The sequence below is a fragment of the Panthera tigris genome, chromosome B2 (genome assembly GCF_018350195.1).
Source record: "Panthera tigris isolate Pti1 chromosome B2, P.tigris_Pti1_mat1.1, whole genome shotgun sequence".
Classification (NCBI taxonomy): domain Eukaryota; kingdom Metazoa; phylum Chordata; class Mammalia; order Carnivora; family Felidae; genus Panthera; species Panthera tigris.
The window spans coordinates 51,996,046-52,140,224 of NC_056664.1; the positions used below are offsets into that span (position 1 = coordinate 51,996,046).

General features: G+C 37.6%; 1 protein-coding gene, 1 non-coding gene and 1 pseudogene across 2 annotated transcripts; 1 reads left to right on the forward strand and 2 right to left on the reverse strand.

Moving 5' to 3' along the window:
• Positions 1 to 32,405: 32,405 nt before the first annotated feature.
• Positions 32,406 to 100,088, forward strand: FAM83B (family with sequence similarity 83 member B). The gene is made up of 4 exons (XM_007095537.3): positions 32,406 to 32,886; positions 88,724 to 88,888; positions 89,665 to 89,789; positions 96,668 to 100,088. The coding sequence occupies exons 1-4, from the start codon at positions 32,443 to 32,445 to the stop codon at positions 98,967 to 98,969; spliced, it is 3,036 nt and encodes a 1,011-aa protein (XP_007095599.2). The 5' UTR covers positions 32,406 to 32,442; the 3' UTR covers positions 98,970 to 100,088.
• Positions 85,932 to 86,045, reverse strand: LOC122238958. The gene has a single exon (XR_006218095.1). It is a non-coding gene; the product is annotated as a small nucleolar RNA SNORA51 (small nucleolar RNA).
• A 4,177-nt stretch (positions 100,089 to 104,265) lies between the features above and the next one.
• LOC102964679 lies at positions 104,266 to 104,497 on the reverse strand (annotated as a pseudogene).
• Positions 104,498 to 144,179: the final 39,682 nt, after the last annotated feature.

The following is a 144,179-nucleotide window of genomic DNA, read 5'->3' on the forward strand; positions in this document are numbered from 1 at the left end:
CCTCCTGGAACAGGTCCAGATGTGGGTCTCTATGATGTACTTAACCACAATGAGGGGGGATGGGATAAGCCTCTTATTTGTGATAAAGGGGAGAAGAAAAAATAGATAGCTGTTACTGAACCTCAGCATAAATCATATTCTGTAGGAAGTGATAGTAAGGAACTCCTCTTTGGCTGTGGAGTAAATTCTAGGTCTGGAGTAAATTCTGATCTGCCTCCCTTTGCTCTCACTGCTAGGAAGATTACAAGGGTCCATTTTTCACAGTGGACATGTCTAAAAGGAATAGATAAAGGGCTCCCTCCATAGCACTGTAATTGCTTAATCTACCCACTTTCTTTAGATATGGTCACAATGACTTGAGTGTTGAATTAATGGTTGAGCAATAATAGATCCCTGTTTTCCTGGCTTGAGGGTTCTCTGAAAATTAAATTTTCTAAAATTCCCACTCTTCTACTTGTTAATTTATTTCTGAAATTTCCACAGAATAATTAGCAGTAGAAATCCTGGATCAAGAACACTGAATCCACTGATTTTCTCCCCATAATTGTTCTAATGCTCTGCTTATCTCTCAAAGTCACTGCTACAGGGCTTCCACTTAGCCCACAGCTGATGGTAGTAAGGATAAGCCCACCTCTGCCCTGTCCTACTACATCCCAGAAGATAATGCATTCATTATTTACCTCCTAGAGAGAGTATTAACTCTGTCAGTCTGGGTACAAATATTAGGAGATGTTTGGAAGATGAAGTCTATAACTTAAACTATTCCTTGATACCAATATTATTTTCTTATCTCTCTGCTTTCACTTGTTCTCACTTTATGGGGGGACAAATAATTTGTTCTGTTTTATGATTAGCAAGGCACTGGTTCTCTTTCAGCCATCCCAGATTCCTATGTTGTGCTTTGTCAACAACTCTAAATGCTGTTCTCCTTCTGCTTGCAGATTTCTGGCTTGGGAATCCAACCTTGTCCCATTCTTGCAAGATCTCACTGGAGGCTGCTAAATTTGCTACTATTCTCGTATATTTGCTAGGGCTCCAAAGGTTCCACCTAAGGAAGGCAGGGGGTCTGAATTCTAGGATACATCGGAGACTTATCAAATATTTCTGCCTTTCAGTCCAGAGACAGAGATCATTGCTGCTCACAATGACATCTGGACTCAATTTCCTATTTTAGGGTCCTGTTACCTGCAGAATTCTTTTTCAAGATACTGTGGGGAATCAGTTTAGGAATCCCCTGGGCTTACACCAATGGGTTAACAAGGCGTAAAGAAATACAAAGCCATTGAATGCTCACACCTGAATTTGGGTAAACCAGATTGGGACCCCAAGAATAGGGAGGTGCAAAGGCATCCCAGAATATAGAGGGAGGGTCAAAGACCCACAATAGGAATGGGCACAAAGTATCCCAATACAAAGGTATATGAGGTAAACAAAATTAGGCATGCAGGGAAAAAATGGCCCCCAATTTAGTACTATATCAGAAAAGGTGCTTTCACAGGAGGAAAGGGCCAAGTTAGGTAAACAGGTGAATTGGACTATGGACCACTGCACTGCAGGCAAAGCAGCCTAGAGCGGAGATGGTTAAAGAGAGAAAAAGTGCCTTATTAACCCTGAGGTTATTCCCCCTATCTGTCTCATCCCCTAGGCTAGCTAAGATAAATGGATCCAGCACCTCCTGTCTGCCGTTAACAACTATCTGCCCATCTGCCCAGCACCAGGATTTTGTTTTATATTGACCCAAACCCCAAACACTGTATTCCTTCAAAACCCCCCTTTTCCCTCACATCCCTCAGTTAATGTTCCCAGTTTCTTTGTCTCTTTGTACACACCTATCATGTTTGTAAACCTTCTGATTTTAATAAATATGGGGCAAGGACCCTTATTCGGGGCTCTTGTCTTTTCCCAGACATTAGCAATCTTTCACTTTAATCCTGCATCCCCCCTCTTGCTAGACAAGAGAGAACATTAGACTTAGAATCTACGACAGACACCACTTTATATATGAGGATTCTTTGAGGTGCAAGTGTCGAAACACAACTTGGATAAAATATAGCACAGAATGGGTTTGATGCTTTTATACTTGGTTGTATCTAGAACTCAGTCATCATATAAAATTCCTCCCTCCCTCACCCTCCTGTTTATGGTTTATTTTTCTTCATAAATTGGTTTAATTTTCTCCTCCATCATTCCTTCATGCAGTTAAGAAAGGAGTCCAGTACTCCCGGCTCCTTCACCTTAGAAGGAGCTTAGTTTGACAATCTCAGCAGAAAGACAGCTTCTAATTCTCTAGTTGCATTGCGATATTTTGTTACAGTTTTAAGCTTTACAACATAATCCTCTATGTCACTTAGGGATGCATACATATGTGAAGAAAGAAAGTGTCAGGATAGACGTGAGAATGAGAAACAACATATCGGAGAGCATGATTATCTCTGTGAGACCACGGGAGAATGAGCTATGGTGGGGTACCTAGGAACTTTAGCTGTATTGGTTTACATGGATCTTTGTTGTTTTATTCCTTATACATTTTAGTATGCCCAAGATATTTTATAATTTAAAAAAGAAAAAAAAAATGATGTTAATGTTGGAAGTTCGATTCCAGAGACAATCTGATTGGCCCTATTTAGGTGATTTGAGCAGCCTGTCCCCCAATTTTTTCTTTTCCAATAAAATGTGGAAGGCTAGGTCATATGCTGACATCATGGATGTGGGTGGAATGAAGAGGTGCTGTGATTCTCAACCCATTAGCTACAAAAGGAACAGGGGAAATACGGTTTTCCAAAAAAAGGGGGTTATTGGTTGGATAAAAAACAATTGAGGGGCTTTTTAATGGGTTAATTTTCCCCAAATGAAATTCATTCCTTCTCTAGTTCATTTGAAGCCTATCCCGGTATGGATTCTCATCACATTATATCTCATGACCTAAAAGTATAACATTGACCATGGTCAACATACCTGATAAACAATGATGGGGGAAAAAAAACCAAGATGAGTCTTTAATGAAGTAAATCTTAATCTTTTCCTTGTGCAGTACACTTCCGGGCCACCCCCCAGAGGAGCATGAGGAAGGCTCCTCTGTGTGTGGGCGTGTGTGTATGCACACACACATCGGCATGCAAACACCTCTTACTTCCTGGTGGTGCTTGGATTTGGGTCTGAGAGTGACCCAAGTGGATAACACTCCCCATGCTATTTGTTATCATGGCTCACTGTTCCTCAGAATTTCACACTGCCCTGAAACCTCCTGGGCTGTCATCTGGCTTCATTTTGGGGAATTCAGTTTGTTTAAAAAACGTTTCCACAAGACACTACCTGTAAGGACGCTCTCCAAAGCCTATTTTACCATCAAAGTTCTCTGCCTGTAATCATGGGCTGTCACCATTTCTCAACCATCCCCATTTCTATCTGATGTTGGGCCTAAGCCACAGATCATGATGGGTAACAGTGGGATCCTTCCTTACCAGGACCCCATCCTGGTCCTTTCTCATGATGGAATGAGCTTTACACTGAAATGCAGAGATCATTACTATCAGACACAAATGTTTGAAGGCTGCTTTAAAGACGTAAGAGTGGGAGAGGGTAATCAGGTTTGATATATATGCTCTCAATATTTGGATTCTCTAATTTTTTAAAAACATTTTTTAATGTTTATTTATTTTTAAGAGAGAGACAGAGAGCAAGCTGCAGAGGGGCAGAGAGAGAGGGAGACACAGAATCCGAAGCAGGCTTCAGGTTCCAAGCTGTCAGCACAGAGAGCAACACGGGGTTCGAACCCATGAACCGTGAGATCATGACCTGAGCCGAAGTCGGATGCTTAACTGACAGAGCCACCCAGTCACCCTTTTTTTTTTTAATGTTTATTTTTATTTTTGAGAGACAGAGGGAGACAGAGCATGAGCAGGGGAGGGGCAGAGAGAGAGGGAGACAAAGAATCAGAATCAGGCTCCAGGCTCTGAGCTGTCAGCACAGAGCCCGGCGTGGGGCTCGAACTCACCAAGTGTGAGATCATGACCTGAGCTGAAGTCAGATGCTTAACTGACACAGCCACCCAGGCCCCAGGATTCTGTAGTTTTTTAATCCGTGCCTCAATTTTATCCATAGTACCTGGTACATCTACCAACTGTAGTTCATGTGATTCATGATTTTTTGATGTTGTTTAAACCTCAAATATTTTAAATAAGTGACCCAGGTTTTCTTTATATGCTTGCAGCTGAATGAAGAACTGAAGCATATCCTGGGCTAAACCTAAAAATTTCAAGGTGCAAACAACACACTCCCACCCATGCCCTTATTTGCTACTACTTCCACGAATGTTCGTCATTGGTAGGTGCTCAAAGTCTCAAGAGCCAGCAGATAATAGCTCAAATACTTTATTGTGGTATGGTATGGACTATCAATTTCTTCCCCTGGCATGAGAAAACCCTCCCTGAACCTGACCCTTTACTGACTTAGCCAGTTCCACATTCTCTGAAGGTCTATTATTCTCGCCTTTCACCTGATACTAAAATGAGTCATTAGTTAGAATTTCCTAGATCACAGGCAACAGAAACCAGCTTGTATTTACAAACATAGGAATGGAAAATACATTATGAAACTGGACACATGTCCCATGGTCCCAGGGCAGGATTGCATTCAAGCCCACAACAGAATCTCAATTTAGGAAATGGAAAACAATTAGGACAATTAGTGTTGTCTTTTGTTCCTACTTTGCACTGTCTCTTTGTGTCCCCATCCTCTTTGCAAATCAGGTTTGTTTTTCTGTCTATATGACTAAATACAGTTACTCCACAGACTGATTTGATAGCTCCAGACACACACTGAAGTTGTCTCTAAATTCCAAGAGAAAATCTGATTGGCTTAATTTAAGACAAATGCCTTCCTTCTCTTATTTCATAGGTTGTGCAAAGTGAAAAATTAATTTCTGGGGGGTTATTTTGAAATATCAGATGACCACTTTAGAATATGATCATCCTAAATGAAGCATCAGAATGCAATTCTGAGACACAGATACTAAGACTGTGTTTCTGTTTTAATTCATCATAGAGCTTGCCTTGGCTTTGATGTTTGCAATAGATGCAAAATGTCTGTAGTAATGATATCCATAGTAATATCGGATTTTTGTATGGTAATTGCAGGTTTTCTAAGCTACCCAACATCAATTTAAGATCAGTCAGCATTATTATAATTATACCAGATCTAGGGATATGGAAACACAAGAATTTAAGTTGCCATGTTAAGGACTCATGAGTCACCCAGGATTTGAATGAAAATCACGTGGCTCTAAAACATGGGCTCAGTAAATTTAGGTAATGGTATTATAAATCAATCTCTGTTCCATCTGAATTTTTATTATCTTCTTACCATTTTTTTTTATGCCAGATGCTCGGTGTCCCAATAATTGCTTTTTATAAGAGATTTTTAAAAAGCAAAAAAACTGTATTCCTTGTATAGTAGCAAATACCATGCAATCTGTTTATGGAAATAGTATTCTATATATTTCTGTAACTTTTTTCCCTTTGGTTAAACATTCTCTCTTAATTCTTTTTTTCCAACTAACAACCATAATGATGGTGGATTTTATTTTGCCTATGTTTGTAAGCAGAATTGGAGCCTTAGGGAACATCTGCTTAAAGTGAAGTTTAGTGTATTTAAATTAAATTCCAGTTTAGTCTCCACTAGGGAAATATACTTTTGTCATAAGGGGAGAGTGGTGAAGGCAGAAAAGGGCACTGTTCGAAAGTGTTTCTGCTTGTGTTTATGTATGAATAACTTCTTTCTAGTGGTTATAAAAATGATTAAGAGATAAATTTTGATATTGAAAGTTTGATATTGAAGAATGTAGAAGTCACATTTTTGAAGCTCACAGTCTCTTCCATTTATCCTTTTCACCCTTATATCAATTCTCAATTCTCAGAAGGAAAGAGGAAATGTCAGCTACAGGAGTTGTTAAGAGATAAAAAGGGAGAGCATGCCAGCATTACTTGTAACAATGAAAGACAGGGCATACTCAGGTATAACACTTAATGAATTCATTTACTTCATCCATTCTCTCCTTCATTCTTCATGTATCTATTGAGTCCCTACTATGCATTAGGGGTACAATGATGATGGGAACAGATGGATGCTTCTCTGGGAATTAGTGGGAGTTCTCTGGGAACAAGAGAAGTCAGGCTTTGCATAAATAAACCTACAATTATAATTTTGATAGTTTTTTTTAAAAAAATTTGATGTTTATTTTTAAAGGAAAGAGAGACAGAGCGTGAGTGGGGGAGGGGCAGAGAGAGGGGGAGACACAGAATCCTAACGGGCTCCAGGCTCTGAGCTATCAGCTCAGAGCCTGATGTGGGGCTCGAACTCACAAACTGTGAGATCATGACCTGAGCTGAAGTCGGTCGCTTAACCGACTGAGCTACCCAGGTGTCCCAATTTTGATAGTTTTTTAAAAAATGTTTTAGTGTTTGTTTATTTTTGAGAGAGGGAGACAGAGTGTGAATGGGGAGGGGCAGAAAGAAAGGGAGACACAGAATCCAAAGTAGGCTCCAAGCTCTGAACTATCAGCACAGAGACTAACACAGGACTGGAACCCACAAGCCACAAAATCATGACCGAAGTTGAAGTCAGACGCTTAACTGACTGATTCTCCCAAGCGCCCCTAAGTTTGATAGTTTTTAGGAAGAAAAGGCACATGAAATTTTATAAACCTAGAACTCATCTGGCATGAAAAGCCAGGAAGGCATTCCTTGGATGAAAGCATCATTTAACTCTGAAGGAGGAGCTCATAGATTTTTTGTTTTTAATATATAAGAATATTTAGTTCAACATTGTAAAAAATAGAAAAATATCATCAACATAAAATTCTAATAAATAGGGGAATGCCGCATATAGAATAGATATCCTCACAAAAGGATAATTTAAACCCACTAAAAAAACTAATTGGTGTATTACCTTTTGACACAGGGATTTCCATGAAGTGATATTGAGTAAGAAAAAGAATATTTTTTAAAACAAACAAATACAGGAATAGTTTTACAGAATAAGTTCCTCAAAGAAAAAGAAGGGGAGCAGGGTTAAGATAGTTTTTCAGGCAAAAGAAAGATCATTTGCAAATGCCCTGAGGAAGAGAATCTGTTGAAACAAATTAACTGAAAGGGTTGATAGGGCTAGATCTCAGAAAATAGCAAGTGTATGGGGCACCGGGGGTTCAGCTGGTTAAGTGTCCAAGTCTTCCTTTTGGCTCTGGTCATGATCTCACGGTTCACAAGTTCAAGCCCCACTACTCTGCTTTGACAGTGCAGACCCTGCTTGGGGTTCTCCTGGCTCTCTCCCTCTCTCTGCCCCTGTGCCACTCGTGCTGTCTCTCTTTCTCTCTCTCTCTCTCTCTCTCTCTCTCTCTCTTTCAAAATAAATAAACTTAAAAAAGGAAAGGAAAGGAAAGGAAAGGAAAGAAAAGAAAAGAAAAGAAAAGAAAAGAAAAGAAAAGAAAATGGTGGGTAGAGGGGGGTGGGGGAGGAGGGGAGGAGATGCCCTGTGGAAGCAGAGTAGCAGGCCAGACCATGCATGAATATCCATGTGAAGGACTTAGTTGTTATCATTCAGTAAATGTTTTATATTTTTGAACTATTCATTCTTTTATCACTTAGCAGTTCTATGCCATCACTATGCTGGCCCTGTCAAGTACCAGGTATATATTAGAATCTAGGATACCATGCACGGTACAGAGAAATTCCTGGTAAATCCTAGTTTTCTACTTGGCTTACCCCTCCTTTCTGTCCTGCTTCTCCCATAAAAGGGCATATAATCTGTTTCTGTGGTTCTCACCACTCAGACCCAATGCCCCTCTATGATTCTGAACAAATTAGGTTAACAAGGTCAATGTCCCCTTATTATAGTGAAACAGAATGAAATTTCTTGATAAAATAACCTATGTACATATTTTTAAAAAGTGATGTCATGCCTAATTATTATAAGTATAAGCAATTTACAAAACATGCTCTTTGTTTTTGTATATAAATATCCACACACAACTAAGAAAACATGAAGTTGTCAGAGGCCTGACGTACAGACTCCTACATCAGGAGACGGATGAGTTTTATTGGTAACTCTGATGCAGTTCCATTAGCACTGTGATTTTAAAAAAGGAAAGAGAAAATGTCTAAATTAAAAAATATAGTGTAATTGGATTCCTAGGATTCAATATATGTTCAAACTGTGCAAAAAAAAAAAAAAAAAAAAAAAAAGTCTTGTATTTGTATGCAAAAAAGAGATGTCCTAGTCTTAGCTAGTCTTAGGTAATTATTAATGGCATTTTCACCTTCATTATGTCCAGCAGGACAGCTGTTAATTGTACAAGACATGGGGTAATTTTCCATTGTGAAGGACATATTATAGGACATATATTATTCCAGACCTCATCCACCAAGTTCCTGTAGAGCCCTGAATCATTATAGCGTTTTCCAAATGTCCCCTATGGGTTGGTATCTCTTCTACCAAAAACTACTGATCTGATTGGAAGACAAGACAAGACAGAGGGAAGATTAAATTATACCAGAAGATAACAGCCCAGAAAACAAAACAAAACAAAACAAAAAGCAAACAAACAAAACAAAAAAACAAAGACAATAGTAGGGATGTTAAAAGGTCACATATCTTTGGTAGCAAAGTAGAAAAGGGATTAAAGCTTAAGCATTTTAAGGAGCCCACACCAGCAAAGCTAAGGTTAGAAAGGATGGAATAGAGGTGAGTCTTGAGTGATGGTATCCTACAAAGAGGCAGAAAGGAGCAAGAGGGCATCACAGGCTGGAGACCCACTGAGCAGGGGTAGACAAAGGCATAAAGTGCAAATGAACCTGCTATATCTGGGAGACATCAGTGATACAGAGTTGCAGACATCTGCAAATTAGACCTTCCAGAAAAGGCAGATGGAATTGGCAGTTCACTGATTCTCCCTCTCCTCTCTCTCTCTCTCATTCTCTTTTTCTTTTAATTACAAAAGTACAATTTATATTGCAGACCTCAGTTGACCTCTGTGAAATCTAGTGCGGGTAAATATTGCCTCTAAGGACACCTAGAATGATCACTGCTGATGTGTTTCTACACAATTTATACAACATAGGATAACAATGGATGCCTGTGATTGTGTTAGTAATTTTGGTGATAATGACTGTTACACATTGCCATGATCAAATAAATACCTCTGAATATGGCATTCCTATTCATCCATAACAATGACAAATAGCTCATGACTTTTTAGGAGAAGTAATTTAAAACATATTTAAATTGGACAATGTTCCTATGTTTTAGCAAATACTGACCAAAAAAAAAAAAAAAAGACTAATAATGAATATTTAAAACGTTGAATAATTACAATAATCAGTACTTTATATCAAATGTCTTCTATTAACATTACTTCATATTCTGTCCCTCCACTTAATTGCATGACTATGCATTTTACCAGTAATACTGGCAATATTTTAAAAACCCCTGTGTGTGTGTTATGGAAAATGTAAACAACCTTATACGTCTTTTCATATATTTGATCTGCTGAAAAGAGAAAGAAAAGAAGGAATGTCTTCATGCAAGGATAGGATCTAATGAGTTTACCTATTAGAGAGGACCATGGTTTTCTCTTGTTTTGTCATTTTATTTCTCTACCCCATTCCCTGAAATAATTTGTTACAATGATCTAACATTTTAGATACTTACAGATTAAAAAAAACAACAACAACAACAACTACATAGTACTACATAATAATTTTGAAGAGTGGAGAAAGTACAAAGTATAAAAATGTATTTTTCTGGGCACCTGGGTGGCTCAGTTGGTTCAGCATCTGACTTCAGCTCAGGTTGTGATCTCCCAGTTTATCAGTTCAAGCCCCACATCAGGCATTAACCTTTTTATCCTCTGCCTAGTGCCTGGCACAATGACTTTCCTACAGAAAATGCTCTATGTGTTGAACTAGTAAAACTTACATAATACCTTATGTAACAATTTACATGTGGCAGATACATGAAATGATTATAAAGTCAATAGTTTTCACAGCAGTCTTAACATGAAATGTCTTAAGACTATGAAACTAATGTGATGATTCAGCCAGTAGTAGGTGTTGCCAACACTATTAGTAATTTTACTTCCTAACTTCCCTCAAAGTACATGGGGGAAATGTGTTTCTTCTTAAATGTCTATTTATTTTTGAGAGAGAGAGAGAGCATGAGCAGGGGAGGGGCATAGAGACAGGGAGAAAGACGGGCTTTCTCTGGGCTGCCCTCTCGGAGCCTGACGGAGGAGGAGCTTGAACTCACTAACCATGAGATCATGACCTGAGCCTGAGTCTGACACTCAGCCGACTGAGCCATCCAGGTGCCCAGGAAAAATGTTTTTGATAAACACCTCTAGTTTATTACTCTGTGTGTGTTTTTTTGGAAGAGAGAGAGAGAGAGAGGCAGAGAGACAGAGAGAGACAGATAGAGGGAGAGAATCCCAAGCAGGCCTGCACTGTCAGTGCGGGGCTCAAACTCACACACGGTCATGGGGCTCACACGGGGCTTTCAAGGGCTTCAAACTCACAAACTGTGAGATCACGATCTGGGCCAAAATTGAGTCTGGTGACTAACCTACTGAGCCACCCAGGTTCCCCTAGTTAGTTATTGTTATAGGTGACATTCTTTCTGTTAGGGGTGGCTTTATCTGCCTTGAAGCCTTGTCTTAAACTGCATTAAAATACATATATTTTTAAAAGTCTTGAAGTGGGGCGCCTGGGTGTCTCAGTCGGTTAAGCGTCCAACTTCGGCTCAGGTCATGATCTCACAGTTTGTGAGCTCGAGCCCCACGTCGGGCTCTGTGCTGACAGCTCAGAGCCTGAAGCCTGCTTCGGATTCTGTGTCTCCCTCTCTCTTTCTGCCCCCTCCCCACTCACGCTCTGTCTCTCTCTCTCTCTCAAAAAGAAATAAACATTAAAAAAAAATAAAAAAAAATAAAAGTCTTGAAGGGACACAAGCTTAGTCTATTGATACTCACTTTTGTCATTATTCAGTTCAAATTCCAACAGTTCTGTGAAGCCATCAGCAATCCTTAATGATATAAGCAGTTTATCATTTCTTCCTCTTACCTGTTAAATAAAGACCTACGTGCTTTCCACTTCTAGTTCCTCACACTGGGTTGTGCTATTAGCTCCCTTTCCCTGAGCTGGTGTCCCCTCTTCACCTGGCTTAGGCTCCTTAAGGGTCAGGTCAATTTTTCATCTTCCATCCCTCTAAGGGCAGAAAGCCTTTAGCACAGTATCTTTCATAGATTCTCCCTCTCCACTTACAGTTTCCTCTCTTTCATTAGCTATTTAATAATTAACACTCTAGTAGATATCCTTCTTTGAGATTTCACTTGATTTATGTATGAATGAGTATCTTAACAAAATTAGATTTCCTATGGGCCCATTGTAACTTATGTGGTCTAAATATTCTTGCTATTTTTAAGTAAGTGTATATTTATGAATGCAGTCCCAAATGCTCATAAGAAACATTCAGAATTATTTTTGCACATTGAGAAAGCAAACCAGTAAGTGAAATACCACACAGATAACATGAATTGAATGAGTCGGATGATTGTGTATCAGAAATGAAGACCAGGGTTGCAAAAATATTGGGGTGCTTGGGTGGCTGAGTCAGTTAAGCATCTGACTTCAGCTCAGGTCATGTTCTTGCAGTTTGTGAGTTGGGGCCCAGAGTCGGGCTCTGTGCTGACAGCTCAGAGCCTGGAGCCTGCTTCAGATTCTGTGTCTCCCTCTCTCTTCTCCTGCCCCGCTTGCACTCTCTCTCTCAAAAATAAATAAACATTATAAAAATTAAAAAATATATATTAAAAGGTTAGACATGTAAATTACAGGAACAGAAGACAAAAGTCACATATATAAAAACCAAGATAATTCTCTAGATACTGTGGAAAAAAACAAACTATAAATCACAGATATCACAATCTGGAAGCCTACTTTTGTTCTGTCTTGGAACTTGCTTTTACTTTCTGACTTAGTCCTTTGCTCGCTGCTGCTTCAGCATCTAGAATATGTAAATCTCATCCTCCAGTCTAAGTCTACTTACTCATCAATCAAGACCTAACTCAAATCCCAATAGTTTCACATTTTCCCCAAGTGTTTTATTCAGGGCAAAATATCCATAAAAGTCATTTTTAAGGTCAATTCCATTTTATGATAATTTACATATCATGCCAAAAGCTTAAAATGTGCTTATTATGACCCTAAGTTTCATTTTTCCCGTACTAGGCTGCATTTTTAACGTTTGCTGCAAGTGGCTATACTTTGAAGACTATATGGTTATACAATCATCAGAAACATTCCTAACAGATTTACGGAGCTGTAGACAAATTTTTAAAATAAATTTTATTTAAATTATTAATAATTGCTGTAACTATTTTGTGTTGAAACCAAATTATAATGCCTTTATTCCCCTAACCTTGCTCCTAGAGTGACCTGCTTTTCACGCAGGTATTCCTATTTTAAAGAATATCTTTTCATCTCAAGTCAGCAACCACAACAGTCCAGAGTGGATGCCCAATCTTTGATGATGTTTAAAACTGCTCTTTCACACAAAAAGGTACCTGCACAAGTACCGTTCTACCGCCTTTCCACCTCCTGGTCTTTTCCAAGCCTGGAAACACTCAGGCGGTTGGGTAGGGGCCCGCATTGCTGGGCTGATTGGAATTATCTACTGCAGGTCCCTTCCGCCCCGCTCTCCCGAGGGCGGTGCAACCCTCCCCTCCCCCCCCGCATTCCAGAGCCTAGGACGCGGGGGGGGGGGGGTGGTGAGAGCTCAACCCGCTCTCCCGAGGCCCACCCTTCCCAGGTAAGCGCGGGGGTCCTCTGGGGTCTCCAGGTGTCGGGACTCGCCATCTCCCGAGAGCCCGGAGGGCGGAGGGGAAGGAAGACTTTATACTTGGCGGGTGGAGGCTTGGGTTTCTGAGTTCAGACAGGTTCCGAGGCGCTTTCTGGCAGCGCGGGGTTTGGCGTGACACGACTCGGGACTTGTTGCAACTGGTCCGCCCGCCCGCCTGCGCTCACTTAGCTGTGCACCCAGGCCGGGGAGGCGCGGTCGGGGCCGGATCCCGCTTCCCTCCGCCGACCTGACGCGCGGCAGGTAACTCCCCTCCCCTCCCCTCCCTCCCTCCGCCTCGCCGCTTCCTGGGAGGCAAACGTTCGGCGGCGGGCACGGCTGCGCGCGGCTCGGGGGCGCTCCTGGCCGTAAGTGGGGCTCCGGGCTGCCCTCCGCGGCCCGGGCGGGCGGGGGCGGCGGGGTCCCGAGGCTGCACCCACCGCGGGCCCGCCCGGCAGGGGGAGGGGAAGGGAGGGGAGCTCCCCTGGGGAGCCCGCGCGGATCGGCATTTCGGTCTCCTCTGTTGGGTGTACTTTCTCTCATTCGCGTGTAGGTGAGAGTGCGTCGGGAAGTTTGAAAAGTTGTCTCCGGCGGGGTGTGGGCTCGGGTTCCCCCGGGGACAGGCGCCGCCCCCCGTGGACGCGGGATCTGTTTCCCCCGCTGCTGTCCGAGCTGGCGGCGGACCCCGGGGAGGAAGCGGTGGCGAGGGTCTGGGAAGCGCCTCGTGGGAGGAAGTAAAGGGGGGAACATGGTCGGGCCGGGGGCAGGGGTGCGGTGGGGGGCGTAGGCTGAAGAAGGGCCAGAGTGTTCTTTCGATCTCCCCTGGGGTTTGCAACTGGAAGGGAAGGTTACTCTTGACCGAATCTCGTTTCTTGTTTGTATCCAATCCGCCTCCTCCCCCGAATTAGTCCAGACCTGTGCTTTCCAACCTCGAGTCGGCCGGCCTGAGTGTGGGTCTGGGTCCTTGGTTCGCTGGCTAGGTGATTCTGGTACATACCGGATTTTGAGAACCACTGCTCTAGAGGGAGAGGAGTTTGTTTCTGGAAAGGTACTTGGAAAGGTACTCTTCTCTGTGACACGTTGGGGGAATTATCACCTATAAAATAAGGTGTGTGAGGAGGCATAGTGCCTGTGTGTTCAAGCTTCTGCGTTCGTGTGTAAAGAGACAGTGGTGCTTTGTAGGGAGGAGGGTGTGGGGACACAGGATACCATGCTGATCATGCATGGAGTGATGAGGTTCTTGGTTCTAGGGTCTCGACCGAGAAGTGGAGATGAGAACTCAGGAGTCCAGAACACTGAGAAAAAGCCATGCTGGCGACAGGAAGTCAAGGCTGTAGACCAAGATGGCCAGCAACTCATTTCCAGATTCCCACACATTTTGCCAGGTCACTGGCAGACACCTCCCCTCTTTCCCTTTCTCATCCCCAACCAATGCAAGAGCCCCAGGGAAATCCATGACTGAGTCTGAATCAGTCCCGACGAGAGATAGGACAAGGCTACAGCGATGAAAGGGAGGGCCTTAGAAGAGAAAGTTACTTAAAAAAAAAAAATTTTTTTAATTTCGTTTTTCAAAATAATTAAATAAGAATGCTGTGAAACAGGATGGAGTCAGGGTTGGGGGTCGGTCTTTTTTTGTTATGTTTGTTTTTTTTCCCTGTCTTCCTGCAATTCCCAGAATGGTGACAGTCCCCACACCTTCCAGTTTCAAATTCCGCCCCCTGGCTTTTGGGTTTAGGGCACACGTGGTGGACACGCCTATTAAGGCTGCTGGCTGCGCCCTGCACAGCTTGCCTGAGGGGCTGGGTGGATCCTACCTTTAAAGCTGGCACATTCTAGACCACAGATGCTCAGAATTTATTGTGGGAAGCTGTACCTATTGAATAGTTGCTGAAAGGGATTGCATAGGAGACAAACCACACCTCTGGTGCTGACTCAGTGATGTGTTTTGTCATTACTCTTCAGAGATTATTACTGTAACTATAACTGACTAAACTCTTTTGGGATGGGTTAATTAATTTTATTATTCCTTCTGTTGTATCTCCTCCTGCTACCATATCCCCTGTTTATACATTGAGTGTTTTCTTGACCATGACTTCCCCTGCACCTACTTTGTTTCTTATTCCATTCCATTATACAATAAGTTTCCAAGATGTAACATTGTAGCTTAAGTCTTGAGAATCTGGTGGCGAAAGTATGATCCCAGCAAAGCAGTCCTCTTCTCCATAATCAGGTTGGAGGAGAGCTTTTGAAAAGGCCCCACTTAATCTTAATTTAACTAATAATTTGTCAAATTACAAGTTGTCCTTGTTTAGCTAGTTAGGTAAGTTTGCATATCTGTCCCTCTGTAACTTGTAAAATATGAGTGCTACAAGGATGTTTCACAATTCAGAGTCTGTTCCACACAATGTTACTGCTAATTTTGCAATGCACTTTTGTTTATTTAATTATTTCTAATCTGGAAGTGGCATGTATTTTATAATTTTGTTGGTGAGTTTATCATTTGAGAGTCAGAATACGTTCTCCCCACCACCCCCCAAATAGCGTTCTAACTGTGGATTTCAAGATATTGTGGGTTAAATTTTATGCAAGTAGCATCTAAGCTCCATCACAAATTAAATCCACTGACATTTCTCTGAGAAAACATGCTGGAGCCTTCAGATGGAGCTTCCTTATTACTGAGGTAGGCCAGTGGGCATTAGCATTGTTTTGTGGTGTCTGTCTCAGCTCACAAGGGGCATGGGTGGAGGTGGAGTGGGAGAAAGTTGGCTCCAGGTTTGGGAAGAAGGGTTTATCAAGGAGCCAGGAGGCTAACATATATAGGAAGTAGGGGTAGGGTGATCAGGGAGGCAAAAGATGTTTTCAGCAGCTATGATGCTATGAGGAAGGTGAGACTGGATTGGAGAGATGATCCAAATATAAGGGTTATTTACCCATTGGGCACATCTATGTTGGGAAGTGTTTGAATCATGTGATCATGTCTGATATGAGGAACCTTTTCCTCTGGGGACATCTAATTACTACCCAGTTTGTAATTTCGTTTTATTTTCATACTGTCCTTAGGAGTGAGGCTAGATGTCCCCTAAAGGCACATGACTTTTATCTTTTGAGCTGTGTATGAAGTAATTTGTAGACAGCACCCATCTCTGGGAAAGGTAAGTTAGGGACGGTCAGCCTGTTGAGAACTGGCATAGGGTCAGGTGTAATCTCCATGTTACTGGCAGTGGCCTATTCTAAAGAGTTTACACAAAAATTATGCAGTCCTGATACCTAAAGGTTACGACTCTGTGCTCTTATACTCAATCCGTTCATTAAACTTGCATGTATTGACTATTTTGTGCCTAGCAGTGAGTTCCACTCTGGGTAGGAAGGTAACAGGATACTGTTCCTGGATCTCAGGAAGCTGATATTTAAGGGACTTAATAATTATAGTCCATTCACTTAGTGTTTCATTCCTATTCTCTGAAAGTTCCAGCCGGCACTGTGTATGTTCATTAATCCTCTGTGAAACTGAACACTAGCAGACCACTTCGTCATGATTTTGGACAAAGTGCCTAAATTCTCTTGGTGTCTCAGGTTTTCCACTAGCCTGTCCCATCCTGCTCTGAAATTCTCTGTGCTTCTTATTGAGGGTACCATAAAATAATGTTACCTAACATCTCCCCATTGTATCACTGGGAAGCTCATTGTTTTCACTTCTTTTGTCAGATTATCATTTCAAAGGGTTTTAGTTCTCTATCATCAAGTTGCTTCTCTGATTGTATAAGCATTACTCATTTGGGGAAGAAGAGGCAGTTTTCAAAGCCCTAAAAAGTGGCCTCTTCCACCTCAATGGCTGTAGTCGAGTCCTCAGCGGCATGTTCTGCTGTCCTTTATTTCCTGCACAAGCAAGCGAAGGCTTCCGTTCTTCACAGGACTTGGCTCTACTCAGCCTCCTTTGGCTCGTTCAGCAGCTGTTTACAGATGTTTTAAAAGGATCATCTTTTTCGATAAATGTAACTTCTGAATTGTTAGAGAAGGGTGAAATAAAGCTAAGCTGTTCTTAGATTAAGGAGCTGTTGACCGTGTTCCCCACCGATTCCTGGCTTCAGGTGCATTTCTTCCGTTCCTTTCTCATCTCTTGTTGTCCCTCCAATCTTCTGTCTGCTCTTATGGTTTCTGGCCTCTTTCTTCCTTCTTTGTGCTTCTCTTCCTTTACTTTCTTTTCCTCTGTCTTCTCTTCCCTTCTTTCCTTGTCCCTTCTCATCCTTTGGCTCCTCTTCTTTCTCTGCGCCACCTTTCATCTTTTCTTTTTCCATCTCCCCCATTTCTTACTTCTATTTATTTGTCTAATTCTCCATCTGTTCATCCATTTATTTGTCTTTATTTCTTGCTGTCACCTTTCAATAGCAGCACAGTTTTTTATTTAGGTACATTGTTTCTTTTTTTTTTTTTTTTAATGTTTATTTTTGAGAGACAGAAAACAGAGCATGAGCAGGGGAGGGGCAGAGAGAGAGGGAGACTCTCTCCCCTCTGAGCTGTAAGCACAGAGCCCAACACGGGGCTGGAACTCACAAACCACGAGATCATGACCTGAGCTGAAGTCACATACTCAGCTGACTGAACCACCCATGCGCCCCAATTTTGGTACATTGTTTATTTCTAAAAGTCTGTAAAATTCAAATAGTATTTAAGTCAAATAACATATTATGGAGGTAATTCTGTTCTCTAATAGTTAAAGTATATTCTAAATAAAATTGCCAGTTCTATTTTAAATGTTTGATACCCTTTTCAACAGTCATTTCTGGCATTTTATACATTAAAAAATATTATTTTCCTTCACAATGGAACATGTGTACAATGATCATCTGATTAAAACTAAATATTGGCCTTATTTGCTATGTTCAATAATTTCTATCTTTGCCTTTGTTATACTCAATTTATTAGATAAGCATTTTACGAAAATCGAGACTTTCATTTTTCTGTTTTCCAAAAACTAAAAAAAAAAACTAAAGTTGCAATAAAGTATTCAAGTAAGAGTACAAATCAGACAGTAAAAAAGAAGGATAATGATGTTATTGAAACTGGATATTGATATGCCCATACCCTCATTGTGCAGTAAGTTGAAATATTTGTTAATTGATGGATTGAAAAGTGGATTTATCACAGGAAAGTTACTTTGAGAGTTATTGTCTAGTGTAGAATGGTTCAAAGATCAAAAGTACTAAGTAGAGGGCTACAATACATATAAATGAACTTTAAAAAAAATCTCAGTAGGAAAATAATACTAATGAAAATTAAAATTACAGCATATGTCTACAATTTGTGTCTACTAACGTCAGGCAAAAAACATCAGTCCATATACAATGAAAGTAACATAAAATGTGCTTCAATGCAAAAGTTTATTTGTGCAATACTAAGCTAATTCTTGTATACTCATACCTGAAGGTATTCTCTGATAAGTCATTCATATCTTGTGTATACTCAAAGCCTTGATTCAATACCCTGTTATTAAGATAGGGTCTTCCCAATATGTTAAATTCTGTGTTCTGTTTGTAGACTAGATTTACTTCCATTTATCAGGTTAAATCTTACATGCAGAGGAGTTAAAACATGAAATATTAAAAGAAAAGACCATAAAATCTCTCTAAGGTTTGGATCTAAAATATGAGTCCACAAAAGTTTGGACAGGAGCCCATGAACATCCTAAGTAGATGTGTGCATGTATCACAAATAGAAGTGATTGATAAAAACATTAATTATTGGCGTGAAAGAAACTAATTATTATTTTTGGTTTTAAGATCCTAACATAGTGGTACCATTATTTGGAGTCTCTTCTCCCTTCTCCCTCGCAGTTGCACTGACCTGGGCCTGAAGGACAAGTGGGAATAAAACAGAAGAGCTCCCAGGTGCAGTTTCTGGTTCAGGTCTAGAGCTTTATAAACACCCACCTTCACTCAGTCATTACAGTCATCCAGGGTAGAAACACTGTCAGAGGAATCAAGCACAGTTGTGAGGAGAGATTGCAGGGAACGCTGTTCACAAGTAATCCACAGGACCTAGAAATCCATCTATACAAATCAAGCAGCGAGCAGCATTTCACACACTTAAAAAAAAAAAAGTATTTATTTATACTTTTTTTGCTTAACTTCCATGTGTGTGAATGAGAGAAGCCAATGAAGAAGACAGTAAAAGGTCTGAACTAGAGTGGGCTAGTTTTCTGATCTGATTTTTGGGGGGAATTTCTGAGGGAAAATAAAAAAGAAGTACTTCATTTCAACTGTGATATAGCTATCTAAGCAGGCTTAATTAAAAGGGAATCCTGAAGGAAAAGTCTAATAAAGGATTGTTAGACGTTGGGATTGCTTTGCGTGTTTTATATATCTATAGGGCTCTTTATACAAATTAAACTAAAATCTTACCAAGCTAGATATATTATGACATTTATTGGGGGGGGGGGCATTTTAACTAAATAAACTTGTGTCTACTTGAGCAGTTTCCACAATATTATTTCTGTTTTAAACCTCTGCTTTTTAACGGTCCAAGATTTTTGTTATTGCTGCTAAATACTTAGAACCCTGACTTTTGGTAGCCATTCCCAACATACATAAGGAAAATACATTTTCTTAAGACATTTTGTTTGCAAACTTTCACTTTAGCATAGATGAAGCACACTGTTTTTGTTACACGTAGTTGGAAAGCCACTTTCATAGTTCATATTGGAGCACATGTTTCTGATGATTTCCTACAGCACCTGCCCCTCTGTAATGTCAGCGTGCACCAAGATTGGCTTTCTTGTTGTCTCAAGTAGACTCAAAAGGTGGGACAAGAGTGCGTATGACACCCATTGAGTATTTCACTCCTTGGGGCCCTTGTAACCTGCATTGTGTGCATGCTCACCTAAATGTATCAAGTCTTTGTTACATATTCTATAGAGGTTCAGAACTGAGGTCAAAAGATCCGAACCCACTTCCTATGGTAATAGGATTTGTGGATAGGTGTAAAGTGGGGAGGGTTATTGAGGCAAACGATGGAGGGAATAGATAGATCCCTAGTAATTTCACCTTTGTGATTGATTACAAGTGAGGGAAGAATGGATCATAGATCCCAGCATACTTAGAATGTAAGACAATAGGCCTTATCTATGATAGCAGTGATACTACAAATGAGGAATACCCAATATGACTCAGGCACAGATAAATTAGAATAAACAGCTTGGTGGCCTTCTAGGAACTTCCATTTTGGTGAGGGGGATATGGGCAATGGCAAGTAAACAAACACCTTGATTATTTTACATGATGGTAAGTGCTAAAAGTTAAATAAAACCAGGTAATAGAATTAAGCATAGCTGAAAGGTAGGTCTTGAAAAAAAAAAAAAATTAAGTTTATTTATTTTGAGAGAGAGACAGCACACAGGCACTCACATGCACAGGGCAGAGAGAGAGAGAGAGAGAGAGAGAGAGAGAGAGACTTCCAAGCAGGCTCCATGTACACCATCAGTGTGGAGCCCAGTGTGGGGCTTGAACTCAGGAAGTATGAGATCCTCACAAGAGCTGAAATCAAGAGTTGAATGCTCAACCAACTGAGCCACCCAGGAGCCCTGGTTAGATCCTTTTTTTTTTTTAATTAAATTTTTTAATGTTCATTTTTGAGGGAGAGGGAGAGAGATGGAGCATGAGAGGGGTAGGGGCAGAGAGGGAGGGAGACATAGAACCTGAAGTAGGCTCTAGGTTCAAGCTGTCAGCACAGAGCCCATCGCTGGGCTCTCAGGAACTGTGAGATCATGACCTGAGCTGAAGTCAGACACTTAACTGACTGAGCCACCTAGCACCCCTCCCCTGCCCACCCCGGGTAGGTCCTTTTTAAAATGGGTAGTCTGGAATGCCTCTCTAAGGAGGTACCACATGAGTAAGACAGGAATGAAAAGAAAGAGAATTCTAGGCTGTTGGAATGACTAGTGCAAAGATCCTGAAATGGGAATTAACTTGGCATGTTTAATATAAAAAAGTGAGCCTATTAAATAGCGGGGAAAGTGTCCAGAAACCAGTGGAATATATGAGTCTGGAGCCTAGGAGAGCAGTCCTATCTGGAGATTTTCGAGAGTCATCAAAAATTGATATAGAATATTTCCTACTGTAAGACTGGATGACATTATCCTGGGGAGAATATTGACAGAGAACAGTGAAGGTACAGATAAGTAAAGTTCTGAAGTCTAAGCCCAGATAGTAGGAACACATTTGAAAGATACTCTTCGCCTCCTGTCCTAGAACCCAACATTGAGGCTATCTGAGCAATGATTTTCAGATACCTTTGGCAGTGACAGTAGTCGGTATTAAAAACCATTTCCCCTGGTACTATAGCATTGTCAAGGGAGAAACAAACAAAACAAAAGAAAACTAAAACAACAGACACTTACCTGTTGTAAGTTTTGCCTACCTTTACAGTAGAGAGATGGATAGGCTTCTTGAAACGAGAATCTGGGTTTTCATGTGGATGATGTGTTGGATAAACTTAAGCATCACAGTGTTCTGTTTTACCATGTTGGAAAATACGGACTTTTAAACTTCTCAGCATTGCTCTGGAATGTATAGTTTAATTGCACCTTAATGATATACCAAACATCTATAATCATAACCTGTTTAAACACCCAGTGAATCCTTTCTTTCTGCTGAAATAAGTTCATATAATAACAGAACTGATATCAAAAACAGAGGAGAAATGAGTCCCACTTTATAGCTAATTTGTATCATGTTGAAAAACAAGACTTAGAACTTTATTTCATGAAGATTAATTTAAATACGTAGAAACTATTTTCATAATGACTTAACATAATTAAACATCTCAAAATACAGTTCTTAGGGAGAATTCCCAATTGACACTTGATACCATTTCTATCCTTCTGACAAAGTGCTCATTTGAAATTAGTATTTATGTTTATTTTTAATAGAGATCTATGGATTTATCTATTTACTTTTACAGTGCTCATTAGGTTTCTAATTATTCTTTTAAAAGCCCATTTCAACAGGTAATATTTTGTATTATCAAAAAATTAACCTCCATTTAATTGAAACAAATATGTGCTTCAGTGTTAAAAAGTTCTGCATGGATATTATCATTTTTTTTTCCTTTTTTACTGTCAAGTTAGTTAACCTATAAATGTAGTTTTGGCTTTAGTAGAATCCAGTGATACATTTCTTACATATGATGCCCAGTGTTCAACCCAACCAGTGCCCTCCTTAATGCCTGTCACCCATTTAATCCACTCCCTGACACTTACTGCCATCAACCTTCAGTTTGCTGTCTGTATTTAAGTCTTTTATGGTTTGCCTCCCTCTGTGTTTGTATCTTATTTTTTCTTCCCTTCCCCTATGTTTGTTAGTTTCTCAAATTCCACATGTGAGTGAACTCATATCTGTCTTTCTCTGACTGACTTATTTCACTTAGCATAATTCTCTCCATTTCTGTCCACATTGTTGCAGATGGCAAGATTTCATTCTTCTTCATCACCGAGTAGTATTCCATTGTGTGTATGTACGTATCCATACATACATGTGTATACATACATACACACACACCACATCATCTTTATCCATTCATCAGCTGATGGACATTTAGGCTTTTTCCATACTTCGGCTATTGTTGATAGTGCTGCTGTAAACATTGGGGTGCCTGTGTCCCATTCAAATCAGCATTTTTGTATCCCTTGGATAAATTCCTAGTAGTGCAATTGCTGGGTCATAGGGTAGTTCTATTTTTAATTTTTTGAGGAACCTCCACACTGTTTTCTCACAGTGGCCGAGCCAGTTTGCATTCCCACCAACAGAGCAATAAGGTTCCCCTTTCTCATAAAACAAATAATCCAGTGAAGAGATGGGCAGAAGACATGAATAGACACTTTTCCAAAGAAGACATCCAGATGGCAAACAGACACACGAAAAGATGCTCAACATCGCTCATTATCAGGGAAATACAAATCAAAACTATAGTGAGATACCACCTCACACCTGTCAGAATGACTAAAATTAACAACTCAGGAAACAACAGATGTTGGCGAGGATGTGGGTATGATCATTGAAAAGAATTTATACTTCAGGATTTTTTTGCCGTATCCTGTTTAGTCAACTCCTTCTGTAATGCTGAGTTATTAAAGCAGTATATCATTAGCTTGCTATGTGACACTTATGTAGTGAGCATTGATAATTGTGCTCACCACACATAATCTCAACCATCACAGAGCTTACAGTCTAGTGAAGAAGACAGAATAATGCATTTAAATAATGCATGGAAAGTGATAATATGTGCAGAAATTACTATGGGAGCTCCTTGCCGTAGCTCTGTTCCTAGCTGCTGGGAGCTGGGGATGACAGGGCACATTCGTGAGCTACTTACTCAGACCTCATTAAGTGTATGAGTTATTTTTATTTAAGTTTTTTCCTTTTTGATCCCTGAACCCATATGGCTTTAGTTTCTCATATTCTGTACTTGTTCATGTGTTGTGCTGTAAGACTTACTAAACTGTTTTATATGCAGGGTTTTGAATTACATCTGACAGTAAACTTAGAAAGTGAATGGAAACAGAGGAGGGTATTCTAAAGTAAAAAATAACTATTGGAGTAATTCCCTTAAAAAATTCCTTTTTTTTTCCTGTAGCAAAACTATAGATAGATAGATAGATAGATAGATAAACATTTGATAGGAACAGAAAAGTATAAAGAAGTTTTTAAAAAATCACCCATAAAACCACCAAGGCAGCCATTATCATTTGTATGTATGTGTTTTTATTTTTGCTTTTGGATTAATTTTCTTAATTATAATTCTGTTCTTATATGGTTTGATAGCCTGCTTATCATCCATATAGCATCATAATATAAGCATTTTTGCTTGCTATCAAAACTGCTATGGCAGCTTTTGACTTTCTTGGCTTTTTGTTTGTTTGACATTTGAAAATGGATATGTACAATATTATTCATTTAACTTCGAAAAAATGAAGCTGAACTGTGAAGGCTGACTTAGGAGAAACTGAGGACAGCAGGCAGTTCCTTGTCACACTAGAGTAAGAATCAATCTTTCTTTCTTTCTTTCTTTCTTTCTTTCTTTCTCTCTCTCTCTCTCTCTCTCCCTCCCTCTCTCTCTCCCTCCCTCTCTCTCTCTCACTTTCTTTCTTTCTTTCTTTCTTTCTTTCTTTCTTTCTTTCTTTCTTTTTCTTTCTTTCTCTCTCTCTCTCTCTCACTCTTTCTTTTCTTTCTTTTTTCTTTCTTTCTTTCTTTCTTTCTTTCTTTCTTTCTTTCTTTCTCTCCCTCTCTCTCACTCTTTCTTTCTTTCTTTCTTTCTTTCTTTCTTTCTCTCTCTCTCTCTCTCACTCTTTCTTTCTTTCTTTCTTTCTTTCTTTCTTTCTTTCTTTCTTTCTATCTTCTATTTAGAGAGAGAGTGGAGAGAGAGAGGGAGAGCATGAGTGGGGGAGGGGCAGGGAGAGAGAGACTCCCAAGCAGGTCTGTGCTATCAGCGTAGAGACAGATGCAGGACTCCAACTCAATAATCAGCTGATGATCAACAAACTGAGCCACCCAGGCACCTCAAGAAACACTTTCTTAACCACCTCCCTCTTCCAAATAACATTAGCAAGTTTGTGGGTATATCACATCTTTTCAGCAGGCAAAGTAAGTTATCATCTTAGAATTTTGAAGCCAAAGGTGCCTGGAGCACAACTTGTTAAACATGATAGGACTCTTTAAAAAAAAAAAAAAATGTCCTCTGCTTGATTACATACAGAAAGAGGATACTCACTAAGAAAGTAAGAGAAATATAGATCCTTATTATTAAGTACAATTCTCTCCTATATTGCTGTGACCAGGGTGTGGGGCTGCAAGATCACCTGTCTCGGGGTTCGCAAACAGACCAAATTCGGCCACTCGCCACTGACAATGTCCAGAGCAGAGGCCAACACTGGGAAGATAGAGGATTAGCCCGAAGACAGTGGACTGGGATCTTGAAGACTATCTCCAAAGGGCTAAAATTACTTCCTGGTTAATATAAAGCAAATGTGGGACAAAGGTTAGTGGATACTTGCTGGGAGGCATGAAAGTTCAGGCCCATCCTTGTCTTGGGGTCAGTCACGCGGGTCTTGCTGGCTCAGAGTAGGCCTTACTGTTTGAGAGCATAGTTTCATTTCCCCATCACAGGATGCTTTGCCTGCGGGGTCTTTTGCCTGAGTTAACAGATAAGCTGGAAAGAAGAATTTAGTCAATTAGAAAATGCACACTGAGGTCAAAATGGGAGTATTTGAAGTTGTGTTTCCTTACTATGTAACAATTTATTTTAGCGGATTTTAAGGCTGATACAGAATTGAGGGCCTCTATCTCATTAAACCCGACAGGAACCCTTTGCCGTCAGTACTGTTATTTTAACCATTTTTCAGATAAGGGACATGAGGCTTAGAGCCCTGAAGTCACATGACCAGAATCTTAAACCTGTTTGTGGCAGAGCCAGAGACAAAACTTGGGCCATCTCACCCACTCTGAGTCACTGAGCCAACCAGTGATTTGTCACTCAGTCCTACTTTCCCACTTGATACAGTTAAAGACTACTCTTCTGTGTCTCTTTCAGTGTTCTCTGTAGATTAAACACTAATTTTTCAGCTGTTCTTCAAGATGTAATCTGTCTTAAAGTCTGCTCAATCCTGTAGTTGTATGGTACATTTTTCTTGTTTTTAAAGAGAGAACCCTAAGCAGGCTCCATGCCCGGTGTTGAACCTGATGTGGGGCTCGATCTCTAGACCATGAGATCATGACCTGAGTTGAAATCAAGAGTTGGACACTACACTGAGCTACTCAGGCGCCCTGTCTGATTAATTTTTATTTTGTTCAATTTTTAAAAATTTTTTAATGTTTATTTTGAGAGAGAGTGAGAGAGAGCGAGTGGGGGAAAGACAGAGAGATGGAAAATTCCAAGTAGGTTCTGCACTGCCAGTGCAGGACCTGACGCAGGACTGGGGCCTTGAACCCATGAACCATGAGATTATGGCCTGAGCCGAAATCAAGAGGTAGATGCTTGACCAACTGAACCACCCAGGTGCCCCCTGTATAATTAATTTTTAATGTAAACTATTACTTTTACATTTGTTGTATTGGATTTAATCTTGTTCATGTTGACTTATTATTTTACCACTTTAAGGTCATTTTGAATATTAATTGTGGCATCTGATGTTTATGCTATTTATTTCTGCAAAGTGTAGCAATGCTTTTCTATTTATTCATCTGAATGATTGATACATACATTGATCAGGATCAGGACAAGATGGAACACTTTACAGCACAAGATGCCACCCTATTAGGATTACCTTATCCTGTTCATTGGACCTTCTGGAGTACTAGTATCATAATATAATGCCATTTAGGAGTAGTTTAGGTGTTGGTAAAACAGTAATTTGTTTTAATTCCACTTGCATTTTAAGCCGTGCTTAGAGTATTCCTCTGCAGTTTGACTATCTAGTATATGATCTCTGAGAAAAGGTTTGTTTGTTTGTTTTTTTCCTCCTGTGGATTTCTCTGCAGGAATCACTCAGTGATTCTAAGTGTCAGTGAATGATGATGTTTTAATGTCATTAACATATTTGGGGGCCGTTATAGTCTTATATCTGGACTAGAGTTTAAACTGGGGATTGAAAATATATTGAATAATGGGTATTTTTTTTTTTTTTTTTGTCTTTATTTATTTTTGAGAGACAGAGATGGAGAGACAGAGCACAAGTGAGGGAGGGACAGAGAGAGAGGGAAACACAGAATCCAAAGCAGGCTCCGGGCTCCAGGCTCCAAGCTGTCAGCACAGAACCCCATGCGGGACTCCAACTCATGAACTGCAAGATCATGACCTGAGCTGAAATTGGACGCTTAACCGACTGAGCCACTCAGGCACCCCTTGAATAATGGGTGTTTTTTGAGTTAATCTGATAAAGCAATATTGTCAGACCATCACCCAGTGAAAAGAAATGAATAAATGTTTAGATATTGAGGAAATTGAATTTTTATTTGGGATTTATAAAGTGAATTAGAGATATTTAGTTTCCTTTTCATAAGTCTGATAACATAGGTGATTCTGTTTGTGATCTACACATGGAGATGTTTGCATCCAGACCCCTGTGACTGAGTGTGCTATATGTTTGTGTAGTCCTTGGCCTCCTGAAAAGCATACCCTGTGAAAGACTTAATCTGTACTAATGGACCATTTTGTTGTATGATTATAAAGCCAGCTGAGAAATTTTTAATAAGTTAGGATGCCACAATTTGATATCAAATTGCACTTGGCAGCTTGAATATTATAGTAAATTTTTAATTTAATAGTACCTTCTTTAATGTTTTAATTGTCATCTTAAATTTCTGGTAATCAAATTCAAAATCAAAGACAATCTTGACAGGTAAAAATTCAAAGGAAAAAGAGATCTATAATTTTCAACTATTGTGGACCATGGATTATGATTTTATAAGGCAGAGGTGTTCTGAAATACTCTTTAATGAAGCATTTTCTCATATTCTCTAGGTAGATATTTTGACATATAAAGTCAGTTATCCCCTCCCCAAAAAAAGGTTGATCGAGCTTTTTTGTCAATATTTGAAAGACTATCAAATGTTCTTTAATAAATTTGTTCAACCTTAAAGTGTGTCAGAGACCTAGTTTTATATCATAACATAAGCTAGAAAAAAAAGTGCTTGAAATCATTTCTGGATGGTAAATTATTTTTTAAAATTTCTTAAGTATCTCTATTTAAAATTTTTAAGGTTTAAAAATAAAGATGATTTTTATATGCATTTGTATTAGCTTCTTGGTGCCACTATAACAAAATATCACAAATTTTGGCTTAAAACAATGGAATTTATTTTCTCATCGTTCTGGAGGCTAGCAGTTCCAAATCAAGGTGTTACTAGGACAGTGTTCTCTCTAAAGGTTCTAGCGAAGAATCTGTTCCATGCCTTACTCTCAGCTCTAGTGTTGCCAGTAATCCTCAGCATTTCAGTCTCTGCTTCTGTAGTCACTTGGAATTCTCCCTGATTATTTGTTTGTGTCACTCTCCTTATAAGGACACCAGTCATATTGGGTTAGGCCCCATCCTAATTTAATATGATCTCATCTTAACTTGATTACATTTGCAAAGAAGACCCTATTTCCAAATTAGATCACATTCCACTGGGACCAAGGGCTTAGACTTCAACATACTTTGTTGGGGGACATATTTAACCCATAAAAGCATTCAGTAGTTGAATAGAAACAGCCTAAGACAGAAGTTGGAAAATGGACCTCAGAGACGACAGCAGCTGTGATCCTTTTTGTAGTTTTTTAAATTTGTTTATTTTGAGAGAGGGAGAGAGAGCACAGGAGCAAGAGAGGGGCAGAGAGAGAGGGAGAGGAAGAGGGAGAGGGAGAGAAAGAGAGAATCTCAAGCAGGCTATGCACTATCAGTGCGTAGCCCAACAGGAGGCATGCATCCACAAACCATGAGATCAAAACCTGAGCCAAAATCAAGAGTTGGGACACTTAACCAACTGAGCCCCTCAGGCACTCCCCTTTTTGTATGGGTTTCAAAGTCTTGACTTTGGGTCACCTGCTTGCACATTGCTAATCATAACCTTGGACTATTTGTGATCTAAGGAAGTTATAATTTCTCCTTGGAGCATTTTTCCATTGACCTGTTATTTCACAAGTCTTTCCCAATGAATCTTCTCAGATCAGAAACCATAAACAAGTATGCCATTTACATATTTAATTTTATAGTGAAACTACTGAAATGTTTTCCAGAGTAGCCCATGAATTGAAGTCTAGTGTTCACTATCTTGTTTTATGTCCTTTGTATTTACAGATTTAACATTGGGAATTTATACTTTCCATGAATGATACCAAAGATTCAGTATCAAATGAATTTGTAATGCTTTTGAGGCATGGTTTTGAATCCCATATTTTATAAGCCTGTTTTTTTTGGAATGAGTCACTTAACTAGCAGATGAGCCTACTGATCCGTTTAGCTTTTATATCATGGTGAAATTTTATTTTTCTCTACTCATTAACTCTATTACGTATGTTTATATAGTTTCTAGGAGTTTTAATGGTTATTAATAAAATAATACACCTTTGCCTGTTTAAAGGCATACCCAATTAATTTTGTCCTCAAATTAAACCCTTAAAATGTTCAGTGATTAAACTCCTGAGAGTGCCGTGTTAAGTCTATAACTAAATACAAGTGCTATTTTATTGCAGTACCCATTTATGCAAGTGCCATTACCTTACTGTCTTCCCTTAAAATTTGTTTATAAATGGTTCCTCACAATTATCCCTTGTATACAGCTTTTGTGATAATTGTGTATCTCTAGACAGTGGTTAGAAAGCATAGCTTCTCTAGCAGGACAACATCAAGCATATTTTTATTTTATTTAAAAAAAAATTTCATGTTTATTTACTTTGAGAGAGAAAGAGAATGTGTGCCCATGTGCAAGCGGGAAAGGGGCAGAAAGAGAGAGAGGGAGAGAGAATCCTAAGCAGGCTCCACGTTGTCAGCACAGAGCCAGACATGAGGCTCAATCTCACAAACTGTGAGGTTATGACCTGAGCTGAAATTTAAGAGTCAGACGCTTAACTGACTGAGCCACCCAGGTGCCCCAAGCATATTTATTTTTTTTATCTTAATTCTTTTACATAATAACTCAATTTCAGTGCTCATAGCTGTTGCATTTTTTCTATGATGTCTTTTTCTGCATTGTATCTGGCATTCCTATTTAATTAGTCCCACAATGTTTTCCCTTTTTTTTTAAATATTCATTTGTTTTTTTCCCCTCATAATTAACTTTTCATCTGTGTTTTATGGTTTTATTTTGCTTTCATGGTCCTTTTGATCTCTATGATTTCTCAGCTTACCCATAGCTGAAGAATGAATTTTTTACAGTTACAGAGTGTATATATTTACGTAGGTAAAGCTCAGAAATCAATACAGTGTTTTCAAACATTGTCATGCGCTTTAACTTCCAAGTAGATAATTATAGTGTTTACCATCACATTACAGGAATTCAAAAGTTAAATTAAAAACTTTAGGAAATAAGTGCTAAGGAAATTTAAAATTGTCACAAACCAGTAGTTAACTACTATCTTAAACAATTACAAATAATAGATGTAATTTTCATGTGATCACTGGATGCCTGTCCCTTCATGGACTGGAATTGTCAAATGAAAACCACAACTCACTAAACCTTAGGGAAATACACTTTAATCAAATGGATTGATTCTATGAAGAAAATAAAAGCCTATTTTTTGTTAAAAATGAGTCTAGTATCATCTACAGAAAAGAACCTTAATGAACATCAGAAAGGTCATAAATTCGTAGTGTGATACCAGGCACATTAAGTGAGCAGCTTGATGAAGATTTCTCAACCTTGGCACCATTGACATTTTGGGCCACATAATCTTTTAATGCAGGTGGCCGTCCTGTGTATCCAAGAAGTATGTTTAACGTTATCCCTGGCCTCTATGTACCACATGCCAGTAGCGTAAACATGTTCTTTTTTTTTTTTTCCTTATATCAGATTTGACCTTTAGGTTTTCTATCCTTTTAGGCTTTGTTGGTAAAAATTTTGAGCCTAGGGGACAGGATTGTCTCCACTAAAAGAGCCAAGTGGACCCTATAATCTTCTTTCTTCTTTAGTTCTGCCTTTGTGTTGATTTTTTTCTGATCCCTCCACCCTTTAAGCAAAACTTGTGGCACTATTTTCCATTCCTTCACAACTGTCTCTCTGATTAGTGACTTGTTATATCTTTTGAGCTAAGGAGTTAATAAATGGTTATGGCTTTATGGGTTATCCTCCCAAATCAGATTTGAGTTTCGGTAGTCCTGAGTCTGAAAAGGCTGGGTTAAGTGGAGAATTTTAAATTAAGACAGGGCCCTTAACAAAGATGTTTTTGGTCAAATTAGCCCTTTAGTGCTTGTAGCACATCATAGAACTTTATTTTGTTTGAATCTGCACAATGGAGAGCATGGCTTCAAAAGATTGGAAAGGCCCTTATTTGAGATAAAGTCTAGTTAGGTATCTTATGCAGTGAATGAATGACAGTTTGTGAGCATTGAGAGGGCTGGGGTATGAGCTTGGTTAGGCAGATTTGGATTCCTAAGAGAAATCCCTGAATTATCTTTGATATCTTAAATTTCTTTATCACCTAAATGCTGTCAAAGCATCTAATCTCAGGAGTTCTTACTTTGAATCAGCTCAGAAATATTGTCACTTCTTCACTGGGTGTTTGAACACTGAAAGACCTAGATAGTTGTCTCTCAAGTCCCTAATACTGCCAGACTAATTGTTTTAAACACTGGTTTTATTGAATCGCAGAAATCTGTGTCCCTCCACCTGGCTGCATCGTGTCTATTCAAATTTATCTCCTACTTCTAGTGAAAGGAGCATACTTTCCAGCAGACCAACTTTTTTTTTTTTTTTTTTTAACTAGCTCATGAATATACCAAGCTCATGCTTGTTCTGTGCTTTTGTTATGTTTTTCACTCTTGTGTGGGATTAAAATGCTCCTTCTTGCCGCCTGATCATATTCTTACTCATCACCCCAGGTTCACCTGAAGCCTGCGTCCTGCACAGGGCTATCCATAGCTTGTTTATTCCACATTGATATCTACTTGCTTTTATGTGAAAGCATTGACTACAAGCAGTACTCATTTTGGTCCTTAGCAATATATGGCTTTGTTCAAAGTGATAATAGATTTGTGTGTATGTTTCATTTTGCCTCTTCAGCTAATTCATACATTTCTGGAAGGCAAGTGTTTCATGCTTTTTATATTTTTAGTATGGGATTATATGCATAACAAGTACTTAGTAAAAGCTTCTGTTAATGGATGGACAGGTACTGATTGTATTCTATTAAAAAAAAATTGTAAAACCAAAATCAAGAAAACTTATAGGAACAAACACCATATGTAGTCCCATATTAAAGTTAAGAAGGGTGATCTTTCTGGATGTCATTGAAAAGAAGGTGTATTTCCTTAGGTGAGAAATTGAAAGTAAAGGTACCTTGGAAAAGAGTAATCAACTAGTGGCCTATAAAAGGAAATCTGGGGACGCCTAGGTGGCCCAGTTGGTTAAGCGTCCAACTTCAGATCAGGTCATGATCTTGCAGTTCATGGGTTTGAGCCCTGCGTTGGGCTCTATGCTGACAGCTCAGAGCCTGGAGCCTGCTTCTGATTCTGTGTCTTCCACTCTTCTCTGCTTCTCCCCCACTTACACTCTGTCTCTCTCACTCTCAAAAATGAATAGATGTTAATAAATAAATAAATAAATAAATAAATAAATGGAAATCTGTTTAGCTCATTTGTAATACATCTGTGAATTATGGTGCAATTAATGCCACTTTGGTCGTGACATGTATGTCCTATTGAGCTACTGGTAGTGGAAATGAGTAAATGTAAAAATAGTGATTGATGTGGGTCAGAAAACATTTCGTTACAGAATTCTAACTGATATTCATTTCTTTCTTTTTAAGCACCCAGATACCTCTCGTCACTGCACAAATGGACATTTGAAAGTGTTTGAAAGTGCTGGTTGTCAAACGCTCGCGAGCATGGAAACCTCATCAATGTTGTCCTCACTGAATGATGAGTGTAAATCAGACAATTACATTGAGCCTCACTACAAGGAATGGTATCGAGTGGCCATCGATGCACTGATCGAACATGGGTTAGAAGCATACCAAGAATTTCTTGCCAAGGAACGAGTATCAGACTTTCTAGCTGAAGAAGAAATTAATTATATTTTGAAAAATGTCCAGAAAGTTGCACAAAGTACAGCATATGGTACTGATAACTCCTATGATGATACCTCATCTTCAGGGACTTACTGGCCCATTGAGTCTGACGTGGAAGCTCCAAATCTTGACTTAGGCTGGCCGTACGTGATGCCCGGACTCTTAGGCGGTACCCATATAGACCTCCTCTTTCATCCACCAAGAGCACACTTACTTACAATTAAGGAAACTATTCGGAAGATGATAAAAGAAGCAAGAAAGGTAATCTTTTCCGTTTCTAAATGAAATTGTTTTTCAGTGAAACTTTTTTAAATTGAAGTATAGTTGACATACAATGTTACATTGTTTCAGGTGTGCAACATAGTGATTCACCAAGTCTATACCTTATGTGGTGATCACCACTAATGCAGTTACCGTCTGTCACCATACAACACTATTAAAATACCATTGACTGCTTTCCTATGTTGTACCTTTCATCCCTGTGACTTACTCATTCCACTCTAAATGAAAAATGTGAAATGTGGAAAAGCATCAAAGTAGTATAACAAATATGTATGTTAAAGGAATCTCTATACGTCTGGACCATGCCTGTTATTCTCAGGAAATACACCTGTGAATACAAATACATGGGAGGATTGTACTTCCCATATCTTGTGTATATTTAACAGAGTGGTGTTAGGATCCTGTTCTAGGTGCAGATTTCCTTCTCTTCTTACTGTACATCCACCTTCTTCTGTCTGCGTGGACTGGGAATGGGATGGGACACATGGAGTTCAAGGCACTTCGATTTTCCTTAATGTGTTTTTGGTAAATCAGTTGAAATTTGTTTTGTACTCAAAAGGACTGAGCCCAATTTTTGCTGTAGATATAGTTTATACTCTTAAATAAACCATAGATGTACTTATTTATTTCCTCACTTTTGTGGAAACAGTATGAAGTCAGGCATGATAATGTAAAATTCTGAAGTTAGATCCTGAGGTGCTTTGCATTTTAGGGCTTCTGTGCTCTTTATTAAATATTTATATTGGCTTATAAATCTCAGAAATTCTATTTTAGAGCTTGAATTAAACTGTAGACATTCTCTTTTAATCAATCAAATAAAAGTTACTGAGTATTTTCTAGGTACTCAGTACAATCATAGACAATTTTGAGATTATAACAAAATTTCCTAAGCTGTTCATTAAACTCAGCCTAGAATTTTGAAATGAATGGATAAAGAATTAATATTTTTTGCTATAAAGTGTCTATTTCTTATTTACTGATACCATGTAACATAGAAATGTGACCTAAAAGGAACCCGAGGATCCACACATACATGACATGGCTTTATTTCATGTCAACAAGACCCAGAAATGCTTCAAAAGCTTGATTTTATGAAGTACAGAAATAGAAGACCCTTGAAATCCACAATGACATTGTAGTTTGCAAGACAGGCAACTAAAAGCCTTGCAATCATGTCAGGGAGACATGATGTTCTGAGGCTAATGTCAAATGTAGGCTTTGCAAAAGTAAGGGGATTTTTTCACCTCCAAACCTTTTGAATTCAAACAATCTGACTTTTAGCCATGAACTTAGCAGTATTACATTAAAGAAAGTACTAATCTATCCCATTTGCTAAAAATTAGCTACAAAATCAGGTATGTGGTAGGGGTCCAAATTTATTGAATGAATTGGACTGTGAGTTCAATTTACTATGGGTGAGTATTTTTAAAACTGTACTATCCTATGCTCTGTGGACTCATTATACAATTGTGTTTTGTAAAACAGCAGAAGGAAAGTCAAGAATATAGATGAATCCTTATAAATGTAAAATAACAAATATCTTGTACCATAGCATTTGCTAATTTCTGTTTAGGGAGACAGTGTATTTTTGAACTATAATAATAATTGAAAATTGATACATCAGTGAAGATTAATATTATTATGGTAAACTTAGTAGTTATGAATTCATCAGCCTACACCACAGCTGGTTTCCTTTGGAGCATTGCATTTCTGTGATGCAAAATGAGTCAGGAGATACCATGAGTTTTTGGGTTAGCATTCAATGGAAACTGAACGTAGTCATGACTGTTGTATTTTTCTTTCTAATGTGACAGCTATTTATTTAGTGAGCCTCTAAAAGTAATATCCTCTGCTTGCTCATTGTCTGCTGGGAATTCCCACTTGCAATGGCAAGATGAGGATCTTGAAGTCCATACTGTAAAACAGTGATCTAATGTTCTGCTTCTCTTCCACAAAGTCAAAATGTCATGATATAAGAAAGAATTGTGCCTGTATTTGATTTTGTGTATACATATCCAAGCTAAATTCAAAGAGAATTATTTAAACCTTGTAAATTGAGTATATAGCAATTGAATATAAATCATACCAGATAACTTAGAGTTTTGTTTTGTGTTATTTTGTTTTCCAAAAGCATTGGAGAACATTTTAATTTCAACTCAGATGCATTAAATGTCGAGGTCAAGTGGTCTATGTATGTATGTAATGTATATTTCTCCAGTCTTTTGGAAATATCTTCATGTGCCACAATGTCTATTTAAGGATTTTTGAAGTACTCCAGAAAAGAGTTATTGACCCCATTTTTACAAAAGGTTACACTGTTTAGCCCATACCAGACAAGGTCTTGTGAAAAAATTGTTAAATAAGAACAAATATTATTTTAAAGTGAAAGCTTATCAGAACACATTGCTTTGTAGATTAATTGTGGTTTTTATGGCTTTTATGGCTATCATTTACTCAGCAGATATAAGTTAGTTTCTTATAATTTCAGAATGAATGGGAGCTCTTTAGATTTCAGGATCAACTTCCTGTTTTCAAACTATTTTCAGAAGATACATTCTCTTTATTAGATAACTCTCAATGAATTGTCATGGCATTATGAAGAGGATTTTTTTTTTTTTCATTAAATGTTTGAGTAATGTATATTTTGATGAATAGAACAAATTTTCTTGCCTTCACATTTCTCAGGCAAATTCTTTAGGTAATCAACATTATACAACTGTTGAGATATGAGGCCAAACAAGTAGGGTTAGGAACCAGCAAAGCAGAACCGACGAAGTGATCTCAGAGAAGAATTTCAGTCCATTTTCATTGTTCTGTTTGCAGTTGACATAAGGTATTATGAAAATAAAGGTCATATTATGGGACAATCTGAAAATAATGGAAAGAATCCAAAAGCATTTTTCTTAGAGGTCCAAGCATTAGAAGTCTGACCACCAAATTAACTTTCTAGTCCCTTGAGAATGGAAATAAAAATGATACCATATCATATCCATCTTTACTGGCAATATCTTGTTTTTAAACTTCACTGATTTATGTGTTCTTGTTTCTATCTAAAGTAACATAGACTCTGAATCATTCTACTTTGATAAGCAGAATATACTCTTTATACTATTTTAAAAATCCATAGATTTGTTTTTATTCATTTTATTTTTGCCAGTTGTCACTTAGAAGTTGTAAAGAGGTTTTTTTGTTTTGTTTTCCTGTTTTGTTTTTTTTTTTCCTTTTGTTTTTTTCTTTGTATGTCTGCTTATTTTCTTATTAGAGAATCTTCCTCTGGGAAAATCTAGTTATAGGTAACTTCTTACTTGTACCCTAAGGGGGCCATATTTTCATTTACTGGCTCTTTTCTCTAACTCCTTCTTAGTTTTCCCTGTGCGCTTGCCATAATTACATTTGGGTCGACTTTATAAAGTCTGATAGCGTCTAGCAAGACTTTTCCCAGGTAATTACTTGTCTCTCAAGAGGTGTTCCCAAGATGATATATGTATGTATTCCTAATTACTGTGAACACCTCTTATGAAAGCATCCTCTCTAATTACTTTAAAAAGCTATCTTTCATAAAAGTCATTTTTCTTCTAGCCAACCCAGTGGTGGATATTCATAAAGTTATAATTCCTGATATGTGAATGCTTAACCAGAATGCTGTTTGCATCTGTTTTCTTATTCTAGGCTAGCTTCTTCTGTGACGTGTGAATCTTACTCTTGTGAAATAGGGACTCAGGAAGACACGTAAGCAAGAGTCTAGTGAGAATTGGGGCAGAGTAGTACCTGAGGTGTTCTATACTGCCTCTCTTAAGTTTAAGTCTTGGTTCCTTCATGACTCACTGTTGTTGGGTGTGGCTGTTATGGCCTGGGGAGCTATTAGTAATGCCTAGAAACTTTAACCACCAATTGGCCCATGGCCACAAATGGAAAGGTGAACAGAGGATGGGGCTTTTCCTGGGATTTGCCTGGCATTATAAAAGCAGTACTAGACTAGAGGCTCTTTTATCAGGGGTCTACCACTAACTAGTTAGAGATTGAACAAGTCATTGCACCTCCTCAGGTAACTTCATTTATTTAGTGAAAGTCATGAAGCAAAGCCTTTTAGTGTTTTGTTGTTGTTTATTTAAATTCAAGTTAGTTAGCATACAGTGTAGTACTGGTTTCAGGAACAGAATTGCATGATTCATCACTTACATATAACATCCAGTGCTCATCCCAACAAGTGCCCTTGTTAATGCCCATCACCCATTTAGCCCATCCCCGTACCTCCCCTCCTGCAACCTTCCCTCTGTTCTCTGTATTCAACAGTCTCTTATGGTTTGCCACCCCTCTGTTTTTATCTTATTTTGCTTTTCTTTAACTTCCCCTATGTTCATATGTTTTGTTTCTTAAATTCCACATATGAGTGAAATCACATATTTGTCTTTTTCTGACTTATTTCACTTAGCATAAAACACTAGTTCCATCCACAATTTTGCAAATGGCAAGATTTCATTCTAATATTCTTGTCCACATCTCTGATAGCGCTTACCAATTCAAGATTATTTCAATATGTTATATTCCTTGTTGAATTAGTTCATTATATGAATAATTTTAATTGTATCATAGTGTGTCACTTCCATCTGTATGACTTTGTGATCATATCCTGCCCAGCTGAGTGATATGGATCTATTTATCAATGCCTTTATTAGGCTAGGATCATCACTCTCCTAATGTTCCCAATTTTTATTTAAGACTTTCCTCTTTGCTTTTCTTATTACAACTCTTACTGTGAATACTTTCATGCTTTGAATTTGAGTCAAAATTATTTCCAGGAAATGTGTTTTGCTTAGATTTAATGACATGTTTCGATCTTGTGACATTAATTTGAATACCTCTTCTCTAAATAAAATGCATTACATGTTTATATATGAATGATATATAATATATAATATAACAATATAACATTGTATGTGTATGTATATGTGTATGTATGTGTGGGAGAGAGAGATATCTTGTTAAAATTGCACAGACCTTGCTATACTAACCATTGCTATCTCTGAATAGGAATACTCTTTAAGCTCCTGGAGCTATACAGGAAGAAAAACTCCCCATTCTTCTCATTTCATTCACTCACTCCCTTCTCTTACTATTAGTAATAGCTCTGATGATATTAAGTATACAATTTTTAAGACGGTTACTTATTTTTTTTTAAGTTTTTTTTATTTTTGAGAGAGAGAGAGAGCACAAGCAGGGGAGGGGCAGAGAGAGGGAGACACAGAATCTGAAGCAGGCTCCAGGCCTCATGAGCCATGAGGTCATGGCCTCAGCCCAAGTCAGATGCTTAATCTACTGAGTGACCCAGGCGCTCCTTAACACAGTTACTTAAGGGAGAGGAGAGAGGAAAGAAGACACTATATAGGGACTGTGACCTTATTGTAAGATCAAGTTTCAGGCTTCCTCAATTGACTTGAAAACTTTTATAGACATAAAGCTGCAGCTTCTCTCTCTCTCTCTCTCTCTCTCTCTCTTTGTCTCTCTCTGTTTCATTCCCCCTCTTACTCTCTTTAAATTACCCAAATTCAAATAATTCTTTTTTTTAATTAAATTAAACTAAGTTGATTTTAATAAAATTTATTGTCAAGTTGGCTAACATACAGTGTATACAGTGTGCTCTTGATTTTGAGGGTAGATTCCCATGTCTCATTGCTTACATACAACATGCAGTGCTCATCCCAACAGGTGCCCTCCTCAATGCCCATCACCCATTTTCCCCCCGCCCCCCCCAATCAACCCTCAGTTTGTTCTGTGTATTTAAGAGTCTCTTATGGTTTGCCTCCTTCCCTCTCTCTAATTTTTTTTTTCCCCTTCCCTTCCCCCATGGTCTTCTGTTAAGTTTCTCAAGTTCCACATATGAGTGAAAACATATGATGTCTTTCTCTGATTGACTTATTTCACTTAGCATAATACTCTCCAGTTCTATCCATGTTGCTAAAAATGGCAGGATTTCATTCTTTCACATTGCCAAGTAGTATTCCATTGCATTTATAAACCACATCTTCTTTATCCACTCATCAGATGGACATTTAGACTCTTTCCATAATTTGGCTGTTGTTGAAAATGCTGCTGTAAACAGTGGGGGTACATGTGCCCCTATATATCAGCACTCCTGTATCCTTCGGATAAATTCGTAGTAGTGCTATTTCTGGGTCATAGTGTAGTTCTATTTTTAATTTTTTGAGAAATCCCCACACTGTTTTCCAGAGCGGCTGCACTAGTTTGCATTCCCACCAACAGTGCAAGAGGATCCCCGTTTCTCCACATCCTCGCCAGCATCTGTTGTTTCCTGAGTTGTTAATTTTAGCCCTTCTGACGGGGGTGAGGTGGTGTCTCAGTATGGTTTTGATTTGTATTTCCCTGATGATGAGTGATGTTGAGCAATTTTTCTTGTGTCAGTTGGCCATCTTGATGTCTTCTTTGGAAAAGTGTCTATTCATGTCTTCTGCCCATTTCTTCACTGGATTATTTGATTTTGGATGTTGGGTTTGGTCAGTTCTTTATAGATTTTGGGTACTAACCCTTTATCTGATGTCACTTGCAAATATCTTCTCCCATTCCATCAGTTGCCTTTTAGTTTTATTGATTGTTTTCTTTAAATAATGCTCTTCTTTAAGAGGTTCATGGAATGGTATGAAGACTCTGAATCTTGGAGTCAGGGCTGGTTTGAATCTCAACTCAAACAGCTGTTTGTATTAGGTATTATACTATAACCTCTCTAAATTTTATTTTTCCCATCTGTGAAAGGGAGATGCTCATACTCCCTAGGATCCTTGTGAGGATGGAATGAAGTAGTTGACATGTCTAACATGACACATACCACACATGTAATACAGTATGTGTGCTGTTGATTCCTCCTCGTTTTCCATCACCTCCTCCTCCTCTTACTACATTATTCCAGGCCTTTATTTAAAAAAAATATATTTTATATACATATATAAAATATATATTTTATATATGTAATATATATGTAATATATATTTTATGTATGATATATATTATAATATATTTTATATATGTAATATATATTTTATATATTATATATAATATATTTACACATATTTTATTTATATTTATTTATTTTATTTATATATTTATATATTATATATTATGCATATAATATATGCATAATATTTTTATAATTTTTAAATAATATACATATATATTTTATATATTTATATATTATATGTATATATTTTATATATATATTTTATGTATATAGTATATTTTATATATATATATTATATGTATAATATATATAAATCAGTCTGTATTTTTGTATCATTGTGATTTGGCATTTGTTCTTTAAAAGTGAGAGCAACATTTGACCAAGTTTGATATCCATTGAGATAGTGTGTTACTAGGAATGCCAGCTAGGATTATTAACTCTTCATGAAAAGGTTATTCCTAAAAAGACTTAAACCCATTTCTGAGGTATTAAAATGATTATAATGATTATAATGATTGTGCATACCACATCAGCTGTAGAGCAATACAACATTTTCCCAATGTTTGCTTACTATTGATGAAGAGGTAATATTGACTCAATGTAAATATATTTGAAAATAAGACGTATATGAAGCCAGCTTCAGAATGTGCAAAGAAGGTATCCTTTTTTTATAGAAAGTTGTTGAAGAAAAAATTCTAAATTATCCTTTCTCACCTAAAATCTGAAACCTTGAAAAGAGCGCTCTGGTGAAAACCTAAGGAGGGGGAGTGAGAGGGGGACATATTACTATAGATCAAGGGGAAAAAAATCATTCCATTTTCATCTAGAATTTTAAAGTGATAATTTTATTAGATTTTTTTTTTTTTTTTAAGAGAGAGAGTGGGAGCGAGGGGGGAGGGGAAGAGAGAGAATCTTCAGCAGGCTCTACTCCCAACACCTAGCTGGGTGCAGGGCTCCACGCAAGGCTCAATCTCACGACCATTAGATTATGACCTGGCTGAAATTGAGTCAGATGCTTAGCTGACTGAGCCATTCAAGTACCCCAATTTTATTAGGTTTTTAAAGAAAGGCATTATACACTGGTTTAATATTTATGAACAAGAACAAGATTTTGTAACTTTTAAAGTTTATATTTATTATAGAACTGTCATTTGGTGTCAAAGTTGGTTTAAGTAACCGAGTTCATGAGATAGTATCACTTGTTGAATATTTCTGATATAATTCAAAATTGATAAGGAATATTATTTAAGGCTTACCATAATTAGTCTTTTTAGATGTTTTATCAGACACTGTGTTATCAGGTGAAATCTAAAGATCACCATGATTTTTTAACAGATTTTCATTTGAACATTGGCAACTTAAGAAAGAACTTAGCTTTTAATAAGAAAAATTAGAAAAACTTAACAGGGGGTAATAAATTTATCAGAAACTCTGTCTTGATATATTAACATATTATCTCCATTAATATTTGGAAGAGAACAATATAAAATTTGACTTATTTCAAAGTGCATTTGACTTCTCTGATTAGGGGAAAAAAATAAGTTTATTTATTTTGGAGAGAGAGAGTGAGAGTGAGGGTGAGCATGAGCAGGGGAGGAGCAGAGAGAGAGAGGGAGATAGAGAATCCCAAGCAGGCTCTGCACTGTCACCATACAGCCCAATGAAGGGCTTGAACTCAGGAACCCTGAGATCGTGACCTGAGCTGAAACCAAGAGTCCGATGCTTAACCAACTGAGCTACCCAGGTGCCCCATGGGGAAGTATTTTTAAGACTGTTTTCTCTACTCAATTATTGCCCTTTGGTGCTCTGTTTTTGTTTGTTTGTTTGGGTTTTTTTTTTTGTTTGTTTGCTGGTTGTTTTCCCCTTCAAAGTAATCCATGAGAAAGTTCCTGTATGGATTGCATGTGGTATGTACAATCTGTATTGAACTTTGAAGTACAATTATTAATATTTGGTTCTGTGTATTCTGGGATCTCTGAAGTAGATGCTTATTTTTTATGATCATTTCCGTTTAGTCATTTTCCTTCCTATCACAGGATTAAAATAAAAACCAAATACTTACATAGTTACTGAAACGTGTAATATTTTCCTGACAACACACTTTTGGTAGTTTGTTGGAGTGGCTAAGCTAATGGTCACCATAACACATTATGTCCCTAAGATACCAGTTTTCCTAATGTTTAAATAACACCTAAATTCCAAAAGGATAGAATTGTAGAATCTTACAAACTCAGATCCCTTTAGAACCAAGCTAGAAATGTAATGAGTGAAGTGTTGCTCATGGCTAAATGAGATAAACCTGGGACCTGAAGTGCACATTGAGGCATCTTATCAAAAGTTAACTTTCATAAGAATAAGAGGATATAGCTGTCCTTTACTTATTTGTCCTTCTAATGAAATGTAAAATGTAATGGGGGTTTCCTGCAGGAGCCTTTGAGATGGTGAGGGCTGTAACACCAGATTAACATTTTGTACGTAAAGGATTCTGCCTGTTTTTTTATAGTTGCCACAGATTCATCATATAGTGTATACCTTTATATTAATTATTCTTTTTTTAAATTAGGTACTCTTCAAATTATCTCAAAAGAAATTGTTGGCTTTTATCATCAGGACTGAAACAAGGATCTGATTTTGAGTAATGGATTTATGTTATGTAATCTAGTAACAGTAATAGCTATTATTTATTGAGCACTTACGTGTCAGGCACTATGTTAAGCACTTTACATGCATTACCTTAAATTGATCTTCACAACCACCCTGTGAATTATGTACTTTTTATCGTCTATATTTTACTGATGGATAATCTGCTTTTTTGTGAGAGGTATCACTCTAGAGAGTGGTAATAATCCAAAGTGATCATAATTGGAAAGTAGTGGTGACAGGCCATTTCTAAATGGAGGTATCAGAAGATATGGTTGAGAGGGTCTAGGATTAAGACCAATTGGTGGAGGTGTGGAAGCACTGGTTTCTAAATGAACCACATACAAAAGCCTTTCTGGGATTGCTATTAGAAGTCAAAATAACGTACCTGCCATTGACAGAAGGTTATGATAGCTTGATGAGATGTAGAATGCAGACTCCATCAGGAGGCACGAAAAAGAAATGGGTTCTCTTGAGTTCAAATGCAGGGGAAATCTGAAGAAGTGAGAGAAGGGCAGTATGATAATGAAGTTGTCCTTTGGCCCCTTCAGGCTTCAACTATAAGGGGTCAGTCTTTGGCCAACCTTATAGGTAAAAAATATGGCAGGATGTTTATTATTCATTCAAGCAAACATTTAATGCCTACTGCATGTCAGGTACTGTTCTAAACTCTATGGGTGCATACATACGAATGTAAAGTACATAAGAAATCCTGCCTTTGAATGGAGCTTACATACAAATGAGGTAGATAATAAGCATAAGAAATGAGTAGTGCTATGAAGAAAAAGAAAACAAAACACAAATATGGTTGGGTAAGAAGGATTTAGAGTGGTGGTGGCTGTTATTCTGCATTTTAAATAGGGTGTTTAGAGTAGGCCTCATCAAAAAATGACTTTTGAGGAAAGAGGAAATGAGCCATCCATCTATTTAGGGCAGAGCAGGCTAGATACAGAGTAAGCTATAGGCCAGGAACATGGCTTCCTATTTGTTAGAGGATGCCAGTAAAGATGCCAACTGCTGGACCCAAGAAAACAAAGGGGAGATGAGTGGGTGAGTAGGTGAGTTTAGAGAAGTAACATGGAGGTACTCATGAGACATTATGAGGATCTTGGTTTATGCTTTATGTAAAATGGGGAACCACTGGAGAATTTTGAGCAAAAGAGACACAGTCGTTTTCAAAAATGCTCTATTTTAAAGAATACATCTGGCTGCATTAGTGAAAGTTGACTATAGGGCTTAAGAATATCAGAGGCTTTTAAAATAATTCAACTGTGAGATGATACCTTAGTTGGTCAGATGGCAGCCGTGATGGTTAGATTTTTGGATATATTTTAAAGACAGGGGTGTGAAATAAGTTAAAGAATACAAAATTACTCCAAAGTTTTTGGCCTGAGCAATTAGAATGATGGCATCGTCATTTGAAGTTGGTGTAACTCATCAGAGAGTTGGAATCAGGAAGCACAGAGACCAAGTTACAGAGGCCTCCAAGTTACTGTTTTCACCACTTTCCCAGGATGGTTGACAAGTAACCTCACCACCAAGACCTACAGACATCTCTGAGTGGAGATTTGGGTTCACATTTGAATCTAAACACAGAGAGACTGGACTTGGAGATCAGTCCTGATCCAGAGGGCACAGTTGAGGGATGGAAAGTAACTTAGATAAAATTAGGATACAAAGAAGTAGATAAATAAGGAGCAAGAGATAAGACTGGCTGGCTCCTGACCCTGACCTGGGAAAGCAGGAGCTTATATAACCTGCTGAGAAGTGGAACTTCCCAAAGGCAATGGTTTAGCCACTCTCATATACTGGGTCAGGTGAGCGAAAGGGAGAGTTGCTGGGAAGATGTCCCTTGGGAAGTCACTTTTTTCATTGGTTGTTTAGGTGAATAAATTTGGCATTTTCAGACAGTAGGGAGTGTGGGGCCAGTAGAGTAGGTTTGAAAAAAGGAAGTCAGGGGTTGGTGGGAGAGGTCCATTGACCTCAAATTGTGGAGATCTTTCAAACCAGTTCAGTGGATTTGCTGGTAGGAAGTCATGAAATGTTTTTGAGTAGGTCAGTGATGCCAGGAAACCTGGTTTCGGACATCATAACATTTAGTTGGTTAGTTAAAACAAAGGGGAAAATATAAAACAGTTTGTAATATATGTTGGGATAATGCTCACCAACAGGCTAACAATAACTTGAGGCAGACTAAAATTCAACATAAAACAAGATGTCTTTCTGAAGTGAAAATATATGTACTGTTCTCTTCTAGAATAGAAAAAAAGAACTACTTAATTCTGTATCTATAGGAAGGTGATTTTGAAGTGTCTTTTTTTAAAAAAATTTTTTAATGTTTTATTTATTTTTTGAGACCGAGAGAGACAGAGCATGAGCAGGGGAGGGGCAGAGAAAGAGGGAGGCACAAAATCCGAAGCAGGCTTCAGGCTCTGCGCTGTCAGCACAGAGCCTGACGCGGGGCTCGAACTCATGAATCGCGAGATCATGACCTGAGCCGAAGTCGGACGCTTAGCCGACTGAGCCACCCAGGTGCCCCAAAGTGTCTTAAAGCTACTATTTAAATGTCTTAATTACAGATTTTAAGTCAAAATGTATTTTTGACAAAAACTTTACCTGGGGGTGCCTGGGGGCTCAGACAGTTAAGTGTCAGACTTCAGCTCAGGTCATGATCTTGTGGTTTGTGGTTTGAGCCCCAAGTTCTATGCTGCCAGCTTGAAGCCTGGAGCCTGTTTTGGGTTCTGTATGTCTCCCTCCCTCTCTCCCCCTCCCCCACTCACACTCTGTCTCTCTCTCTCTCAAAAATAAATAAAACGTTAATTTTTTTTTAACTCAAAAAGTTTACTGTATATGCATAATTTAAATCTGTACGTACCTATTGAATCCCTGCTATATGTAAGACACTGTTATGTCATATAAATGGAAAAGGAAACACTTCAAGTGGTTTATAGTATTAATATTTGGAAGCTGTGCTAACAGATTCATAGAGATATATTGATAAAATGCTGTAGGTGTATGAACATTATGTGAGTGACCTATGTATTATAAAGGATCTGAATTTTTTCCCCCACCTTTTTACTTTTAGGTATTAGCAGATTATGGAGGCATTTCCTAAAGTTTCAAAGCAGAAAAATTTTGATATAAATAAAATACCTTCAAAATATTTATTGGCAAACACAGCTTACTAGATCAACAAATGTATTTAAAAATGGTATATTTTTTCTTATTATCAGAGTACAGGTATTCCTTATAGAAAACATAGAAGAATACAGGAAATCGTTAAGGAAATAAAATTTAGAAATTTTCTTCTCTGTAAGGTAAATAGATGGATAGAGAAATCCATGGGCACACAGGTGTGTGTGTGTTTGTGTGTGTGTGCGTGCGCGTGTGTGTGCATTTTAATGCTTATATAGATCTCTGAAATAGAATGTTCATAGGTAACATACTTGAAATCATGCTTGAAATTATGTATAAAAATTTGCCTCCTATTTTTTTTCACTTAGGATTTTTCCCATAATAAAATAATTGATTTCCTGTACTGATAAGCAATGGCTTAAGAAAACAGCAACAGTGGGAGTTGCCTGCCCTGGATGCAGGTAATAAGGAAGTTCATTATCTCCAGGGAATTTAAAAACAGGATTCACTGAAAGACAGTCTGCTTTTTATTACATGCTGGCAATTGTAAACAATGCCAGTGATAACATACTGCTCCTCATCAGAGCAGACCTTGCTGCAGGGAGACCAGATTTCTGCTACCCCCACCCACCCTCACCCCTTCTACCATTCCTTGATACACCAGTCCTGACATGATGAGAATCTCATGGTAATATTCCTTTAGGAAAGAACAAAGCTTCTTAACTGTTTCTGTCTAATCATTAGGCACTCAATAATTAGTTGATTCGTGAAGCTTTAAAAGCAGAAAACATCAGTAAGTATACATTTTCTTTCACAAACCAAAACTTTCCTTTGGTCTGTATTAATTTCTTACTAATAATCACCTTTCAGTTTACCCCTTAAGAATTCAAACAACTATTTTAAACAAGTGAATAATGTGAAAAGCAAATGTGATATTTAGCCATTTGGTTAAATAGCAATCCAGTAGGGGCTACCAGAAAATCCATAATCATGGGGAAAACAAAAGCATTGTCTGTGTCATAGTAGTCATATTGAAGCCTGCTGAAATTCTGGAACAGTTGGTGAAAAAAAAAATAAAAAGAGAACTGGGGTTTGTGGCTATGTACTCTTTTTGACAAATGGGCAGTTGGAAATTAAGGAAGTCTTAAAGTCCACAGTCACCCAACTGATTGGTAACTATTTGGGTAGATGGTATTCAGCTTCTAGATTTCCATTACCAGACTTTTATTTTGTTGCTTCTCTGCTGGGGAGGAGAACTAAATTTCTTCACCACATTAATGACATCTAATGTTTATTGAGTGGTATATGCCAGGCAGTGTTCTAGGCTCTTTGTATGTATTAACATATTTCCAACAGCTCCTTTCAGGGGTGAGGAACAAAGAGGTTAAATAATTTACACTAGGATTTAGAAGTAGGAAATGGCAATGCTGATATTTGAGCCCAGGCAGGGGGCCCAGGCAGGGCTCAAATTACCTCTAATAGACTCATCAGTATTACCTCTAGAAGACTATTTCATGTTGCTATCATGCAAACCAACTGAATATGCAACCACACTTGTGCAGGTACTGTTACAGTTGATTCCTGATGATCTACCAGATAGAGTCGAACTCAATAAGCATGGCATATATGAGACTTTTTATATATGAAAGAGGCTCTTCATGAATCCTTTGTGCTTTATGTCCTTCCTCCTTCCATTAGTCACGTTAAACTCTGGTGTTATTAAAAAAAAATATTTATTTTTATTTATGTTTTTACATTTTATTTATTTTTGATAGAGACACAGAGCACTAGTGGGGGAAGGGCAGAGAGAGACAACGGAGACACAGAATCTGAAGCAGGCTCCAGGCTCCAAGCTGTCAGCACAGAGCCCGATGCGGGGCTCGAACTCACAAACCGCAAGATCACGACCTGAGCTGAAGTCGGATGCTCAACCGACTGAGCCACCTGGGCGTCCCTAAAAAATTTTTTTTTAATGTTTATTTATTTTGAGAGAGAGTGAGCAGGGAAGGGGCAGAGAAAGAGGGAGACATTATCCCAAGCAGTCTCTGCACCATCAAGCCCGATGAGGGGCTCAAATCCATGAACTGTGAGATCATGACCTGGGCTGAAATCAAGAGTTGGGCACTTAACTGACTGAACCACCCAGGTGCCACAAACTCTGGTGTTATTGAATTGCCATTTTCTGGTCTTTCCATGGTAGCTTATTCCTTCTTAATTTTGTAATGATTATTCCCCTCTTTGGAGCCCCCTTTTCTGTAGTTTTTTTTTTCTTTTTGCCTCCTATTCAATTTTTAAAAATCCATGTTAGATTTTACTTATTTGAGCCCTGATCATTTATCTTGCCAGACTTTGATTAGTCACCTCCTATGATATTGTCACCTTTGTAATTGTCCTTTGATTTTAGATGAGATATAGTCTCCATTCTGTCATAGGGCTTGGGATTCTCATTCTTTTCTTTCTCCTTTTTTTAAACTAGTTTTCTTTTTAAGATTAGATTCACTTTTTAATTGAAATTTAATTAGCATACAGTGTTATTAGTTTCAAGTGTATAGCATATTGATTCAGTAGTTCTATGTTGCACAATACTCAGCATAAGTGTAGTCACCATCTGTCACAATACAGCATTACTTTTTTTAAATTGATTTGTAATTTTTTTTTCTTTTTTGGATATGAATTCTTGTTAGATACATGTATTGCAAATATCTTCTGTGGTTTACTTTTTTACCCTGGTAATGGTATTTTTTTGATAAACGAAAGTTCTTAATTTTAATGTAGCCTAATTTGTTAATCTTTTAAGATTAGCTATTTTGGTGTTTCTTGGGGGAAATATTTGCCTACCCTAAGATTTGTTGGCTGTTAGAAGTTTTATCTTTTATATTTGGGTGTACAGATCCTTCTAGCGTTGATTTATGTGTATGATATGAGGTTGGAGTCCAAGTTAATGTTTGTATGAAGATCTAGTTGACCCTGCAACTTTAATTGACAAATCATCCCTTCCATGTTTTACTGCAATGTCATTATTGCTATAAATCAAGTAACCACTTATACACTGGTATATTTCTGGGCTCTGCTCTGTTGATCTATTTTCTCTCCTTGTGCCAAGACCACAGTATTTTAGTTATTACCGTACCTTTATAGCAAACACCTCTGTGTAGTAGTGTAAGTCCTCTGGTTTTGTTTTTCTTTATTATTGCCCTTGCTATTCTAAATCCTCTGTTCTTCTGTAGGAATTTAAAAACCATCTTGTCAATTAAAAAAAATCTAAGATTTGCATTGACATTACATAGAACAGTTTGAACAGATTTGGGCTTTACAATATTGAATCTTCCTATCCATGAACAAGGTATGTTCTTCCATTTTTTACTTATTAGTTTCTCTCAGTGAGATTCTGTAGTTTTCTGTATATAACTCCCATGCATCATTTGTTTGTTTTTTTTGTGGGTTATTTAGTATTTTTCATCCTATTGGAAATGATACCTTAAATTTTTTTGTTCTGGGGCACGTGGGTGACTCTGTTGGTTGAGTGTCTGACTCTTGTTTTTAGCTTAGGTCATGATCCCAGGGTTGTGGGATCGAGCCCCACATCAGGCTCCACACTCAACATGGATTCTCTCTCTCTCTCTCTCTCTCTCTCTCTCTCTCCTCCCTCCCTCCCTCCCTCCCTCCCTCTGCACCTTTCCCCCATTCATGCACTCATGCTCTGTTTCTCTCTCTAAAAATAATTGCTTTTGTTTTAATTTTTTATCTTCTTTGCTAATATATAGAAATACATTTTTTTTTTTGTATTTTGACTTGAGTCCATTTATTTGATAAATTCACATAGTCATCTAGTAGATTGGAAATTTTGTAGATATGCCATCATATCTGTAAATAATGTTAGTTTTATTTTCTCATATAGTTTTCATAGTTTTTGATTACCTTATTTTATTGCTATGTCTTCCATTACAATGTTAAATATAACATGAAATATGAATAGTACTTACTGTGGATTTTTTTTTAAGTTTTATTTGAGGGAGGGAGAGAGAGAGAGAGAGAGAGGAGGGGCAGAAAGAGAGAGAGGGAGAGAGAGAATCTCAAGCATGCTCTGTACTGTCAGTGCAGAGCCCGTTGAGGGGCTCGATCTCATGAACCATGAGATCATGACCTGAGCTGAAATCAAGAGTCTGGATGATTAACCAACTGAGGCACCCTAGGTTCCCCTTAACAGACTCATTTCAATTATAAAGTCAACTGACCTTTAATGTTATTTATTTAAAGATAATATTTATTTAAAGATAATGTATTTTTTTCTGTGTCTGATTTTAAGATTTTCTTTTCCTCTCATTTTTAGTAGCTTTCATATAATGTAACTATATGAGTACTTATTTTTCAATTTTTTTCCCTCTTGGACATAGTAAAGCTTCTTTTTTTTTTTTTTTTTTTTTTTAATGCTTTTATTTATTTTTGAGAGAGAGAGAGAGAGAGAGAGAGAGTACAAGCAGGGGAGGCACAGAGAGAGAAGGGACAGAGGATCTGAAGCAGGGTCTATGCAGAGACTCTACAGGAGAGAGCCCGATGCAGGGCTTGAACTCACAAACCATGAGATCATGACCTGAGCCAAAGTCAGACACTTAACTGACTGAGCCACCCAGGTGCCCCTGGACATATTAAAGCTTCTTAAGTCTTTATCTTAAAATATTCCTGCTCTTTTGGAAATATCTCAGCTAGCATCTCTTCAAATATTGCTTCTGTCTTACTCTATTTCTCCTCTTCTCTTAGGAATTCTAATTAGAAGTATAATATACATCTTTGTTTCTTTATTTAAAACATCCCATATAAGTTTCATATTCATTTTTGAAATTTCTATAATTTTCTCTGCTTCATTCTGTATAATTTCTGTATAGCTAGCTTTAAGTCACTAATCCTACATTTAAGTATAATTTACTCTTAAACTTGTCTGTTGAGTTCTTAATTTTGGAATTGGTATTTTTCACTCATATGATTCTTGAATGCCTAAATAAGTTATTTTAAAGTATGTTTATGATAATACTAATATCTGGATTACCTGCAGGTCTACTTCTACATTTATTTTTCTCTTGGTGTTTGGTCATTTGGTTCTGTCCTCTCACATGCTTGGGAGTTTTTGATTGAATACTGGATATTTAGTATAAAAAATTGTAGAGATCATCTCCTTTAGAGAGGATTTAGTTTTCTTTGGATTGATAGCTAGAGCAAGGTTAGATTCCCTTCTTCCAGCTAGGGCTTGAAATATAATGAGGCTGAGATCTAGTCTTGTAGAATAGTGATCTATCTTCAGTTTTCACTTACCGCTAGGATAATACTTCTGGGAGCCTCTTTCCTAGAAGAATCCAAACTCCAATGTGATGTTCATAAAGTTTTTTTAAGACTTCTCCCCCTCTTATCAGTTTCTCTTTGGTTTCTCATCCTTTTATTCAGTGAAAAATTTAAGATGTGGCAAATGTCTTAAGGGCAGTACCATAAGGAATTTTGAGTTCAGTTTATTGTGATTCCCTTTGCTCCGTGATTAAAGGTTTGTCAAGTCCTTTTTACCTTTGTGGTACTGGACTCCAGTTTTGTTTGTTTGTGTGTTTTCTCTGTCCCCATGAGATTGCTGAAAGGTCTTCACCATAAATTACTGTTTGGCATCAGTGGCTTGCTCTGAATTGGCAAATGTGAAAAAGTGTTAGATGAAAAACTGGAAGAAGAAATTTGTCTTACCTTGTTATTTCTCTTCCATCTATGATCTTGGCCCCACAAATCCTGGCTCCCTTATTATTTTTTCCCAGAGCTTATTATATCCAGTAGGAGAGTTGGTCCCATAAAACTACCATTGTCTTGTATTAAAGAAGTCCCTTTTATTATATTTTGAATGCATTAGTATGATTAAGTATCACAAAATCTGTATGTGAATATAAGAAAAAATACACATAAAATATATTAAAGGAGCTTAAAATAAAAAATGATAAGCTATCACTATTTGAATGTTTAGAAAAAATATTTAAAATTTATATCTAATACTAAACTACAGGTATTACTCATTCAGTTAAAGGCTAGTTTTATTTTATTCTTATTTTGAGCATTTCCAACATTTTTATAAAAGGAAACCATCCTGTATCTTATTTTTCCTTCTCATGCCTTTTTCAACATTTTTCTGTGCAGTACAAGTCATGAAACTCATTATTTTAACCATTTTCCCAATGAAATTCTGTCTGTATAACCTACAAATGATAAATTATTTTGTTTAAAATATAACTCAAAAACAGGGTGCCTGAGTGGCTCAGTCAGTTAAGTGTTCGACTTCGGCTCAGGTCATGATCTTGTGGTTTGTGAATTTGAGCCCCGCGTCCGGCTCTGTGCTGACAGCTCAGAGCCTGGAGCCTGCTTCGGATTCTGTCTCCCTCTCTCTCTGCCCCTGCCCCGCTCCCACTCTCACTCTGTCTCTCAAAAAATGAATAAACGTTAGAAAAAATAAAAAAATAAAATAAAATAAAATACTATTGAAAAATAATATACATGTGAGAATGTGTGCACATATATTCTATCTATGTAAGAATAGACATTCATGTGTACTTATGAAGGTATATGTACAGACTTCCAGTTTCCCATGTTTCAAATATTAGAGACCTGCAAGTCCTTGAAAGACACTTACACATGTTTAACTGTTGGGGAAGTTTCATAGGGTTTAAGTTCTCCTAGGTTTAAAGTCTTAAAAAAAATAACTCCATGTATCATAAATGTCATATACATATATAATTTAGTAATAAAGTTTATATATGTATAACTTTATATAAGTTTATATATAACTTTATATATAGCATATACGTTTATATAAGTGTGTGTATATATATGTGTATATATATATATATATATATATACACACACACATATATACGTGTTTTATATATATATATATATATAACTTCTTTATTTTATATATATATATATGTATATATATATTATAATATATTATATATATTATGTTCTTCCCAGTTGTATTCTAGGAAACATGAGTTTGGGAAAGTGCAATATTAATTTTTTTTCAAGTGTATGTTTATTTCCTCTTTTTTTTCAAAAACATTTGCCACATTCAAACAGTAAATGTATTCATTGAGCCAAGTATACTAACCTTTTCTCTTTGGAAGTTATATTCCAAATAGTTTATTTCAGTTAACAATCCAATTTAAAAAACCATGAGGCTCATTACTAAAATAAAAGATTGCCCTGTCAGCTGCCATTTCATGTTTTTGTACAAGTAGACCCATTCTGATTCAATCAGTGTAGCTTTTAGGATTTATTTATAGTTTCACAGTAGCAAAATCCCTAGAGCTCAAAGTCACAGATTTGCCAGAACTTAGTTTCACATAAATGTGTACATCCACACTGTTTTATTTTTAAAGGTAAGATCAAAGAAATTGAGAGGCCAAACAATTATTTAAAAATAATATTTCAGGAAATGTGCCCCAAAGAATGCACTCATGTGTTACTCACGTGAAATTCTCCCAACTTCAGAAGTAAAAAAAGGTCCATTTTTCTCCTGGTTACTACTGAAGAAACTGCTACAGGTTGTTGTAATCTATGTAACAATATATTCAACTCATGTAGTCCTATTACTGAGAAGAAACTGTGATAGAACAACTTTTAAAAGCTACACGTTTATCCTGGGGCTTAACATTTAAAACTGGCCTGAACAACTTTGTTCTCCTCGAATGCCAAGGGCTGCTTTGATAAAATCCCCACAGCTTCCTTCCCAATTGGGCGTTTTCCAGGTGAATTCCTTTGCATTTTCAGTTTTTTTGCCTCAAATGCTACCCTCTCTTCTGATCTGTTTTCTTCTTCAGAAGAAGAAAAATCTGTGATCTTGACCCCCACCCCTGCAATTCTATTACTTTGATTTTTTGTTTGTTTGTTACTCTAGTTGATGTTAGATTAGTTTCAGGTGTACAACATGGTGATTCAACGACTTTATATGTTTTGCTATGCTCGCCCCAAGTGAGTTCCCATCTGACACCATACAACACTGTTGTGGTATCATTGACTACATTCCCTATGCTGTGCCTTTTATTCCCGTGACTTATTCATTCCATAACCGGAAACTGTATCTCACACCCGTTATACCCATTTTGCCAATTCCCCCACCCCAACCATCAGTTTGTTCTCTGTAGGTCTGATATAAGTCTGATTCTGCTTTGTGTCTATTTGTTTTGTTGCTTAGATTCCACATAAAGGTAACTTCATATGGTATTTGTCTTTCTCTAATTTATTTCACTGGACATAATATCCTCTAGGTGCATCCATGTTGTCACAAATGGCAACATCTCAATTTTTTCTATGGGTCAGTAATTACCCCCCCTTCTCTCTCTCTCTCTCTATATATATATATAGATAGATAGATATAGATATTATATATATAATATCTTTAATTATAGATATTATATACAATTATTATATAACATATAATTTATATATTCTATATATTCTATATAATAATAATACAGAATATATCTCTAATATATATAGAATAACATAGAATATATATAATATATATTTTATATATATAATTATTATACATATATATAATAATTATACATATATATAATAATTATATAACATATATTATATCTCACATTTTCTTTATCCATTCACCTTATACGTGGCTATTGTAAATAATGCTGCCAAAAATATAGGGGTGCATATATCTTTTCAAATTAGTGTTTCCATTTTCTTTGGATAAATACCCAGTATTGGAATGATTGGATCATATGGTATTGCTATTTTTATTTTTTTGAGGAACCTCCATACTGTTTTCCACAGTGATAATACCAATTTACATTTCCACCAAGAGTACACGAAGGTTCCTTTTTCTCCACATCCTTGCCAACACGTGTTATTTCTTGTCTTTTTGATTCTAGCCATTCTAACAGATGTGAGGTGATATCTCATTGTGGTTTTGGTTTGCATTTCCTTGATGGTGAGTGATATCGAACATCTTTTCATGTGTCACTTGGCTGTTTGCTTTTTGGGTTTTTTTTTTAATTTTTAAAATATTTTTATTTATTTTTGAGAAGAGAGAGACAGAGCATGAGTGGGAGAGGGGTAGAGAGAGAAGGAGACACAGAATCCTAAGCAGGCTCCAGGCTCTGAGCTGTCAGCACAGAGCCCAACGCGGGGCTCGAACTCTCAAGCCGTGAGATCATCACTTGAGCTGAAGTCTGATGCTCAACCGACTGAGCCACCTAGGCGCCCATTTTTTGGGTGGTTTTTTTTTTTTTGGAAAAAAAAAAAAAAACAAAAACCAAACAAAACTTGCCTCCATCCTGCTATCTTCTACCATTTTTTATCTCTTACTTTTTAAGCATTATACTTCCTTAAGAAATAGTTTCCATCAAGTGTATTTCCTTATTTTTCTTTCCTCCCATTTCTGCAGTCTGGATTTCTGTTTCATTCTTCTCCAAACCTGGTGCCTTATATGTCACTGTTGTCCCCTGAGACACACTGGCAACCTTTTAATAACCCTCAGTTTCTTCTGTTTTACTGTCAATAGTGTCCACTTTTAATTCTCTTGCCATCAGTTTCTGAGATAATTCTCTCTTCATTCTTTTCCGGTACTTCTAACCATTGTTTCTTAATGTTTCCTGGAAGTGAATGTTGAAGAGGTTTTTGTGCTCGGGTCTGTCCTCTCTCTGCATTTTATTCCTTAGTGCTGCTTTCCACTTCCACACCTTCAGCCACCAGTGCTATTTACAAGTCTGATGTGGCCTGTCTTCTGAACGCTGGCCTTTCATTCTAGCTGACAGTTCAGCATCTTTACCTCCTTGGCCCACGAAACTTTCACACTCAATGTGTCCAAAATAGCAGCTACAAGCTTCTGAGCGTCACTGTACTCTCCCTGCTATCTTCTCTCTGGGAAAGGTGTCATCGCGTTCTGACACCGAGGCCCAAATACTTTGGCATCGCATTTCATTCATCTCTCTCTCAGCTTACACCTCCAGTTCTGTGTAGACTGGACTTAGTGACTCCCTTGTGATGAAAAGAGCATAGCAGAAGTGATGGCTTGACCAGATTATAAGAGACATAATGCTTATTCCTTACTCTCTTTTAATTATTTTCTCTGGGGAAGACAGCTTCTGTGACTTGAGGACACCATGGGGAAGCCCATGGGTGAGGAAATAAGACCTCATAACAACAGGCCTGTTTGTAAATAAAGCCTCTTGGGAGCAAGATACTACTTCCCAGTCAATTCCAGACGACCACAACCTCGACTCTGAGTGAGAACTATCCAGTTACGCTTCTCTCAGATTTTTCTCTCACATAAAACTGTGCGACAATAAATGTTTGTTATTTTAAGCCACTGAATTTGGGGGGCAATTTGCTATGCAGGGATAGGTAACTAATACAGGAAGCCTGATCTCTACTGGCGAGATGAGATTACTCCTTAGAACTCTCTTCATTTATACCACTGACATGTTCCTTACCACTGTCTATTTGTATTGTAATTATTTGTCAATAAACTTTATACTTTGGTGTGTTAGGGCAAATTCCTTTACAAGTGTGAGCTGTCTAATAACTATGTGAATATAGGAGCCAAATTTCTTTATCACTTCAGTAACTTAACACTTTACGTCCTGGGAGATTCTAGATGTGAATGTTTACCATCACCTGGAAGTTCTTAAAAGATGGTCTCAGCATCTTAAGTTTTATATTTCCAGTTATGTTGTATGTCAACACCCATGAACCAGTTAAAATGTTGTGATTCTAGTAAATCAAGTTACAAGTTACATAAAGAGCCAATTTCTAAATTAAATCTAAGATTGAATACTTGAACAAAGTGATATAGATGGGAAGTGATTCTTTTTTATAAAAAACCTTCAAAAGTTTAGCACCAAAAAGTCTCCTTTGATAACATTTATAAGCAGAGAAATGTAAAAAGGAATCTCAAAGAGTACTTTATAATGGACATTTTTATGTGTGACGCCTCAATATTTTATGACTATAGTCTTCCTACTTCTCCATTTTAGAAGTGATTTGACAATCTAATCACTTGAAGTGTTACAAGTGCTGAAGTATAATTGGTTTTTTGTCATCTTATTTTAACCTGAATCAGTATGTTTTATGGTGGTCAGAGAACAGTACTCTTTAATTATTTCATGAAGAAAACTCTTCTTTTCAATTTGGACATTTATATTTGTAGAGGGTTAGTTTAAGGGTGAGGGAGAAGAGTTCTTTCTAGGCTCATATTTAACAGTGTGTCTTTTGCTCCCTAATCACATTAATTCTGTAGTACATGCAGCCAGTGGCTTTCCATGACTGTGGTGTCCATTGCTTTAAATGGCTGTCCCGAACATTCCATATCTAAACTCAGGAAGCAATGGATCTACCAACAGCTTGCAAACTCCCAAGTCCTAGCACCATTTTTTTTTTTTTTCCTCATAGAATAGTGGTCAGATGGTACACATAGTCTATTGGTTTCTGATGATTCTCTTGATTTTGTTTAGGATGACGGTCTCCTAGGTAAATTGGGGAAATACAAGCTACTTTGTGCAACTTAACATATGTGTGTGATGTCTGCCAATAAAAAACACATATCTCACGGAAATGGACAGATATAATCTGGTTTATGCAGGTGTCTTATATTTGAGAGAACATACTTGAAGTGATTTTAATTAAGAATATGTGTTATCTTAGGGAACCTAACACACAGAACTCTACAGGGGTTTGTCCTCAACCATCTGTTATTAGAATTAACATTTTTGTTTTTGACTGGAATATAACACAAAGCTTCTTCCTGAAGTTTTAGTAGATGACATATTGGCAAGGATACAGCCCTTGGAATTTAGGATTCTAGTGGAGAGTGGCTTTGTTTGGCCAGAAAAGGCTTAGAAATCAGCAGGGACAAATCTGGTATTATACCTTTCAGAGAAAAGCTTCCAAATATACAAGTATATGTGGCAGCTCAAGGCAATGGTTTTGAGCATGGGCTCTGGATCCAGGCTGCCTGACTTTGAATCTACCAACTTAACTTTTACTATGTGCTAGGTATGGTGCTGCGTGCCTAAAAGAGTATTTCATTTAATCCTTGAAAACACTGGAGGGGTGTTTTATGTTCCCATTTTTCAGAAAAAGAAACTGAGACTTTAGGAAGTTAAGTAATTTGACCAGGATTAATAGCTGATACACCTAGGAGATCGAAGACTGGAACCTGTCTCTGACGTATTGCCAGAGGGTTTACAAATACTGTATGGTTGTAGACTTTGTAACTCAGAAGGGATGTGGGAAAAACAGTAACAACAATAATATCCAGGTACTGGAGCAATGAGAATGAGCATTACAAGGAGCTATTGAAGAAAGGACCACTCTTGAGCTGGAGAGAACAAGTTTTGGTTTGACTGGAACAAGCGTATTATTGGGATGGTAAAGAGATGTCAAGGCCCCTTCAGTCCTTCTCATTTTAGCCTTGCATAAAATTCTATTATATGTCTTTGTACTTCTTTTAGACTTGCATGTTTCTTTTTATATTTGTGTATCTTTTCTATCCTCACGTACATCTGCCAGTTTGCGGTTCTGGCTTTTACTTTCACAAGCAGTATGTGTTCGAACATAGTTGTTTCACCCGAGAGTTTTAATACACACATACCAAGGCAACACATATTCTGAAAGTAAGCATGTAAGGTTCATGTTCACAGTTTTTACTTTGTGTGGGTTGTATGGATTGTGTATAATGGTTGTTTCTATTGAGAGACACTTTAAATTAGGAAAACGTGTTTGTTTTTTTTTTTTTTTTTTTTTAATGTTTCTTTATTTTGAGAGAGAGAGAGCCCCTGCATGAGCAGGGGAGGAGCAGAGAGAGAGGGAGAGAGAGAATCCCAAGCAGACTCCGTGTTGTCAGCGCAGAGCCTAACACAAGGGCGGAGTCTCATGAACTGTGAGATCGTGACCTGAGCTGAAATCAAGAGTTCGATACCTAACTGACTGAGGCACCCAGATGCCCCAGGAAAAATGGGTTTTAAAACCCATATAACCAATAATATAGCACAGATTTTTAAAAATCATTGTTTAAAACACTTTATTGATTGCCTAAACTGAAAGTATACACCTAATTGCTACCTTTCCAGACTTGGAAACAGACTGCCTGTTAATGCTAGAACGATGCAAGGAAGCAAGAAATCAGTGTCAGTCCTGAAACAGCCAATATAGGACAAAAAACAACGTTTTGGTGCAGCATGCCTCTGGGTCCTCCTCCAGACCTATTTACCTTTATTTTCCACACAAACTCCCTAATCTTTCCCAGCCTCGATCAGATTACAACTATTAAATTAGAATACAAGGAGCCGTACTAATAAGAAAAGGAAAGGTTAGTTTGACACCTTGATAGCAAGAGAAAAACTGTTCAAAGCATACAAAAGATGACCATGGGCATAGCAGTTAAGGCTCTAGAATACAGTGATTGGCACCATCAACAAGTTTTTAAACTGTCATTGTCTTAGGGTACCTTTAAATAATTCCGGATTTGAACCAATTTCAGTCTACTACGTTTGACAAGTCAGGGAAGATTATTCTATATATAAGAATGTTTTTCACTTAAAAACAACGAAATTCTTTTGGTACTTAGAGTCACATTTCTACAACTATCAGGAAAACGTACCTGGTTTGAGTGTATATATGTTAGCCAAAATCCTTAGAAGGAACTCCTTTGATAAAAATCAATCATATTTGTTAAAAATTAAACATAATGGAGTATTATGGTCAAACCTAGATTCTTAGAGGTCAGATGGAAAAAATAGGAATGCAAAATAATATAAAAATACATTTGACACCGTCCTAGTATTTAAGTAAAAGTTGTCTGTGGATTTTTTTCACGTGAGTCTTCTGTGTTGTTGTTAATACTTCATATATTTTTCTACTTAACACTGCATCCATTCCTTCCCATGTCCTCTCCCTGAGACCCTTTAGACTACTTCCTTCCTTCCAACAGACCTGGAACAGCCTTACCTGCTAATTCTCCTGCTGCACTGGTGTGGCAATAACCCACCATGAGGCCCAGCGGAAAACAACAATGACATCTGGAAAGTAGGGAAACCACAGATGGGATACAGCTCTGGGTACCATGGTTAATCTAAAATAATATTTATAATCTTGCTAATAGTGAAAGTCTTGATTATATCACTGTGTATTCTCAGTAGTTTAGATATTATAAATAGAAAGCTGCTTAAATAAAGTTAAAATTTTTGACATTTACTTACATAATATTGTATTCTCCCTGAATAGAATATAGGGGCAGAGGGTTAAGGAAATTTTCTTAGAACTTTTGGCAGAAATCCTAATAATTTCCATCTGAAATGTTCTGCAGATGTCTGGAAAAATGCAAAAGAACACAAAACCTAACTGCTAAGTTAGGTGTCAAATTCAGGTCAGAGTGTTTAAGCTTCTGTGTGGTAGATTTATATTCTGGAACTTCTTAGCAACTCTTTTTTTCTGGACTAGGAAGATAATGTGAGAATAAAGACATGGAAGTAACATGAAGCTATCTAACAGAAGAATTGAACAGCTCCCTTCACAGTCAGCAATGCTTTTGGCCAGCAGATAGGGGTTAGGCATCTATAAAATAGAAATAATGCCTGTATTATTTTCCAAATCAGCCAACCTTAAAGTTTCAGGAATTTCAGTGTTACAGCACAGTCAAGTTAAACAATCAATTATTTGTACCAAAGAGAAGACCTGAATAAGAAAAAAATATCTGAATTACTATATATTTTTACCGAGTATTGAGAGACATATCCAAAATCAGGATATCACCTACATACTTTTCCTTATTCTACTCAGGTTGGCCTTTCTTAGAGTGGCTAAAGTTACCATCTTCCTACCCCTTTGGATGTTCAGCTACGTTTGTTTTTTTCTTAAGTAGCGTTTCCAAGGAACCAACATAACTTTCTCTGTATATCCCCTGGGAGTTAATGCCTGAGATGATCAAGAAGCTTCTGGAACATTCAAACTGGCCTCTTGGTGCCCTCAGTTGCTCTTCTCCTCCCACGATGCCTCTAGTTCAGAAAAGAATTCTCCGCCAACTCCCAAGACTGTGTGGGAATAATAGGAATCCTCTGGAGACTCATCACTAGCTGTGTTCGGGTGTGAAGCAGGTTTGGGTTCTCATTATACTTTGTGAAAACTCAGACATGGAGATGGCTGGCCTTGTAGGTCATTTGTTACTTGTTGAGAATTGGGACCAAAGCAGAAAGAACAAATTGCTGCCGATCACTAGTTCCCAATCACTGTCTTCTGGACATCTCCTGAGTGCCTCATGTACCCCAGACTTATTACTTCCTGAACTCTTTATCTTTACCCTTCTTTCAAATCAGATACTGTATTTATATGTTCTGAGTAGGGTAATGCTATCGCGATCTTACTGTGCATTCAAAATAGTAAACTTGCAATCAGTTTTTAACTCCTCCGTCTCCCATATACCTTCCTTTCCTCCCATTTAAAATCTTTACCAAGACCTGTGGATTCTCTCACCAACACATGCCAAATTGATTTTATCTGCTCTGTCCCCAGTGCTGTCTGCTCTACTTTGGGCTTGCGTGGTCTCTTGCCTACATCGTTTTGGGAACCTCTTATCTGTTCTCCTGCAGTGTTCCTTCCTGCTGATTTCTCCTTAACCTTCAAGTTTTAATTAAATGTCTTCTCTACTAAGCATTTCCTGAACTTCCCACCTTAGTCCAGTATTATCTTCCATGCTCCCATGCACGTCTTACTCATGCTGTGATTCACATCTTTGTTTATGCCTCTGTTTCTCCAACTTGACTTTGAAGTCCTTGAGAAAGGACCTTTGTCTTGTATACTTTAAAATTCCTAGCCCATGGTAAATACCTAGCATGTTTCTTAAATAAAGTTGATAGAAAAAGTTGTGATTTGTTATGAAATCCAAAATTAGTGGTATAAGTTGAGAAAGCAGCAGTTAGGAAGGCCTTATTATTAGATTTTAAGCAGACGTTATTATGTACCACATTTATGTTAGTGGAAGAAGAAGTGGCAGGTTTTCCCTGACATCTCTCTTTTAGGTATTTTAAAAATCACAAGCAAAGAGGTGCACCTGGGTGGCACAGTAGGTTGAGTGTCCGACTTCAGCTCAGGTCATGATCTCACGGTTTGTGGGTTCAAACCCTGTGTCAGGCTCTGTCCTGACAGCTCAGAGCCTGCAGCCTACTTCAGATTCTGTGTCCCCCTCTCTCTCTGCCCCTCCCCTACTCATGCTCTGTCTCTCTCTCTCAAAAGTAAACATTAAAAAAAAAATCACAAGCAAAGATTATTTTACACTGTGATTTTAGGATATAGTAGTAAATGCAGCAACTCTGTGCCTGAATCAAAATACACTTTTTGTCTTTTGTCATACCTAATGCTTCAGCACTCTACTTCGTTCTGTCTGTGTCCACTTAGTTTCACAGCTAAGGGAAATTGTTCAACTGAATGCTTTTCAAGTGTTCATTCTCGGATATTGGTGACTGAAGATAAGTTGAGCTCCAGGGACCAAGTGACCCAGAGCACACTTTTTAATCCTAATAAAATGAAATCATTCAGGTAAAAAATAAGCAAAAATAAAACCTGTATATGAAACAGGTTTTTTTTATTTTATACCATGATGTCATTTATTCCATGATAAATAGTTTACAGATGATTATACAATGCAGTTTCACATTTAAAATTGGCTAAAATTTTGTGAACAGTTACATTTATGTGCAAAATGTAATTATGTAAAGTTATTAATGCAGTAATTATTACAGCATACTTCAGCTTAATGGGCTTTGTAGCTTTTAGTATCCTCATGCAAATTATTACAAAGCATGACTTGAAAGCAAGAGCATAGAATTTGCCTTTTTTTTTAAAGTTTATTTGAGAGAGACTGAGAAAGCACAAGTGGGGGTAGGGGGCACAGAAGGGCGTAGAGAGGGAGAGAGAAAATCCCAATCCCAGGCAGACTCTGCATTGTCAGCACAGAGCCCATGAGAGGCTCAAACTCACACAACTGTGAGATCACGACCTGAGCCAGAACCAAGAGCTGGAAGGTCAACCTACTGAACCACCCAGGTGCCCCGAATTTCTCTGTCTTTAGATCATTGCCTTTCAGTGGGGTGGAGGGATTGGAAGACAGTGAGGCATTTCCAGCCTCATCCCACCGTGACAGCATATCAGAATCTGTGGGGGCCTCTTCAGACTGCTCATTCTTCCTGTACCCAGTAGGAATCGCCATGTGTGATGACAGCTTTTACTTGACAGAAGTGTAGTATTCAGAAAATAATTTCAGTGTCACAGATTCTTTTCTCTTACTCAAGTAAATGTTGGTGACTGAGGGGAGCAAAAGGGACATATCAGTGATATGTAACATATCACTCTAACATATACATAGCAAATAAATTGCTTGACAAATTAAGGCTTTCTCTGTGCTTGTAGCTAAATGGTGGCATGCCTCAAATATGTTCCTTTAATAAGGAAGTGAAGGGGCACCTGGGTGGCTCAGCCAGTTAAGCTTCCAACTTAGGCTCAGGTCATGATCTCATAGTTCATGAGTTCAAGCCTCACGTCGGGCTGGCTGCTGTCAGTACAGAGCCCACTTCAGATACTCTGTCCCCCTCCCCTCTGCCCCTCCCTCACTCACACATGCTCTCTCTTTCTCAAAAAGTAAATAAATAAATAAATACGTAATAAGTAAAAATAAATATTAGTAAAGAAGTGAGAGATACCAAAACTGAAAGGCATGATAGACTACCCATTCTACTGAGTAGGAATGGCTGGGAAATGTGGGTGCAAGACCATAAGAACTCTGTCTACATGTGTAATTGCTAAGTAATGTCACGTACTAGTATACTCAACATTCAAAACAACATTAATTGTGTATGCAGACATTAAAGGGCAGTCATAGGTCAGAATATAAATTTTTTCAATAGAAGATGATTGTTCTGTGACACTAGTCAATTTTGCCAAGTTGCTGGCAACAAAAGCTATCATTGACACGTATAGAAAAAACCAGGAATCTGTCTATATATCTAGCCAAACCAGGATTCTTGAATGGTCTGAAAACAAAAAGCCTGAAGGCTGAAGATGATAAATGTCTCAGAATATGATCTATATTGCTCCTGCTTTTATTTTGAGTCTATTATCCTTGAAATCTGTTGCCCTCCTCTCAGTACATTTACCCCATTTCCTAGATTGGAAACACCAACTGGGACTAGGGGATTTGGTAAACACCTAGCTGAATATAGTATGTCAATAAGCAAAATGTATCAGGTTTACAGGGTTGCTCACCTTTATGAGAAATTTTGTATTCTTCTCCTCTTGAAGCAAATGTGGTAAAAGCCTGTTATGATAAGGCAAAGAGGTGATGATCTTATTTCCTGAAACCATTATGTTAAAGAATTTCCTGTCCTATGAAGGAATATGTAACACATCACATACCCACTGAAAGAAGCTTTTAAAAATATTTTGGTGACACACTATTGCCATGATAAAGGTAGTTAATAAAATAACATGTAGGTTCTTATTAAAAATATAGCATTGCTTCCTTTATCGGTTCCTTCAGATTGAAACAGAGAAAAGGCAACATTTGCTGGCTGAAGTCATGCTGTTGAGGTAGTACCAAGTTCTACCTTGGAATGACTTTGAAGAGAAGTCAGTATTTTACATTCACATCATTTTTATTAACCAGTTTTATAAAGAAATAATTTGAGGTAATTAAGCACTTTGACAGGTCGATGTTGTTTAGTGACAGGTGTGCCATTTGTATGGCAAGTCGCTAATATGACAGACTGCATTTTCTTTCAGGAGTCCCTCTCCTGCTTCCTTTCCAAATCTGTAGAGGTCAGCTGTCTTCCCATCCTTGGGTCTTTCTTATTTAGGGAGGGTAAGACTGACTTTATTTGCATTCAGAATATGTGAATGTTGCCACCATTTGCTTGAACCACTTTCAGGATAGTGGCTTATTTCATCTAATTTCATGGCAAAGGGATTGCCTTTTTGGGTCAAACATTGTTTCCCGTATCTCTCTGTTTTGTTTCTGACACTGAAATCAAACTGCATGTTGTAAGATAGCAGAGTAATTGTGTTTCATGATGTTGACTCCAAAATTGGAAGACAGTGTCCCCAAATGCCCCTAGGTATCTATTTCAGAGGCATATGAGAATCTAAAAATCCTGAATTCACTTTCAGTAATTTTGGACCATATTTCCATTGTTTTTGTGCTGACTTCCAGAAGTAGAAATTTTATAAGTCTAATCCCCATATGGAATTTCATCTTATCTAAGGACACATTAGTAGTAATTGTCCAGGTCTCTCATGAGATTCTTTATAACCATGTTGTGATAATATCTTTCTGAGAATTCTAACCAGTTTGTCTTGGTTATTGGAGAGACTATACATGCCCTTCTTAATTATAGTTCTCTTGTTTTTGACAATTTCTAATACTTTCAGGTTTGTCCTAAGATAAAAGGACTGCAGAATTCCAGGCAGAACTCCCTTACTTTGTGTAAGAGTAAGATTGTTCTCTTCATTTTATTTCTACTACTCCACTAGTGATGTCCAAAATCTTTTATACGTGTCACCCATGGTTCACTCAGGCAGAAATAAGTCTCATTAAGACAGATTTTTTCTAGGGCCCCTGGGTGCCTGAGTCAGTTGAGCATCTGACTCTTAATTTCGTTCAGGTCAGGATCTTACAGTCCATGGGATCTGGTTGAGCCCTGCATCAGGCTCTGTGCCTGCTTGGGATTTTCGCTTGCACTCTTTCTCTCTCTCTCTCTCTCTCTCTCCCTCTCTCTCTCTCTCTCTCTGCCCCTCCCCTGCTCATGCATGAGTGCCCCTCTCTCTCAAAATAAATAAAGATAAACTTAAAAAAAAATTAAAAAAACAACAATTTTCAAGAGTGTTTTTTCAAACATTCAAGTACATAAATCTCTGCATCGGAGTTATGTGTCCCCTTAGGCTAAGCCCAGAGAGTTGGTCAGGTGTGATAAAAGGGTATAGTTTGTTCACCTACTAACTGTAAAGAATATTGTCAGATTGTCATCTAGGAAAATTGTTCCAGTTTGTACTCCTGCTGAGATTTCATTTGAGTACCAAACTTTTTTTCTCATTACCTGCCAACATTGAGTGTTGTCAATCATTTCAGTTTTTTGACATGATGATAGGTAAAACACGACAACTAGTTTAATTTGCACTCCTGTCTGTTGTTGAGGTCTTGTACATCTTCTCCTATGTTTATTGGCCGTGTATATTGGCTTTAATTATTAGAAGTATTAGTCTTTGTTTTCTTATTTCCTAGCTCTATTAATGTAATACATCATTCTTTTTCAAGTGTTCTATAATCGTCTTTATCAAAAAGCACCTCGAATGGGTTTTTTACTCGTTCTTCTTTCCTGTATTTTTTCTCCATCCCTTTCTACTATTTTTATATTGTTAGTATCACACTGTTTAATTTTAACGAAATATTATATATCACAGTTACTCAGATTTCTGTGAATTTTTCTATATATTCAAGTCTTATTTTCTAGGCAAATATTAGAATCGTGATCCACATGTTTATAGATCATATACATATAGAGTAGGTTCTAACAGCACTACCCACTTCTTCCTCCCTAAGGAATTAGTGTCAACTCTTATTCACTAGGGGAAGACTTCTTTGTTATACTGAAAATTACCTCATGCACCCTAGATTGTTATTGTCCCACCCCATTTAGCCAAGATATTTGCTTTTTATTTTAAGGCTCCTGTGACTAATCACAAATAGCTTAAAGTCTTTGTTTACATATTGTTTGTTCAATGTTCAGTTATTAAGTAATGAGTCAATTTTTTTTTTTTTTTAAGTTCAATTATTTTGAGAGAGAGGGACTGAGCACAAGCAGGGGAGGGGGAGGGAGAGAGGGAGAGACACTCTCAAGCAGGCTCTGCTCTGTCAGTGCAGAACCTGACATAACACTCTGTCTCACACACAGGGAGATCATGACCCTAGTGCAATTCAAGAGTCAGATGCTTAACTGACTGAGCCACCCAGGTGCCCCAAATGAGTCAATGTTTTTAAAAATTATAATTGAAAGACTCTTTTTCTTATAAAAGGCTCTAAAAAGTAGTTGTTCTTCTCAGATATTTAATCATGTTAAGGAGTAATGATCAGTAAATATGTTGATAGGAAGGCACATAACAACAACTTCACTGGAACAAACAAAATTTGTTCAAAAGCGGTGAGTAGCATTATCTTCCAAAAGTCCTAAGGCACCCCGTCAAGTGAATTTACAGATATTACCTTTCTATCTAGAAGTAGTATTGCCCCAAAATTAAGTATTGTTGTTATCTAGATTATTGCCTCCCCACTCTTAAGTAATTTAAGATAAACAGTCATCCACAGAACCCTGCCCACCTTCCTGCACCAATAATACCTCTCACAGTGTCTGACAGAGAATGAAAGCTCAGTACACAGTTTTTTCTTTTTTCTTTTAGAGAGCAAGAGAGAAAGAGAGTGTGTGTGTGAATGGGAGAGGGGGCAGAGGGAGGGAGAGAGAGAGAGAAAAAGGGAAGCAGGTGGAGAGAGAGAGAGAGAGAGAGAGAGAGAGAGAGAATCCCAACCAGAATCCATACCTAGTACAGAGCCCGACGTGGGGCTAGATTGTAGGACCCTGGGATCATGACCCCAGCCAAAATCAAGATCCAGATGCTCAACCGACTGGCTACCCAGACACCCCCACAAGTTTTTTTAAATAAAAAATAAACAGATGGACATAACCCCACCTCTGCCCATTTCAGTTGTATTAGTGTTTGTTTCATGGATGGGCTTAAGAGATTCTGACTGCTATGACATTAAGAGATTCAGAGACTGAACCTATAGACGACATTTGCACTAGAGCTGTGAAGCCATGAATACTAAGACTCCAAGTCTAGCTTGGGCTACATGAACCTGACACAAGCCAGAGTTGCCAAGTGGCAGTGGGAGGCAAAAACTAACTTTGTGGAGAAGCCAATGGGGTCAAGAGAAGCAAAGAAAAAAATATATCCCGAGGGACAGAGAAAAAGGGGAAAAGAGAAAATGAGAGAGGAGGAAGAGACAAGAGGAGAAGGGAGGGGACAGGAGGGAAGACTGACTCCTGTAAGGAAAAAGAAGGATGTTCTGGCAAGGCCTGGGGACGGTCCCCAGAGGTAGGAGCCAATGTGGAAGGCAGGGATAGAGTAGGTGGAAATCGGGAGGAGCTGCACCTGCCCATGTCTTGCTGCTTCCTCATTGTGAAGTCTCTTCTGTTTCCCCTGAGGGTAAGAGGGAGGGGGTAGGAAAGGACTCAGGGTAAGCAAAGATCGAAGGCTTTGGAGCAGTTTGAGGTCACTGTGGGCTTCAGCTGTGCCTCTCAGAGCTGCTCTCATCATGACCACGTGCCAGGGATCAATCTACTCCTCAGGAAACAGGTCCCCCCATTGTTCCAATATGAAGCCATCCATGTATGTGTGATTGTGCTGACAGAACTCAAGGAAGAATCTGAATCTTGCTTCAACTAACCATCCTCTTCCATCACTACAGAGAATCTAAATTCCACTTAAGTGGAACTTTAAAAGGACCACAACTTACAGAATGTCTAGTTAAGTTTAGAAATAAACTAGGTCATTTATACTATTAACAGATAAAAGCACCAGAGCCTGTGACAATGATCCTATATAGGTAATACATGGGCCTAACTGAGCTGCCACTTTATCTGTTTTCTCTGATTATATCATCTAAATTTAAAGTTAAAAAATCAGTGTTTCCTACACTTAGAACTCAATCTAACTCTGCACTACAGACTGTATGGTCGAAACCAGTTATTAACTATTCTCACAGTTGCTATAGATTTTCTTTAATGGAAATTTGATATAACGTTGTTAAGAATTATCTTTAATTTTTGGTAAACTATTATGACTGAATAACAACGTGGTAAAATATCCATCCACAGGTACAGCAGGGATTATGCAATCTCTTTCATCCTATATATATTCATGAATGCTTTTGGTTAGATGTCCTTTTCTGGTTATATTAAAATTCATTCTGTTTTATGAAGTACCCATTTCCATTATATTTTATTATTGCTATGTATTTAGAGTAAACAATACCATCAAATATTAGCCTCATTACAGTTATATGGAAAAAGCCTACTTTTTAATATGTGCCTTGCATCCATTTTTAGCCTGTGCCTTTTCTTGAATGCTGGTTAAACATAAAAAACACAAGTGTTGGAAACATATTCCGGCCTTGTTTGTTTTTGTTTCTTTAGTGCTGTATAGTCATTATCTAAAGAAGTCATTATACTTTTAATTAGACTAAAGAAGATTATTCGTATCATTGTTTTATTCAGTGAAATAATATTTACGAATGTGTTATTTTTCTTAGTGTAATTGTATTTACTGATCTCAATTGTTTGGAAATGTTACCATGGAGAACAATCAAACTCCAAAGCATTGTTAAAATGTTGCTAAAATATAGAAGTAAAAAGTTTCATTCACTGTGGCTAACATTTTTGAGTAATGTCAGCCATTCTCATAAAGGAAATGCTGTATCTCTTCAGTTCCTTACTCTCTTTGCTCTCATTTGATCTTTATGTTCAGCTTCTGTACCTAACATCTCATTAGCTTGTAACATAAGGAGCCTACTGATAGCATGAGACCAAGGAAATAGAAGTCTTGGTGATCCTTTCATGGGGAATGTGTTTTATAAAGTTGTCTTTTGTTTTGTTTTGTTTGGGTTTGTGTCTGTGTGTGTGTGTGTGTGTGTGTGTGTGTGTGTTTAATAGAAGCATGGAGTCTCAGAGTTTGAAAGAATTTCAGAGGTCAGAATTGACCTAATTTATTCCTTTGATCAATGAATGAATTTCTTCTATTCTATGGAGGGCTCCAGTTAAACATTGTAGGGTGACCAAATTTCAGAGAATGTATTAAAATTTGAAGGACTCTCACCGGAAACCAAGTTTTACTATATATATTAACTAGCTAGAATTTAAATAAACACTTGAAATAAAAATTTTAAAGGAATCTCAATTTCTAAAGCTAACATTTCTGTATAATGACTTGGAAAGAGACCAAATATCATAAATATTATGATAATATATTTTATTGGAGTCACCATATGATTTTTTAGGCTTATTTATTTACTTTGAGAGAGACAGAGATAGCACGAGTGGGGGAGGGACAGAGAGAGTGAGAGACACACACACAGTCCCAAGCAGGTTCCACACTACTGGTGCAGAGCCCACCTTGGGGGCCCAAACTCATGAAACCACAAGATCTCGACCTGAGCCAATGTCAAGAATTGGGCACTTTACTGACTGAGCCGCTCAGGCTCCCCAGAGTCACGTGTTTGTTTGTTTGTCAAAAGAATGGCATTAAACAGATATGATACTGAATCTATTATGAAAGAAAATCCACTACAGGACTTAAAAAAATTACCATTACTTATTTAAGGTTCTCCTTTACCAAAATTTAGAGGAAGAAAAAAAAAAATAAGTGGACTTGACACTTGCTACCTCGTTTGTTGACCAAATAGAGATCTTTGCCTTCTTGGGATTTCATGGAAAAAAAAAAAAAATGCCTAGCAAATGCTGGCAAAGATGTTGGGAAAAGATATTCTACTAATAGAAGTTGTAGTTAGTGATTTCATTCACTTTCATATTCCTTATTCCCTCGTTCCGTTTTTCCCCCTCCATTTCTTTATTAGAAATGAAGCAGTTTCTTTCATGTGCCATTCTATTTATACTTTTGCAGTACTGACTCTTTAAATAGGTGAGGTTCTTCCATTTTTAGAAATATTTATAACTTATGGTCCTACCACCAAAGAGAAGAGGTCCTTTAAGCATTCCGAAACCTGTCTTACTAAAATAGCCTGTGAATGTTAGCATGGACCAGCATATCATTCATTCTGATTCCTTGACTTTTTTTTTTTTAATTTTTTTTTTACATTTATTTATTTTTGAGAAACAGAGTGAGACAAAGCGTGAGCTGGGGAGGGGCAAAGAGAGAAGGAGACACAGAATCTGAAGCAGGCTCCAGGCTCTGAGCAAGCAGTCAGCACAGAGCCTGATGCGGGGCTCGAACCCACGAACCGTGAGATCATGACCTGAGCCGAAGTCAGACGCTCAACTGACTGAGCCACCCAGGCACCCCCTGATTCCTTGACTTTTAATTTTTAAATTAATGAGATAGATTTTTCAAATATCCACTTTTCAAGCTATACTTTTTAAGAAAAAAAAATCTAGCCATAATTTTCATATCTCATGTAACTTAGGCATATATGGGAAATCATTCATAATGGGTTTATATACATCTGGAATGGAGCCTCTCAGACTAGGCTTCTGCCCCATGGTGGCTTTAGATATGGCTCTACATAAACTGTAGAGATAAAGTAGAATTAAATAATAGTTAATTCTGTGATAATAACATGGAGATTGTCAGAAGTTTTTAAACAAAATTCAGAACATACAGTACAGTTTTATTCCAAGAATGCAACTCTGCATCAAATTATACTTTCCCTCTTATTATCAATGAAGCATTTAATCACACAATTGGGATCAAGTTGGATTCTACCAAAAGAGATGGCCATGATGTCCTGGAGCCCCCTCAAGGATGCACACTTGCCCCTGATTCAGTCAGGACTGGGGTCATACGGCATAATATTAGAGTACTGAACTAGAAGAAAATTAGTTCTTGTCATAACTTCATCACTGTGTGATATTAAGTAGATATCTTAGTTTCTGTGGTCTTTACCTTTATGTCATGGGTGTCATTGGTGTGTGATACTGCTTGTCCAGTCCAACTCATAGGGTTGTTTTGAGAAATATGATTCTTATTAACACCTTCCACAGTGCAAATGTTATTATTCCCAATTTACTAAGACCCACATTTTTTTACATGCTTACCTGTGGCAATTAGAATATACTTGAGGACATACTGTATTTGCAAAGCAGGCAGATAACCTTTAGAAAGCTTCTAGCTTTTTCATACAGGTGCACATACATAAAATATTGCCTACAAACCAAAGAGCAGTAAACATAGTAACAACAGCAGTCAACAGGCTCCACCCATATCCTTCCCAGAACTCCCTCAGTTTTAAATGAAAAGCACCATGAGTTGTTTCTGAGACAGTGCTTTATTTGGAAAATCACAAGAATTTTGAGGAGTTCAAAAGAAGAAACGTAAATATTCATTTAAAATATTTGCTTGTTTACTATTTCAGAATAACTAGATGCTTTGGAGAAATGGTAGAAATTTAATAAATTTTATTGAGTTCTATTGGTAAATTGATGGGGACACAAAAATTATTGAAGTTTACCTCCCACCCTCTGGTGGCTTATTACTTCCTTGAAAGTAATAAGTAATCGACAGGGCTGAATGAAATAAATGTTATGCTAAAAGTATAAATAGCTTGTAGATGGAATATATGGAATTAGGATGTGGTTAATTTAGGCTCAGGGAATTGGCCAAGGCTTTGTGAAAGGGGCCTGCAAGTAGACTAAAGTTTGAAAGATAGGATTTTCATAGAGAAAAGGGGAGATGGGGATTTTAGACAAAAGAAACTGTACAAGTGTAATATGAAAGATGGGGTGAGAAAATGGTCACAGAGGGGCACCTGGGTGGCTCAGTTGGTTAAGCATCTGACTTCGGCTCAGGTCCTGATCTCCTAGTTTGTAAGTTCAAGCCCCACGTTGGGCTCTGTGCTGACAGCTCAGAGTTTGGAACCTGCTTCGGTTTCTGTGTCTCCCTCTCTCTTCACCCCCCCCCCCACTTGTGCTCTGTCTCTCTCTGTCTCTCAAAAATGAATAAACATTAAAATAAAAAGAGCATGGTCATCAGAGGGGGATGCATGGAATACGCAGTGACGTATGAAACTAAGAAGAAAGTTAGATGGTGAATGCCATTGTAAAGAATTCACATTTGATTCTGTAAGTTATTTTCAAATAGTCTGAAATGCAGAATGGAATTTATGAAACTGGAAGCTTTCTCCTGAATCCCAGACCCCAAAAACCAGTAGCCTATCAGGGTTTGCACCTACTGTGTCATATTGCTGAAACTCGACGGACCTGAAACCAAGCTCGTTCTTTTCCAGCCTCCCATCTGCCTGTGTCTGTCATTGACAATAACAACTACTCAGTCACCCAATCCAGAAATCTGGAAGTTTTCCACAAATATTGTCTCCTCATGTACCCTGCCATCCAGTTGACTGTCATATGTTGTTTTTGTCACCTACTTCCTTAATATCTCTGAAATCTGGCTTCTGTTCTACATCTGTGAGCCTGTTCGCCTCTTGCTCCATGCTTGTCAGATCTGTTTTCCACCTTTCTGTGCCCTTTGGTTTTCAAAGGCTGTTGGAGTAGGCCACATCACCTGGGTCCTTGCTGCCTGCCTTCCTCTTGGGGGTTGGGTGCCCACTGGGAGATGCCAGCAGGAGAGTAAACACAGGACAGAGAAAAGTTCATTTTCTGTTTTGTTTTGTTTTGTTTTGTTTTTTGCCTGGCACACTCCCTGCTTAAGTGCCAGGCTTCCGTCTCCCTTCTTGGTACCCTTAGTTATGCCCACATTTCTGTAAATAGTCTTTTTATAAATTTTTCAACATTAAAACTCTGAAGGAAATCTGTTTTTCTGCCAGAACTCTGAAGATACAATCCTCTTTGCCAATTACTTTTCTGGACTTTTGCAGTGAAATTCTAACTGGTCCTTCTGTGTCCAGACTACATTCTTCACACTGCTTTGGAGAACTATCGTTTCTGAACATGTGATGTTATGACAGTTTGTATAATAGGAGAATATTCTATAATGACCAATATACAGCATATGGCATTATGTGAATAACACGATCTCAATTTTGTAAAAAATGTGCATACTCCAGTATGAAAGGGAAATGCCATTGTCCCTGGAATAATTGCGAAAATATTGCTATTTTTCTTTATTTATTCTGTTTTTGGTTCATTTTGTTTTGTTTTGTAATTTTTACTCTGTGGATAGAATTAGACAAACTGTATTTGTACAATAGACAAATATTGTATAACTTTTTTGATATTATAAAAATGTCGCTAACTGCTGGTGGTATGTTTACTTTCTGATCCAGGTGCTAGAATTGAAAGAGATGCCCCTAAATTTTACTTAGAAGGCTTGAGTTCGATTAAAAAAGGGCAAATCTAACATTAAGTCTAAAAAAACTGCGAGATGATCTTTTAACTGGATATATGAAGTAAAGTTGGGAGTCTTTTCTAGATCCTCATGAATTGTACTTTAACTCAAAACTAAATATGTTACTTAAAATGAAGGGAAAACCAAAGGGAGAGATCTCGAGATTGGGAAGCAAACCATAAGATACTTTTAATGATGGAGAACAAACTGAGGGTTGCAGGAAGGTGGGCGGGGAGATAGGCTAAATGGGTGATGGGTATTAAGGAGGGCAGTTGTTGTGATGAGCACTGGGTGTATGTGATAATTCACTAAATTCTACTTCTGGAAACAATATTACACTATATATTTACTAAATAGAATTTAATTAAAGATTTGAAATTAAATAAATGAATAAATGAATGAATTAATGAATTAATTAAATGATGCATTCTTTCAGGTATTTAAATCCCCAAGAGTATTTTGCAAAACCCTTTTCTACACTCTTCTCAGAGGACAAAGTACTTTGGGTCCCTTATCAGTTGGCAGTCTTACTGCTGCATTTCATTAGCTTAACAATAAAAGCTTCTGGTTGGATTTCTTATTGAATTGCTCTACATTTTAATGATTTGGATAATTTTTTTCTTCTGCTCTGATTATCTGAATGTTTTAATGCCTATCTGGTGTAACTTTCTTTTGCCATTTGATCTATTTCCAACAGTGAAGCCTCTCAAGAAACCTAAATTACAGGCATATTTAAATTAAAAAAAAAAAAATTATTTGCCCAAATTGAAACTCCAGTCTGATTTTTGTTAGAATGGAAGTACAAATTTGATGTATTATTCCAAGAGATATTTTGTATAGTTTCTCTGTTTTTTGTCCTTATCTCATTTTGTTCCTCTTTAATCACTGACTTTCCTTTTTCCTCTATTTACAGCTTGACTGACTGCTTGAGGATGTATTATATGGAACACATTTTATTTTTTAAATGACATTTATATAGGATATCAATCAAAGGTGATATATAAAGGCATGGAACTTTCTTAATTTTACAGATGAAAAACATTTGGGCTTAATGTAATGAAAATGGTTGGAATAAGTGTGATTATTTCTGCTTCTGATGGCAATCTCATTTTGATAAAACCTCAACTTTCAGATGCAAAATAATAAAACAGAAATGGATTTTATGTAGCTATCTGACCAGTCTCTTCTAATGAACTACTTTAGGAAAACAAACAGATTATAATTTATAATTTTCTTAGCAGAGAAAGTGAAGATATTCACAATGGGATTTTAATAATATTGTTGAAAACTTAAAAATAAAATAGCTGCTAATAAAATAAAAAATCTGTGTCTTCTTACTAGAGTCCAACTAAAAAACATTTGCTGTTTTGTGTCTCTGTATCATTTGTTTGTATAGAATGACTGTCATTAGGTGTTCAAAATGCTTAAGAAACGTGAAGTTTGTGGGAGAGGGATTACACAAGAAATGGTCCAAGTAATGTGGCTGAAGTTTTTCAAATTAGCTTGATGGTCTGCTGAAAATTATTGTCCATATCTGCTAGCTTTTAGAAACCCTGTTACCTATACCATAGGTATGCTATCTTGTAACTTTCAAGCTCAGTGAAAAATATTACACAACTCACAGAAGTCAGTATTGTGAAAATTACCCAATAGAGAAAAGAGGAGTAGTCGAATTAAATTATCAGGGGATGAAATATAATTTGACTGTAGGGTAGAGACACTGGAATGATGAATTGTATTAAATACAAAAGCCATCACAATTATTTCATGCCTTTAATGGAACTTCTTGATATTTAAGTTCTTATTCAAATAGAAATTACTAGAATAAATAGGATTTGTGGTATTTTTGCCATGAAGTAGGTTTGATTTTTTGTGTCCTGTTAATTAGTTGTTTGTAGTTGACATTAAAGGGAAATAGTTATTGCCCAAATTAAGAATGTAGCCTTTTAAAGCAGGAATAGAAAGTTTTGTGGTAGTTGTTTTAATTATTCAGGAATAATTTGGTTAAGGCCAATATTATTAATTAAGAGAACAATGAATTGAAAAATGTGAAACACTCTACTCATCTTCTTGTTAAATTAGGAACTATGAAGTTCTGCTCAAATACAATAAAAATGTCTATTCTTCAAGCTGTGTTATCACCAACATTTTTTCTTAATAATAGAACTATTTAATGATCCTTTGCCATGTGCGTATGATGCTTACCATCCTTTATCATGGGCCACTGACCAACAACTTGATATACATCATCTTAATTTCCCCAACAATCCCTACAGGATAGGAGTTATTTATTTGATTTGATAGATGAGAAATTTGAGGCTTACATTAACTTTTCTCTCTGGAGTTTACCCCACTAGAAAGTGGCTGATTCCAGATTCAAATAGATATGTAGGGACAGACATTTGTAGAAGAAAAGGAAAACTCTAAAAGTGACTTAGGAAGAATGAGTACAAAAGTAAATGGAAAATTTAGCATGGATGACATGAGCTAAGAAGATAAACATAGAAAACAAAAAAGAGAGAGAAAGAGGTGATAAGATGGAACCAAAGTCTAGATAGTTTCATGATTGCTTATCTTGTTAGGGAAGTTTTCAAACATACATGAAAGAGAAAACAATATAATGTAACTTCTTGTGCCCACCACTCTGTTTCAGTAATTACCAACTTGCTGTCAATTTTGCCTCTTCCATATTTGCCACTGCTGCTGAATTAAGTTAAAAATAAATTCACATACAATGTCTATAATTGTTTAGTTTCATTCTCTAAAACATAAGGGCTTTTTAAAAAACTACAATATCAAACCTAAAAAAATCATTAATTTTATTAAATTTCCATTGCATATTGGGACGCCTGGGTGGCTCAGTTGGTTAAGCATCCGACTTCAGCTCATGTCATGATCTCACGGTCTGTGGGTTTGAGCCCCACATCAGGCTCTATGCTGATTGTGCAGAGCCTGGAACCTGCTTCGGATTCTGTGTCTCCCTCGCTGTCTCTGCCCCTCCCCCACTTTCTCTCCCTCTCTCTCTCTCAAAAAGTAAATAGACATTAAAAAGTTTTTTTAAAATATCCCATCAATATTAAAATTTCCCTGTTCATTACATAAATGTCTTTGATAGTTGTTGAAAATTGCTGGGAAATTTCTCAACTTGGTAAAATGTCAATGAGAAGTGTATTTTTTTTTTTTTTTAATTTTTTTTATCACAGTTGGTCTCTCACTTTACACTGCGGACTCTTTTCATGTCCCTTTAACTTCTTATGGGATTCCTGACACCAGCTCTTTTTCATTCCTGTGCAAGCCCATGGTCTAAGCTCTTCCTGGCCACACCTAAAGGAACACTTTATCTGCAACCGAGAAGTATTTGTTGTTTCTTTCAGTTACCACCCGTTTTCTGTTCCCTGTGGTCTTAGCACTTTCGTATAACCTAATTCAAAGGCAGACTTTTCCTCCTGTGCTGACCTCATGCCATTCTAACACCACTGAGATCTTACACCATCAGCCAAGTCACCTCTTTCCTATTTTGTTCTTTTGGTGTCCACCCAGCTTTTCAAGTTGCCTAATGCTGAAGTTTCAATGGTTAAAAAAAAAAAAAAAAAAAAAATTAAAAAACAAAGCATGGATGAGTGGGTGGGTGGATGGAAGGATAGACGGACAGATTGGTGAATGGATCGATAGGTAGGTAGAAAAGTCAAAGAATACAACTTTTTAGCACATTGTCACACCGTATGGGCTTTCCTTACATACAAAAATGAAACACTACTTTTGAATTTTAAGTTTTCTTATAATGGTGCAATAATTATGCATTTAATTTAGGTCTCTTATCCCTAGTGATCCCTGGCTAGCTGCCCTGTGTTGTGTTTCTGAAGCCCTCAGCCACTGAGTCTTGTGAAAACATCCTTTGCAAATTTACCTCCACCCCTAATTTTTATTCCTGCTTCACCATCCACATTGGGATCCTATACGTTTATGCTGCATTAGGATTGAAACCCCCCTAACTCCTCTACCTGCAGGTGGGTGTTCCAGTTTCTAACTCGTCCCATATATACCAACATATTAATCTTCTCAAGTATTGTTTTGATCACATCATTCTTTGGCTATAAAGCTTTAACTGTTAACCCTTTGTGCCTTATGGAATCTGTGATTGGATGGGCTTTCAAGGACTTCCCCTGCATTCTGGGCCAAATTGGCCATTCTAGTCTTGCTAGCCTTATGGCTAACTCCTCAGCAGATTTCTGTGTCTCAGCAGAATTGGATCACTAGCTGTTCCCACTCTAGTGCTGCCTTGCCTCTGAGCCTCCCTTATGATTCAGCTCCCATTACCGAAACCCTTCCTCCTCTTGAGGCACAGTTCTTTAAAGTTCCTAACACACCTTGATTTTTACTGTTTCTTCCCTCTTTCTCTTTCTGACTGCAGTGCCCTTCACTCCTTTCTTCATAACAGACACCCCTTTATATTGCAGAAATTCACATACACACCATTGCAAGCACATGGATGATTCTGTTTCAGAACAAAAAAGACCTCTCAGGAGTCTCAGGAAAAAAGTTAACTTTAGTCAACTTAACAAGACCTAAATTCTGGACCTTAGACTTAAGAGCCTCATCCATTTCTTTAAAGTAACATTCTTTTGGGGGGGGCCTGGGTGGCTCAATTGGTTGAGCATCTGACTCTTGAGTTCTGCTCAGGTCATGATCTCGGGTTCATGGAATCACGTCCCACACTAGGCTCCACACTGAGCATGGAGCCTGCTTAAGATTCTCTGTCCTTCTGCCCCTCTCCCCTGCTCATGCACTCTCTCCCTATAATAAAATGAAATAAATAAATTTATTTTAACCTAAGTTTTGAATAATGATGTCTGACATCAGATTGCCATTTTAACAATACCAGTTCTAAGGGCTCACTGTCCTAACAGATTTTAGTTATCTAGTTGTCTCATTCTCCCCCTGTGGCATTATGCATAGTAAGCCCTCATATACTTGAAGGTCACAAAATTGGAATAAGAGGAACTTGTCACATGACATTTAAAATGCATCTGGCGGGGCGCCTGGGTGGCTCAGTCGGTTAAGCGGCCGACTTCGGCTCAGGTCACGATCTCGCGGTCCGTGAGTTCGAGCCCCGCGTCAGGCTCTGGGCTGATGGCTCGGAGCCTGGAGCCTGCTTCCGATTCTGTGTCTCCCTCTCTCTGACCCTCCCCCATTCATGCTCTGTCTCTCTCTGTCTCAAAAATAAATAAACGTTAAAAAAATTTAAAATGCATCTGGCTCAGATGCCATTATTAAACTAACTCTACTTGGCCAATAGTACAGAAAGGTCAAGTTCATGCCTTCGGTCATTCCCCTGTCCTTCTGGACAATACTTAAATGAACGTGGGCAGTATTTATCTCTGTGACTCTGATTCCACAATTTACCAACCAACTGCCATTTTCTTCTGTTGAAGCATCTACTCTTGTTTATGTTACTGTCATTTATCTAGATTCATTTTGCTGTAGTCATAGTGTTCAGACCTCAGTCTCTCTGCTAACAGATGCTGGAGTGGTGCTTTGATCCACTCTTTAATGACATTTAATTCTTAGAAGGTAGTCTCATTCCCTTATTTAACAAGATCTAAGGAGGCACCTCCCTCATCTAGGCTCCAGGTACCGATGACATACAATTCTTAGTTAGAAGGAATTTTTCCCTTATAGTAGTTTGGTCATAATTTTATTACGGCAGATAACACATTGATCTACAAATGAATCTCTTATAAAATGGTGCCCTTCTTGAGAGCAGACACCATGTAGCTACTTCATCCCCACAAAAATTAATTAAACACCTGATCTGTTTCAGTAATACCTACCTTGGGAGCTAGTTAACAAAGTAAATACACTCAAGTTTTTGGAGTTAGTTACAGAAAGACCTAGCTAACCCAATAATTATAGAATACTTAGAATAATTAAATATATTTTAGTCTAAATAGAGGTTTTAATTAAAATTACAGTTTTTATAAGACTATAAGTTAACTTTTTAAGAATTTTCCACTCCTGGGGCACCTGGGTGGCTCAGTCGGTTCGGTGTTTGACTCTTGGTTTCGGCTCCGGTCATGATCTCATGGCTTCGTGGGTTCGAGCCCTGCATTGGGCTCTGCGCTGACAGGGTGGAACCTGCTTGGGATTCTGTCTTCCTCTCTCTCTGTCTCCCTCTGTCTGTCTGTCTCTCTCTCTCTCTCTGCCCATACCTGACTCATTCTCTCTTTCTTTCTCTCTCTCAAGAGTAAACATTAAAAAAAATAAATAAACATTAAAAAAAAATCCTTTTGACAGATGGAGTTGGGTTTTGCACCAAGTCGGGGGGATTATAACTTGCTGGTTGAATGGAACCAGGTTTGGGGCTGTCTCCCCCTTGTCTCAGCTCCCAGTGTCATTACTGGGGGGAGCTTCTGCTTAGGCTTTGTCAAGCGGACTGTTATTGTGGTCATATAGGCTTGGAAGCCCTGGGCTCTTTTTTCCCCACCATCACCAACTCTCCAACACCTCAGCTCTGGGAGCTCATGCGAGGAGACCCTTGCCAGGCCAGATTTCAGGAAGAATCATTTTAGGGAAAGTACTAGGAAAATGAGAACATGTAAGAGGACTTAACTGAAATCAGAGAAAGGAGTATGGCTCTTCTTTGTACTTGCTTTCAGGCTGGTTAGGCCTGCTTCTAATTCTTTTTTTTCTTTCTGATTTCTTGAGGTATTAGGGTAAAAGCTATTTTAAAAAGCAAAGATGCCTATGGGGCGCCTGGGTGGCTCAGTCAGTTAAACATCCAACTTTGGCTCAGGTCATGATCTCACGGTTTGTGGGTTCGAGCCCCACATCGGGCATTGTGCTGACAGCTCAGAGCCTGGAGCCTGCTTTGGATTCTGTGTCCCCTCTCTCTGCCCCTCCCCCACTCATGCTCTGTCTCTCTCTGTCTCAAAAATAAATAAACGTTAAAAAAAAAAAAAAAAAAGCAAAGATGCCTACTTGCACAGAGCTGATAGAAGGCTTTGCTAAAATTATTCATTTCTGTAGCTGTCTCAGTGCATCCTGACTACATAAAAATACCCCAGACCGGGTAGGTTAAGTAGCAGATGTGTATTTCTCACAGTTCTGGAGTCCAAGATCGAAATGCTGGCCAATTCAGTGTCTGCTGGGGTCTCCCTTCTTGGTTTATAGCAACTGTCTTCCCACTGTCCTGACATGGTTGTAGGTACAAGGAGCTCTCTGGGGTCTTTGTGATAAAGTCACCCTACCCATTCACAAGGGCTCTGCCCTCGTGACCCAATTACCTCCCAATGTCTCTATCTCCAAATGCCATCACACAGGAAATTAGGATTTCAACAAACGAATTTTGGGAGAACACAGGCACATTCTTTAACGGTGTAGAAGTATTTTCAGTCGTATAATACAACGTAAAAAATGTAGGAAATAATTTTTGCAATGTCTGTTTGGAGTTGTCACACATGTATACTAGTTCTATAAATTTATGTTGCAGCCACAATATGACCCAAACATTCCCCCAGATGTTGAGTAATTGGGAGTAAATCAACAGTTGTTAAAATATAGAATTTTAGAACTTAGTAAAATGCAAGATCTTCTCTGGTGTATTTAATGTATGATAGACATCAGTGAGATTCAGAATCATTTCAGTGACTTCCCTAAGGTAATTTAAGATAGACCAAGCAAATGATATATTAATAACAGTTATTAGTATAGATACTTAAATACCTGCATTCATAATGTAGGCATTCATAATGTAAAGCTGTAACTTACTAAACAATAGTATACTGTGCACCATATATGAAATTTTACACAAAATGAACATTTTTACTTAGGCTGCAGAGGATAAGGGCCAAAAGCACTTATTCTTAATATCAGCCTCTCTTTCCTCTGAAATCCACTTAGCTCATTGCTTTTGATATTACAGACTCAAAAAATATATATTCCCTAAGTGATCATTACTCTTGATTTCTATTACTCAATTCAAAGTTTTCTAATTGTGTTGAATTTTATTAAAAATATAGCTATTATAGAACTCCATTAATTTATTTTTTTTTTAATTTGAACTCCTTATTAGCTTTTCTTCTGTTAGAAAAAAATAAATTCTCCTGTACCTATGCAGGCAATTACCAAGGAAGTCCGAACCCTTTCAAATGGTGCTTAGTATTTTGAAGCATAAAAGGCATGATATTCAGTTTTTCAATTTTGAGGATGATAATGACAGTTCTGTGACTACAGAACATTAACTCAAGGTATACTTACATTTCATGAAGTATCTAGGTCATATTAGAACATATTGCTAATAGCTTTCTTTCCTAATGGTTTACAATGAAAAAAAATAAGATGGGGCTCAAAATTAACATTTAAAGATTGTGAAACACGTTTCTAGGGAAGTGGAAGTATTGAACATTAACATTGTGATAAACATTCTCTATCAAATCTGTGTAGAATTTTCAGTTCTTTTCATCCTATCGCTAAGTTCTGCCTTACCTTTATTTTTTGGCATTTTAGTGCATTTATAGATATGAGCATTACACTAAGAATAATGACTTCATAATCTCCAGTCAATATCACTCAGTAGAATTTAGATATTTTCAATATGAATATTGCTATCAGACTCATTTTCTCAAGATGGTATTTTGGCCAGATATTTAATTTTTCAGGATTTAAATTGCACTCCATATCAAATCTAAACAGTGTCAGATTTACAAGACCTTTCATAACCTATATAAATCCTAACTAAATTTATTCCATATCCATAAATAATGACCTTTGTGTTTAACTTTAGGCTAATTCAATAAACATTTAAAAAAATATTACTATCATTTTCATTCTAATCTTTGCCTCTTTGTCTTTGCAATGCTGGTCTTCCAGGTTGGATGGCTAAAAATAATCTTTACCTTTTTTTAATTGATTGATTGAGACTTGGGGAGGGGTAGAGGGACTGGGAGAGAGAATCTTAAGCAGGCTCCACACTCAGCAAAGACCCCAAGGCAGGCCTTGATCTCACGGTGGAACTGTGGGATTACTACCTGAGCTGAAATCGGGTCAGACGCTCAACCGACTAAGCCACCTAGGCACCCCTTTACTCATATGTAAGGCTTATCCATGAAGCTCTGTTAGTCTGTTTCCTTCTGCCCTGTACCCACCCCTAACAACCATGTACATATGGAGCATTTGTTTTTCTTCCTCTGAATTACTCTTACAGTGTATTACTTAATTGATTATATAATCTCCTGAGTGGCCTTAAATTGTGTCGTGATTATGAACTTATGAGAAATTTAGTGTCAGTGTTTATGTTAAGTTCATTCAGTGTGACCTCCAGTGTCTGGGTCACTTTGAGAGAATTTGCTACTGTGAGAAAGGTTAAGTGCAAACCAACATTCTTGAGTCAGGTTCTCAAGCTACTAAAAGATGTGAAGTTTCACTCATTTTTTTTTTTAACTTTTATTCATTTTTGAGAGACAGAGACAGAGTGCATGTGGGGGAGGGGCAGAGAAAGAGGGAGACACAGAATCTGAAGCAGGCTCCAGGCTCCAAACTGTCAGTACAGACCTGAATGCATGGCTCTAACCCATGAACTGCAATGCGAGATCATGACCTGAGCTGAATGAAGTCAGACGCTTAACCAGCTGAGCCACCCAGGTGCCCCTTCACTCAAATCTTAACAATGACCCAGGATTTCTTTCTAAAAATGTTCTAAGTCTCATGTGGCTGATGAATGCATTTATTTGTTTACTTTTTCAGTAAGAATAAAACAGGAAATAGTGAAGAAGCAAAAGGAAAATTTAAATAGTATATAATATCACAGTGGTTTAATAAATACCATTAATGTGACTGACTGGTTTCTTTATTGACTTAAAAAGTCAATTGATGTACCTTTTGAAAAGCCTTATACTAATCGGGTATATAATATTTCTTTCATTGTATATAGTCATTTCTACAACATGATGTGATTTAGGTAACTAACTGGGAATTTAATACTTTCAGATCAGGTTTGGCATACTTCCTTTGTAATTATTATCCCTTTCCAGGAATATACCCACCATAAAAAAAAAAAAAAAATGAGCTACATTTTATTTTGCCTTTCTTGGCACAGCTGAAATTTTCTGTAGACTTTTTATAATTTTCCATCTAGTGAGGGTGCAGGAAACCAGAAGTCCTGATAAGCTACCTGACTCAGTTGACATCAGATAAGCTTGTCAAAGATGTGTAATCTAGTTTCTTGGATCCTGATCCAGTGTAATATCTGTCACACAAGAGAGACTATAATTTGTTCTACATTTAGTATGCTAGAATCATCCATTGGCTGACTGACTTCAATTACTTTTTGCAAACAGAAACCTTTATTTATCATGGTGATGTGTTTTGTTCATTTCCAAAGTCTTAATTAATTTGTTACATGAGACTCTATCAAATAAAAGATAAATTCTTTAGATGTGCTGATTAATTTCTTAAACAATACCATGTTGCATAATAGTATTTCCTTATTTAAGAAAAATTCCTCTCTTTAAAAAAAGACTGTTCTATACATACATTTTTAGAATTTATTATGTAAAATAAGTTTATAATATGGACATTTTATTTTCCTTATGTCAATGTTCTACATCATCATACCACTTGTTATTGCATAATAAATGCATTAATTAATTTGATGTGATTTAAAGGTTTTTCACATATTTAATTTTATAAAGAATATGCACAAGACATGAATGAGGTTGTTATCACTATCTGTTTCCTTCTTCTGGCACCTCTTACCATTCATAAATAAGAAAGGGGGTCATGTGAGGCTACTTAAATGATTGAAATTGTTCTTCCTAGAAAAATATCTGATTGAAGTATGTTTCACAGGTAGTTTGAAGAATATCACCAACTTGTGTTATTTGGGTGCGGTCCAGTATTTCGTTATAACACTGTATTAGAGTAAATAAAAACAAGTTTACATATTATCCGTAGCTTTCTTCATCTTCTAACATATTCACAATGGTCCATGACATTATTCCGACTCTTGTTGCCATGTGTGTCTTCCATTCCTTCTCATTTCTTGACATGTTTTGTTCCTTGGTCTCCATCACTCTTTTCAATACTGTTCCTGTGTCAACTGTATATTAAGAGATCCTTCTAAAGACCAGTTCCTTGCCTCCCATGATCTTGTCCTACCTATACGTCAGCCATTGACTTCCAGCCATGTCCTTGATAATAGCATAGCCTTAATTGAAGATCCTTTATAACCTAATTCAGGTGTCCCCATCTGACTATCACTTCTATATATATTTCTGCCTTATTCCCTCTGGTACCTACTAGTATCTAATATTCCTTTATTTATTTCTTTTTCTAAACTGTATGCTGTGGAAGCTTCCAAAAATAGAAAGTTGTATATAGAACCCTCATGTACTATCAGCCACTTTCAACAATTATCAATTCATTGCCAATTTTGTCTCATCTACTGTAATGTGAAGTAAATAAAGGTAACATTTCATGTTTATATTAATAACTATATTTTAGATAATACATGTTTATCTTTTATTATATTACTATCAACATAAAAAATTAACAATAATTTTTTAATAGTTAACTGGTCTTTTTTTAATTTAAAAAAAAATTTTACGTTTATTTATTATTTAGAGACGGAGTAAGACACAGCATGAGCATGGGAGGGGCAGAGAGAGGATGAGACACAGAATTTGAAGGAGGCTTCAGGCTCTGAGCTGTCAGCACAGAGCCCGACGCAGGTCTCGAACCCACCAACTGCAAGATCATGACCTGAGCTGAAGTCAGACATCCAACCGACTGAGCCACCCAGGCGCCCCAATAGTTTTTAACCCCAGCCAGACTTCATATTCATTGATCCCACCGCCATTTTACTGCCTGTCACATCCATGACATCCTTTTTCCTCTCTTTGTCTAGTTTATTTATTTTTTTATTTTTATTTTGAGAGAGAACAAGCAGGGACAGAGAGAGAGGGAGAGGGAGAGTCCCATTATAATCTAATCTCCTTATACTCTCATGGCCACAACTATATCCAAGGTTACATCAAACTTTTAGCCTGCTCCATGTTTGTATCCCTGCAGCTGACTAAAGTTGGAGAGTAACTGACAGCTACATTGACTATTCTCATTTTATTTACTTATTCTTCCATGCCCTCCCATTCGTAGTACAGACCAGGCAAAGGGCCTGTCTGATGGTTGGATTTACTCCTTTCTGTGCAGTCAGTATAAGAATACAGCCTGGGGTAAGCACCATGAGGTTGACTGTTCTCGTTTTAAATTTATGGTGAGTCCTTATTACTGCCCTGTAATTAAACTGTATTTCTATGGTCTACGCTCTTTCCTACCATCCTATTTAATACCCCTTTCTTGATCTTTTAACATGTCTTCCATAATCTAGGGTGTTCTTAGTTGCAGATCTTGCTTCCCAGTTCACGGGAAAAATTGAAGCATTCACAAGAGATCTTTCATAGCACCATTACCACACCTGCCTTTCCACCAGCATCTGCACCCTCATAGTTGGTTTTCTGTCTTGATGTTATGAATGATCTTTTACTGGTCTTTATTCTCTGTGCTCTGATTACTTTATGTTTACATTAGATTCTTTTATTACCTACTCAAAGACATTGTTCCAGCAATTCTTTCCGTCCCCACCCACCTCCCACCATCTCTTGCATCATGAATTTTCAGTCTTCACTGGAGCATTTCATTAGCATACAGACATGCTATTATTTCTCTCACCCTAAAACAAAACAAAAAATTACAACTTCTCTTGAGTCAGCTTTACCCATGGCTACCTCTTCATTTCTATGCTTCTTATTACAGCCAAATTACTCAAAAAGAGTTGCCCATACCTGCTATTTTCAGTATCTGTCTTCCCATTCCCTCTTAAACCCCTTACAGTGAGGCTTTTGCTCTTACCATTCCACAAAAACTGAAGTGACCGTTGCTGGTTCCTTCCCTTGTCTTAGGACTCAGTCCTTGGTCTCCCTTTCTATTTATCCAGTCTCCCTTGGTGACTTGGATTTAATTGTCATCTCTACACAACTGACACCCCATTGACATGTCTGGCCTAGACTTCTCCAATTAGCATTCCACTTGGCCCCTCATACTTAGCTAAAATTTAGTGTAGCTGGATTCTTCCTTCTCTCAGTTGATGACAACGTGGTCCTTTAGGTGGATGAGGCTAAACATTTTCCCCTTTTCCCCCCTTTCCTCTCCCATTCTATATGCTCAATCCATTCAGAAATCCTGTGGCTCAAAGGCCAGCATTAGGCCATTTGATGGTGATGTCACTGACGGTGACTAGGACAAGGACCATCCTTCTCCTAGCTAACATCACCCCTCACTTAAATTGCTCCTTTAGTTCTAACTGGTCTGCCTGTTTCCACCCTAGTTCCTACCCTTAGGATCAACACAGTAGCCGGAAGAATCCTTTCAAACATAAATCAGATATATTACTACCTCAACTTAAAAGCTTCTAATAGCTTACAGGCTTCTTAATAAGCTTACAGTCTTATTCAGGACAGAATGCTGAAGGCTTTATAATACCTTCAAGGCATTGTGATTACTCTCCATTTTTCACTCCATTTCTGCTGTCTACTTGCTGTTTCTTGAATATGCCAGGCAAGCTCCTGATGTTGGGCCTTTGCACTGCTGGTACCCTCTGTCTGGAGCACTGTTTCTCAAGATATCCACGTTGATGACTAACTCAATTCCTTTTTATGTCTCTGCTCAAAAGACACTCTCTCAAAGAGACTTACCCAGAAAGGCACAAACCCAACCTTCTCAATTTCCAGGGGTTCATGATCTCCCTTATTCTGTTTTTTTTTTCCCCAATAAACTTATCATATGATAGCATATTACCGAATTTATCTATTATATTTATTGCTCCTGATTTCTTCCCCCACCTAAAATGTAATCTTCACCAAGGGCAGGGATTTTGTGTTCTTCTGCAGTGCATAGAAGGTGGTCAGTCGAATGATTCCCCCTTTTTTTGGCATTATTTCACTCCCACTGCTTCTCAGAGTCAATAATGGTTCTCTTGCCAATAGTTAACTTGGACTGTCTCCATTTTAGGGGCCTGTTTTTAAAGAAATTACTCTCTTTGTTCATCTTCTTAATCATACTGCCTTTGTGATCTTTTTTTTTTTTTTTTTTTTCACTTACTCTGTCTGTTAAGCTTATTTTAGGCAAATGTATTTAATTTTCTAGTCTTCAAATCCTATACCTTTTCTCAGCTTTGGCCCCTTCCTACCTAGTTTCCATTTCTGTAAGATTTTTGTTTTATGTTTATTTATTTATTTTGAGAGAGAGAGCAAGCAGGCAAAGGGCAGAGAGAGAGGGAGAAAGAGAATCCTAAGTAAGCTCCGTGCTGTCAGTGCAAAGCCCAGTGCAGGATTTAATCACATGAACCATGAGATCATGACCTGAGCCAAAATCAAGAGTAGGATGCTCAACTAACTGACTGAACCACCCAGGACCCCCTGTAAGATTTTCTTTCTCTGTCCCAGTACTGCCAAGACATTTATTATTGACAGCTAGTTTCAGAGAGCTTGCTTTTCCCTAGAAATGCTTCCCACAAAAACTTGTAACACTTGTTTCCACCTTCCATCTACCTGTCCCATCCCGCTACCCTACTTGCACCCTTGCAATCTGTAATTTGGATTCACCCTTTGCTCAGCATCTTACTAAACTGCAGATTTCCTTTTATTTAAAGCCAGTATGAAATTATTTTGTGCTACAAATCTGTATGTAGTCACTTGTTTATTTTCAATATATTTTTGTATCTTCTATTTTAGGAAGCTGCATACACATTTGTGTATACATTTATAAGTAATATGTGTTTCATTATTTTCTGTTTTATTGCTGGAAGCAAGCAATTTATAAACCTTTCCCTATTGGGTATCTAAAATTGTTTTGCCTTTTTATCTTTAATAGGTCATTGCTTTAGTGATGGATATATTCACAGATGTGGACATTTTCAAAGAAATAGTGGAGGCATCAACTCGAGGGATATCTGTATATATTCTGCTTGATGAGTCCAACTTTAATCATTTCCTAAATATGACTGAAAAACAGGGCTGTCAAGTTCAACGACTCAGGGTAAGAATTCCATGTTTGTTTTTTCTTCAATTATTTTGTGTACCATTTTTATCTCAGTTGAATTTAAGGCAAGTTAAGCTATATTATTCCAAATATATCTGTATATAATATGTATCTATGTCTACATATATGTAACACACACAGAACTATATTTAAGGTGGCATAATGATTAATCGCAGAAGGGTATGCTTGTACTTTTTGAAATGTGACTGAAACCACACATTCTCATGATGGTCTATAAGATGCTTTTCTTGATGATGGAGCACTTAAGTTTCTGAGTTAACTTTGCTCAGTCATAATGAGTGCTTCAGTTTCTGCATGCATATAACCTTGAAACCACTGACTCAAGTGATTCTTTCATTCAGATGTTACTTATCACAATCATTAGGCACAGTGTTTTCAGTTACATGTGGCTTCTTTAAAAAAAGTGTGGATTTTCATTGTAGTTATTGTGGAATCATGCCACTCTAACCTGAAAGGCTGTCTTACAATAGGATCCTAGGTGGTTTATAAAACCGTTCTGTATAAATGTAACATAATGCCTCCTGTTTATGTTATGCTAAGATACATCTATATTTTTTAGTGACTTTTTCTTGGGTGTTTTTTGGGGGGGTGATGTTTTAAAATTTGCTTTTCCTATTTTTTGTTGTTATGTGTTTTTTACAAAAAAGATTATTTCAGGTATACTTTTTTGGTACTAAGATTTTATATTGACATATTTCACATTCAAAATATCTCCTTTCTAGTTATAACTTTATATTTACATGTAATTCTAGAATATTCGAGTGCGGACAGTAAAAGGCCAAGATTATCTTTCAAAAACAGGAGCAAAATTTCATGGAAAATTAGAACAGAAGTTTTTGTTAATTGACTGCCAGAAAGTTATGTATGGTTCTTACAGGTAAGATCATTGTGTTTACCTCCAGCATCATTAATCATTTATAGAATTTATTAGTTTCAAATATTAATGTAATCTGCTTAGATATTTCTTAGAAATAAAAAAGAACCTTTGCACGGAAGCTTGGAGACTTGGGTTTCAGTTCTGGCTGTACCTCTAAAGAACATTAAGACATTGGGGAAGTCATACAACTTCCTCGTGCTCCAAGTTCTTCATCCCCAAATTGAGATGGGTAACAAACATTTCAGGTTCCCTATAGTTCTCTAATGCCAAAAGTTTTTGTTCCTTATGAAAATCGTTGCAGTATGAGCTTAATAACATTTATTCATAAAAATAGAAGCTCTTTATTGCTTTGAAGAACCTGTCAGACAGATTATTTTTATTTTAGTATTATTAAGAATCTGATAGTCAGTCATGTAGTCACTATGTATAGTACTACCCAAAATGCATTTCAGAGTCTGGCTGTTAAAAATGCCATAATAGACACTAGACAAGGTTATACAGGTTACTATTATCGGCATCATTCAAGGTCCCCATTGGGAGAATACCTCCTCCATTCCTCTGTTCCGGCTAGTCTCTTCTACATATGTCATCCCCAGTCCTTACCACTTATCTACAAAGCAGTTGTTTGCATCTACATTTATCAGTGATGAAACTGAAGTTCCAGAAGGTTAAGTGACTTGTCAAAACCCCACAGCTAAAGGCCAACAGCAGTCCAGGGCTGGCAGTCCAGTCCAAGCTCTGCTTGTTCCAGAGTAAAAGTGCTGCCCTAATACTCTCACAAATTCCGGGCATCAGTCCTGAATGGGATGTACAATCAGATTGTATCAACAGGCAGATTAAAATACCAACAAGCACATGTGAACTTCTAGGTCACCAGGGCAGCACAGACTCCCAAGGAGCCAGGAGAACTATGGGGGTAAACAGGGCAGTGCGAGGGGAAACTTTTGCTTCTTCCCTTAATAATTTAAAAAGTCCACAAGAAGGAGCCAGTATGTTGATGTGATTGGCCATGGGCAAGTTGTTTAACTTGGTTCCACTTAGGTTTGCTCCGCTGTAAAGGATAATCCTCGAGCCTATCTCACCTTCTTGTCATGAGAATTAAATGAGTTAATGCATCCGTAACCCCTAAAGTCAGCTATTATTTTAGGTATATTTTAGCCACTACTACCTGGTAACTTTCCCTTTAAGCTCAGAGACCTTTTTTTGAAAGTGCTGTTTGTAGTTCTAAAGGAAAACTTGTTAAGAGCAGAAATTACAACCAGTGCTTGAAATTAATGAGTCCCTTTAAAGACTCATTATATGTGTATGTATTTGTTCAGACCCACTTGGTTTTACAGGGTTTTTAATTGAAATTTTAATTAAAATTAGGAGTTCGCTTGACTTCTAGAATGGTATTTATTAATCTCACCATAATGAATGCTTTCTGTTTTTATTATTTAACTTGACTTTTAAGATTACCTTGAACCATAAATTCACCTTAACTTTGTTTTGCTACCACTAGGCATTAATAGGTGCTGTATATTGAGATGACAATGGCTAAACTACTTTCGAATTGATATTGGGAAAAGCAAACAAACCACAGGAACAAAAACCCTTTATCTTTCTATGTACATCATAAGCCAGAGGCAGAATTTAAGTTACTATTTATGGAAGTGAGGATCGAATGCCTAGTACTGCAGATGATAAAAATTCACCCAAACTCTTATCTAACAACTCTACTTTCCTTATTAGTCCATGTTAATTTTAAATACACTTCTTGAAAAAAATATGGTTGTCAGCCCTTTTTTTTTTTTTTTTTCTTTTCTTCTTTCTACTAATTATCTTGGACCTTTCCTGTTAACAGTATTCTAACAGGATCTGGTGGAATAATTATGAGCCAGTCTTCATAGAAACTGGTTAAAAATTTAATTATTTTTGGTGAAAACCAGTCTTTGTCTCATATTCCAATATCACCATCATTTTCCTTATAGCCCAAATCAAAATGCCACTGTCTTTAGTTCAAAATTCTTTGCCCTAAAACGTCTTCCTATTCTAAACTGCAAGCATTTATTTCCAGAGAGGCCTGATGTCAGCACTAACCACAGTCACACATTGTGTGACGGTTCAGTCATTGTGATGACAGTTTTATCGCAAAAACAGGACAAGTGTTTTGGTCTCTCATGATACTAACATTGATGAGATAAAACACATATACTTTTTATCAATGTGTGCAAATTGAATTGTGAATTGGATGCCCTTGTTTGAAATTGTCGTATGAAATCTGGAACATATTTAGTAAAGTAATGTCTACAAATTTGACTGGGAGAGAATTTTATAAGCATTTTTTTAAATCTTGCTGTCTCTATAAAAGCTACTTTCACAAGACAAGTTTCACCGAAGTTGTTGGCTTCCAGGTGCCATCTCTGGTCAGACTTGAAGATTGTCACGTTGAGAGATCCATGCTACAGCCAGCAGCATGTCACTGCTTTCACTCCGTAGACTTCCCTGTGTGATCCCCAGCCAGGAACTCAGAGTTTTTGAGCCTCTTTTTAATAAGTAAATTCATAATCACATTCCCAACTGCAGGAGTGTGACAGTGGGTCTGGGGGGAATGGGAGTAGTAAGTTCACTTTATTTTTTATCTAGGTAAATATGTGCACACTTTTTTAAAAATCAAATATTACTAAAAGATATGTTATACAAAAGTTTTTGTTCTCCATGTCTCTCCATTGCTGGATCCTGATCTCCAGGTGCAATTATTTAATTCTTTGAGCTGGTTCTTCCCATACTTACTCCATTCTCTTACATAATGTGATTATACTGTGAATGCTCAATCTATCACTTTTAGGTATTATGTCTTGACTCTATCGTATGATGATTGAAGGGTTATATTTCTATTCACCCATATCCACTTTCCCTCCTGCTTGCCATTCACCCCGTACAGTTTTATCAAAATTGTTTGCTAAGTAAGAAGTCTCAATTTACATTACTGAAGTTGTGTCAGAATTGATCGCTGATGAGTCATAGAGTCATTTGTGATATGCTTCCTTTTTATAACAAAGTTAATAATGACCATTTGGTTTTGGTTTTATTCATTGTCTTTGCTTTCTGTTTATCTATTGCTATGTTTTTTCCAGTTGATTCTGAAGATTTCTTAGCACATGAACAACTTTTCCAAATGCTCAGTTACTGCCAAGTTTGTCGTGTCCAATCTGGACTGGCAGATCTTTAACCTGAAACACTGCTAGGGTTCTGCAATTTCCCGTATTCCTGGGCAGTTTGAGCCACAATTTCTTGTATCCCATCTTAATCCTATTTTTCCTTCTTTTTTGTTTCTAAGTCATAGTTTTTTCTCTCATTTGCTCAAGAATACTTTCCGTCAGCATGGAATTTTTTTTTAAGTCCAGAAATTTATAATTTTAGGTGGTTAATGACTTAACTAGAGATGGAACTCTAAGCTGAATCATTTTTCCTTCAAATTTGAAAGACATTGACTGACAATCAAACATGCTGTTGAGAAGTCTCAAACAGTTATTATTCTTTTTATGTAACTTTTTTTTTTCTCCTTTCTAGAAACATCTAAGGTTTCTCTTTATTCCCTGCTATTCTCAAATTTGTTATGTTTCTAGATCTAGGTCTTTTTTATTTATTGTTCTAAGCAATCCAAGTACTCATGTCTTTCAATTCTGAAACAATTTCTCATATATTCTTTGTTCATTTCTTCTCCTCAGTTGTCTCTATTGTCTCTCTCTCTGGAATTCTTATGAACTGGATATCTGCTCCCATTGTTTTTTTATTTTTTTTCCCCTATGATTTTCTATCTGGGAGTGGATAGAATTGTAACGTCTGGGGGATTTTCTCAATTGTTCATTCTAACACATCTATTATAACTTAATTTTTTTTTTTTTTTTTTTTTTTGCTATAGGGGCACTTGGGTGGCTCAGTCGGTTAAGTGTCCGACTTCGGCTCAGGTCATGATCTCATGGTTTATGGGTTCCAGCCCTGAATCAGGCTCCATGCTGACAGCTCAGAGCCTGGAGCCTGGTTTGGATTCTGTGTCTCCTCTCTCGGCTCCTCCCCTGCTTGTGCTCTCTCTCTCTCTCTCTCTCTCTCAAAAATAAATAAACATTAAAAAAAAATTTGCTATCAAATATTTTGAATATCTGCAAATTTCACCATTTTCAAAGTATCCTTTGTGTGTGTGTTTTTTTTTTTTTATAGATGCATGATCTTCTCTATTGCTTTGAAGACACTGATTATAGTTTTTATGTGTCTGTGTTTTTATACATATTATTTGTGCATTTTCTGTTTTCTCCATTTGTCTTTCTCCTGTTTGTTTTGGTCTCTGTTTTGCATCTAAGTTTTTAAGCTTTATAAGGAATCTTCTAAACTTTCATTAAATGTCTGCTGATCTTTTGCTACGTATTGATAAGGGACTCAAATGCTTATTGGAAATCGCATGGGAAATCCTTATCAACTGTTGGGTTTACAGGAGGGTGATTGGCTGAGGTTCTCACATTTTATAGGAAGTTCCCTGAAGGTCAGTAAAACAATTCTTTTATTTGGGGCTATTCAGTGTTTCCAGAGAATAATCTTCAAATTGAATATATACCCTTGAGTGTCTTCCTTTTACATATCACAATATTGTTTTCTGATTTACCAAACCTGGAAAACTTTTCCAGTTGTAACATATTCCCCAGTACCATTACCTTGTCAGTTTCCTAATCTCGACACGTGGAGGTTATTTTTATTTCAGAAACTATACACATCCTTTAGGACATGCAGATATTCTGGTTCTCTCTTCTTGTTACTGGCTCAACATTTTTACTCTTTATTCCAATTTCTGTACTGGCTTAGGCTCTTATCACCTTATGTCAATTCTTTTACTCATCACAGTAAATGCAGTCCCTCATCCTTCACATCTGTGTTACAAAGAGCTACCGGGAAAAAAATCAGTCCTCAAACATCTTTTTATTTTAATTGATCCGAATTTGGAAATAAATCCTGTACAAACTCTCTGCTTTGCTTTCCGGATTTTCCCCCTTTGCTCATCAGTCTGTAATAAAACTTCTTTACTTCAGCTAAACAGAATTTGTTTTCTCTGTTCAACCAAAAGAGGGCCATTCTTGCTTCCTTTCTTTTCCTGTATGTTTCTTCTTCCACACAAACTGTTCCATGCCTTTCGTGCTTGAACTTCGGGGTTATCTGGCTTCTTTCAGAATACAGCCAAAACCCTGCTTGTCTCTGGGGCTTTTCTCATAGGTGATAGCTGACTATTCAATTCCTTTACTTGCTCTTTCGCACAAATTTTATATTCATATCTGCAGTGGGGTTGAAAATTCCTTTAATCATTCACATTGTGTCACTTATTTTAAGTCAGCCTGGTGGCCCGCACATCTGCACAAAAAGAGCACCCGGTAAATGATTCTTCTCATACCATGCTTTCAATAAGCATACTAGACAAAACTGAGTATATCAGAATAGTAAGATTCTTAAGTTGTACACTCCTTACGATATTTTGTATATTTTAAATTCTTACTCTACACATTCTCTTAGTATTTTCATCTGCCTTTGCTATTGTGTCCCCTCTATAAACAGTAAGCTCGTTCATTGTAGAGAATGTCTTTGTCTCCTTTTTCCTTTATTAACCCCTGTTATGTCATGTACAGTATTTGATATATAGCATACTAGAGATTCTTTTTTTAGCTCAGTGACTCTGTGTTACATTATCTAAATTTTTACATGTCAGATTTATATTTTTATATGAAATTCCAACTGTCATTTTTAAATTGTAGAAATTCCACAAAGTATTATAAAGTAGTTACAAACATTAACTTCCTAGAAATTGTATTTTATATTAAAAGATCTCACTTGGCATCCCAAAGCCCTGGCTTCCCAAAGTATACTTACTAAGTAGGCCACAGAGATAAAATGCATGTATTAGCAAAGGCCTATCTTGCATTTTAACATTCTAGAACTATAAGGAATGGTAGGATTATGCTAGCAATTTGGACATGAGGAAACTGAGGCCCAAGCTCATGTGGGTGGATAGCTCAGCAGAAGCCAGGTCTCTCAACTTTCCTACTGATACTGGCTTGCCTGCATTCTGCCAGGATGCTCTATATAAAATACAATGTTTTTTATTCCATAACATCTTAGTAGGCAATGTGCAAAATGTATAGCAGGTTTTTCTTTGGACTTGTAGAAAGTAATGTCAAAAATTATGGGTAGTTTCAAAGCCAGGACTTGAATTGCTTTGTTATTTAAAATATGAATGGGGGCTGGCACCTGGGTGGCTCATTTCGCACCTGACTTTGGCTCAGGTCATGATCTTGCAGTTTATGAGTTCTAGCCCCACATCGGGCTCTGTGCTGACAGCTCAGAGCCTGGAGCCTGCTTCGGATTCTGTGTCTCCCTCTCTCTTTGCCCTTCCCCTGCTCACACTCTGTCTCACTCTCTCAAAAATATACATTAAAAAATGTTTAGGGGCACCTGGGTGGCTCAGTTGGTTGGGCGTCTAACTTTGGCTCAGGTCATGATCTCATGGTTTGTGAGTTCAGGCCCTGCGCTGGGCTCTGTGCTGACAGAGCCTGCTTTGGCTTCTGTGTCTTCTTCTCTCTCTGCCCCTCCCCACTCATGCTCTGTATCTCTCTCCTTCAGATATAAATAAACATTAAGAACATTTTTTAAAAATGTTAATTATGAAATGGGGGAGTAGGGAGTTCCAGGGACTGCAAGCAAGTAACGATTGAAGATGTTCTAAATTGTCGTAGCTGAGGAAAACAAGCAAAAAATACTCTTGTTGACATTAAATGACAAATTTTGCTTAGTGGATTTATATATTGTCCTTAATCTTTTAACAGCAAAATTAAAATTTTCCCATTTTGATTCTTTTCCAGCTACATGTGGTCGTTTGAGAAAGCTCACCTCAGCATGGTTCAGATAATCACAGGACAACTTGTTGAGTCTTTTGATGAAGAATTTAGAACTCTTTATGCCAGATCCTGTGTCCCCAGTCCATTCGCCCAGGAAGAATCAGCAAGGGTGAAGCATGGCAAATCACTCTGGGAGAATGGCACCTACCAGCGTTCAGTTTCTTCACTAGCTTCTGTTTCCAGCCAAAGAAACCTTTTTGGCAGACAGGACAAAATTCACAAACTAGACTCTAGTTACTTCAAAAACAGAGGGATATACACTCTAAATGAACATGACAAATATAGCATAAGAAATCATGGCTACAAGCCTCATTTTATTCCAAATTTTAATGGTCCAAATACAGTCCGTCAGTATCAATCCAGTCAAATAAATGAAAATTGGAAGAGGCATAGTTATGCTGGAGAACAGCCAGAAACAACACCATACCTGCTGCTTAACAGGGCTCTGAATCGAAACATCAATCCTCCAGGTAATTGGAAAAAGCCTTCGGATAGTCTGAGTGTGGCGTCCTCATCACGAGGCGGCTATGCAGGTCACCGTAATACACCTGCCCAGAGTTTTGCTGATCGGCTTGCCCAGAGAAAAACAACAAATCTCGCAGAAAGGAACTCAAATGTGCGGCGGTCTTTTAACGGGACAGATAATCATATTCGATTTTTGCAACAACGAATGCCAACCCTTGAACATACCACAAAGTCGTTCTTGCGTAACTGGAGAATCGAATCCTACTTAAATGATCATTCAGAAGCTGCACCTGATTCAAATGGATCGGCTCTAGGTGACCGGTTTGAGGGCTACGAAAGTTCTGAAAATTTGAAAGCCAACGCCCTTTATACTCATTCTCGGCTTCGTTCCTCTTTTGTGTTTAAACCCACTTTACCTGAGCAGCAGGAAGTTAACAGTTGTACAACCGGCTCCTCAAATTCAACTGTAGTCGGTTCCCAGGGAAGCGACACACCTAAGGAGGTCCTGGACACCCCTACGAGTGTACAGCATGTGACAGACAAGCCCTTGCCGGAATCAACTCCGAAGCTCCCATTGCAGTTGGAGGCACCCAAAATGCACACCTTGCAGGTTCCCGAAAACCACTCAGCTGTCTTACATCAAACTACAAATGGCCATCCAGAGTCAAACAACTATTTATATACATCCTTGTGTGTAAATAAGCAGACAGAAAATCCAAAGAATCAACAAAATGAGAATCTGCTCAAAAGGCGAAGTTTTCCATTCTTTGACCACTCAAAAGCCAATTTAGATCACGGACACAGTAAGCATTATGTATATAGTACACTCACCAGGAGTCGAGTTAGACAACCAGAAAAACCCAAAGAGGATTTGCTGAAAAGTTCTAAGAGCATGCACAATGTGACTCAGAGCGCGGAAGAGGACAGGGAGGTCATCAAGAGAGACCCTCCGAGTGGCACTACCACCAAGTCAATTTCCATTGCTGCTTTGCTTGAAATGAATAAAGATGAACCTAGCAAAGAACTGACTTCAAAAAAGGAAGTTAAAGGTTCGCCAAGTTTTTTGAAAAAGGGGTCTCAGAAGTTAAGGTCATTACTTAGCCTTACCCCAGAAAAGAAAGAAAATCTATCCAAAAATAAAGCACCTGCCTTTTATAGAATGTGTAGCAGTTCTGACACGTTAGTTTCTGAGGCTGAAGAGAATCAAAAACCAAAGAAGTCAGAGCCAAAAATTGATTCATCTCCCAGAAGAAAGCGTTCTTCCTCATCAAACTCTCAAGGCAGTATTCACAAGAGTAAGGAAGATGTAACAGTTAGCCCATCCCAGGGGATCAGTTCTCCATCCGAGGAAGGTAGTAAAACAATACCTTCTTCAGGTCCAGTTGAGAACAAGTTCTTGGAAAGGGCAGGTGATGCTTCTGCCCCTAGATTTAACACCGAACAGATCCAATACCGAGATTCAAAGGAGATTAATACAGTTCTTGCTCCTGAAAGAAAACCAGCTTCTTCTCCAAGACCAAAGCCCAATGAGCTTCTAAGATCTCACTCAACTGACAGGCGCGTTTACAGTCGTTTTGAGCCATTTTATAAGATTGAAAGCTCTATTCAGCCTGCAAGCAACCTGCCAAATACTGGTGTGCATCGCCCAGAAATAAAATCCACAACTGTGGGCAATAGTTATGGCAGGTCCAGCCCACTGCTTAATTACAATACTGGTGTATATCACTCATACCAGCCAAATGAAAACAAGTTCCGAGGATTTATGCAGAAGTTTGGAAACTTCATACACAAAAATAAGTGAAATACTGTAACTTCAAATAGTTTTAAAAATACAAATGACTGTAACTATAAATATTTGTCCAAAGAACCCTGTGGATGGTTTTTGTAACATGCCAATAGATTTCTATAGGGACAGAGTTTGGGGGTATGATGTAAATGTTTACCAGTGTACTAATGTATACAGTAAAGTTCTGTGTGATAAAGTTAGTTGTACTTAATTGCAGTGTAGATGGAATGTCTCTATACACATGACTTTTAAATGGTAGTGGTAAAAAAAAAATGTAATTGTTTTCTTCGGACTGAAGATCTACTTAGGTCTCAAAATAGAAACTTTAGTGGAGAGATGGTGTATGGATTTTAAGCATTCATTCTAAAGCCTTTCCCTTGAAAAAAGGATCATTATACTCTCAATGGCCCTTTATAATATATCTTTATGGGTTCTCATATCTTCACATTATGAGAAAATAGGACAAAGCCTTTTTGGGTTTTAATTATCTTTAAATTCTACAGGGTAACTTGTTATATTTTATTAGTGTTTTATTAATTTTCCTGTGGAACATATGCAACTGGTTGGGCAGCAGCAGTACAATTTAAGTTATATAGCTCAGCACATCTTTCATTTTAACTGAGGTGTTTGCAGACTCTCAGCCTCATATAGTACATGGTAGGAATTTCTTTTCCTAATTTTTTGAAAACCATCCAGGTTGTCTTTCTTTCCACTCTGGACCAAGGGAGCCTATATTCCACTCACCAGTCAGCTGCTGAACTTTTGTAACCATTCCTTCTTTGAAACTTAGAGCAAGCAATAGATATTTGGGAAACTTGAATTGTAAACTTCTGCCTAAATTTTTATCTTGGATTAGTATGGCAATGCTTAGTGTTTTGCTTACAAAAATCCATGATCTTTTTTACGCTGTGCCAAATACAATATGACCGTGTACTGTTTTCATAAAAGTTCTGTGATGAAACTGAGAATTGGTATCTGGCCCATTTCTTCCATGACAGTCGAGCCTGGTTGAAAGTTTTAAATCCTTCGATATCTTAATCTGATGATGATATTTACATCAGAAGATACCCTTTGCCTTTCTTAGAGTAATGAAATTAAAGGCCCACATCCATTAAAGAGATTTAACTTGACTTTACTTCATCCACAAAGTACAGAATTCAAGAAACAATGGATCATTTGAGAAGTGTGAAGTGTTTCTATAAGACTTTAAATATATTATTTAACAGCTTCTGAGCTGCAGTGTGGCCAATATGTTGTTTTAAAAATTCAAGACTAAGTTAAATAATGTCTATGTCATTAAATTAAAAGAACAGCCTTAAAATGTCAGCCATTAAAATAATTGTCCGTAGTATTAAAATACCATGATAAGAACATGACAAGAGAAAACATGACAGTAGGGAAAATAAAACCTAACATTTATTGAGCACTTTTATAGAACCTATAGTTCCCACAACAATTATTTTGCGGTACCTTTGTCCTCATTATTTGTAGGTGATGATTGAGGTGATAAATGAGAGGTAAGGCCCCTAACTCACACAGTTAAAAGGTAATGGTGCTAAAGTGTCTAACATGCAGTCATATCCCTCCCAAATGTGTTCAATATTGGCCTCACCTGAACTATTGAGAATCAAATGAGAGAATGTTTATATTTTCTGATTCAACAGTAATCCACTAAGAAAGGTTTACTTGAATTCCACTGGACAGCAAGGACACGCAGGGGCTTAAAATAATCATAGTAGGTGAGATAGGGAATGAAATTGACATTAATTTCCGATTGTAACTTAGCCGGCCAGGTTTAATTGCTAGGCCACCATTTTGATCTTGTGCTGGTTAACCTGTGACAACAAAAAGAAGGAAAAGGAACTATAAGTGAATTTAACCTGTGTTTGTGCTAGGGAAAGCAGTCCATTGGGTTAGGAAGCTGGGCAGGGAATGGAACTCAATGTTAAATATATGATCCCCTTAACTCTTGACAATGGCCCTGTGAAGTACGTACATCCTTTTTTGCAAATGAGAAAACTAGTCCTCAGAGAAGTTACAAAATCTTCCAAGAGTTGCATGGCTCTGAATTGGTATAACTGGGTTTAAACACAAAAGCCTGTAGTTTTAATACCTTTTTTTTTTTTCTTTTTGAGAGAGAGTGACCAGGGGAGGGATACAAGGGGGAGTTGGCCAGAGGACCGAAGCTGGGTCTATGCTGACAGCGGCAAGCCCGATGTGGGGCTCGAACTCATGAACTGCAAGATCATGAACTGAGCCAAAGTCGGACGCTCAACCAACTGAGCCACCTAGGTGCCCCCTGTAGGTTTGGTACTATACCTTACCATACCTTGTTGGCTTCTACTCCACCATGATTGAGGAACCTTTCCTGAAAGTTGTCTCTCTCCTTTGCTCTATCTTTACAAATTGTAGAAATATACCAGTAACTGTACAGCAATACCATTTTAGAAACACAAATCCAGAATATAAACTCAGTTTAACATTATTCATAAAAGTGGGTTTTAAGACTCATAATCTCATTGTTATAAGAGTCCCATTGTTTTGGAAAGCTGTGTAATAGATTGGAAATTTAGCACAGTTCCTAATAAATTAATATCATAAAAATAAAATTGAGAAGGAAAGTTATTTTTCTTTCTTGAAAAATAATAACAGGAAAAGTAGCCAGTTGTATTTACAAAAATACTGTTGTATTTACAAAAATTTTGCATTTTTTAAATGACCTTTGGAATGTGCATTTCCTTATAATCAGATAAATTCAGTTGCAATGAAAAAAACCTAATTGCTAGTGGGTTAGTTTTCAGAATCCTCTGGCAATTGTATAATCTTCATATATTAGTATAAAATTATTAAAAATCATTAGAATTGGAGTCCAGTGAATGAAAGAGATTTTTCATTTTGCTCTTAGAAAGTCATTTTTGTAATTATGAACCATGGTCCTTTACCCACTCACCAAAGCAGAACCCATAGCTAACCAAACCAAATTGACTTTAATATTACCCATTCTTTGTCTCTTAGATGGGGCAAGGGGATAATGGGCTAAGGGGATAATGGGCTAATTGTCTTTAGGCAGCTCTGAAATTGGAGTCCCTAAAATGTAGAGCAAGATAACTTTGAAGCTGAAATTGCATAGACTAGTTTTAATCATGTTTAATTACAAGCAAAAGCTTGTTGCTTTTTTGTACAGCCACTGCCATCATTTCTGGAAGCATAGATAGCTTTTAAATAGTCCCTGAATCGCTCCTCTCCCTAGTGGAATTGAGAAGTGCAGGGTGCTTTATTTCATCTACCTGTGACAAGTAGCTTGGGCTTTTGCACAGATTTATATTCTTCTACCTTTTTTTTCCCTTTTATTTATTTATTTTTTTCCTCCAGAAACATCTGTATTTCAGAATCTATACTTTCCAAAGTTTCTGTGGCTGAGAAATTCCTCAGGGTTAAGACTGAGTAAGCACGTAATACTTCAGATAATTTACTCAAGAGTTTAAGTTTTAAACAGACACTATCCAACTTTATGGATATAATCATTTCAAGCAAAACACTTTTTCTCCCCATATCAATATTGGTGGAAAGATAATGGCACTTAGATGTACTTTCATATTACAGTTTGGTAAGGCAGTTTTTACTCTCTACATCGTACATTAGTTTGTACGCAGAAACTCAAAAAAGATAGGTACAATTTCAAGGTAGTTTTGGGCAGATGTCTTCAGAATAGTTGAAGTGCCTACATCCTGAACATGCTGGTATCTCTCTACTATTATGATTGGGATTAGCCACATTTCTAATGTGGTGTGTTGAGTGATGGGTATATGTTGGCAGTCTACTTTTTATGGAAGCAAATGACCTTGTTTAACCAAGACGACATCTAGTGTGATCTAGATAAGCAAGGAAGAAGTTGAACTCTGGCTACATTCAACTTTAACTTTACTCCAGATTATCCAGTTATTCAACTCTTATTCCACAGATGCTTGTCTTTCGTGAATATCTGTTAACTCAATGTGACTGGCCAAGGGGTGTAAAGAAGAGTCTTTATTTCACATTAACTACATGTGATACTGTTTGAAAAAAAGTTTGTCTTAATAGTCAGTTTGGTTCTAGAATACTTAAAATTAAAAGGATGAAATTATAAACCAAAGAGTCAATTTTTGTATACATAAATGTTACCAAAGAAGTATTCTTCCAAATTAGCCTGGTTTTAGATCTAATAAATAAATATTAACTAATTTTGTACAAACATCAATATACTGTATGTTGTTTGTTTTTTATCTTCAGATATATATGCATTTCTCCATTTAAGCACACGTTTTCACTTAGCTTTATATCATGAATTTAAATTTATGCACATTTTAATGTTTATGAATTTTGAAATAATATCTTAAACACTTTAGGTTTTATTTTTGATTAGCAATTATATTTCATACAATAATTTATCCATATTTGATATCCAGTGACAATACTCTCCCTTAAGCACAATATCATATACATTCATTCTCTATTTCTATTTCTACTGGAATATACAGTTATTTTAAATAACTTGGCACTTTGAAAAATAGAGGAAATTTTGTTAAAAAATTGATAGCTGACCTTTGTATAATGTTACAGCATTTAGCTTGTGTAAAATATTCTTAAGGTGCATTTGTACTAGATCAATTAGTGACATTAAATAATCTAGAGTCTGAAAGTTATTTAAAACTCAAAATGCATTTTTTTCTAGAAAAAAATGCCCTTTATATCACAGATTAAGATGCAGTCAAATACTGTGTATTGGGAATTAAGTAGTGTTGTTTTAAAGGCAAATGTAAGTAAGTATAATTTAAGTAGGTAAGTATAATTTTAAGGAAAAATCTTGAATTTTTCTCCATTTACCATAAATATAGATGTTTAACAAAAACCTAGTTCAATGGAATGATAAGGAAAATAGATAAGGTTTTACTTTTGTGACCATACTAAGACCAACCTGAGGTAATTGGACTAAAGATGAAAGGGGACTGAAAGGAGTAAACGTGTGCCCTGCCTGTGGGAAAGAATTACATGAGGTGAAATTACCTGAGCTGAAAGCATTGAGAGACTGAAGCAAGAGATATAGAGATGAAAACTCCTCTGAGTTAACAAAATGCAACATGCCAAATGAGACATTTCTCCCATAATAATCTATTTCAACAATCTGCCTTTTTTGTTTGTTTTTTGATGGTCACACATATGCCTTTATTCTGAACAGCAAATAGGACACTTCCAGCAGTAGTAAAAAAAAAAAAAATAATAATTTACAAAAGTGAGAATTTGGTGAAGTCTTCTGGTTGGAACCCTTGGGAGCTCATATGTAGATGACAACCCAGAGCAGCAAGAAGCAGGACTCCAAAGCCCATGAAAAGCGAGGCAACCTAGGAGATGAGGAGATCTTTGCTGATACCCCGACTGTACTTGGTACCTCATAAACAAAGAACTAAGCACGAAGAAATGCAAATGGCCAACAGCACCACAGTCAGATGGGGGAAGACAGCCAGCTTCAATGGGCTGGTTTATCTACTCACAGCCTCAAGATCCATTTTGCTAGGCACAGGGTAATCCACTCCTCTGCCACTGGAATCCAATCTGGCTCATTTTAACACACATACTGGGAACCTACTTTGTTCCAAGTATTCAGGTTGTAGTAGAACATTGATGTAAGGGAAAAAAAGAGAATGTCTGGATAATCAGATGCTGCTGCAAATTTTCATGAGTGTTTTAAGAATAGCCCAAACTAACAGCAAAAATGTGTATCTTACCCGAAGTCTGTCCTAATTTGTGCCTTGATGTACTCCTAGTGTCTAGCAAGTGCACAGAAGAGTTGCCTGATAAAGTCTGTGTATGCATTCTATCATTTCCTTAACTGTAGTTAGATAAATCCGTACATTAAAATGTACATATTATAGGTATCTAAATAGCCATTTGTACTAAAAAATATGGATGGATAAATGCAGCAGGAGTCCTAGCTTAAATTTCAGCCACATTTACCCTACAATCTGGACATCTTTACAGGTCCAACAGATCCGTTTTCTGAGGATACATATATTGGAAGAAAAGGAAACCCCTGATGAAGAATTCATTCTGAAGGAAAATGGAGTAGAGCTGCTCAAATTCAGCTCAGAGAAACTTGGCGCACAAGGGAAGGAAGTGGTGACCATATGTAAAGTCATTCAGATTGTTTAGCAATGTCAGTCATCTATGTGGGACTGCAACAGAAGAGTGACTTCCCTAAAATCTCCATGGATGATACATGGAGAGTCCAGTGTCAGGGTCGCCGCCATGGGTGCCTTCACCATGACCCTCAGCACACAGCCTCCCATTTTCAACAGCAGCGTCTCTGCTAACGCTAAGTTATAGCTACAACTGTAGACTCTACGCTGAACAACAATGAGGTATATCTACCAGTTTTGGTGTGAGCAGCGATTGGCCACTTTGCCACAGGGGGCCAGAGCAGAAAAGAATAGGTACCATGAGGAAGCCAAGATAGTAAAACCTTCTAGGGAGTCCTAGAACATATACAGTGGGGAATTAGGAGGGGTGGAAATTCCACCAGAACATATTTAGATGGGAACTTACCATTCCCTTATTACTGAACTAGAATGGCTTGGCCAATACAAGTCATGTCTGTCACATATCCACAACAAACAAAGTGTTTATGACAAAATTCACAAAATGAATTTGATAGAATGGTCTCCACTGTTTTAATTAGAAAGAGGTAAATGGGAGGGGGGAAGCCAATCCCACCCCCCAAACAAAATAAAAAGAACCTTTTATCAGGGACTTAATTTAGAGAACAACTTTCAGGGTACATCCTGATATCAACACATTTTACTTTTACACTTTTTTTCTAGCTGTAGGAATAAAAATTTTTAACAATCTTTATGTGTCTCGATTACCAGGGACACTCAACTAGATTTAATAGACCATTTTTTTTTTAATTTTTACTTTTATTTATTTGTTTTTTGAGAGAGAGCATGAGCATGTACTCCAGCTAGGGAGAGAGGCAGAGAGAGAGAGGGAGAAAGAGAATCCTAAGCAGGCTGCATACCCAACATGGAGCCCAGTGCAGGGCTTTACCTCATGAAGTGTGAGATCATGACCTGAGCCCAAATCAAGAGTCTGTCACTTAAGTGACTGAATCAGCCCGGCTCCCCTAGTAGACCACATTTTTAAAAGAAAGTTCTTTTGGTGTGTGTGTGTGTGTGTGTGTGTGTAGCTTTACAAACTATCAAAATTTTATTTTGGTTCACTACTAAGACTACATTAAAATAAGTGTTCTAGTTAATAAGGGTCTACAATAAAGCTCAGAACTGGATGTGTTTTTATAAATGGGATGTCAACTGAAAGAAAGCCAACCTCAAAATAGGTTAGTAAATGCTTTATTTGTTGTCTTACTGAGAACCAAAGCCCAGCAAACAGTTTTTTTCAAATTGCTTTGAGGAACTTCTCCCAAGCTTGTTAGCTTCAGGGGATGATATTTACAAAAAGGGGAAAGGGGTGTACATGCTTGTAAGCAGTTCTCCAAGTATGCGTGTGTCACAAGGTATAACTGGTTACATTTACAAAAATTAGGGTTTTCTGATTTCCACACAGACAGGAAAGCAAGACCCTTAGGTCCTCTTAATACATTGTTTTTTTGTTTTTGTTTTTGTTTTTTTGTTTTTTTTTTTAATTGTATCTGATTGTCCAAAAGTACTGCCTGCTTACCTCTACTTAACTAGTTTTCTGGTTCTTCCCGTTTTTGATATCTCATTGAGGTCACTTGACACATTCACAGAAGTGGACATCAGTTACCTACGGCAGTTTTCGTGCACATTTCCCCTCTTAGTCAAAATGCAGCTTATGGCAGACAATGGTGACCAAGTATCTCTTTGTCCCAGGGCACTAGGAAGGTTCATGCCTAGTCAGATAAATGAGACAAACATGTCTTAAAAAGGATAACCATCTGCAAACTTCTAAATTTGCTAAAGTTTTGGAATTTTATAGCCTGAGGTATTTCATTGTGTCTAGGTATAAACTGCCAAACCTTATACAGAACGGTATATATTATTTATAGTATCCAGACGTTTGACCATCATTAGCTCAGTGCAAGTCTGAGTAGAGCCGTGCACACAACAAGAAGTTAATTTGTGTAGTAAATATGTTAACAGTAAAAAGGCTAATGTCTTAGCTAGAAACATTAAAATAAGTTTAAATCAAGAATATCAGAACTAAACCAGTTAGCTAACATTTCCCCAAGACTGGGTGTTGGGTCACTTAAACCTGATATTTGGTATGATTAGCTTATTCTGGCATGGTGGAGCCCCCTGACTTAATCTAACCTCATGGGGAGTCAGCCACACAAATATGTCCCATATCTGGAATCAATTTTCACCAAAAGTCCTTGTGGTGTGGTTACAAATTAACATTCTCCCCCCTTTTGATGATTTTTTTTTTCCTTAGAATAACATCACAGATCAACACTGTTCCCTCTTAGCTGGAGTTTAACTGTACTGTTCTGGACCTGGTAAGAAGTCTGTTTCATAGCTCATGAACCAGTCTTAGTCTTGGGAACAGGTCAGTTCAGTTAAACAGTTGTCTCATTTCAAGAGGTGGTCCTACAGATGGGTTCTCAAAGTTAGCCCACTGTGCAAGCAGTTAGATTTACTAAGAACAGAAAACAAAGAAAAGAAAAGCACAGGTTAATGGGGCAAATTATAAATCCAATGTCTGAGTCCTGAGTGCTATCAGTGAGATGATTTCTATGTTGGCTCGAAGCATCTTCAGATGGAGTGAGGGTGGGCAGTGCAGTCTGATAGATTTTCCTGATTCAGTTTGAATGTCTCTGGTGATCTTTCTGTGTGGCCCATACAGCAACAGCCATGAAGATTATCTAAAAATGGCCATTGTGAAAACTAAAGTACTAAGCAATTGTGAACTGTTTGTTATACCAGTATTTCTTAGATGAACGAATTTATGAATACACTTAATACATTTTAGAAAGATGCCTTCTTGTAGCAAATTTATCAGCATGGTACAAAATATGTTTCTTAATAGACCCAAGTATCTTTAGTTTCTCTATATTAGCAAGTCAAAGGTAGATAACTAACCTATGTTAGTAATTAATGTTTTAGTATCTTGTCTTATTTGAAAATGATGTAGGTATTTAGTGGCTATCCTTCATATAATTTAACTTAGTAAACTCGAAAGTTTTAAATTACCAAAACAAACAAACAAAATCAGGGGACATACTTTAAGCAGACACAAATATTGCTGAAAAATTTATAAACTTTTCTATCTACTTGTTATTAATAAAAAAATTGAGATGTTTATCAGGTTCATCAGCTATCATTTTTTAAATTATCTTTCTTGCTGATAAATTCTGTAACAGAGGTAAGATGAGCTTATTTGAGTTTTAGTAAACCGAGGTAGAATACAAGTATTGTATTCAATGTTGACAACTAAAAAAAATCCTATTTTAATTAAACCAACAAACCTCAATTAGCGTTTTTTTAAGTTTTTTTTATTAATTTTTTTTCTAATGTTTATTTTTGAGAGAGAGACAGCACAAAGCAGGGAAGGGGCAGAGAGAGAGGGAGACACAGAATCCAAGCAGGCTCCAGAAAGCTTGCAGGGGTGGGGATGGGGCGGAGGTTGGGATCAAACTCACAAACCTGGAAATCATGACCTGAGCTGAATCAGCTACTTAACCAACCAAGCGACCCAGGCACCCGTTTTGTTTTGTTTTGTTTTTTTAAGAGAGAGAACCCGCCCACCCCTGTGAGAACAGGAGAGGGACAGAGAGAGAGAGGGAGAGAGAGAATCTCAAGCAGAGATGGTATTTGTGTCCCAGTTTTCTTTCCAGTTAGCCTGGTGAAATCTGAAGTGCTCCGAATGCTCAGCAAGCAACTCTCTCGTGCATCCCTCGGCAGAGCAGCTAAATTATCTGTATTATGAGCGGCAATCCCCACCAGACCACTGCAGGGCATACACTTAATGTCTGCACTCTCCAATGAGATGAGCTCCTGGCCCTTGAGTCTGGATTTCAGAATCTCATGTATGTCATTGTAGCATCGAGTATTCAAATTGACAAAATTATGAAGAATCTTTGATTTCTGGGATGAAGATTTGTCTCTCCCACAGAACTGCAACCTGTGCTCCACACACAACAGCGCCCCCTTCTGAATGATGCAGGAGGAACGAGACAACATGTGGGTCCAGGAACCTGTGATAGGAACAAAATGGCACTCTTTCCTGACTGTAGGAGAAAGAAAGAACCGTTAAGACCCGAAACCCGTGTCACACACGGAATGGCATCTTTTCTTGACTTTGCAGAAGAAAGAAAAGAAACAACAGTGAATAAGCTCTGGACCATCTACCAAGTTGGGAGGTCCAGATCCCAGGAAGAACTTAGTCTATTTATTATACTCCATCTAAGGAGACTGTTGGGCACAGGAGGCCATGCCAGTACCAAGGCTCCATTTCCTGGTGGAGTGCAGCTGAGAAAGTGGTTGTCTCTTCTGGGGTCTTTGTGGTTGCCAAATTGTCAACGGAAAGAAAGCCAAGCTCAAAATAGGTTAGTAAATGCTTTATTTATTGTCTTACTGAGGACCATAGCCCAGGAAACAGTCTTTGAGATTGCTTTGAGGAACTCTTCCAAAGCTTGTTAGCTACAGGAGTTATATATACAAATCCCTAGAGAGAGGATTCATGCTTGCAAGCAATTCTCCAAATACTTGTGTCACAGGTAAAACAGGTTACAGTTGTAAAACTTAAGGTTTTCTGGTTTCCACATAGACAGGAGAAAGACCTTTAGGTCCTCTTCATACATTATGTTTTTGTCATATCTGGTTATTCAAAAATATTGCCTGCATGCCTCCACTTAACTGGTTTTCTGGTTCTTCCTGTTTTTGATATCTTGTTGAGATCACTTGCGACATTCACAGAAGGCTGACATCAGTCACCTACTGCAGTTTTAGTCCACAGGGGAGTCCACACTTGGTTCGAGTTTTGTGTTCTCCCCCAAGCAGAATATAATACTGCTTTTTTAAAGACAAAAGAAAATTCCGTTGTTTGTTTTGCTAATTTAAGTATAACATAATGTGCATTGAGCTTTGCAAAGCATTTCTTAAAATGTGTTTTATGTGAATCAGAGTTAAACAACCTTTGTTCTATCAAGTGTTTTCACAGTGCTTGGCACAGGGAAGGGACTGACTGTAAGTGCTAATCTCATTTGATTTCCAGAGGAAAAACTAGAGAATATTTTGAATTCTAATCATGATAAGATGAAAGGCCTTGCTTTAAAATAAAATTAGATAAACATAAAAGGAAGAGCAGAGGGAAGGTGAAAACCTGAATGTACTTCTATCTTCTGGCAAAACACTTTTTGACACTGAACTTCTTTGTACTTGATTTCCTTTATAATACATGAAAATAATTATTTGATACTTTGTAGAAGTAGTTGAATATTAAAGATGTTTACTTTGTAATTTGGGTTCCCTCGAAAAAAGGGCACAAGGTAAATATTAACATAGTAGGACTAGCATTTTTAAAGTGAGTTTATGTAGTTATCTCCAGTAAACTCAAAGTTTGAGAAAGAGGTTGATTTCCAGATGTTGCAAATTAAAACTTGAAACATGTGAAGGTAAAATACATGTTTAAATATCATCTAGCTTAAAATGTTTTTGAGTGAGTTCCAAAAAATCAAAAACCAGAGGTTTGGGGCACCTGGGTGGCTCAGCCAGTTAAGTGTCCAACTTCAGCTCAGGTCATGATCTCATGGTTCCTGAGTTCAAGCCTCACGTTGGGCTCTGTGCTGACAGCTCAAAGCCTGGAGCCTGCATCGGATTCTGTGTCTCCCACTCTCTCTGCCCCTCCTCCGCTGATGCTCTGTCTCTCTCTTTCTCAAAATTATAAACATTTAGAAAAAGAAAAGAAAAAAGAAAACCAGAGATTACCAGTTGGCTAGAATGGAATGATGGCGCAGGGTGGGGGGTGTGCGGGGCAGGCCCATGGGCAGCAGGTGCTGCTCTAGCTCCTCTCGCTGCCGAGGTTCTGCTCGGGCTTTCTGTCACTTGCAGGGAGTTATAGCTCTTCCATTTGTAAAAAGGACAGCATCCCATTTCCTCTTATTGGACTCCTAAATGCAGTGGTTTTAGCGATTGTGAGATTTCTGAATGTATAATGAACATGAGAGGCCAGTTTTAAGTTATCTTTATCTCAAATCAGGGAATCCTAAAAACGTTTGGGATTCTGACTGACTACTACCATAGCAATACACCTCCGTTTGGCTAGTGGCAAAACATGTGTTTAAAGTGTGGCAACCAGGAGTGATCCTTATCCATAGTAAATTGTGGATTTTAGACTAGTTGCATACTTTTCTACATCTGGCTCCATATTGACTTCTCCAAATTCAAGTCAGTCTTTCTTTCTTTCTTTCTTTCTCCCTCTCTTTCTTTTTGTTTCTTCTTTCTGTCTCTCTCTCCCTTTCTTTCTCCCTTTCTTTCTTCTTTCTTTCTTTCTTTCTTTCTTTCTTTCTCAAATCATTTTAGTAACCTGGCAGTGGTTCAAAATGTGGAAAGAAGATTCAAACTGGTTCCCTTAAAGGGGATGCTACCATGATTGCCTCATACAAACATGATCAAAGGCAACAATGAAACTGGATTCCAAAGAACATAGGTGGTAAGAAGGCTTGGTTGCTGGGTCAAGAGCATCTTGAAATGTTTCTTGATGGTGATTTGGTGTTGAGAGTATTAGTCATTTGAAGATAACCAAGCAGGATGAGCCGAACAGCTTTGTTGTCCCAAAGGGTCAAGCTTCTTCAGTGTTGAGGTAATCCTGGAGAAAAAGGATCACACCGAAGCCAGAGTTGTAATTTCACCTTGTCATGAAAAGTAACTTCTTTTTTTAATTAATTTTTTATTTTTTTATATTTTATTTATTTATTTATTTATTTATTTTGAGAGAGAGAGAGCAGAGGAGGGGCAAAGAGGGAGAAAGAGAATCCCAAGTAGGCTCCACACTGTCAGCATAGAGCCCAGTGCGGGGCTCGAACTCACAAACTGTGAGATCATGACTTGAGCTGAAATCAAGAGTTGGATGCACAAACAAGTGAGTCACTGGGCACCTCTTGTCAGCAGCAACTTCTAACTCAAGTTTTCTTACTTTTTTCAGGTTTTTTTTTTTCTAAACATTAGTCAATATATAATCACCAAAAACCATTTGTAGGTGCATTTTTTAAAGTACTTAACAAATTATTTTTTCTGTGCCTGGAAGTTATTTGTCTTTATATCTTCCTATGTCAGAATACTAAAGAAATAAGATGAGTTGGCTTTTAATTCATTATGCATAGTATTAAATTACATCATCATACATCAAATACCATCTTTCACATTAGGGATAACAGGCCTCAAGGATTATGACATATATTTGTGGAAATTATGTGAACACGTAAGAACAATTATAGAAGGTGAGACGATAACATAATGTGTAAGCTTATTTATTAATTTTTACCAAGGGTTATGGTTCTTAAATATAGTACTGTAGATGAATGCCTATTACATCTTCCCCAAACTGTTACATTTGTCACTTTTTAGATAATCTATATGGTTTACTCTCAAGAACTTAGTTGTACTCAGCTGTTCATTATTTATTACATTTATTTGATCAGTTGAAATAGGTTTGAGGCTTGAAATAAAGTGTCACTATGTTGAGGAGACAGTAAAAAAGGTGGTTCAGTGGGACCACATAGTATTCAACTTTATCATCCTGTGGAATTCCGCCATGTAAAAAGTATGAATATTTTTGTAGATGGCACCATCCCAGGAGGCCTAGCTTGTGCCGTAGAAAATAAGATTGAAAATGACCTTGGTAAATGGAAAAGTATTTAAAACTACAGAATGACATTCAGTTTTTAAAAATCTGAAAAACAGGCCATCTAAACATAAGTCAGGGAACAACTTGGATGCCTGGAGAGTCTACGAATCTGGACATTTATTTATGGTTGTAGAGCTAAGGAATAATCAGAACATAAGGCTGGAAAAGCCAAGAAAACAAGGAGAGTGCAGATGCTGGCACGCAGGGTGGAATGTAGGGAAGGGTGGGTATTCAGGACTCTCCTTTTACACCAGGGTCAAGTCTGAATAAAGGACAGAGTTTATTCACCTGGAACAACACTGTTTAGGTCCAAGTAATGTTTCTGTTCAAAGATATAGTCAGGGACATAATTTTAAGATGTCACATTTTTTTTTTAAGATGCCATATTTTGCCATGTGACAAAATTAGAGTGACATCAGGGAGATGAGGTACTTCAAAGTCTGGAGCCTTAGCAGAAGGTTGATATTTAATAAGAGAAAACTAAAGTGAGCACTGGAAGGGGGGAGATGAACACATGAAGAACTATTCCACTATACAAAACAGTGTTTTCCATTACCCATTAGCAAAAACAAATAAATTTAGTGGGTCAGTATTATGTATTTTTTTAATTTTTCATGTTTATTTATTTTTGAGAGAGAGAGACAGAATGCAAGCAGGGGAAGAGCAGAGAGAGAGGGAGACACAGAATCTGAATCTTTGTATCAGCACAGAACCCGACACAGGGCTTGAACCCACGAACTACGAGATCACGACCTGAGCCAAATTCGGATACTTCACCAACTGAGCCACCTAGACTCCCCACATTATGTTTTTTTTTTTTAAATCATTATTTTTTTTTAATAGAATAAGGGAGAATAAAAATAGAAAGTTCCAGAGTGCATCACAAGTAGCAATACCAAGTATTTAATGTCACTTTAATCGTTCACAATTGGGTAGGCATTGCTCATGATGGAAAATCATTTTTAAATACATTGAAAGAATTTCAAACACATACAAAAGTGGACAGATATTTTAATAAATGCTCATTATCCATCATCTGTCCTAAACATGCATCCACACCAGCTAAAGCTACCATAAGCACACTCTTAACTACCTCACCATTTCATATTATTTGGGAAGCAGTCTTTGTTGTCACACCTGTGTTTTCACTCTGTATCACTAAAATTTAAGGATTCTTTTCTAATGTAAATACAATACCATTATCAGTTATTTCTTAATATCATCAAAGACCTAAACATGTGTTTCTGTGTGGCATTCATGGTCACCATCTATCTCTCACTTAGGAGAAGTATGGGGCGCTTGGGTGGCTCAATCAGTTGAGCGTCCAACTTCAGCTCAGGTTATGATCTCGCGATCTGTGTGTTCGAGCCCCACATCGGGCTCTGTGCTGACAGCTCAGAGCCTGAAGCCTGCTTCGGATTCTGTGTCTCCCTCTCTCTCTGCCCCTCATCCGCTCATGCTCTGTCTCCCTCTTTGTCAAAAATAAATAAACATTAAAAAAAATTAAAAAAAAAAAAAGAAGTGTGCCTGACATTACTCATGGGAGATTGAGTAGGTGTTATATGTGGGAAATCTATGGCATAATTTCTTTGATAGGAATGTGAAGTAGCATTCTCTGGGCTGCTTTCCATGTGGAATCAAGATTGTCCTCATTCTGCAAGGAAAAGAGGAGTAAAAATGGTATCTTTCCAGATTTTTCATCCTTTCTTAAATGTATGCATCTCTTGAACAACTTACTACTCACTGATTTATCAACTTTATTCTAAAATCACAAAAATCCTTATTTATAGATGTAATTACTACGCATTTGCCTTGGATTCATTTATGTAGTCAGTGAAATTAAATGTCTATTGTTTGGTAGATGCCTATAGTTTACTTATATTCCCTTCCCTCCGGGAACACATTTTAGTGAGCAGAGTCACAAAAAACAGAATCACATGTGAGAAGCCATTCTCACATTCAGAAAACACTGAATGTCAGTAAAATGAAGTAGAGGATATACTCTAGACACAAGAGAAAGCGTATACCAAGAAACATATAAAAGGCATGCCATTTTTCTAAAACAATGAAGAGGTTTGTGTAGTTTGATCTGAGTGTTTATGGGGGTGCAAGGAAGGAACAGTCAATGTCAGAAAAGAAAGTTTAGAGCCAAATTATATATCCTGTGTGTCAAACTAAAGCTTAGACTTCATCTTGGAAGCAGTGAGAAATCTTTGAAGTCTCTGAAGTATGGGGGACCTGCCTTTACTATGGTTGTGACTGGTGATGATGATGATTTTGCAAAAAAGAAGTCCAGGAAGTGATGCTGAGAATTGGTTGGGAGGAAGACTGGAGACATGGGGTTCAATGAGGTGGCTATTGCAGTAAATCCAAGGAACTGTTAGTGGGGGAAGAATTAATGCAGAGGCACTCAAAGATGAATAAGAGGGAACCAAATGGCTAAATAATTTGGAAGCAGAAAAAAACCATGGTAACCAAATATATGATTCATATTGAAAGAAAGGGTGAGTGTTGGATATGTCTGAGGTTTTAGCTTGGAAGACCTCATGGTCTTCTTACCTGAGATAAGGCATAAAGAAGGAATAGCGGGCTTGGTGTATGTTGCACTTGGGGTGACAAGGATGAGTCATGTGCAGTTGTTTTATGTTTCAGATGCCCATGAGATGCTCAGCTGTATGTAGCCATTAATGGTGTGTATGTGGAGGTCAGGAGGGGACAATGAGACAGATATGAAAGTAATCCCCATTGTGGGTGCCTGGGTGGTTCAGTCGGTTGTGCATCCGACTTCGGCTGAGGTCGTGATCTCACGGTTTGTGAGTTTGAGCCCTGTGTTGGGCTCTGTGCTGACAGCTCAGAGCCTGGAGCTTGCTTGGGGTTCTGCATCTCCCTCTCTCTCTGCCCCTCCCCCACTCATGCGCGCGCGTGCGCGCGCTCTCTCTCTGTCTCAGAGATAAATAAACACTAAAAAAAATTAAAAAAAAAAAAAGAAAGTAATCTCCATTGAACTGGATAATTACACTGGGTACGATTGCCCAGGGAGAGAGGGAAAAGAAATTAAAAGAAAGAGAGAAGAGAAAATGCAGTTTTTAGCCTTATTTTTTTTGTACTAGTGACCACAAAATAAATGACTCTCCCCTGCTGAAAATATATTTATTTTGCTATTTGCTGTATATTTTATTTTTTAAATTAATTTTTTAATTATTTATTTTTTGAAAGAGATAGAGGGACAGAGCGTGAGTGGGGGAGAGGCAGAGAGAGAGGGAGACACAGAATCCAAAGCTGGCTCCAGGCTCTGAGCTGTCAGCACAGAGCCCGACACCAGGCTCAAACTCATGGACCATGAAATCATGATCTGAGCTGAAGCTGGACGCTTAAATGACTGAGCTGGACAGGCACCCCTTTATTGTATATTTTAAATAGCCAATGAGACTTTTCCTGAGATCTTTCTTTACCTCTGATTCAAATCCAAGATGCTATGTTTTCTTTTCTTTTCTTTTCTTTTCTTTTCTTTCTTTTCTTCTTTTCTTTTCTTTTCTTTCTTTCTTCTTTCTTTCTTTCTTTCTTTTTTTAATATTTTATTTTTTGGGGCGCCTGGGTGGCTCATTCAGTTAAGTGTCCCACTGGCTCGGGGCATGATCTCACAGTTTATGGGTTCAAGCCCTGTGTTGGGCTCTGAGCTGACAGCTCAGACCCTGGGGCCTGCTTTGGATTCTGTATCTCCCTCTCTCTGCCCCTTCCCCACTCACACTCTGTCTCCCTCTCTCAAAAATAAATAAATATTAAACACTTTTTTAAAAATTAAAAATAAAGATTTTTATTTTTTAAGTTATGTCCACACACAACATGGGGCTCAAACTCACAACCCTGAGATCAAGACTTGTGTGCTCCATTGACTGAGCCAATCAGGCGCCCCACTGAGGGATGCTGGCTGTGTTTCTTAAATACTTCTTCACATTCATGATGTGGATAAAAATGTGTATAATACCTACCAAAATTTCTCAAGATGGTAGCAATTGCAAAACTGCATTAGGCTAAATGCAATAACCAAAGACACTTTTGATAAAGTCTTTAAGTGTTTTATCTGTTGAGCTCTTCTTATCCAGATGGTCTTTCATGATAGAAACACAAACTCAAAGATGAGGCATTCTCACAAAGTCATTTGCCAAAGTTACCGTATTTCAAAATAAGATCGGACATGGACCAAATAACTACAGCACAATTGTAAAGAGAGATCTAAGGCCTAGAGCTAGAACTATAATCACTTCTAATGACACATGGGGAGAGTTTGACTACTCTAGTTGGAAGGATGAGAGGAGTGAAAAACTTAGAACATTGGAATTATAACAAGAGACCACAGTAGATAGTCTAAAACATAATCCAACATTTGGAAGTACTAACAAGGAGTAAGATGTCCCAAAGGCAGGTAAGTAGAGCTTTTATACTGCTAATTCATCTGAGAGTGGTTGGCGTAGAAAGTTATGGTTGGCCACAGGGACCTGCTCATGACAGGGTTTCTAGCACATATTCTAGTTAATCTGGGTGTTTATCAGAGTAGAAGCAGTCCTTCAAGACTGGACATATTTGGTTATCCAGGATGAAATCTGGATTCAGAGAACAAAACAGGGACTAGATCTGCAAATTAGAGTTTCAGGGAGTGCAATTTAGTGTTTGAATTCTGTGCTTTATTCCTCTGCCTTCTCTGATAAGGAAGCACCTGATACCATGGCAGCCATTCCTCACCACATTCAGGGTTTGGCTGAAAAGTAGTGCTGAAGCTTAGATGTAAGTATCTGTTGGGTGCTTCCTGCAGTACCTCTGTTCCTCTCCACCCACCTTTCCTGCCCACCCCCATTATTCATCCTCTTACCAATAAACACAGTATTTTTGCATGGTAGTGAAAAGTGGCCATTCAATGACTTCCTTTCTGATTAATCTTACTAATCAATCCATTCTCTCAGAGTAGCTAATAAGTTGAGTGGTCAGAGGCACATGCTTGGCTAGACATTCTATCCTCAGTGGGAAGGGGTGGGAATATGAAAAGAGGGGCATTTATGTTTTACTCTTTTCTAGAAATAGGAACTCAATTTGCTAACTACACAAAGTAGAACTAGCCCGTTTGGCGAGTCAGATTGTCAATGAGCGTCATGACACTGAACTTCAAATTACTGATTTAGAGTTTACTTGAATATCCTGGACTATGATCAAGATCCATCTTAAAGACCAAAATGAGGTTGGGCTTAAGGTTGTTAACACAGAGAAAGGAACAGGTATGGAGAAAGGAGCAGGCATTGTTCTCTAATTAGGCAAAGTAGTAAAATAGCTAGACAGGACCTGAAAGGATCTGGAAAAAGCATCAATGACATACACACCACTTAAATTAATGATTTGTGTTTGGTCCTATACTTTTTGGCAAGTCCTATACTTTTCCCAAGGAATTGGATGAGACCAGAGGTCCTCAAACTTTAGTGTTCATCTAAATCTCTTGGAGAGCTCATGAAAACACAGATTTCTGGATTTTACCCCTACAGTTTCTGAGTCAGTAGTTCTGGGGTGGGGCCTAAAAGCATGCATTTCTACTAAGTCCCCAGGTAATGCGCATGCTGCTGGCTTAGGGATCACATTTTGAGAACCACTGAATGCTAAATTTCTCAGTACTTCTAAGAAAATTCCTAAACCTTAATAATTTCAGGAAAGATGACACTACCAAAATTTAATGTTGAAATCACAATGTATAACAATCATATATTATACCAAAATAAAATATTAAAATTTGTTTCTTTAGGAATGATTTACCTCCTTCATTATCTCCTACAAAACCTTTACCCACCCCCCACACACATCATGTACTTCCTAGGATCAGTATTTTCAAAATGACATATTTATTAGTGAGAAATCATGCTTCTTCCATCTCTAAGCTTAGAATAGTTTTGCACTAGAAGTTTCCTTCTTCAACTTACGCAAAGGTAGTTAATTTACCTACCCAATCCAAACTTGTAGATTTGCTTACTCAGCTGTGAAAGCTGTGTGTATCAGAAGTGGAGAGGGGTTGCATGTATGCTAGTTTGCCATATTGGGACAAATGTTATTTGCCTCTAGGCTAATGTAGTTTATTTTTTAATAAATGATATCTGAGGGGCGCCTGGGTGGCTCAGTTGGTTAAGGTTCAGACTTTGGCTCAGGTCATGATCTCGTGGTCTGTGGGTTCGAGCCCCAAGTCAGGCTCTGTGCTGACAACTCGGAGCCTGGAGTCTGCTTTGGATTCTTTGTCTTTCTCTCTCTCTCTCTCTCTCTCTCTGCCCTTCCCCAACTCATGCTCTATCTCTCTCTGTCTCAAAAATTAATAAACATTAAAAAAATTAGATAAATGATATTTGAAATTAGATACTCTATATCATTTATAGATCATAAAAAAAAATTTAATTTGCCATCTGAGAATGGAATTTCTCTTTTTTTTCCTAAATGTTTTGCTATATTCACTGACAAGGGAGCTCCTTCGCTTTTGCTCCTGAGTCTTGTGGTTGCAATCATTTTCATCTAGCTACCCGTGTGGCAGGAAAGACATTATTAAATAACCTGGACATCAAATGTGAATTCTGAACTTCTTTTTAGCTATTCCTAACATCAATGATAATTTTAATAAGCTTGAGTAGAAGCCAATAAGGTGCTCCTCACAGAAACCTCATTTTTAGAAATAATAGTAAGATTAACCATTTTAGTTGATTAAACTAGCCTACCCCTCACTTCTTCAATCAGTATCATATGTTCACAGTGAAGAGATTGTGAGTAACTCTGTTGACATACTTAGAAGACTTAACATTCCAGAACTACATTTTAAAAACACTCTTTTGGTTTATATATTGTATTCAGATTAAATACCTAATGAACTATAAGATATACTTGAACACATCATATTATTTATAGCTGACTTAAAAATGAAGATAAAGATGGAAAGATCATCAAGATTAGGGATTCTGTGATCTGTTAAGTATGGAGAGAAAATACCAAGGACTCACAGGCCTGGGACAGTTATATTTATATAAAGCATTCTGAATGGACAAATAACAGCTTATTAAAGTGCAGTTAATAAATTCAAATTGTATCAGCATTAACTATCCACTCAAAAATGTCTGCCCCAGAGGTCAAGGAATCCATAATAGGAACAATTGTAGAATAGATCAACACTAATTACACTAGTATTAATTGTATTTATTGAGTACAAATAATATGCAGGGTATTTTAAATGCATTATTTCCATTGATCCTCACAGAAATGTTATTGGCTAAGTTCTGCTAGTATCCCTGTGTACCCAACAAGGAAACTGAAGCTTATAGAACTTCCTTAATGATCTCAAAGTACAAGCAGCTAATAAATGGAAGAATCAGAATTTGAACTAAGACAATTAGCTTTCAAAGCCTGTAAAAGAACAAAATATTATGTTTTACAATTGGCTCATCTTTCATTGGATTGCCTATAGTCCAAAACACATGTATAGTCCAAAACACATGGCATGGCCGCTAGTCTTAACCACCAAGTCTGTTCAGATCAGATTCATTATCATGAATTAGAATAAACAATCATTTATCTATCCATCTCAGCAAAATTAACTTAAGGTGCTTAGAATACAAAATATGATGGCTCCTACTACACAGTGTTCTGCATATACTAAATGTTTAATAAGTATTAGAGACAGGGTAAAAGAGAAGCATGCTTGGATGCTGTGACTGTACCTGGAAGGAAGATCATGCTGTAAACTATGTTCAGAGTGGTTACTCTGATGCTTCCAATATGACATCTTGTGCATTTCTCGCCTTGGGGATGGCAAGTTCTTTTCAGGTAATCTAACCTCTTTCTGAAGTTCCCCTCCCCTTTTCTACTTTCTCCTAAAAAAATAAATTCTGCTCTCTACTTCACATTTTTTCTAATTTTTCTCTTTGCAAAAGATCAAAGCAAATCAGACATTAAAAGTGGACAGGTATCTATTAGTTTAACACAAGAAACTGTGGCACACAATAGTTTCCCTGTGTCTATCGAACAAAAGCACAGATCTTTTCTCATAATGTGCATTTCCACAATTAAATGTTTCATCCAATTTAAGCCAATGATTTTTCATTAAACCCCTATAGGAGAAAATAAATATTACTTTTTTAAGCTTAAGTACCTGCCCTCAAAGAGTTAACAATAAATATATGGAGCTTGGGAGAATGAGTCAAGTAAATAAAGAGCAATAATAAGAAACAAAAGCACAAGAAGAGTCATTCAGACAAAATCCTAAGAGGACCAGGAAGAAGGAAGAAACATAACCAGGCAAAGATTCCTAGCGCTTATTTACTATATGAAAGGAAATTAATTTTGAAGCAAGTTTAGTCCAGAAAATGAGCCAAAGACACTAAAAATAAGAAGACAGTTTAGGGATATCTTATTGGTTTTAACATTTCTTATTTAAAAACTTCAAGAGCAGTTGTAGGTTTAACAAGGTTGGGAGGTGAGTACAGAGTATAGAATAGTACAGAGATTTCTCATATGCTCCCTGTCCCCCCTCCCCTGCACATACTTATCCTCCCCTGTTAGCAACAACATTGATCAGGGAAGTGTAGTGAATCTACGTTGACACATCACAATCACCCCAAATCCACAGTTTATTTTAGGATTGACTCTCGGTGTCTCACACTCCATGAGTTTAGACAAAAGTCTAATGATGTATATCGATCCTTATAATAGCAGATGGAGTATTTCCTCACCTTAAGTATCCTCTGTGCCTTGCCTATTCATCTCTACTCTCCTACCCTCACCCTCTATAACCACTGATCTTTTTATTGTCTCCATAGTTTTGCCTTTTCCAAAATGCCATATAGTTGGAATTGTACAGTATGCAGGATTTTTCAGACTGGCTTCTTTCACTTAATAATATGCAGTTAAGTTTCCTCTGTGTCTTTCAATGGCTTGATAGCTCATTTGTTTTTAGTGCTAAATAATATTCCGTTGTCTGGATGTACCACAGCTTATTTATCCACTCACCTCCTGAAGGACATCTTGGTTGCCTCCAAGTTTTGGCAGTTAAGAATAAAGCTACTATAAACATTCATGTGCAAGTTTTTGTATGAACATAACTTTTCAGCTCCTTTTGGTAAATACCAAGAAGTGCAAAGGGTAGATTGTACGGAAATAACGTGTTTAGTTTTGTAAGAAATGTAAACTGTCTTCCAAGTGACTACCGTTTTTGCATTCTGGTCAATGAGGAATGAGAGTTCCTGTTGTCCCACATCTTCACCTGTATTTGGTTTATCCATTGTTCTTGATTTTGGCCATTTTAATAGAGTGTAGTGGTATTTCATTGCTCTTTTACTATGCTTATCAATTTACTGATCTTTTCAAAAAAACAGCTCTTGCTTTTATTGAGTTTCTCTGTTGATTTCCTATTTTCACTTTCATTAATTTCTGCTCTAATCCTCATTATTTCTTGTCTTCTGCTTACTTGGAGTTTATTTTTTCTTCTTTTTCTAGTTTTCTAAAGTAGAAAATTAGATGATTAATTTTGGATCTTTTTTCTTTTCTAATATGTACATTTCAATGCTCTAACCTTCCTTCTAAGCACTGCTTTTATTGAATCTTAGGAATTTTGGTAAGTTGTGATTTCATTTTCATTTAGTTCAAAATATTTGTAAGTTTCTCTTGAGATTTCCTCTCTGACCCGTGTGTTACTTAAAAGTGTCCTTTTTAATGTTGAAATATTGGAATTTTCCAGTTATCTTTCTGTTAATGACTTCTAGTTTAGTTCCATTGTGGTCTGGGAGAGTAGACATTGTATAATTTCTATTCCTTAAATTTGTAAATGTGTGTATTATGGACCAGAATGTGGTTTCTATTGGTGAATGTTCCATGTGGGCTTCAGAAAAAAAAAAAATGCATATTGTTGCTGGATTAAATGATCTGTAGATGTTCATTACATCCAGTCGATAGATAATGTTGTTGTTGAGTTTATTTATATCCTTACTGATTTTCTGCTTTCTGGATCTATCCATTTCTGAGAGAGGGATTGTAAAGTCTCAAACTATGGTAGTGGATTCATCTATTTTTCCTTGAAATTCCATCAGGTTTTGCCTCACGGAACATGATGCTCTCTTGTCAGGCACATTAAGACAATGTATTTTTGGACAATTAATCCCTTTATCATTTTGTACTGTCCTTCTTTCTCTCTGATGACTTTCCCTAATTGACATCTGTTCTGTCTGAAATTAATTTGGCTACTCCTGCTATCTTTGGATGAATGCTAGCACGGTATTTTTTCCCCCATACATTTATGTTTAATCTATATGTGTCTTTTTATTTAAAGGAGATTTCCTGTAGGTAACACATAATGGTGTCACGTTTTTTGGTTCACTCTGATAATGTTTTTAATTGGTTCATTTAGACCATTAACATTCCTAGTGGTTATTGATATAATTGGATTAATGTCTACTATGTTACTATTTTCTGCTTGTTCCCCTTATTCTTTGTTTCTGTTTTGGTCTTTCACTCCTTTTCTCACTTTTGTGGTTTTAATTTAGCATTTTATATGATTTTATATGCTTCCATTTTCCTCTCATTTCTTATCAGTTATACTTTTCGTGGTCGTCCTAGAGTTTGTAAAATACATTTACAAGTAGTCCAAATCCACTTTCAAATAACACTATACCACTGCATGTGTAGTGTGAACACCTTTTAATAAAATAATTCTAATACCTCTCCCATTCTTTGTATCATTGCTATAATTCATTTAACTTATATATTGAAATATATATACATATGTATTAAATACATAATTTTTATTATTTTGAACAAACTGTTATCTGTTAGAACAATTGAGAAAACAAATAAAAATGTTTATTGTATCCTTACACTTCTTTGCTGATCTTCCTTTATTGATATAAATTTGAGTTTTTGACTATAATATTTTCTTTCTCTCTAAAGAATTTCTTTTAACATTTGTTTAAAGACAGAGAATAGGTCTACTGGCAACAATTTCACTATTAGCAACTATTTCCCTCCAGTTTTCTTTGTCTGATAAAGTCTTTATTTCTCCTTCATTTTTGAAGGATAATTTCATAGAGTACAGAATTCTGGGTTTGTGGGGGGTTTTCTCTCAACACTAAATATTTCCCTCCATTCTCTTCCTATTTGCATGATTTCTGAGTTGAAGTCAGATATAATTCTTATCTCTGTTCCTCTGTAGATAAGGTCTGTTTTTCTTTACTGTACTTTTTTTTTTTTCCTCCTGGCTCTTCCCCCCGCCCCCCAGGATTTTTTTTTTTTTTACCTGATTTTCTCTAATTTGAAACTGTTATTCTGTGGTATAGTTTTATTGATGTTTATCCTGCTTGGTGTTTTTCTGAGCTTCCCACTGATTATTGTTTCAGATCTTTTTTCTCTTCTTTCTCTCATTCTTCTTCTGGTATTCCCGTTATGCATATTTTAAACGTTTGTAATTGTCCCACAGTCTTTGGATATTCTGTTCTGGTAATTTTCTGTCGTGTGTGTGTGTGTGTGTGTGTGTGTGTCTGTGTATGTGTGTGTGTGTATTCTTTACAGTTTTTTTTAGGATTCTATTGATATACCTTCTAGCGCACTGATTCCTGCCTCAGGTGTATCTAGTCTCCTAATAAGCCCATCCACCAAAGGTATTCTTCATTTCTGTTACAGTGGTTTGTACCACAGCATTTCTTTTTGGTTCCTTCTTAGGATTTCCATCTCCTGTTTATATCACCCATCTGTTCTTGTATGCTGCATACTTTATCCATTAAAGCCCTTAGCATATTAATCCTAGTTGTTTTAAAGACTCACTGATAATTGCAGCACCCCTGCCATGTCTGGTTATGAGGTTTGCTCAATCTTTTCAAACTGTGTTCTTTGCCATTTGGTGTACCTTGCAAATTTTTCTTGATAGAGGGAGTGATGTGCTGGGTAAAACGAACTGCTCTCAATAGGTTTTTTAGCAAGGTGGTACTGAAGTGGGGGGGGCACAAAGCATTCGTTGTCCTATGATGAGGTGTCAGTCTTTTAGTGAGCCTACATCTCTGGACTGTGAACTACACAAGTATGTGTTAGTTTTTCCTCCCCTCTCAGGTTGGACAGGAAGGCTAGAATGAGCTAAATTTGGTAGTTTCTCTTACCAAAGTTTTTTAGGTTCCTGTTAATTAGTTTTACATGAGGGCAGGTTAGGCTCCAGTTAATTAGTTTCACATGAGGGCAGGTTAGGCTGGAGTTAACTCGTTTCACATGAGGGCAGGTTAGGCTGCAGTTAAATCGTTTCACATGAGGGCAGGCCCTGTTAAGAACAGAGTGTTGTGGAGTATTTCAAAATGGGTCCTTTCCCACTCACCCCCTAAGAATCTGACCGACCTCCTCTAGGTAAATCTCCTGATTCTATGGGGGCCCTCCCATTCCTGTGCCCCCCTGGAGTTTTCAACTCTCAGAGATGTTCACACTGAAACTCCAGCAATTCTTCACTTTCTGTTCAGGCTTCCGCACTCTGGCCCTGGATCCCATGGTGATTTCTCCTCGTGAGTCTCTGCTCTGGTGAGTCATGACCTGTGTGTCTTTTCGGTCTTTGGGGGCAGCCATTTTCCCAGTGCCTTTCACTCTCTTATGGATTCAAAAGAGTTGCTATTTTCTATCTGTATGCCTTTTTACGTGTTGTTAGGATTCAATGGCAACTTCTAAGCACCTTACAAATGGACTTGGAAATACTAAGTCCAGCTTTAATTTTTAGCAAGTTACTTTACCCTTTATAATATTCTGATACGTATGTTCTTTCTTCTTACCTAGAAGTTGTTTTTTGTTTTTTGTTTTTAATTAAAAAACACGAAAGCTTTATCTCTTTTACTTCTTTACTAGTGTAACAAAAGCAGGGCTCATCTGAGATGTGCCATTTTCCTTTACTACCAAGTCACAAAGGCAAATATCCTGAGATCCAACATAGCAATGGTTGAAGGATGAAGCTTTTCAGAATGGGCAGCCATGACACAAAATAAGTAGATTGTTTTTCAGTCCACAGGTCTTAATACCATTGGCAGTGAGGATAGCATGTGATACCAATTGCAAATTGGTTAATTGTAAGTCAGTGTATCACCACGATGCTAATTATTAGTTTGTCACTGTGCTCCAGTCTATGCAAGGATGCAGTCTACAGTTGTCCCTTAATCCTTCATGCCCCTCATTTTATGCTCTAACGTGTGCAAATAGAATTCTTGAAAATCAGCATTATGTGCCACTGTGGTGAAAAAGAACAAAAACACACCATACAATTATTTTCAATCATTGTCTCTAAAACTTAACAGCTGTTAAGGTGCAAATAAAATAATATAATAAATGTATTTAAAAGTTAATCTTAAAATGAATATTGGATATTAAAATGTCACTCTGAGATAATGACTATGATGATGTAATTTTTTTCCAGTTATTTAATGGATTGAATCCTTTGCCGCTATTTCTGGCTCCTGAAATGAGGAAGGGATTACATTTTTTCTCTTTACTGGCAATTAGCTGAATGTATAATTTTGAATAATCATTTGTAATTATTTCTTGGGAATGGTCCCATACCTTTCATCCAATTCCAAAAGCCTAACATATGTGCTGAGCTTTTGAAGTTAGCTTAGAAGTGGAAGGGTTATAATATGGGGGTTGGCAATCATTTTACTTGAAGTAGGACCAAAACTGCACTGTGCCATGCAGATGTCAGCAAAGCAAAATGCTGTCCTTAATAAATTCAGCACACCATTTTACAGAAATGGTAGTGGTCCCCTTGTGCCAAACTTGTCTGCTATGGTCAGGATAGAAAATATGACCACAGAGTAATTCACTGTGATTGACATTTTGTGGGTGAGATTCACTGAATTTCATAACAACCAGAACTACAGTAAGAGTGTCCAGTTGTTAAGGGATGATCTTTTCGATCGATCAGACCCAGATTTTATTTTTTGGGGGGTGGCCTTTGGTAAGATACTGAATTCTCTGATCTTTAGTGTCATTGTCTGTAAATGGGGCCAGCAAAGGTGTCTACAAGGGACCAGGTAGATGTGTTATGCCTTGCCAGCTATAGGGTTTTGTTGCAACTATTCTGCTCTCCCTGGTAGAGCAAAAGCACCCATAGACAAGGGTAAACAAATGGATGGGACTATCTTGTATTCTGATAGAACTTTATTTATATAGAATTTGAAGTTCAAATAATTTTCCCATGTCACAAAATATTCTTCCTTTGATTATGTTTCAACCACTTAAAAATTTAAAAATCATCCTTAGTTCATTGGGTCACACAAAAACAGCAGGCCAGACCCCAAGGCCGTACATATTTTGCCAAATTCCGATCTATAAAATGGGCATAATTTTAGTAGCTCCCTTAAAGAGTTCTGATGAAGAGTAAGAGAGATAATGAAGGCAAAGTTCTTAGGATTATTTTGGCCTTCACAATTTTTATTCAAGTAAGTGTGGTTTTTATAGACTAGTCATCCTAGGAGTTAATATATATTTTTCAACCATGTTATTTGGAATGGTTTTGTGTACCTCTTTGGGAAGTGGCTTAAAAGACTGCATTAGACCATCCTACTTGCTGAGTACTTGGAGGCATAAGCCAGCAGGGAAGAGAAGCATGAATGCACCAGATGAAATAAAATGAAAGCTTTGTAGCCAGCTCCTCAGTGCCACAGGGCTTGAATAATTCCAAGTTCTAGCCAGGCCAGCAACGATGCTGAAGGCAATGCAGTTTAGCGGGTTGAACAAGGTAGCGGGGGTCACTCATATCAAGAAGTGTTGAAAGTCCATAAACCAGTAAGCCATTTATGCAAAGGATCCTCATTAAGAATGCATTCAGAATTCGTTCAGTGAGCAGAGATTTCCGGCAAGGTTGGGGACATGGCATGTTAAACTCACAAATGTGGTAGTAGACAAAAAGTGCAGAGATGGACATCAACTGTGACTTGATGCATATTTGAGTTTCCAGTGTGCAGCAAGGTTCCATGCCTGCCAAGTTTACAGCAGTAAAACTTCTATCACTGGTGGAGCATATTGGTCTTGATGGGTTCAGGGGAGATGGTTGGGATTTAGCAGTAAACACATATAAACCAAGCAGGGCACTCTCCTTTGTATATATAATATCTCATTTAATCTCTACCCAACAGTCCATAGTATGTATTGCTTTCATTTAATAGAAATACTAAGTGGTAGAACCAGACATAATCTATCTGGATCCAAAGCCCATTATCTTTTATAGCCTTGAGGAGAGTTTACTTCTTCTCCTAAATGCTCCTGTTGGCTCTCTCTCTCTCTCTCTCTCAAAGTTTTGATAAAGAATGTTGGCTAGCAGGACAGAGCTTGCTTAATGGAAGAACCCAAGTCCTCTAGGCTAAAGACAGTGCTAATATTCAGACTCACCTGGATTTTCTTTTTCTAATGAGTGCTTTCCCTAGTTAGGAAACTTCCACTGTTGCATAATCCACGGGGTGTTATTTGCCGCCTCCTACTTCTCTATAAATATGTGAAATATTGTAATCAGATAGAGCTTTATCAATAAGCTAATAAAGCATCTATGGGGGATGTGCAGAGGTGCTGGGAATGGTATGCTGCCCAGCTTGGGTACCACCCTCTATCCCATGATGGTGGTTTACCAAAGAGGTACACATTTATCCCATGATGGTGGCTTGGGGCTGAGGACAAACCAATAGACTACAACTTTACCTTGAATAGTTAGATCTGTGCCTGGTAGATTATCTAGATTATCTATCTGGATCCCATCTTTGACTTAAAAAAGATTTCATTCAGAATCTGCTCCACTGCTTCCTACACAGAGGTTACCATGACCAGGCTTCACGGCTGCATCACACGCTGTTCATCAATGGCCTGGTAAAGGCTGGCATGGGAAGAGGCGATGGTACAGGGAGGACGTAGCCGAATTGGACAGGCAGCTTTCATTGCAGCCCTCTGATGACGTGCCTCCACACAGGGAGCCCTTTCTGAGCAGACATGGCATTATCAGTAAAGAAATGTGACACATAAAGAAACTTTTGAGTCAACGGTTTTTAAAAATGCAGCCAGCTTTCCATCAGTCATGCCAGAGGAGCAACGGAATATTACCATTCTATTTTCTTTTTAGAAAATTGCACCATAAAATTATTGTCACGTGGAGAGGCAAAGAATATGCACTGAAAATTGTTGGAAGTAAAGTATTAGACAGTGTATCAGTTTGTTAATAGTTCCGATATGTTCTTTTCCTGCCTTGTGTGATATTTGTGGCGCTTGGCGGTTTTCTTTATTTTTATTTATCGGGATTTCTTATTCCCAATAAATATACACCTTCATCCCTTAGTTTTATTCATACTTTTATAATCTTTTCTTAAAGAGAGGGTCATACAATTGAGTATGTTTCAGGCACTGCAAAATCTGAATCAGCCCAAGTCCACGGGTAAAGTCTCTCTTTTGGCATGCAATGGTACCAGTTCAAGACTGCGTCTCGGGTAGAGATCTTGTGTCCTCTGTTGCAGATTCTTTACACCACAAATCCTTCTTTCTCACTTTGTGTATTGTGAGTAGTGTGTTTGTCAGTTGCCTGGTATTCTTTGCCTTGGTCGTAAATGACTTGGAAATGGACAATGTTGAACTTGCATATGGGAAGGGTTTTACTAGCTATAGCCTTAGCCAACTTATGTGATCTCTCAATATCTCATTAAAAAAATCATTTATATGAGTTGTGTTCAGTGTTAAATGAAATGATGCAGATAGAGGGCCGAGAATAGTTTCTGGCTCTCAGGAAATTTTCAGTCAGTGTTGGCTAATAGTATGTTTATCAACATCATTTTTATTGTACATATCTATGAAAGACAAGGACTAGTTGCGTCATTCTTTGGATATTTACACTGGTTACAAAATCTTCATTGTGGGGGGGTAATTTGGTAGATACAAAGAGTAAGAAAAATAATATAGATTGGAGCTGCGTTTGGTGAAAATGAATGTGTTCATACAGTAATGTGGGGCACAAAAGTGATCCACCAACTGGCTCTGGAGGCAACACCACCCTTTACCCAGAGAGTACTAAATATATTTGATACAGTAGCAAATTCGTGGAATGTTTATCCTTCTGCTGTGACTACTCTGATAGGGTTCCCACAAACAATCCCATATATAGATGTATGAGGTCTCATGTCTAAAAGTAAATCAGACTCACAGCCCATATAGATCTGCTTAGTTCTGCTCAACTCCCTTGATTAGAAGGTAGGAGGAGTTGTTATTTGTTCTGCCGGAGACATCTTAGCACATACTAGAACACAATAAAGACTGGCAAACTGACAAGCGTCTTGTAAGAATAATGCAAGTAGTTTTGAGTTCCTGGGAAGAAAACTATTTTATAAATTCAAGGCAGCCTTATATCTAGCTTCCTTCCTGATGCTTTGTTAAAATTGAGCTTGAAATATAAAAGAAGAAGGCCAGCCCTTACTATATACAGAGGAAGTCCTATTCAATTATGTGTTCTCTTAATTACAGGTCTCAAGTCATAGTTAATGAAAAAAAAAGTCTTTTTCAAATTGTTGAATTAAACTCCCACATTTGTATTTATACAAAACAAACAAATATCTTAGTACTAGTGATGATGTACATACCATTGTTCCAATGCTTTTTTCTGCAGTGGATAACTAGTTGTTAAAAATATACTTCAGGAGATCAAATTAATGTATCCATCTCTTTTAGAAACTACATATCTTCTAGCAGTTAAACATTTTGCCACATATTTTCTCCAGTAAATTAAGAAATGTATACAGAAATGGTTTTCATATTTTTAATAATATTTCAGTATTCCATTACTGATGAACACTAAAAATATTTGACTCATTGGATATTTTCACACTTTTTTTAAATTTTTTTTTAATTTTTTTTTTTTTTTTTTTTTGAGACAGAATGTGACTGGGGGAGGGGAAGAGAGAGAAGGGGCAGAGCATTGGAAGCTGGCTCCGCGCTGACAACAGACAGCCCAATGCAGGGCTAGAACTAAGGAATCAGGAGATCTTGACCTGAGCTAAAGCCGGATGCTTAACTGATGAACCATCCAAGAGCCCCTCACATTCATTAAAAAAAAAAAAAAAAATAAGTCAGTTTGCAGACAGAGATCATTGTTTCTTTGAAATATGGAATAATTAAAATTATAATACATCAGTTAAAATAATCTTTATACTTTTTTTCTGCCTGTACATAGTTTACATTTAACATTCATAATTAGGTCTCTAAGAATCAATCAGGGAAACTATTCACCGAAGGTAATTTTAATAACGCTGTGATTCACAAACTGTAGGATGACTCAAAAGGGAGAGATCTCTAGGTGATTCTCCCACAAACATTTGTTCTGAACTATGGTAACTGCCAGATTTGAGCAGCTGCTCACCATGATTTCTTCTTTTCTCACTTTTGTTTTCAACTTTATTGAGGTATAATTGGCAAATGAAATTGTAAGATGAAGTATACAGCATAATGACTTCATACACATACATGTTGTAAGGATTCCTCCCATTGAGTTAATTCACACACCCAGCACTTCAGATATTTACCGTTGTGTGGGTGTGCACTTGTGTGTGTGTGTGTGTGTGTGAGAGAGAACACATTTAAGTTTTGTTGTCTTAGCAAATTTCAGCCATACAATATGGTGTTATCAACTATAGTCACCATGTTATACATTAGATCCTCAGACATTACTTATTTTATACCTGGATGTTTGTACTCTTTTACTAACTTCTTATTGTCTCTCTCACCCGTCAGCCCCTGGAAGCCACTTTTCTATTCGTTTCTATTCTCTGTTTCTTTGAGTTTGACTTTTTTTTTTTTTTTTTTTTTCCAGATTCCACATATAAGTTAACCATGTGGTATTTGACTTTTTTCTGTCTGGCTTATTTCATTTAGCATAATGTTCTCCAGTTTGATTCATGCTGTTGCAAATGACAAGAGCTCCTTTTTTTCTTTTTTAATGCTGAATAACAGTTCATCATTCATACATATATATGTATATGTACATAAATCATTCATACATATATATGTACATATACATATATATGTATATATATGTGTACATGTATATGTACATATATATATATGATGAACTGTTATTCAGCATTAAAAAAGGAATATATATATGTATATGTACACACACATATACATATACATAGGGCACATTTTCCTTATCCATTCATCTGTAGGACAATTTAGATTGTTTCCATACCTTTGGCTATTATGAATAAGGCTGCTAAGAACATGGGAATACAGATACCTCTTCAAGATATTGATTTAATTTCTTTTGATATACTTTGAAGTGGTATTGCTAGATCATATAGTAGTCCTACTTACAATTTTTTGAGAAGCCTTCATACTGTTTTCCATAATAGCTATACCACTTTACATTCCTACCAAGAGTATATAGGTGTTCCCTTTTCTCCATATCCTCACTAGCATTTTCTCTTACCTTCTTTGTAATAGTTATCCTCACAGATGTGAGTTGATATTTCAGTGTGGTTTTGATTTGCATTTTCCTGAAGATTAGTGATCTTGGGCACCTTTTCATATATGCATTGGCCATTTGATTGCTTTCTTTGGAAGCCTATCTCTTAGGATCCTTTGCCCCTTTTTATTGACTTATTTATGTTTTTGATATTGAATGATATGAGTTCTTTGTATATTTTGGATATTAATACTTCATCTGGTATGTGGGGGTTTGCACATATTTTTCTTCCATACTGTCTGACTTTTCGTTTTGTCGATTGCTTCCTTTGCTGTGCAGAAGCTTTTTAGTTTGATGTAGCCCCACCTATTTACTTCTGTTTTTGTTGCCTTTGCTTTTGGTATAAAATCCCAAAACTAATTCCTTAGACCAATATCAAGGAGCTTATCCTTATGTTTTCTTCTAGCAGCTTAAGGCTTCAGGTCTCACCTTGAAGTCTTTAATCTGTTTTGAGTTAATTTTTGTTAGTGGTATAATAGAGGGATCCAGTTTGACCCTTTTGTCTGTGGATATCCAGTCTTGCCAACACCATTTCTTAAGAGATTTTTCTTCTCTCATTGTGTGTTCTTGACACCCTTGTCAAGTTCACCTTATGTTGTGTGGATTTATCTGTGGGCTCCTCATTCTGTCTCCTTTATCTACATTTCTGCTTTTATGTCAGTACCATACTAGATTGATTAGTATAGCTTTATAGTACAGTCTGAAATCAGGAAGTGTAATGCCTTTAGCCTTTTTTTTCCTTTCTCAATATTGTTTTGGCTATTTTGGGTCTTTAGTTGTTTTATACCAATATTAGGGGTTTTTTTTTCTATTTTTGTGAAAAATGCCCTTAGAATTTTGTTAGGAATTGCATTAAATCTGTAGATTGCTTGGGTGGTATGGACATTTTAGCAATATTAATTCCTTCAATACTTGAACACAAAATACCTTTCCATTGATTTGTGTCTTTAATTTTTTTCATAAATGCCCTATAGATTTCAGTGTACGGATCTTTAACTTTCTTGGTCAAATTTATTCCAAAAAAGTAATGAAATTTTAAAAAGTAAAAAACAAACAAACAAAATTATTCCAAAGTATTTAATTATTTCTGATGCCACTGTAAATGAATTTTCTTCCTTTCTTGGACAGTTTGTTGTTGCTGTATAGAAACACAACTGATACTTAACTATTGATTGCAGATTAGAAATTGGATTGTCAGGCAGCACCTTGGAAAGAAAGCATGTGGTAAGCCCCTTCCACAGACAAAGCAGGAGCTTGGTGTTTTTGACTGTTCCTCTGTTCTGGGCCCGGGTGAATGGGTGGATGTATGGGCAGGAAGTCTGGAGTCCCATCTTTCAGGTGGCAGCCACAAAAGATGGGGTGCCAGATGTGTGGACAAGTTTCTTCCAGGGAGATACTGGTGACTTAGTTTTATTATTAGAGCAGGCTGGAGGGACAAGGCAGGAGAGGTGTCTTTTCTTTAGTTCCTGGGGAGGCTGGTGGCCAGCACCTTGATGGCTGCTAAATTAGAAACATGGCCCTCAGGCAGCAGATTTTAAAGTCTGCAGATAAACCCCTTTCAGGGAAAGACTGGAAGGTGGGCATTTTAACTTGCTCCCTGTGCGATGAGCCATAGGAGGTTGGCTGTGGAGAGCTTTCTGTGTACCTGGTAAGTACTCCTTTGTGTGCTATAGTCGTGGGATTTAAGAATAAAGCCCTGCTGGCTGACAGCCAGGTGATCTGGGGACCTGTCCTTCAGGCCAAAAAAGCTGGAGTCAAGTTTATGTGTATAAGTTCCTTCCAGGGAGATGTTGGGAGCTTGCTGGAAGGAGAGAAACTGGGAGAGGTATCTACTGGCTTCTCAGGTCTCTGAGCGGGGGATCACAGCCAGCCCCATATGCCTGCTAAATAAGAAGCCTGGGCTCAGGAGCTGTTTATTTTAAATATGTAGATAAAACTCTTTCCAGAGAGAACTGGCAGGTTGATGAATTTGCCTGTTCCCTGAGTTCTGACCCCCAAAGAGGTAGCTGTTGCAAATGCTTGTGTACCCATTAAGAATGACTTCTTGGGGCGCCTGGGTGGCTTGGTCGGTTAAGTGTCCTACTTCGGCTCAGGTCATGATCTCACAGTCTGTGAGTTCGAGCCCCGCATCAGGCTCTGTGCTGACAGCTCAGAGCCAGGAGCCTGTTTCAGATTCTGTGTCTCCCTCTCTCTCTGCTCCTCCCCTGTTCATGCTCTGTCTCTCTCTGTCTCAAAAATAAATAAACGTTAAAAAAAAATTATATAAAAAGAAAAAAAAGAATGACTTCTTTACTGGGGCACCTGGATGGCTCAGTAAGTTGAGCATGTGACTCCAGCTCAGGTCACGATCTCAAGGCTCATGAGTTTGAGCCCTGTTTCAGGATTGCTACTGTCAGCACAGAGCCTGCTTCGGATCTTCTGTCTCCTCCTCTCTGCCCCTTCCCTGCTTGTGCTCTCTATCAAAAATACATTTAAAAAAATTACTTCTTTATTATTGTAGTCTTATGGGCCTCATGGACACAAGCCTCACTGGCTTTCAAAGCTAAGTGTTTGGGGAGCCCTCCCCTCCAGTGTGAGTCCTGAAAGTCGGGGCATTAGACGTGGAATCCAAACCCTTTGCTCTTCAGGGAGAATCTGGGAGTTGGAGGTTCCCTGTCAACTGTGCGGTATTGGAGGGCGGGGCAGGGAGCAGTTATGGTTGGAGAATGCTCAGCGTTTCCTACCCATTTCAATATGGGTATTTTCTCATTTGTCTCATGTGTAGGAATTGTTTGGCTAATTTCTGGATTTCTTTCAGAGGGAATTGTTCTGTGTGTAGCTCTACATTCAGTGTGTCCATGGGAGAAGGGGAGCTCAGGAACCTTCTCTGTCACCTTCCTGGTTCACTCCCTTCTCTCATATTTTATTTGATAATAAAGTATATCTACTTTTCCCATGTAGAGTAACATCCACATTGCCATCACTTATTTTATTGGCGTTGTTCCAACAGTGCTGGAAACGAATTACAAAGTAGACACAATCTTCTAAGAAACAGATACATGAAAGTTATTTCAACAAATATGCTAAAAGCTATTTCACATAAAATGTGTTCCATGACACCTGGCAATTTCTCATATTGGATCTGTTGACTGTCAACTGCTCTCTTTGAAACCATACTTATGAACGAATAAGAAATCAAAGTGATTTTGGTGAGGGTAGTTATATACAGGCACGAGTAGGAGATGTTGTACTGAGCAACATGAACTAGGTAAGCGTAATGTTTGTTTGAACCGATTCTGCTCCCATAGGTAAGAGTGAAGATCCTGTCAAAACAGTCATGCCAAGGTTAGGTCTGTGAGGGTTGCATTCTATGGTCAGCTCAGAAAAGCATATATTCTCTCCATGTTGCCAACATGCTGCACTCAGAGCATTCAGACTGACCTCTGGAACCCAAGGTAGGATAACCAACCCTGAACCTGGCTAGCGGGAGGCATGGGACTAGCGGGAGATAAGGCGAACTGTGCTGAACTGGTCTTGGGGACGGGGTCTTTAGCGTAACCTGATTTGGTGTGCTGAGCTCATGAAACTGCAGACGTGTCCTACTCTACCTTGCCAGGCTTTCCCAGTTTCTGTGACTCCCTTTTAATCTCAATTTCTACTTCACAACCTGTTTGCCTGTTAGGCTCAGCCTAACTGACCCTTAATGCTGCCCAAACACCATGGCCTGTCTCCTACATAAAAACAACAACAAAACAGATCAACTAGATGCCCAGTGACGTCATGTGCGTAGACTGAAGTAATTTTCTGCATTGGGGTTTGACTTGCTAGGCTGTAGTTGACAATCAGGCCCCTGGAGAGCAGTCCCCCTTGCCCTATGCATGCTGCAATTGTATTCTTAAACCCCGGCTAAGCCAGAATCAGCTGCCGGCCTTATATTAGAGCTGGTAAAGCTCTTGGGCTTTGCTTCGTACTGATTCTAGCAAGCCTGAACCAGAGCCACCTGAGTTAAACACGTGGCCCACACTGACCAAAAGATTATCAGTGATTATGGCTAATACCTGGCCCTCCCACAGATTGATCTGAAAACTCTTGGGGAGCCTGATAGAGCCTTAGAGCTCTTCTTAACTACCACCAATACATCAGAAGAGGAAAAAATCTTAAATCTCAATCTATTTTCCACGTGAAGAACATTTTTATCCAAAGAACTCTTTAAGGAGCCTTCTTTCCTGGTCTTCAAAAATGCCATAGGAATTAGAGAAGATGGGCAAAGACAGAGACACATACTTCTAATAAAGGTGATGTAATGTAAGTCAGTTCAGTGCTTAAAAGTCCCTCAGTATGAACCAGAATATTAATTCTCTTTTAAGATCTGCCAAAATTAAGGGTGATTCCATTCTCTGAGCCTGAGCTTTATCTAATTGTTTTAAGAGCTCGATGAAGGAGCAATGTCTGGAAAATCAGAGGTTGGGCAAAAGGGGTAGACTTCCCTTTTAAGTTCCTATTAAAGGTGGTGCTAAGCAATATGATTCTATCGTAGCATTGCTTTCAGCTTTAGCTTGACTTGGGACTTGTTATCTATTCAGTTATTTCTGAACCGGAGGCTCATGGCACTCCTGCAGTACAATAATTGGGGACAGAAACACCAGGACCTTGCAGCTGTTGCCAGGTGTGACCTGTGGGGCCAGGGGATTTCTTTCTCAAGTGTGAATTCATCCTAACTACTTCCATTACCTTCGCCTGGCAGATTTTGTGGATCCTTGGTGATTTTTCTATCATAACTCCCTTGATTTGTATCACCGGAGAGCAAGTTACTGTCTGTTTTCTAAAGATATAATAAGCCAAGCAAACACAGTGTATTTTTAAAAACAGATACTGCGAGAGTAAAACCGTAGACTTACATAATTCTTTTCCTGGTTATATATGCTACCTGTGATCTGAAAGGGATCTTAAGTGGCTTTTTATTTGTTTAAAAGCAAAATTCAGGGGCGCCTGGGTGGCTCAATCGGTTAAGCGTCCGACTTCAGCTCAGGTCACGATCTCGCAGTCAGTGAGTTCGAGCCCCACGTCGGGCTCTGGGCTGATGGCTGGGAGCCTGGAGCCTGCTTCCTATTCTGTGTCTCCCTCTCTCTCTGTCCTTCCCCTGTTCATGCTCTGTCTCTCTCTGTCTCAAAAATAAACGTTAAAAAAAAATTAAAAAAAAAAAAGCAAAATTCAGTTTGGCATTCCTTTGTATTCTATAAGCAGCAAAGTTCATAGAGTTTTTTATGAGGATCTCTCATAACAAATCATTTTCTCATCAGTCCTCAGGTTCCCTTTCTGCTTACTTTGCTTCCTTTTAACCCTTAGACACTTCCGGTTTAAGCAGTGTCCCTAAGTTTGTACAGAAGCTTTCCAGGTTGCACAGTTTATGGTAAAGTATAAGGTCTTCAGTCTTGAGGTGAAAGATGAGGAATCTATGTCATTGAGGGATACAGTTGTTGCTCTACCTGGACAACTGAGGAGAGGGTGTCTCTCCTGGTGGTGAGTCAAAAAAGGAAAAAATCAATCTGTGGCTCATATTTGGCTTGAGGGCCACCAATTGCTGCTGATGGCAGTTGTTGGAAAAGTGACGCTTCCTGATTCTATAAGCCTGAGTTTAAATTTTGGTTCTTGGAATTATTAGTTGCAACTTTATGAAAGATCTGTTATTTTCCCAAGTCCAGAAGCATTCTGGCACAACTGCCTCTCTCTGCAGTAGTTAGACAGTTGTATGTGTGTGTATGTATGAAAGCACATCATGAACCATGAAGTCACACAAAAGTATTATTTAATAAAAAGAATCGTGCTGTACACATAAATTATTACAGTTAATGATACTATCATAAAACACAAAAACATACAGAAGATATGGTGCTTATTCTCAGGGAGATACTAACCCATTTGAAGAATTATACTACTATGTGGATGGCATCTACAAATATGCAAAAAATGTTGTTTCTAGTACAGTTAGTGTGCTTTATTTATCCACCCAGGTAGAAAACAAATGATAACTCATTTTAATGTTGAAGCTTTTGTCATTTGAATAAGAAACACTTCTGGCTTCAGGCCTAGGCTCAGTTCATATACAGCAATGCTTTTATTTCTTTCGGTGGCCTCTTATGCTAAGACCCATCCAATCATGCTGTGTAACTGGTTTGGAAGGAGGGACCCCAGTACCCAGCATGCAGTGGAGAGCTAGGCCCCCTTAATGGTATGGGTCAGATCCCCCATCTTAAAATAACTTCCTTTAGGTCTCCTTTCGTGGGAGCTACCTCTAGTCCATCCAACTTGTTTCTGAGATCCAGACTTCAGGGAGAAGGAGTGTATGTTCTCCTCCTGATCCTTTCTGATTTCTCCTTTATCCCTAAGCAAATGTCTGGATGCAAAGATGTACAGTGTGGAAGACACTGCATTAATAATCTACCATCACCCCACACCCACTCCTAAGCCAAAGATGTTTACAAAGATGAGACATGCATTATGATTTACTTTATTTTGAGGTGATAACTGGGGAGTGCATTGTGGCAACATTTTTAAAGTTTAGGATTTGGTATCTGTACAAGAAAGAAACTGCCAGCGACTTTAAAGTAGTTCTCTTATATAAAAATAAAATGAAATTCTGCATTCTAATTTTTTAAGTTTGTCTATTTATTTTGAGAGAGAGAGAGAGAGAGCAAGAGAGAGAAAAAGAATGAACAAGCAGGGGTGGGGGAGAAAACGAGGGGGGTTGAGAGAATCCCAAGTAGGCTCCACGCTGTCAGCACAGAGCCCAGCAAAGGGCTCGAACTCCCAAAGTGTGAGATCGTGACCTGAGCCAAAGTCAAGAGTCAGACACCTAACCAACTGAGCCACCCGGGTGCCCTGAAATTCTGCATTCTGATTTATCCCAATAAGGGCCAAGTACTGAACAAATTCAAGATAGGAATATACACCAGAAAAATAGTTTGAGAGGAAGTTGGGCCTATAGACCTAGCTGCTTTGCTAAGAAACAATTTAGGCATAATGAGGAAGTCATGCATGAGAATCCAGTGTTTGGAAGCTTACAGCATTTCCCTGAATTCAGTATCATAAAGACTAAAGCATATATGGAAAAGAAAGTAAAAAAAAAAAAATCTTTTGAGAGTCATGCAGCCCTGATGTTTGCCTGATAGCTTTAATGATTGCCTGCTTGGGAATTTCAGAGACCATCTATTTGAAATGCCAGTTTTACCTGAATTGTACTTGAACCTAAGATTTTTTTTTGTTAAATCTTCATTTGACTCAGAATAACAACAACAAAAAATGACATTCTAATACAATCCTGGCTTGAATATAACAATAGTAGTTAAATGTGTATGTAGAAGATTTCAAATGCAGGTGTTCTATTCGGATGATCCTGTTTTTACAGATACAGGATGGACACAAATCTGTAATTTAGGCTCGGCCTCAAATAATCATCACTAGGTCAAAACCACTCATTCTGCTATAGTGAGTCTGCATGGACAGGGCCAGAGAAATCACTGTCCTGACCAGAAATGGCATTTCTCCCAGTGTGATGCCACAAAGCCCTGCTGAGGTAATAGTTTAGGACTGATTCTGCCAGAGAGTTGCCTCTGGAAGTAATTCCTATAAGTCGGTGTGTAGATGTAACACCACACAGCAAATACATTTTAAATGTAGGAATGAACTAGAATAAATTGCCATGTAATTTAGTATATAGATCTAAATAGTATATACTGACCCTGAATCCAAAGTACCTTTAAATTAAAAAAAAAAAAACAACAAAAAAAACCCTCCCATTTATAGTTTGTTCATAATTTGTCCCAGAAAGCTATTCGTTATATGGTCTGCCAAAGGAATAGGGGTTGGCAGAGGGGGAGGATGAAAAAATATTAATAGTTCATTGTTCCCACATTTGCCATTTACTGTCTTCAAAATTAAAGATTTACTCTGGGGATTAAATCTGTAACCCATTCAGTGAGTAAGTAATGCCTAGTATCTCCTGAATACTTAATTCTTTTTTGAATGTTTTTTTACTGTGAATTACCAAGACTACCTAAATTACCGCACTTCTTATGTATTTCCCCTTCTTATATTTTGAGTGCAGACTTAAAGAGAAAACAAGGAAACCGGCCCTAGGTTCATGCTATTATTTTCTCCTTTGAAACTGTTACCTGTTTCCAAGAGAGGTATCTGTAAGCAAAATAGCACCTTATTAAGCAGTTCAAGGGTAGCTCAACATATTATCCAACATGACATTTCTGCCCCTGCTCAATGATCCTCAATCTTGTCCTCCTTAGTTGTCTCCAGCGAACCAGGGTCCTGACAGCTGCTTCATTCTGCTTCTCCTGAATTAGGTGAAGCACTTTGTCACTCTTCTTATGTGATAGGATTGGAGAGGTGGTGAAAAATATCTTCCAGTCCATCCCTAGTGCCTGACCCCAAGAGCCATTAATGAGCATTACCCCTGCCCTTAACCACGCCCTTTCCGATGAGTAAATATTCAACTGAGAAGCCTCTAAGCCATGGCATAGACTCAGTACATGTTGACAAGAGTTGAGAGAGATGTTCAGCATTAAGAGATAATCTCTTTGAAGATAGAAGTTGGTAGGGCATCATAACTTTGCAAGCAGAAATTTATGAGTTGAAATTGTCTCCCTCACCTTCCCCGCAAAAAACATGTTGAAATACCACAGAATGTGACCTTGTTTAGAAGCAGAGTCTTTATGGACATGATCAAGTTAAAATGAAGTAATTACAGTGAGCCCTAATCCAATATGACCAGTGTCCTCATAAAAAGGAGAAATTTAAGCACAGAGGCAGACATGCACAGGAGGAAAATGATATGAGAGCAAGCAGAAACAGCATGTGATGATAGATGAGAAGGTTGGCATAGTATTATCATTAGCTGAGGAACACCAAAGACTGACCAGAGCCCATCAACTGCTACAAAGAGAGCAGGAGAGAATTCCCCCCTGCAGGCTTGGGAGGGTGCATGAACTTGCTGACACCTTGATTTGGATGTCTAGCCTCCAGAACTGTGATAAGATACATTGCTGTTATTTTAAGCCATCCGTGATGGGCACGTTGTTACAACAACAATAGCACACTCGTACAAAAGGAAGAAATTAAAAGGAAGGATGCTGAGAAAGAAGGTATTTTTAGGTGATTAATTTTTTAAAATAGTTTCTCTTCCTATTAGACTATTATTTCGTGCTACAGAAGCTGTAGAAAATACAGTGAAAATACTCAAAAAATAAGTTCATCAACTATATGAAAGCTTTTTTGACATTTTCATGAATTTCCCCTTAGTTTCTGGTTTATTCACATGGATTATCATTTCTTTTAAGTCAAAAGCAAACTATATACATAATTAGGCTGCGTTTTTAAAACTTCTTATAAGCTTGTCTCCATAAAATAAGTTATCATAAACATCAATTTTAATGCTTACGTAATAATCTATAATATGTTTGAACTATAATGCAGTTAAATATCCTCCTAGTATTAGACATTTATTTTTCCTTCCGTTATAAATTTTGTATAAAACATCCCCATTTAAATATATTTTATTTAAAAAAAATTTTTTTTAACATTTATTTATTTTTGAGACAGAGAGCATGAACAGGGGAGGGTCAGATAAAGAGGGAGACACAGAATCCGAAACAGGCTCCAGGCTCTGAGCTGTCAGCACAGAGCCCGACGCGGGGCTTCAACTCACGAACCGCGAGATCATGACCTGAGCCGAAGTCGGACGCTTAACCGACTGAGTCACCCAGGCGCCCCTAAATATATTTTATGTATTAATTTCATATATATGTGCATATATATGTGTATATATATATATGCACATATATATGTATATATATGTATATATATATATGCACATATATATGTATATATATGTATATATATTTTATATATATGTATATATATGTATAGATATATTTTAAAGATCTAGTCACAAATTCAGATCGAATGAGTAAAAGTTTGAAATGTATTGGCAAATAGTTCAATTTCAATAATCAGTACAGGATATAAAAGTGTTTATTTTAGGGGCACCTGGAGGGCTCAGCCGGTTAAGTGCCTGACTCTTGGTTTCAGCTCAGGTCATGATCTCAGAGTTCGTGGGTTTGAGTCCCTCATAGGGCTCTGTGCTGGCAGTGCAGAGCCTACTTGGGACCCTCTCTCTTTCCTTCTCTCTGCCACTCCCTGCCCATGCTCGCTCGTGCGCGCTCTCTCTCTCTCTCTCAAAAGAAAACATTAGGGGCACCTGGGTGGCTCAGTTGGTTAAGCGTCAGACTTCACCTCAGGTCATGATCTTGCAGTCTGTGGATTCAAGCCCTGCTTTGGGCTCTAAGCTGACAGCTCAGAGCCTGAAGCCTGCTTTGGTTCTCTATCTCCCTCTCTCTCTGCCCTTCCCCTGCTCATGCTCTGTCACTGGCTTGCGCTCTCCTCTCTCTCTCAAAAATAAATAAAAAAACACTTCAAAAAAATAAATAAAAATAAAAAAAGTTGAAGATACTGTTTATTTCACAACATACTTGCTAGCATTAACCATTCTCATTTAAATTCACTTTTCTATGAATTTAGCAAATGTAAAATAGTTTGTTTTTAAATTCATGTTTTATTTACTATTGAAGTTGTGTTTTTATGTTTCTTCATGTTTATTTTGATCATTTAAGTTCTCAGGTGTTTTTTTTTTTTTTCTATTTATACCTTAGCCCCATTCTTATAGATTAGTATGATTCTTTTTGTCATCTTTATTTCAAATGTCTCCCTTCTATTTCTTTGTTTAATTTTATTCAGGTATTTATTTTTTTATGTAGAGAAGATTTATGTTTTTCCCCCCTGGTTAAAATTCTTTTTTTGGGAGGGGAGGGATTTTTACTTATTTTTTAAATTTACATCCAAATTAGTTAGCATATAGTGCAACAATGATTTCAGGAGTGGATTCCTTACTGCCCCTTACCAGGTTAGCCCATCCCTCCTCCCACAACCCCTCCAGTAACCCTCAACCCTCTGTTTGTTCTCCATATTTAAGAGTCTCTTATGTTTTGTCCCTCCCTGTTTTTTTATTATTTTTGCTTCCCTTCCCTTATGTTCATCTGTTTTGTATCTTAAAGTCCTCATATGAATGAAGTCATATGATATTTGTCTTTCTCTGACTAATTTCGTTTAGCATAATGCCCTCCAGTTCCATCTACATAGTTGCAAATATCAAGATTTCCTTCTTTTTGATGGCTGAGTAATACTCCATTGTATATATATACCACATTTTCTTTATCCATTCATCCATCGATGGACATTTGGGCTCTTTCCATACTTTGGCTATTGTGGATAGTGCTGCTGTAAACATTGGGGTGCATGTGTCCCTTTGAAACAGCATACCTGTGTCCCTTGGATAAATACCTAGTAGTGCAATTGCTGGGTCATAGGGTAGTTCTATTTTTAATTTTTTTGAGGAACCTCCATACTGTTTTCCAGAGCAGCTGCATCAGTTTGCATTCCCACCAGCAGTGCAAAAGAGATCGTCTTTCTCTGCATCCTTGCCAACATGTGTTGTTGCCTGAGTTGTTAATGTTAGCCATTCTGATAGGTGTGAGGTGGTATCTCATTGAGGTTTTGATTTATATTTCCCTGATGATGAATGATGTTGAGCATTTTTTCATGTGTCTGTTGGCCATCTGGATGTATTCTTTGGAGAAGTGTCTATTCATGTCTTCTACCCATTTCTTCACTGGATTATTTGTTTTCTGGGTGTTGAGTTTGGTAAATTCTTTGTAGGTCTTGGATACTAACCCTTTATCTGATATGTCATTTGCAAATACCTTCTCCCATTCCATTGGTTGTCTTTTAGTTTTGCTGATTGTTTACTTCACTGTGCAGAAGAC

What these genes read in the sequence shown, in the direction of transcription:
- FAM83B (XM_007095537.3), top strand. Translation starts at nt 32,443, where the DNA reads ATGGAAACCTCATCAATGTTGTCCTCACTGAATGATGAGTGTAAATCA. An exon ending in TGATAAAAGAAGCAAGAAAG is followed by an intron (nt 32,887 to 88,723) that starts GTAATCTTTTCC and finishes TATCTTTAATAG; the next exon opens with GTCATTGCTTTAGTGATGGA. An exon ending in GTCAAGTTCAACGACTCAGG is followed by an intron (nt 88,889 to 89,664) that starts GTAAGAATTCCA and finishes ATGTAATTCTAG; the next exon opens with AATATTCGAGTGCGGACAGT.